We start from the raw sequence: 133,819 nt of genomic DNA, 5'->3' as shown, positions 1-133,819 counted from the left end.
GTGGTTCCAAGCCAACCTAGGCAGGAAAGTCCATGAGACTCATCTCTAGTCAACCACCAGAAAACCGGAAGTGGCGCTATGGCTCAAAGTGGCAGAGCACTCGCCTTCAGCAAAAGAGGACAGTACCTAGGCCCTGAGTTCAATCCCCATGACTGACCAAAATAGAAAAACAGAAAAGCCTCCTTCTGAAACCTTCTTGTGAGGTGTGGAGATGCAATCATGTGGGGCCTTGAAGAGGGGATTCTCCAGGTTCACGAACGGGTTCCTTCATCCGTGGGTGAGCAGATTGTAGATGGAGGGATTGTCCTGGGCATGGTTTCGTCATGACTTGCAGTGTCTCACCCCTGATGTCTTCCAGCATGGCTGTGCCAGCAGGGAGATTCCCGCCAGGGCAAGCGACTCTGCATCATGCTCTTCCATTTCAGAACCGAGCCAGAGGGGCTTTGCTGACTGTCTTCTTTACAAAGGGGTTGCAGATCTTCAGAGTCGTCCCTTGGGCAAGGGTCTCCTTTCTAGCTTATCCCCTCTCAAAGCCTGAGTTTCATCTCTTGGTTCCTGAGGTTCAAAAACCATGCCTTTCTCCCCAGGGAAGGTGGTAAACCAGGGTTAGACTGCCCCCTTGTGGACGTCCTGAGCAAAGTCAAGATGGCCTTTTTGCAGCCTGCTAGTGGAAGAAATGATCTCAATCCCTCTATATTCCAGGCCCGCCTATTGGAAACCTCAGATATCCCCACATACCCTGGGATACTGTAAGAGGCCAAGATGGCTACACATATCAGAAATGAATCCCCCAAACTATATGTTAATGGTATTTGGAAAGTGAAACGGGGTGGGGGGAATAATTGAGTCATTTATTCACAGATAAGTGGATTGATTAGTTATCTTGAGAGGAGCTTTGGTGTAAAAGGGGCTCTCACGGACTAGGGGTGTAACTCAGGTGGTAGGGTGCTTGTCTAGCAAGCACAAGGCCCTGAGTTCATCCCCCAGTGTCGCCAACTGGAAAGAAGGGGCTCTCAGGGGCACTTTGTACATCCCTTCATGAGATGCCCTGTGCAGTAGCTCACGCCCGTAATCCAAGCTTAGCAGGAGGAAGAGGAGGGAGGATAACAGTGGGAAGCCCACCCAGGTCAAAATGTAAGAGTCTATGTTTAAAAAATGGCCAAAGCTGGGCACCAGTGGTTCACCCCTATAATCCTAGCTACTCAGGAGGCTAAGATCTGAAGATTGCAGTTCAAAGCCAGCCTGGGCAGAAAAATTCATGAGACACTTATGTCTGACTGATCACAGAAAAATCCAGAAGTGTTGCTGTAGCTCAAGTGGTAGAGTGCTAGCCTTGAGCAAAAAGAGCTTAGAGATAGCACTCAGGCCCTGATTTCAAGGCCCAGGACTATAAAAAAAAAAATGGCCAAAGCATAAAAGGTAAAAACATGATTCAAGTGGTAGAGCACCTGCTTAGCAAGCTCAAAGTCCTAATTTCAAACCTCATTACTGATTTTAAAAATTCCACCAGACACTGGTGGCTCGAAAACCTAGCTATTCAGAAAGCTGAGATCTGAGGATCATGGTTCAAAGCCTGGCCAGGCACTAAAGGCCATGAGAGTCTTTTCACCAATTAACCATCAGAAAACTATATTGAAGTTGACTCACACAACAGGCCTGACCCGCTGGAGCAGAAGCAGCTCCTTTGCCGGCCTCCTGACTGCACAGTGAGTGCAGGAGAATGGACCCGGGTCTTTCCACGGAGGCCCGGGAGGGGAGGGGAGGGCAGGGCTCTCGCTCATGCCAAGGCGCGGGGAGGAGCTCCAGGGGCAGGCGCCCTGCTCCGCGCTCGACCCCAGCACCCAGGCCGCCCTCTGCGGGAAGCCCTGCCAGCCTCTGGATGAGGCTCCTGTACTGAGGGGGAGAGGGGGCCCCTCCTCCCTCCCTCCCCCCTTCTCTCCCTCTGCCTCCTTCTCCCCCATTTTTCCTACCCTTTTCCCTCCCTCCCTCCTTCCTTCCTTCCCTCTTTCCTTCCTTCCTTTCCCTCCCTCCATCTTCCTTCCCTCTCTCCCTCCTTCCCTCCTTTCCTCCTTTCCTCCCTCCCTCTTCCTTCCCTCCATCCTCCACCCCTGCATTGGAATCTCTGTGAGCCAGTCCAGAAAATAGCACACATATCATCCAGTCAAATTCCACAAGGTAACCAGAAGTGGCGCTGTGGCTCCAGTGGTAGAGCGCTCGCCTTGAGCTGAAGAGCTGAGGAAGAGTTCAAGCCCCATAATCGAACAGCAACAACAACAACAAAAATCCACCAGGTAGATCTAGACATACGTCACTCACCCCAAAGGAGTGAGGACAGCAAGGCATGAGCAGGTGCCACATGCCCACCTGCAAGTCCATTCCAATGAGACAAGAAGAGCAAGGAGCCCGGCACCGGGAGCTCACGCCTGTCATCCTAGCTACTCAAGAGGCTGAGATCTGAGGATCGCAGTTCAAAGCCAGCCCAGGCAGGAAAAGCTGTGAGACTCTTATCTCCAATTAAAAAAGCCAGAAGTGGTGCTGTGGCTCAAGTGGTAGAGCTGAAGCCTTGAGCAAAAAGAAGCTCAGGGAGAGTGCTCAGGCCCAGAGTTCAAGCCCCAGGACTAGCAAATAAAAGTAGGGGAGCCGGGCGCTGGTGGCTCACGCCTGTAATCCTAGCTACTCAGGAGGCTGAGATCTGAGGATCGCGGTTCAAAGCCAGCCCGGGCAGGAGAGACCGTGAGACTCCTATCTCCAATAAACCACCAGAAAACCGGAAGTGGCGCTGTAGCTTAAGTGGTAGAGTGCTCGCCTTGAGCTGAAGAGCTGAGGGACAGCGCCCAGGCCCAGAGTTCAAGCCCCACGGCCGACAAAAAAAAAAAAAAAAAAAAAAAAAAAAGTAGGGGAAAGATTGTGCAGGTGGAGGCCACAACACTTGTGTTGAGAATGTATAACGGTGGTGTGGTGGTGGGGCTTGGGCCTGGTGAGCCATGGGGAGGAGCTGGCTGCGAGGCGGGGGGGGGGGGGGGGTGGTGGTGGAGGGAATAGGGGGCAGGGGGGAGGGGGGGAGGGGGAGGGGGTTCCCACCCAGGCCAGATACTGCAGACTGTAAACAGATTTGGCACAGTGGGCAGCCATCCAAAAGGGTAAGCCGGAAATGGATATAATCTGATTTTCATGTTTGTGGGTCACCTCAGCTCCTGGTACCTAAGTTGTGGTTTCTGCACTCCATTTTCCAGTGAGAGGAAGGGGACACAAGATTTGAGGTTTGAGCAGGAAACACAAGGAGAGCCTGAGCACTTACTAACACAGGAAGCAAAGAAAGACTAAAAGGAACCACAGAAGCAGAGCCCTGGTGGCTCACTCCTGTAATCCTAGCACCTCGGGAGGTTGAAATCTAAGGATCACAGTTCAAAGCCAGCCTGCCTGCAAGATTTTTTGTGTGTGTGTGCCAGTTCTGGGGCTTGAACTCAGGTCCTGGGCACTGTCTCTGAGCTTCTTCTTGCTCAAAACTAGCCCTGTAGCATTTGAGCCACAGCATCACTTCTGGCTTTTTCTGTGTATGGGGTACTGAGGAATCGACCCCAGGGCTGCATGCATGCTAGGCCAGCACTCGACCACTGAGCCACATTCCCAGCCCTGTATGTGAGAATCTTGCCTCCAATTAGCCATCGACAAACCAGAAATGGAGCAGTGGCTCAAATTCAAGAGTACCAACCTTGAATGAAAAAGTGAAGGGATAGTGGTCAGGCTTTGAGTTCAAGCCCCAACACCAGTACAAAAGAGAGACAGAGAGACAGAGAGAGACAGAGACAGAGAGCGAGAGAGCGAGAGAGAGAGAGAGAGAGAGAGAGAGAGAGAGAGAGAGAGAGAGAGAGAGAGAGAGAGAGAGAGAGAGAGAGAGAGAGAGGTCCAAAGGCTAAGGACTAGTGTGTAAGTGTAGGTCCTTACCTAGCAGGTGCCAGGTTCTGGGTTCCAAGCTATAGTACTGCCAAAGGCGGGGGGGGGGGGGGGGAGACAAGAGAGAAGTGTGTGCTAGTACTAGGGCTTGAATTCGGAGCCTGGGTGTTGTGTCTTAGCTTTTCCACTCAAAGCTTCTAGCTGTGAGCCACAGCTCCACTTCTAGCTTTTGGCTGGTTATTTGGAGATAAGAATCTCTCAGAGCCAGTGGCTCACATCTGTCATCCTAGCTACTCAGGGAGCTGAGATCTGAGGATCTTGGGTCAAAGCCAGCCTGGGCAGGAAAGTCTGTGAGACTCTTATCTCCAATGAACCACCAGAAAACTGGAAGTGGTGCTGCAGCTCAAGTGGTATAGCACTCGCCTTGAGCTGAAGAGCGCAGGGAAAGCACCCAGGCCCAGAGTTCAAGCCCCACGACTGGCTGAAAAACAAAAAATACAAAAAAGAATCTCTCTGAATTGTTTGCCTTTGCTGGCTTCAAACCCTTTATCCTCAGATCTCAGCCTCCTGAGTAGCTAGGATTACAGGTGTGAGCCACGGGCACTGGGCAGAGGAAATAATGTTGTATGCAGATTCCCCATTTCAGCGGCTAGAGCTTCACCCTCCCCTTCCTCCACCGTGGGTTGCTTCTCTCCCCTGGCTTCCAAAGAAACATGGGATTTCCCTGAATAAACCTGGCCAACGTAGTCACCTCCATCAGCCAAAGTTAACAACAACAAAATCTACATTAAAAAAATGCCATCAGCCAAGTCAACTCATAACTGAGAAAAAATTCATAACTCATCTGCTACACAGAAGCACATGAAGACCCCTTGCCATTCATTAGTAAAAGGAAATGGAAAAAACAAAATAGAGGCCAATAAGCCAGTGGGAAAGATAGACAAAGAAAATAATACATTCTGCAGAAGAAAAAAAAAAACATGCTTTTTTTCTTTTATAATACTGGGACTTGAAACAGCGCTTCATGTTTGTTAGGCATTTGTTTTACCATTGAACCATGCTTCCAGCCTCTTTTTTTGTCAATCATGGGGCTTGAACTCTGGGCCTGGGCACTGTCCCTCAGCTCTTCAGCTCAAGGACAGCACTCTACCACTTGAGCCACAGCACCACTTCCAGCTTTTTCTGTTTATGTGGTGCTAAGGAATCAAACCCAGGGCTTCATGCATGCAAGGCATGCACTCTACCACTGAGCCACCTTCCCAGCCCCCTCTTGTTATTTGGAGATAAGGTCTTGCTTTTGGTCTGGGCCTATGCCTGGACTGTGATCTCCTGTGACAGCTGTGAAATGCCACACCAAGCTTCTTCTATTGAAACAGTCTCAAAAACCTTTTTGCACCAGGTGTTTATAATCCTACTCAGGAGGCTGAGATCTGAGGATCACACTTCAAAGCCAGCCGGGGCAGGAAAGTCCATGAGACTCTTCTCCAATTAACTACCAGAAATACCGGAAGTGGTATTGTGGCTCAAGTGTAAAGCACTCGCCTTGAGCTGAAGAGCTGAGGGCCAGCACTCAGGCCCAGAGTTCAAGCCCCGTGACCGACAAAAAGGAAAAACAAAATTAAGCTTATTAATTCCCTGCCCACTCTCCAAAAATAAAAACCAAGCCAACCTAGAAAAGGAGATAAGTCCCACTAAGATGAAAGGAATTAGTGAGATTTTAGACCTTGTTTACAGTTCCAGTTTCCACATTTGTAAGAATTGCGTAAAAGCAGGTTTTCAGGGTTTGTTTCAATTGGTGCCGGTGCTGGTGACTCATGCCTATAATTCTAAATACTCAGGAGGCTGAGAGCTAAGGATCAAGCCAGCCCAAGAGACTCTTATTTCCAATTTAACCAAGAAAAGGTATATCAGGAGTCATGGCTCAAGTGGTAGAGTACCAGCCAGGAGTGAAAAGGCCAAATAAGAACATGAGGCTCTGAAAAGTTCAAGCCCCAGTACTAGCACACACACATGCACACACATGCACACACACACACACACACACACACACACACACACACACACACACACGTCTCCATTTTGAGGAAGGCAGAGAGTGGAGGGTTACCTTTTGAGGCATAAAAATCCAGTTTGAGCATAAAAATCCTCAAGACTACCTCAACCATGGCAAGCACATGTTATCCCCGTGACAAGAGGGAAGCCAGATGGGCGGATCATGGTCCAGGCAGGCCCAAGCATAAGTTGAAAATCCTAATCTTGAAAATAACTACCAGATCGGGCGCTCACGCCTGTAATCCTAGCTACTCAAGAGGCTGAGATATGAGGGTTACAGTTCAAAGCCAGCCCAGGCAGGAAAGGCCATGAGACTCTTATCTCTAAAAAACCACCAGAAAAACTGGAAGTGCGCTGCAGATCAAGTGGTAGAGGGCTAGCCTTGAGGTGAAGAGCTGAGGGACAGCGCCCAGACCCAGAGTTCAAGCCCCATGACAGAAGAAGAAGGAGAAGGAGGAGGAAGAGGAGGAGGAGGAAGAGGAGGAGGAAGAGGAGGAGGAGGAGGAGGAGGAGAATTTTGGACACTATATTTATTGTTTGTTTGTTTATCTCTCTGTGTGTGTGCATGCTTGCGTTCACGTTCGCACCAGTCCTGGGGCTTGAATTCAGGTTCTGGGCACTGTCCCTGAGCCTTTTGGCACCAGGCTAGTACTCTACTACTTGAGCCATACCTCCACTTCCAACTTTTTGGTGATTAACTGAAAATAAGAGTCTTGCAAAACAAGGCACCGATGGCTCACGCCTGTAATCCTAGCTACTCAGGAGGCTGAGATCTAAGGATCTCGGTTCAAAGCCAGTCCGGGCAGAAAAGGCCGTGAGACTGTTACCTCTAATTAACCACCAGAAAACTGGAAGTGGTGCTGTGGCCCAAGTGGTAGAGCACTCAGCTTTTAGCTGAAGAGCTGAGAGACAGTACCCAGGTCCAGAGTTCAAGCCCCACAACTGACAAAAAAAAAAAAAAAAGTGTCTTGCAGACTTTTCTGCCTGCGCTGGCTGCGAACCAGGATCCTCAGATTTCAACCTCCTGGGTAGCTACAAGTGTGAACTACCAGTGCCCTGTGGAAAAACATCTTGGACATAATAAGACCCTTGTTCTTTTTTTTGGGGGGGGGTCTGGTCGTAGGGCCTGAACTCTGGGCCTGGGCGCTCTCCCTCAGCTCTTCAGCTCAAGGCTAGTGCTCTACCACTTGAGCCACAGCGCCACTTCCAGCTTTTTTTTTTTTTTTTTTTTTTTGCTTATGTGGTGCTGAGGAATCGAACCCAGGGCCTCATGCATGCAAGGCAAGCACTCTACCACTAAGCCACCTTCCCAACCCAGACCCTTGTTCTTTATTCATTCATTCATTTATTTCTTTCACCTGTGGGCTGGTACTGGGGCCTCCCAGTCTCCCTGGAGTTTTTCACCCAAGTGAAGTGCTCGACCACAGGAGCCACACTCCAGTCTTTTTGGTGATGATTTGCAGAGAGGACTCTCTTGGATCTGTCCGGCAAACTTTGAACCCTAATCTCCTCAGGGCTCCGCCTTCCCTAGCTGGGATTACTGGCTTGAGGCAGCAGCACTGGCTTTTTTTCTTTCTGTGCTTTGTTTGTGGAGGCTCGTCCTCTGGACTCCTACCCCCAAGCTTTTCATTATTTTTCTGGTAGGGACTCACTTTTGCCTGGGGCACACTGTAATTCAACTCTCACTCTCTCTGCCTTGTTAACAATTGGAATTCCAGGCAGGAGCTACAGCATTAGGGAAGACCCTGGAGGGGAAGGGAGAGAGACAGAGAGACCAACTGACAGACAGAGATAGAGACAGAGGGAAGATTAGGGGGCTAAAGAGACCGTTTGAGCCCTAAACACAATTTAACTAATTTACATGAGTGGTTTGAGATCCAACTATGGTTTTCATGACCAATTCTTTTTTTTTTTTCTTGGTCGTGGGGCCTGAACTCTAGGCCTGGGCACTGTCCCTCAGCTCTTCAGCTCAAGGCAAGCACTCTACCACTTGAACTACAGCACCATTTCTGGCTTTTTCTGCTTATGTGGTGCTGAGGAATTGAACCCAGGGCCTCATGCATGCAAAGCAAGCACTCTACCACTGAACCACCTTCCCAGCCCCATGACCACTTCTTTAAAAAAAACTAAAGAATGTGTCAGAGCAGCTGAGTGCCGGTGGCTCACACCTGTCATCCTAGCTACTCAGGAGGCTGAGATCAGAGGATCACGGTTCAAAGCCAGACCAGGCACAAAACTCCGTGAGACTCTTATCTCCAATAAACCACCAGAAAACCGGAAGTGGCACTGTGGCTCAAGTGGTAGAGTGCTGTCCTTGAGCTGAAGGGTGCAGGGACAGCGCCCAGGCCCAGAGTTCAAGCCCCACGACTGAAAAAAAAAGCATGTGTCAGAGCTTTTCCCACATATTGCAACTTGTCACTCCAGCAGTGTGGATTCTGCAAAAGTCACAAAACCAGTTGTGAATACTGATCAGGAGAAACTGAGGGAAATTCTACTACCTGAAATGGTGATCGCAGTCATTCCTACAACTGTAACCGGAGCTGGATATTGTCTTCCAGGAAGGAGGCCTCCAACAGGGGATGCGCCTCGCTGGCCCCTAGGTAGTCAGTTCATGAGGTCCTCACAGAAAAACTTCAGGACACATAGAATTAGAACCCAAGAAAGTTTATTCTTGCTGGGCGCTGGTGGCTCACGCCTGTAATCCTAGCTACTCAGGAGGCTGAGATTTGAGGATCGCGGTTCGCCTTGAGCTGAAGAGCTGAGGGACAGCGCCCAGGCACAGAGTTCAAGCCCCACGGCTGACCAAAAAAAAAAAGAAAGTTTATTCTTAAAGAAAAACAAAGGAAAGACAGTACACAGCCAGGCATCAGGGTGGCACACCTGGGAATGGGTGCCACGAGTCCTAACATGAGCCCACCATTTATGGTGGAAAGCAGATAGGCAGTTACGATGGAATTCATCTGAAGCCAGGCACCAGTAGCATATCGTGTTAGGAGACTAGTCAAGTGGATAAAAGAAGGGAAAGGAGACAGAGACCTCAGCAGACCAGAGCAGGCTTCAGTCATGCTGCAGAGGGGCTCTATGAAGAAACAAAGCGTGCGTGTGTGTGTGTGTGTGTGTGTGTGTGTGTGTGTGTGTGTGTATGTGTGTAGGTTTTTATGCACTCTAGGGTGAGACTCTTCTTTGGCATATGTCTCTGTCCTGTCCTGCTAGGGGTTGATTGCCCAAACTGTCCTGTTTGACAGGTTTTATGGTGGGTTATCTTCCTGTACTTTCAGATAAGGCTCACCCTGCATTTCAGATAGGCCAGGGGTGAGATTTTCCTGAGAATGAGGAGGGCAGCAGTGCACCATGGGAGCAGCATGGAGTTATGAGAACTAAGCAGCTTCCCATCACTGAGATCCAGGGAGCCCAGTTCAAAGCCAGCCTGAGAAGGAAAGTCTATGAGACTCTCATCTCCCAGTAACCAGCAAAAAGCTGGAAGTGAGGGTGTGGCTCATATATACAGCACCAGCCTTGAGCACAAAAGCCAAATAAGATTGTGAGGCCCTGAGTTCAAGTTCCAGTCCCAGCACAGAGAAAAGAAAATGCTTAGCTCCAGAGCACACTAATCATCGAGGCAAGCGAACAAGGTCAGAGACCGGGAGCTGTTCTTTTCTCTTTATACTAAACATTTCAGCTTATAAGCGACTATAAGGTTTCAAGCAAATAGTGCCAATGTGTGTGTGTGCGTGTGTGTGTGTGTGTGTGTGTGTGTGTGTGTATGTGCCAGTACTGAGGACCTGGGCACTGTCCCTTCTACCACTCAAGCTCCATTTTGAGCCTTTTTAGTGGTTAACTAGAGATAAAAGTCTCACAGATTTCCCTGCTTGGGCTGGCTCTGAACCCTGATCCTCAGATCTCAGCCTCCTGAGTAGCTGGGATTTCAGGAGTAAGCCACCAGTGCCCCAGAAAACAACAGAGTGTTTTATCCCTGGATTCCAGGATGCTGTGTCCTATGTCTGTCTTACTTTGATTCCTTTTAACAGAGTCTCGATAAAACATAATTTGTGTCAGGCGCTGGTGGCTCACGCCTGTAATCCTAGCTACTCAGGAGGTTAAGATCTGAGGATCGTGGTTCAAAGCCAGCCCGGGCAGGAAAGACCATGAGACTCCTATCTCCAATAAACCACTAGAAAACTGGAAATGGTGCTGTAGCTCAAGTGGTAGAGTGCTCACATTGAGCTGAAGAGCTGAAGGACAGTGTCCAGGCCCAGAGTTCAAGCCCCATGACTGACAAAAATAAAACCCAACATAATTTGTCACAATAAATCAAAAGCAAAGATCTTGTTATTAAGTCGATATAAGTAACTTTGAAAAGCATTTCATATTATTATTATTATTGGTGGTGGTGGTGGTGGTGGTGGTCGTGGGTCTTGAACTGTGGGCCTGGGCCCTGTCCCTCAGCTCTTCAGCTCAAGGCTAGCGCTCTACCACTTGAATCACAGTGCCACTTCCTGCTTTTTCTGCTTATGCAGTGCTGAGGAATTGAACCCAGGGTCTTGTGCATGCAAGGCAAGCACTCTACCACTGAGCCACCTTCCCAGCCCAACATTTCATATTATTAAAAACCATATTTTAATGTCTATAACCCAGCTGGGCACCAGTGGCTCATGCCTGTAATCCTAGATACTAAAAAAGCTGAGATCTGAGGATCACAGTTCAAAGCCAGCCAGGGCAGGAAAGTCCATGAGACTCTTATCTCCAATTAACCACCAGAAAACTGGAAGTGATGTTGTGGCTCAAGTGGTAGAGTGCTAGCCTTGAGCTGAAGAGCTACATGACAGTGCCCAGGCCCAGAGCTCAAGCCCCACAACAAACAACAACAAAATGTGAACAGGTAGGCACTTGTGGCTTGTGCCACAAGTAATCCTGTCTAATCAGAAAGCTGAAATCTGAGGATCATGGTTTAAAGCCCTGAGACTTTTATCTCCAATTAACCACCAAAAAAGCTAGAAGTGGAAGTGTGGCAAGAAGTAGAGTGCAAGGAATAAGTGACAAAGCTAAGCAAGAACAAGAAGCTGGGGCTGGGAAGGTGGCTCAGTGGTAGAGCACTTGCCTTGCATGCATGAGGCCCTGGGTTCAATTCCTCAGCACCACATAAGCAGAAAAAGTCGGAAGTGGCACTGTGGCTCAAGTGATAGGGTGCTGTCCTTGAGCTGAAGAGCTGAGGGACAGTGCCCAGGTCGAGTCCAGGCCCCACGACCAACTAAAAAACAAACAAACTGGGAGTACGAGTAGGAAAAAAAAAGTGGACATTATCATTTATTCTATTTCCTCAGTATTCATCCCAGAGCTTATTAGGAAGGACTGTAACACTCAGTTCCTCCTTTTATTCTGCAGCCTATAATTTATGTTGCATAGTGGAGTTCATTTAAGGCTATTTCCTCTTTCCCTTAGGAGAGACAAATCCAGTGCTTTGTTGTTACTTATTCTAGCTGTGGCTTTTATTCTGTGCGCATCTGCAGCACGGCACTTCCTGTTTCTTGTGTATGGGTTTCTGATCCTCTTTCTTCCTATACGTTCACAACAAGCAGTGGCAAATGGAAAACTCTTCGTCTTCAAGATCTGAAAACTGAAATATTATTTTACTATCAATGCTATCTTATTTTAAATTTCTTCCATCCATATTTCTGGTCTATCATCTTACAGCTTTATCATTACGTGTGTGTGTGTGTGTGTGTGTGTGTGTGTGTGTGTGTGTGTGTGTGTGTGTGTGTGTGTGTGTGTGTGTGCCAATACAGGGGCTTGAACCAAGGGCCTGGGTGCTGCAGTCTCTTGGCCTTTTCGGTTCAAAGCTAGTATTTAACACTTGAGCCACACCTCCACTTCCAGCATTATTTTGGCTCATTGGAAATAAGAGTCTTACAGATTTTCCTGTGCCAGCTGGCTTTGACCTCAGATCCCCAGATTGGGGATTTCTGAGTAGCTAGGATTACAGGCATGAGCCACCTGCTCACATTGTTTTGTTTTTTTCTCAGTGCTTATCCAGATACGCTGTACACATGTATGGAGATGTATAATGAATACTAAGAAAAAAATTGTTGGCTAGGAATGTGGCTCTGGTAGAATGCTTGACTAGCATGCATGAAGCCCTGGGTTCAATTCATCAGTACCACATACACAGAAAAAGCCAGAAGTGGTGCTGTGGCTCAAGTGGTAGAGTCCTAGCCTTGAGCAAAAGAAGCTCAGGAACAGGCCCTGAGTTCAAGCCCCATGACTAGCAAAAAAATGTCTATAACCCAGCCGGGCACCGGTGGCTCACGCCTGTCATCCTAACTACTCAGGAGGCTGAGATCTGAGGATCATGATTCAAAGCCAGCCCAGGGAGGAAAGTCTGTGAGACTCTTATCTCCAGTAAACCACCAGAAAACAGGAAGTGGCACTGTGGTTCAAGCGGTAGAGCGTTAGCCTTGAGCTGAAGAGCTAAGGGATAGTGCCCAGGCCCAGAGTTCAAGCCCCACGACCGACAAAAAAAAAAAAAAAACCAACAAAACCTCCTAGAGGTTGAGAACTGAAGATCACAATTTGAAGCCAACCAGAGAGACTCTTTTTTTTTTTTTTTTTTTTTTTTTTTTTTTGTCGGTTGTGGGGCTTGAACTCTGGGCCTGGGTTCTGTCCCTCAGCTCTTCAGCTCAAGGCGAGCGCTCTACCACTTGAGCTACAGCGCCACTTCCGGTTTTCTGGTGGTTTTATTGGAGATAGGAGTCTCACGATCTTTCCTGCCCGGGCTGGCTTTGAACCGCGATCCTCAGATCTCAGCCTCCTGAGTAGCTAGGATTACAGGCGTGAGCCACCAGCGCCCGGCCAAGAGAGAGAGACTCTTTTTTTAAAAAAATATATTTAAAAAAAAAATACAGTTAAAAAAAAACCCCAAACAAAAGGGCTGGGATGTAGCTCAGTGGCAAAGCGCTTGCCTAGCAAGTGCAACGTCCTGGGTTCGATCCCCAGTACCAAAAAAGAAAAGACAAAAAAAATACAGTTAAAAAAAATATATATTTTTATTGTAGAGAGAGAGACTCTTATCTCTAATTAAACAGCAAAAAGCCAGAAGTAAAGGTATAGCTTACATGGTACAGTGCCACAAAAAGCAAAAGAACCTGAGAGAGCTAGAGGCCCTGAATTCAAGTCCCAGAATCATCCCTCAAAAAAAAAAAAAAAAAAAAAAAAAGTAAGTAAATATACTCAGGAGGATGAGATCTTCGGATTGCAGTTCAAAGCCAGCAGGGGCAGGAAGGGCTGTGAGATTCTCATCTCCAATTAATCACCAGAAAAACAGAAGTAGAACTGTGGCTCAAAATGGGAGAGTGCTAGCCTTGAGCAAAAAGTTCAGACAGTACCAGGCCCTGAGTGCAAGCCCTACAACTACCAAAAAAAAAAAAAAAGTGAAATGAGCCGGCCGCTGGTAGCTCACGCCTGTAATCTTAACTACTCAGGAGGCTACCATCTGAGGATCATGGTTCAAAGCCAGCCCAGGCAGGAAAGTCCACATGAGACTCTTATCTCCAATAAACCACTAGAAAAATGGAAGTGGCTCTGTGGCTCAAGCAGACGCAGGGACAGCGCCCAGGCCCAGAGTTAAAGCCCCGAAATGAAAGCTGTAGTTAACAATGTGTCCATATTGGTTGGTTTGTTGCAACATATGTGTCAGGTTAATGAAACCTATAAACAAAGGAGTTGGGTGGATAGCTGGAACTCTTCCTGCTTGCTGAGAAGTTCTCTAGTTCTAAAACTACTAAAAATAAAATCTATTAGGTCCGTGTGTGTGTGTGTGTGTGTGTGTGTGTGTGTGTGTGTGTGTCCATCATGGGGCTTGAACTCTGGGCCCGGGTGCTGTCCCTCAGCTCTTCAGCTCAAGGCTAGCACTCTACCACTTGAGCCACAGCGCCACTTCTGGCTTTTTCTGCTTATGTGGTGCTGAGGAATCTAACTTAGGGCCTCATGCATGCGAGGCAAGCACTCTGAGCCACCTCCTCAGCCCCTCTATTAGGGTCTTTTGCTTTATTTTGTTTGTTTGTTTGTTTGTTGCTCAAGCCTAAAACTCTACCACTTGAGCCATGGCCCCACTTCCTGCTTTCTGGTAATTTATTGGAGATAAGAATCTTCTGGGCTTTCCTGCATGGGCTGGCTCTGATCTTCAGATCTCAGCCTCCTGAGTAGCTAGGATAACAGGTGTGAGCCACCAGTGTCCTCCTTGCTAGTTTGTTTGGTTTGGTTTTTGTTTTAAACCCCGTTGAAGCCGGGTGCTGGTGGCTCACGCCTGTAATCCTAGCTACTCAGGAGGCTGAGATCTGAGGATCGCGGTTCAAAGCCAGCCCGGGCAGGAGAGACCGTGAGACTCCTATCTCCAGTAAACCACCAGAAAACCTGAAGTGGCGCTGTAGCTCAAGTGGTAGAGCGCTCGCCTTGAGCTGAAGAGCTGAGGGACAGCGCCCAGGCCCAGAGTTCAAGCCCCACGACTGACAAAACAAACAAACAAACAAACAAAAAAACCCGTTGATAACTTGCTGAGCTGGACTGAGAATCCATTTGAGGATTTTTCAGACACAACATATTGTTTTAAGGTATACAGAATACACATGGCATTTTCAGTACCTTAGCTACTTCCTGTCTATGGAGAGGAACAGCTGGGCTTTGGTGCCATGCCAAGCCTGGCTCACCATTTCAGAATGTCACATCCCCACCCCTAAGCCCATGGCTTGTGGCCACTCCTAGCACATGCCAGGATTGTGTGTGCACCTGCCAGCTGTGGTTTGCAGAGATCAAGCATCTGGGGCTTCCACATATCTGTCCACACACAAACTTGTTTCTGTGTATGACTTATTCCTAAATGCTTTCCCTCTATTTACTTTCTAGAATACATTTAGGGTATTGCATTGACATGAAATTATTTTCATGTACAGGCTTTGCAATAGCAGGAGTAGAAATTAAGTATTTATTACAAGGATGATTGAATGACAAAGATGGTTGAGCTGAGAAATGCTCCTTTGACATGAAATCCAATCCCTTGTGCAGCCTCAGGACATGACCAGGCCTGCTAGGGGAGAGGCTCTGCCCTGTTAGCACGTCCCAGGATTTGTCAGCACTCTTCTGTTCCCCAAGCCTGGTACAGGCTGTTCTCTCTGAAATGCTTCATCCTCTTTCTTTTTTGGAGCTACTGGAGTTTCAAGGGCTTGCAGAGCAGGTGCTCCATTGCTGAGCCACGCCCCAGCCTACCCCATTCAAAAGCGCTTCTCCCTCAACCTCCACTTCCTGCCTTCAGATCAGCTTCCACTTCTGGCCTTCATGATCTTTGTCAGAGCTACAGATCCACTTGCTTTCTGTTTATTGTTCTTTCTCTTTATCTCTTTCTTTCTCTCTTTTTTCTTTCTTTCTTTCTCTCTGCCTCTTTCTTTTTTTGGGGGGGGGTCCGGTTGTGGGGCCTGAACTCTGGGCCTGGGCGCTCCCTCAGCTCTTCAGCTCAAGGCTAATGCTCTACCACTTGAGCCACAGTGCCACTTCCGGCGTTTTTCTTTTTGCTTATGTGGTGCTGAGAAATCAAACCCAAGGCCTCATGTATGCAAGGCAAGTGCTCTACCACTGAGCCACCTTCCCAGCCCCGTCTCTCCCTCTTTCTTTCTTTCTTTCTCTCTCTCTCTCTTTTATTTTTAAACCATGCCAACAGGAGCCAGGTACCAGTGGCTCACATCTGTAATCCTAGCTCCTCAGGAGGCTGAGATCTGATGATCAAATTTCAAAGCCAACCCTGGCAGGAAAGTCATGAGACTCTTATCTCCACTTAACCACCAAAAAGTCAAAAGTAGAGATGTGGTTCAAGTGGCAGAGTGCTAGCCTCAAACACAAAAGCTCAGGGACAGTGCTCAGGCCCTGAGTTTAAAGCCCCAAAACTGGCACAAACAAAAACAAAAAAACTGGAGACCATACTTTTTTTTTGGGTCGGTTGTGGGGCCTAAACCCTGGGTCTGGGTGCTGTCCCTCAGCTCTTCCGCTCAAGGCTAGTGCTCTATACCACTTGAGCCATAGCACCACTTCCAGCTTTTTCTGCTTATGTGGTGCTGAGGAATCGAGCCTAGGGCCTCAGGCATGCCATGCCAGCATTCTATCACTGAGCCACCTTCACAGCCCCTGGAGACCATAATTGAAAAATAAGCAAATCAAAAAGGACTCAGGTGGTAGCGAGTATGCGAGCAAGATGTTCTGAATTCAAGGCCTACTACTGCCTAAATAAATGGAAAATGAAAGTTACTTATACTTACATAAAACTGTTTGCTGTATAAAAACCATGTTAATCTCCAATTAATACTTTTTCCTTTGATATATTCCAAAGCATGGACAATTGAGAACAAGAATGACTGGGGCTGGGAAGTTGGCTCAGTGGTAGAAGCACTTGCCTTGCATGCCTGAGGCCCTGGGTTCGATTCCTCAGCACCACATAAGCAAAAGGAAAAAAGCAGGAAGTGGTGCTGTGGCTCAAGTGGTAGAGCGCTAGCCTTGAGCTGAAGAGCTGAGGGACAGCGTCCAGGCCCAGAGTTCAAGCCCCACGACTGGACCCCCCCCCAAAAAAAAAAAAGAATGACTGTCTTTCAGGCAGTCACTCATGGTTCATGCCTGTAATCATGCCTACTCAGGTGGCTGAGATCTGAGGATTACAGTTTGAAGGGTCAGGAAAGCCCTTGACATTCTTATCTCCAATTAACCTGCAAAAACCTGGAAGTAGAGCTGTGGGTCAAGTGGTAGAACGCCAGCCTTGAATGGACCAGTTAAGGGATGGCCTTAGGCCCAGAGTTCAAGCATCATTACTTTTGCAAAAACACAAAACACAAAACACAAAACAAAACAAAACAAAACAAAAAAACCTTCTTCTTTGGGTGAAACAATGCTGAAGCATGCTCCCATGCTCACTAAGGTCACCCACAATTAGCACACTCCATTTGTCACCAAGCACGTATAAACCATCTGCCATGGACCAGGAAGGATGCTAGATATTGGCAATGATCACAGACTTGCAGGAGCAGTTTGCCCCACATAGCCACAATCAGCTGGAGGGGGAAAAAGCAATGAATGAATCTGGAAATAGCTGTAAAATGCCATCACTTACGAAAATCATTTGTGGTTTTGAGCCTCTCCCTTCCTCCGCATCCAGGAGAACCGGTCCCATTGGTAAATTATGAAATTGAGCAAAATAAGTTAAAAACTGCAATAGGTGTGTGTGTGTGTGTGTGTGTGTGTGTGTGTGTGTGTGTGTGTGTGTGTGTTGGTTCTGTCCCTGAGCTGTGTGTGTGTGTATGTGTGTGTGTGCCAAAACCGAGGCTTGAACTGAAGGCCTCAGGGCCTTGCTTGGCTTTTTCACTCAAGCCACAGCTTCATTTATGGCTTTTGGTGATTAGTTGGAAAATAACATGTCTCTCAGATTTATCTGCATAGGCTGGCTTCGAACCACGATCCACAGATCTCAATCTCCTGACTAGCCAGGGTTTTACAGACTTGCGCCATCCGCCAAGTTGTTTTTCCCAGAGAGTGGGAGGTGGGTCAGTAGATTAAATGGAGGGAAGATAACCGTTTCCAAGCCCACAAGCTGTGGCCGGGGAGGGGGCCTGGCCTCCATCCTCTCGGTCCCCCATACCCAGGGCTGGGCGCTGGCCCGGGGTTCCTGGGGAGGGGGGGGGGGCTCGCGGCCTGCACCAGCACCTGGCCTTGGCCTGGGCCTCCCGGGGACCCAGCACGGAGAAGCCCGACCAGATCTCAGGCGACAGAGGGCGACACCGGCTCCTGGCGCGCAGCTCCGGCCTCCCACGGGGCGAGGCCCCCCCCCCCCCCCGCCCCGGCCTCCGACCTCACCGGGCGCGCCCGGGGAGGGGGGAGCAGCCGGTGCGGGGCCGCCAGCGGGAGTGGAGGCCGGAGGGGGGGGCCTAATCCCTCCTCCCTCCCCCGTGTCCCCTTCCTCTCCCTCCCTCGGTTCTTCCTCCTCCACTGCCCCCCCCCGCCACCCCCCACTTCCTCCGCTGCGCCCCGGGACGGAGAGGGCAGCGGGCACGGAGATGGCGGCGGTGGCTCCCCGGCCAGCGCCCCCAGCCCGCGTGTGGCGGCGGCCGGCCGATCGCGGGGTGCGGAGGCCGTGAGGCCGCACGGGCGCGAGGGGGAGCCCGCCGGTGGGGGGGAGTGAGGGGCGCGGCGGGCGCTGTCCCCGCCCCGGGGCGGAGCCCGGGCCGGAGGCTGAGGTGGGCGCCGTCCACCGGGACCGCGAAGCTCGCGGAGCCCGCCACGCCGCGTCCTCCCTGCGCCCCCGCCCCGCCGCGGACCCCGAGGACCCCGGGACGCGGAGGCCCCCACCCCAGCTCGGAGCGCCCGACACGGAGCCCCCGACCCGGAGCGCGCGGCGGCCATGGCGCGCGGAGGCGCCCCGCAGGACCGGTGAGTGGGGGCCCCGCGCGCCCCGCGCCCGGGCGCCCCGCGGACTACAGCTCCCGTCGGCCCATGCCCTCGCCGGTTGTGGTTCTCGGGGCGGGGGGGGGGGAGGGGAGGGAGGACCAGGAAGGCGGGAGGCCCCGGCATGCGTCCTCGGGGTGACCTTCAACCGGTCCCCACAGCTACCACCTGGTCGGGACCAGCTTCTTCATCCTGGGGCTGGGCACCCTGCTGCCCTGGAACTTCTTCATCACTGCCATCCCGGTGAGACCCCGCGCCCAGCCCGCTCCCCACCCGCCGGGCGCAGCCCTGGCACCGAGGCTCCACACGTGCCGCCCCGGACTCAGTTTATCCATCTGCAGGCTGAAACCTGGGGCTCCAAGGGTGGGGGGAAGGTAGCTCCCACGACCAAGAAATACCCAGGCCCCAGGGGTCCAGGGGTCTGTCCCACAGGGGTTTGTGACTCGCCCAGATCCTCAGTTTGTTAGGGTTTCTGGGCCAGCCACTCCAAAAGTGCATTTCCCAAGGCTTTGGTTGCCTTTGCGAGTGCGTGGATGACACTCATCCCCCAAACGTACGTGTGTGTGTGTGTTGCTGGTCCTGGTGCCTCGGGGCCTGAGCGCTGTTCCTGGGCTTTTGTGCTCATCAAGACTGGAGGTCTATCACTTGAGCCACAGCTCTTTCTGGTGCTTCATTGGAGATGAGTCTCAAGGACTTTCCTGCCTGGCTGGCTTCAGACCTTGATCCTCGGATCTCAGCCTCCTAAGTAGCTAGGATTACAATTGTGAGCCACCACCTGCGCCTGGCAACATATCTAATATGCAGATACTCTGGCCCAGGCACAGGGAGTATAGAGGAATCTAAGCATAGGGAGGTTCTTTCCGCCCAGAGCATTCATTCTCTAAGGCAAAGCAGAAATGTAGAGCTTGGGTTCTCTCTGGGACTGGTTGTGAAGTGGAAATCAGCCTCCGGACTTGAGAAAAAAGATCGGGCCAGAGCTATTAATAGTGTAACTTGACTCGAGTGTTTCAGGCTTAGAGTCCAGTGGGGTGGATTCCCAGCAGAAGGAAAACATTTCTTCTGCTTGAGAAGAGTAGGATAGGTAAAGTAAGGAAGAGAGGCTGTGAGGAACAGGAAATTCTCTACTGGAGGAAGGAAGGGCCTGCCTGCTCTGGATTGGGGGTCCCTGGGGCTTAACAGGCTGGAACAGGAAACCAGGCACAAAAGGGAGGCTGGAATCTGATTTTTGGCTCTCAGCCTCTTCTGCCTGCAAGGCAGACACACTAGCATTGGAGTCATACCTCTTGCTCTATGATGCTGGGCCAGAAATGCCCGAGGCTCTGTCTGCAGGGAAGAGAAATCTGGGTAGAAGGTGAAAGGAGACTAAGCAGAAGTTGGCAGGATGTGTGCTCCTGAGGTGTGTGGCAACGGCAGCCAGACCCTGGCTTACAGTAGGTGCTCAATAAATACCCATGGTAAGCTGGGAGCCAGTGGCTCATGCTTGTAGTCCTAGTTAGTCACCAGGCTGAGATCTGAGAGTCAGGGTTCAAAGCCAGTTCTGGAAGGAAAGTCCAAGAGACTCTTTTTGTTTGGGTGTTTTTTTTTTTTTTAACTGTATTTTTTTTGTCTTTTCTTTTTTGGTACTGGGGATCGAACCCAGGACGTTGCACTTGCTAGGCAAGCGCTTTGCCACTGAGCTACATCCCAGCCCTCCAAGAGACTCTTATCTCCAATTCACCAGCCCCTCCCAAAAAAAAAAATGGAATGGCTGAACCTAGAGACTGCTGTCTGTTGGTGTAGGGGTGGGGCTGGAACAGGGTGCTAAAGAGATGAGGTGTCCCTGAGGTTTCGTTCTATCTCGGACTCTTGCTGTTCAATTCCACGCACATTCGTGGAGCTGGGTGCCAGGTGCTGGGACAGGACAAGGACCAGGCTGATAATTCCCATGGACATTAGCCAGGCAGTCACAATGTAAGGACAGGCAGAGAGGAGGAAGGCTTGGGGACTAGCGGTTCTGACCCTATTCCACCTCCCCCACTGGGCAGTACTTCCAGGAACGCCTGGCAGGGGTCAACAACACAGCTGGCAACCTGAGCACCAACCACACAGGCCCCACCGACACCTACAACTTCAACAACTGGCTGACACTGCTGTCCCAGCTGCCCCTACTGCTCTTCACCCTCCTCAACTCCTTCCTGTATCAGTGGTAAGACTCTACCCCCACCCCTGGGCCTCTCAGCCTTCTTGCCAGGCAGCAGCATGTAGGCCCAGGAAAAGCCCCTAACTTCCCCCTACGTAGCCCCTAGCCCCACTGCCCTGCTCCTGGCTTGCCTGGGGGGGCGGTCTATCTAATGTCCTCTTCCAACCCTTCTGAGCAGCATCCCTGAGTCTGTGCGCATCCTGGGCAGCCTGCTGGCCATCCTCTTCCTCTTTGCTCTGACAGCAGTATTGGTCAAGGTGGATATGAGCCCCGGGCCCTTCTTTTCCATCACTATGGCCTCCGTCTGGTTCATCAACTGTGAGCACTTCCCTGCCCTTCTCTCCTAAGTTTCTTGTTTGTGATAGAAAAAGGCCCTACAGATCCAAGAAGGGAAGCCAACACTCTCAGGAGGAGAGGGAGAGCAGAAGCCCCTCATCCCAGCCCCACAGCGGCCTCGGAGCAGGCCTCCAGGTCACTGGCCCCACAGATTGATGGCTATACTTGAGAAGAAGTGGGGATGAATGGGCACTAGAGTCCTCAGGAACGCCCACACCAGTCCAGAGTCCCTTCTACACCCCAGTGATGCCGCTGGGGGGAGCCCCAGAGGAGGCGGGTGGCTGGCTGGGTGGCTGGGTGGCTCCATCCCTGTCTCTCCACAGCCTTCTGTGCAGTACTACAAGGCAGCCTCTTCGGGCAGCTGGGCACCATGCCGTCTACCTACAGCACCCTGTTCCTCAGTGGCCAAGGCCTTGCTGGGATCTTCGCAGCACTCGCCATGCTCATGTCCATGGCTAGTGAGTGCACCAGCCTGGGGAGGTGGGGGGACGGACTCCGGGCTTGGGGGTGACAGGATGTATAGGAGAAAGATGGTGGGGTTCTAGATGGAGACAGGGGGATGGGGAGCAGACTCTGGTTCATACCAATGAGCTGATGAGGCTGGCTGAACTTGGGGCCTGGGGCAAGATTCCTGGGTTTGTGCATGTGGGCAGGAGCTGAGGATCAGTTAGGGATTCACTTGAACTTGAAGCTGTTTCACTAATCACAAGCCCAGAGGCATTGGCCAGAGCATTTGGACTTCTTGTGCAATTGTTAACTTGTATGTGATGTAGCTGTCTGTGCTCAGCCCACGGTAAGAGGACACACAACAAAAATGGTGTGTAGGGAAAAATGAGAGGAATGAAGGTCTGATCTGTATAAGATTCCTGAGCCCAACTCTGGTAGCCCTGCTATAATCCTAACTACTCAGGAGGCTTGAGCTCTGAGGATCAAAGTCTAGAACCAGCCTGGGCAGGAAAAGTTCAGAAGACATATCTCCAGTTAACCAGCAAAAAGCTGGAAGTGTGGCTCACACAGGTAGAGCATCGGCCTTGAGCACAAAAGCTAAGCAAGAACTCAAGGCCCTGAGTTCAAACCCTAGAAATGGCACCCCCCAACAAAAAGAGGGTGCTGGGCCTGGCCCTGAGAAGTGCACATGCTATAAGAGGTGTAACCTGAGTTGGTGGTCCTGAGGGAGCTATGAAACCAGCTACCTCACCTCTAAAGCGGAATTTTCTGCCACAGGTGGTGTAGATGCCCAGACTTCCGCCCTTGGCTACTTCATTACACCCTGTGTGGGCATCTTCATATCCATCGTTTGCTACCTGAGCCTGCCCCACCTGGTAAGCCTGCGATTGGACCCTGTGTCCCACTTCCTTAAATCTGAGGTTCTTAAGAGGGGGGAGGGGAGACATGTGCGCTTGGCCCTGATTTCCCAAAGAGGCCAAGAGGCTACCTACCTCCCTTCTCTATCCTTCTGCAGGAGTTTGCCCGCTACTATCTGGCTAAGAAGCCATCACAGACCCCCGTTCAGGAGTTAGAGACCAAAGCTGAGCTCCTCCAGGCTGGTAAGATCCCAGGTCTGAACAGGGGAGGTGAGAAATGAAGAAAAGGCTTCAGCCAGCTCCCCTGGGAACCATTTCCTTCTGTCCCCATCTTGGGCCCCATTCCTTGGAGCCTTGCATTTGCAGAGGCAGAAGATCATCGTGGGATTCAAGTCATTTCTGTTGGTTTGCTTGAGGGGCAAGTATTGAGATAGGGTGTTTGCTTTATGTAGCCTACAGGGACTGAGAACTTACTATCCTCCCACCTTAGCCTCCTGCCCCGAAGTGCTGGGATTACAGGCATATACCACCATACTTGGCTTTAAGTCAACACTGCTGCTCTTTGGGCCTCAGTTACCTCTTCTTTCAAAGGGAGAAGCCAATAGACCTTCATACATGCCAGGCCTGGATCTAAACACATCTGAATTTGAATCCTGGCTTCGCAAGCTTTGTGGCCTTGGGCAAGTCATTTAACCCTCTAGCCCCAGTTCCTCCATTTGTAAAGCCATGGCAATGAGAGAACCCAGCCAAATTACTGGCAGATACATGTTCTTAATAAACAGATGCTGGTGCCAGTGGCTCATACCTGTAATCCTAGCTACTTAGGAGGCTGAGTTCAAAGCCAGCCTGGACAGCAAAGTCGGTGGGACTCTTATCTCCAATAAGCTACTCAGAAAAAGCTGGAAGTGGCTCTGTGGTTCAAGTGGAGGAGCTCTCCCCTTGAGCACAGAGAGGCTCAGGGATAGCGCCCAGACCCTGAGTTCAAGTCCCAGGACTGGTAACAAATAATAAATAAATAAATAATAGATTGGGCGTGGTGTCACATGCCTGTAATCTCAGCCCTCAGGAGACTGAGGCAAAAGATCATGAGTTTGAGGTCAGGCTGAGTGATATAGGGCCACCCTGTTTCAAGAAACTAATAGCTGAGGATGTACCTAGCTCAGTGATAGAACATTTACTTAGCAAACACAAGACACTAGGTTCAGTCCCTAGCATGCCAAAGCCAAATGAATGATAAATACATGTCATGGGGTCATCATTAATTCCACTCGCCTGCACCTGAGCTGGAAGGGGACCCACCAGGACCCCTACGCATGACCTCAGGGCTTTCTTCTTGCTCCAGATGAGAAGAATGGAATCCCCAACAGCCTGCAGAAGGCAGCCCTGACTCTAGATCTTGACCCTGAGAGGGAGCCAGAGCCAGAATCAGAGGAGCCGCAGAAGCCAGAGAAACCTTCAGTGCTGGTTGTGCTCCGGAAGGTTCAGCTGGGAGATGACCCCCCACCCCCCAACCACTGCCCCTGGGGAAGAAGAGGGTGGCCCTCTGCTGTCCTCAATCTCAAACTGGAATGGGCCTAAGTACTCACCTCGTTACCCTAAGATTATTTGGTGGGTCAGAGATATAACAGGACCAGGCCCCCCCCCCGGTGTTCTTGGGCAGGGCTGGGGTGAGAAGGTTGGGGTTCCATGTTGGGCCAGGGGCTGCCCTGCCTGCTCAAACCCCTGCCTCTGTCTCCCAGATCTGGCTGACAGCGCTGTGCCTTGTGTTGGTCTTCACCGTCACCCTGTCTGTCTTCCCAGCCATCACAGCCATGGTGACCAGCATCACCAGTCCTGGGAAGTGGAGTGAGTGTTTGGGGTACAGAAGAAGATAGGGGGAGCAGAGGGGAAGGAGCACAGAGGGGAATGGAGGGTAAGGTTCCCCACACACACACACCTTCTCTCTTCCTCCAGGCAAGTTCTTCAACCCAATCTGCTGCTTCCTGCTTTTCAATATCATGGACTGGCTGGGCCGGAGCCTGACCTCCTACTTCCTGTGGGTGGGTGAGCGTGCTGGGGCTGGAAGGGCTCTCAGGTTAGGAAAGGTCATTTTCCAGTGGCCATTGGCAGCTCAAGGCCTGTAATCCTAGCTACTCAGAAGGCTGAGCTCTGAGGATCGGGGATGGAAGAAGCCAGCTTGGGCCAATTAACCATCAAAAAAAAAAAAAAAAAAAAGCTGGAAGTGGAGGCTTAAATGGTAGAGCACCAGCCTGGAGCAAAAACGGCAAGTAAGAACATAAGGTCCTGAGTTCAAGCCCCAGTACCCACACGAAGAAAGAGAGGAGGGAGGGATGGAGGGAGAAGAATGTATGTTGCCAAAGGCCTCCCTCTTCTGTGTCTGCCATGTAGCACAAAAGAAAGATCGGGGGAAATGAATCTAGTGTCAGATTTGTTCTCCAGAGGCCTGGTGCAGGGTCCCCACTCGCTCATGGTGGGTGAAGAGAGAGGAGGTCAGGGGTGATTGCTGGGTCTATGCTTCTGGGGTCCTGAGGCATTCCCAGAGCAGAAACCTGGCCCTCAGGGACCAGGCTCACCCAGGTCTCTGTCACAGCCAGAAGAGGACAGCCGCCTGCTGCCCCTGCTCGTGTGCCTGCGCTTCCTCTTTGTGCCACTCTTCATGCTGTGCAATGTGCCAGAGCGTACCCGGCTGCCCATCCTCTTCAAGCAGGACGCCTACTTCATCACCTTCATGCTCCTCTTCGCCATTTCCAACGGCTACCTGGTGTCCCTCACCATGTGCCTGGCACCCAGGTCTGGGGAAGGGGTGGGGTGCGCTGGTATAGTAAGAGGCACTAGCTCCAAGGGGAAGGATTAGGGGCAGGGGAGGAACCTGTGCCCTGGCCAGCCCAGCTGCCAGTCTGCAGGACTCACTGGCGCCACCCTGTGGCTCAAGCTCTTACTACTGAATTGGCATCTCAGAGCCCATCTAGCTTCGGCATTCTCAGTTGAAGAGAAGCTACTTTTGCTCCAAAGCAGAGTTCATATGCCAAGGGAGCTGAGAATCTTGAGTGTAAAGGTGACAAGGAAAACAAGTGGGGAAGCCAGGGGCTGGTGGTTCACACCTGTAATCCTAGCTCAGGAGGCTGAGATCTGAGGATCATCATTCAAAGCCAGCCTGGGCAGGAAAGTCCAAGAGACTCTTATCTCCAATAAACCACCAGAGAACTGGAAGTAGAGCTGTGGCTCAAAGTGGTAGAGTGTTAGCCTTGAGCAAAAATGGCTCAGGAACAGTGTCCAGGCCTCAAGCTCAAGCCACATGACCAACACACACACACACACACACACACACACACACACACACACACACACACACACACACACACACACACACACACACACACACACACACACACACACACACACACACACACACACACACACACACACACACACACACACACACACACCCTATAATGGGAACCCTACAGGGAAGGGGCAGCTTCTAGGGACATGGGCAGGGTCAGACCTTGACTAGGCCTCTGGTGTCTTTGTGTAGGAATAGCAAAGGCCCCAGTTGGCTCTGGGGAGGGATCCAGCATTTTCTTTTTTTTTTTTTTTTTTTGTCGGTCGTGGGGCTTGAACTCTGGGCCTGGGTGCTGTCCCTCAGCTCTTCAGCTCAAGGCGAGCACTCTACCACTTGAGCTACAGCGCCACTTCCGGTTTTCTAGTGGTTTATTGGAGATAGGAGTCTCACGGTCTTTCCTGCCCGGGCTGGCTTTGAACCGCGATTCTCAGATCTCAGCCTCCTGAGTAGCTAGGATTACAGGCGTGAGCCACCGGCGCCTGGCGGGATCCAGCATTTTCTAAGCTCCTATCTCTGTGTTCTGCAGGCAGGTCCTACCACATGAGAGGGAAGTGGCAGGCGCCCTCATGACATTCTTCCTGGCCCTGGGACTGTCCTGTGGAGCCTCTCTGTCCTTCCTCTTCAAGGCATTGCTCTAAGGGGCCGTCGGGGCTCCCAGTAGCCCCCTTCACACCCCTGCTGAGCCTTGGTCTGCCGGAGGTAGAAGGGGCAAAAGCTGCTCTCAGCATTAGCTGGTGGCTTCTTGGGGTGCTACGAGGAGGAATCTGCCGGGGGTCATTCTGCCCTCCCCTAGGAATGAGACAAGACAAAAAGAAATGAATTTCATCTAGTTGTATGAAAAGTGCATTAGCCAGATGTCAGTGGCTCACACCTGTAATCCTAGCTACTCAGGAGGCTAAGATCTGAGGATCAAGGTTGGAAGCCAGCCCTGGCAGAAAGTTTATGAGACTCTTTATCTCCAATTAATCAGCAAAAAGCCAGAAGTGGAGCTGTAGCTCAAGTGGTAGGATGCTGTTCTTGAGCAGAAAAGCTAAGAGACAGTGCCCAAGGCCTGAATTCAAGTCCTAGTACTGGCACACACACACCAAAAGAAGTGCATCAGAAGAGCGTTGCTCAAGGAAAGAAGAATACAGAGCCAGGGCCTGCTGTACTATCACTACTGCATCTCCATCAAGAAGTCACCTGCTGACCCCACGGAGAGCTGGGGTCAGTACTGGGACCAGCAGCTCTGCATCCTTCCAGTATCAAGTCTCTCTCGGAACAAAGGGAGACAGAACATGTCAAGATCAGAGAGAAAACTCAACGGACCCAGCCTCTGAGCTTCTGACAGTATTTTCATGGCCAATACTAACCAGGCCCCGTGGGGGCCCGGCTCTCCTGACGGCAGTCAGACTGCATGAGTGAACTGTACTTGACAGTTTGCAGAACTCTCCGTGCCCATTTTCTCACTGACGACTCAATGAGGCCCTTGGGAAGAGTGGGACAGGGTCTGGGCCTCCCTGTTGAACAGGGAAGGAAACTGAGTCCCAGGGGGAAATAACTGGTCCATGGTCAGGCCGGGATGCAATGCCCTTCTCCCATCCCTGAAGGTGCTGTTCCTCCTGTCTGACACCTCTTCTGAAGGGGTGCATGGCAAATATCTGAAGCACTTACCCCACCTTTGTCCCTGTTTCTTTCTATGATCCTGCCTCTGGGGTCTAATAACAACCTCATTTATTTGTATGATGTGACTGTGGACTCTTTATTTTCCGGCGTATTGTGGGCTGTCTCCACCTCCCCAAACTGTGGGGGGTAGGGATGGAGATGGTTGTACCCATTTGGTAGATGGGTTAACTGAAGGCCTGAGAGGAGCAGGGACTTGATGACATCTCTGCTGGGCCCTCAGGAATACATGACATCACAAATCTGCAAGGAGCTCTGTGTTCCTGGAAGGAACTGGATGGTCTAGCAGGGCTCTCCCTGGGGTCTTTTACTTCTCTAGAAGCTTAGCTCAACAGAGGCATTCAGAACTGGGCACTGGTGGCTCACGCCTATAATCCTAGCTACTCAGGAGGCTGAGATCTGAGGGTCAAAGCCAGCCTGGGGAGGAAAGTCTGCGAGATTCTTATCTCCAATTAACCACCAGAAAACTGGAAGTGGCGCTGTGGCTCAAGTGGTAGAGCGCTCACCTTGAGCTGAAGAGCTGAGGGACAGCGCCCAGGCCCAGAGTTCAAGCCTCAGGACCACCACCACCAACAACAAAAAAAGCAGTCAACCTGGGCAGGGCTTTGGCAGCCCAGCCAGTATACTGGATGGATAAGAGTACCACCTACCATATTCCCAGCTTCTATGACTCTTCATAGAGCACAACCTGCTCAGAAGCCACAAACCTTCTTGGGGGTCAGTTGTAGGGCTTGAACTCAGGGCCTGGACATTGATCCTGAGCTCTTTAGCTCAAGGCTAGCACTCCACCACTTTGAGCCATAGCTCTACTTCCAGGTTTTGAGTGGTTAATTGGAGATAAGTCTCACAGGCTGGTGCCCGACATCAGACTTTTTTTGGTCAGTCATGGGGTCCGAACTCTGGGCCTGGGCACTGTCCCTCAGCTCTTCAGCTCAAGGCTAGAGCTCTACCACTTGAGTCACAGCTTCTGGCTTTTTCTGCTTATGTGGTGCTGAGGAATCGAATCCAGGGCCTCATGCATGTGAGGCGAGCACTCTACCACTGAGCCACCTTCCAAGCCCCAGACTTTTTTTTTTTTTTTAAATGCCAGCACTGTGGTTTGAATTCAGGGTCTCTTGTTCCTGCTTGGTTGTGTGTATGTGCATGTATGCGTGTGTGCATATGTGCGTGTGCATGCATGTGTATTGCACATGTACACATGCTGGTCCTGGGACTTTCTTGCCTGAGCTGGCTTCGAACCACAATCCTCAGACCTCAGCCTCCTGCGTAGGATTACAGGTGTGAGCCACTGGTTGCCTGGCGCACAGACTCCATATAGAGGAGGTGAGGCAGGATGGAACCTTAACCAAATAACTACAGGGCAGACTACCAAGAGAGGGAAGTGGGGATTCGTTCTTTGACCACTGTTCACAGACACCAGGGGTGGGCCTAACCCTGGTTTGGTCTGGAGACCCTGAAGCGCAGGGACGCACAGTCCCTGCTCCCAAGCCAGGGGAAAGTGCTATGGCCATGGCCCAGCAGAAGCCTGTGACACAAGACTCCAGAATGAGCCACCTGGAAAGCCTGCCTAGGTGTTGTGGAGGTGGTATACCCATAGCTGGGCTTAGAGGGATGAATATGAGTTTGCTGGGCTGAAGGGGTACCCCCATCAGAGAAGCCAGAGAGAGAATATAGAAGGTATAAGCGTAATAATTTACAGTAGGGACTTCTGAGGGACTCTAGGATGTGAGGGAAAGAGAGAGGGTAAGATGGAGGGTAAGGTGGAGGGTGGAGGAAACATGTCCTGCGATCACAGGGACAAGTGTGTGACTGATGCCCTGAGGGGCAGGAATTGGTGGGCATTTCTGTGCTGGGCTCTCTGGACCACATGAGAGCTGTAAGGAGCCCCCTGCTTCTGAGCAGAGCATCTACAGGGTGCACTCTTGGCTGGAGTAACATAGTCAGATTTATGTCCTAGAAAGATCCCTGTGGGTGGTGACTAGGAAGACAGGGCAGGAGTAGAGCAGCCATGCGGCCAGTGGGGTGGGGAGCAGTGGCCTGGAGAGACAAAGAAGGACACAGGAGGCAGAATGACTTCCTCTCCAGCGATCATTTCACCTGGGCCCCCATGGCTCACACCTGTAATGCTGCCCACTCAGGAAGTTGAGACCTGTAGACTGCAGTTCAAAACCAGCCTGTGCAGGAAGGTCCAAAAGACTCTTACCTCCAATTAACCACCAAAAAAAAAAAAAAAAAGCCAGAAGTGGGGCTGTGGCTCAAGTGGTAGAATGTTAACCTTGAACAAAAAGCTAAAGGACGGCGCTCAAGCCCTGAGTTCAAGCCCCACTACTGGAAAAACAAAAAAAGCCTCAGGAGCCGGGCGCTGGTGGCTCTTGCCTGTAATCCTAGCTACTCAGGAGGCTGAGATCTAAGGATCGCGGTTCAAAGCCAGCCCGGGCAGGAGAGACCGTGAGACTCCTATCTCCAATAAACCACCAGAAAACTGGAAGTGGCGCTGTAGCTCAAGTGGTAGAGCGCTTGCCTTGAGCTGAAGAGCTGAAGGACAGTGCCCAGGCCCAGAGTTCAAGCCCCACGGCCAACCAAAAAAAAAAAAAAGCCTCAGGTAGGTATAGATAGGCTGGCCCAATGTGGCGGGTTAACACCTAGCCTCGAGGATGAGCAGTGAGTACTGGGACTTGCCAAATGTGGAGTCTGGTTCCAATTCTGATGAGAAGCAGCTGATATTTGGGATCTCCTGCGTCTTCCGCCGATCACCACAGCCTGAGCGATTCCCAGCAAGCCTCTCTGCCATTCTCTCTCATCCCTGTTTTGCATGGGAATGGCATCTCTTATCTGGCTACAGCCAAGACTGGCTTCTGAGCCAGCAAAGTCAACCATTGGCTGGCAAGCGGCCAATAAGATGGTCCGATCCAGCTTCCCTGGTGAGAGGAACCAATCAGCTCATCTCTCTCAGGAAAATGAAGGCAACCTGAAGCAGAAGGCATGATTTGAGGTCACTGCCATTTTATAAGTAACTGTCACTGGAATGGTGGGACTGAGCGCTGCTTTGTAGTCACTGAAGTTGCCATGAGATCCTTGATGGAGTAAAGTGCAAAAGGCCCTTAGTTCAAGCCCCAGTACTGGCACAAAAAAAAACAAGGCTGGCCGCCAGTGGCTCACACCTGTAATCTTCACTACTTAGGAGGCTGAGATCTGAGGATCATGGTTCAAAGCCAGCCTAGGTGGAAATGTCTGATAAGAGTTTGTGAGAGTCTTCAACTAAACACCAAAAAGCCAGTAGTGGAGGTGTGGTTCAAGTGCTTGAATGCCAGCCTTGAGCAAAAGATCTAAGGGACAGCGCCCAGGCCCTGAGTTCAAACTCCAATACCTGCATAAGAAAGAAAGAGCTGAGTACCAGTGGCTCACACCTATAATCCTGGTGACTCAGGAGTCAGATTTGAGGCTCAAAGCTGGAAGCCAGCCCGGACTAGAAACAGTAAGACTCTTTATCTCCAATTAAACACCACAAAAGCCACAAGTGGAACTGTGGCTGAAGTGGTAGAGCACTAGTCTTGAGGAAATAAAGCCGCAGGGACAGTGCCCAGACTCTGAGTTCAAGTCCCCAGATGGATGGAAGGAAGGAAGGGAGGGAGGGAGGGAGGAAAGGAAGGAGGGAGGGAGGGAGGGAAGGGAAGGAAGAAAAGAAGGGAAAGGAGGGAAGATGAGAGGGAGGGAAGGGGAAAAAAGGGAAGGAAGGAAGGGAGTAAGTCTGGCAACTCATTGCTCAACAAATGACATTGTCTCCTCACAGAGCTCCTAACATGACTCATTTTACAGAAAAAAAAAATTTTTGAATGATTTCTTTTTCTCTCTTTTCTCTTATCTCCAATTAACCACTCAAAAACCAGAAGTGGTGATATGGCTCAAGTGGTAGTGTGCTAGCCTTGGATACAAAAAGGCTCAATGCCCAGGCCCTGAGTTCAACCACCACCACCACCAACAAAAACAGTATTTCTAAAAACTGAAGAAGAAATGAAGACACTAGACAGCCAGATCTACAGTGTCTGAGGAAGTTTGTTACTAGTGGTCCTGCTCTACAAGAAATGCTACAAGCGGGCTGGGAAGGTGGCTCAGTGCCTTGCATGCATGAGGCCCTGGGTTCGATTCCTTAGCACTACATAAGCAGAAAAAAAGCTGGAAGTGGTGCTGTGGCTCAAGTGGTAGAGTGCTAGCCTTGAGCTGAAGAGCTGAGGGACAGCGCCCAGGCTGAGTTCAGGCCCACAACCAGACCCAAAAAAAAAAAAAAAAAAAAAAAAAGAAAAAAAGAAAGAAAGAAAGAAATGCTACAAGGGCTGGTGGCGTATGCCTGTCATACTAGCTACTCAGGAGGCTGAGATCTAAGGATCATAGTGCAAAGCCAGTCTGGGCAGGAAATTCCATAAAACTCTTTTTATTTATTTTATCTTATTTTTAGTTTTTGCCAATCATGGGATTGAACTAAGGCTCTGGGCACTGTCCCTGAGCTTCTTTTGCTCAAGGATAGCACTTTACCTCTTGAGCCACAGTGCCATTTCTGGCTTTTTCTGTTTATGTGGCTTTATGCACACTAGGCAAGCTGTCTACCACTAAGCCATATTTCTATCCCCCTGTGAGACTCTTATCTCCAATAAGCTACTCCAAAAAAGCCAGAAATAGTAGTTGTACTTGAGCAAAAAGAAGCTCAGAGATAGTACCCCAGCACTGACTTCAAGCCCCAGGACTGGCACCAAAAAAAAAGGGGGGGGAGGAAGAAAAGAAAGAAATGCTTAAAGGAATAACCAGGCAAAAAATTAAAAGAGGACTGGGGGTGTGGCTTAGTGGTAGAATGCTTGCCTAGCAAACGTGAAGCCCTGGGTTCGATTCCTCAGTACCACATACACAGAAAAAGCTAGAAGAGGCATTATGGCTCAAGTGGTAGAGTGCTAGCCTTGAGCAAAAGAAGCTCAGGGACAGTGCCCAGGCCTGAATTCAAGCCCCACAACTGGCCAAAAAATAAAAATAAAAAATAAAAATAAAAGATACCAGAAAGTAACACAAACCCATTTGAAAAAATAAAGAGGCAGGAATGTGGCTCAGTGGTAGAGCGACAAGTTGCCTAGCATGAACAAGGGTTTGAGTTCAATCCCCAGCACTATCCAAACAAAACAAAGACAGTGATCAAGGGGAAAGCAATGCCTTGTAGTGGCTCTCACCTGTAATCACAGCACGGAGGAGGGTGAGACAGGTGAGTCACAGGTTCAAGGACAGCCTGGGCTACATAGCATGACTGTCTAAAAAAAACTGGGATGCCAGTGGCACATGCCTATAGTCCTGGTACTCAGGAGGCTAGAGCTAAGGATTGAGGTTTGAAGCCAGCCTAGGCAGAAGAGTCTGTGAGACTCTTATCTCTAATTAACCAACAAAAACCTGGTGTTGTAGAGTGGTAGAACGTGAGACCTGAGTGGAGAAGCAAAGTGAAGTCCTGAGTCCAAGCAAGTGACTACAGAGGCTAACAAAAATATAGGAATGCAGCCAGGCGCCGGTAGCTCACGCCTGTCATCCTAGCTACACAGGAGGCTGAAATCTGAGGATCCCATTTCAAAGCCAGCCCGGGCAGGAAAGTCCCTGAGACTCTTATCTCCAATAAACCACCAAAAAACCAGAAGTAGTGCTATGACTCAAGAGGTAGAGGATTTGCCTTGAACTGAAGAGCTGAGGGACAGTACCCAGGCCCAGAGTTCAATCCCCGCCACTGACAAAATAAAACATTATATATATATATATATATATATATATATATATATATATATATATATATACATATATATATATATTAGTTATGTTTTTAGTCTGTAATTTGCCCTTCCTATATTATTTAATTTTTTCTTTTCTTTTTCCCCTATATTATTTAAAAGACCTACATAAAAATTATAAATATATTGATGATCACACTCCATAAAAAGTTGTAATCCTGCAGGGTACCAGTGGCTCACATCTGTAATCCTAGCTACTCAGGAGGCTAGATGTGAGGATAGCAGTTTAAAGCCAGCCTGGGCAGGACAGTCTGTGACACTCTTTTTTTTTTTGTTGGTCGTGGGGCTTGAACTCTGGGCCTGAGCTCTGTCCCTCAGCTCTTCAGCTCAAGGCGAGCGCTCTACCACTTGAACTACATTACACTTCCGGTTTTCTGGTGGTTTATTGGAGATAAGAGTCTCACAGACTTTCCTGCCTGGGCTAGCTTTGAACCGCGATCCTCAGATCTCAGCTTCCTGAGTCGCTAGGATTACACGCGTGAGCCACTGGTGCCCAACAAGCCTGAGACACTCTTATCTCCAATTATCTACCAGAAAACTGGAAGTGACACTGTGACTCAAAGTGGTAGAGCACCCTTGAGTGAAAAAGCTCAGAGACTGCCCAGGCCCTGAGTTCAAGCCCCAAGACAAAAAAGAAAAGAAAAAAAGAAGAAGAAGAAAGTACACTCTGTAAAAAAAGGACAAGGGACAAAAGAGACAAGGTCAGAACTGTGTAGAAGCATGGTTTTTGTTTGTGTGTGTGTGTATGCGTGTGTGTGTATGTGTGTGTGTGTGTGTGTGTGTGATATTAAAGATAAAGCCAGGTGCCAGTAGATCATACCTGCAAATCCTAGCTACTCAGGAGGCTGAGATCTGAGGATAGCAGTTCAAAGACAGCCCAGGCAAAAAAGTCCCAGTTAGACCCTATTCTCCAATTAACCACTCAATAGCCTAAAAGTGACACTGTAGCTAAAAGCGATAGAATGCTAACCTTGAGCAAAAGAGCTTAGGGACAGTGTCTAAGCCTTGAGTGCAAGACTCAGACTAAAACAAAACAAGATAAATAATTAAAGGGATTGTTGTCAGTTTAAGAAGTTATTTGTCAGTCGGGCACCCAAGGGTCATGCCTGAAATTCTAGCTACTCAAGAGGCTTAAGATCTGAGGATCAAGGTTCAAAGCCAGCCCAGGCAGGAAAGTCTGTGAGACTCTTATCTCCAATAAACCACTCAGAAAACTGGAAGTGGTGCAGTGGCTCAAGTGGTAGAGTGCTCACCTTGAGCTGAAGAGCTGAGGGACAGCGCCCAAGCCCAGAGTTCAAGCCCCACGACCAACAGAAAAACAAAAACAAAAAAAAAGCTCCTAGTTAAACACACACATAAAAGCTGGAAGCTGAGTGCTGAGGGCTCATGCCTATAATACTAGCTACTCAGGAGGCTGAGAATCATGGTTCCTAGCCAGCAGAGGCAGGAAAGTTTCCTCTCTCCCATTAATTACCAAAACAGCCCGAAGTGGGGCTGTGGCTCAAGTGGTAAAACGCTAGCCTTGATCAAAGAAACTCAGGGACAGTGCCCAGGCTCTGAGTTCAAGCCCCATAACTGGTTCAAAAACAAAGAAAAAGAAAAAAAAAAGCTCTGGAAGAAATACTGAACAAAAGATATAAGACTTAGAAAACAAATAGTAAGCTGGTGCTGTGGTTTACAACACCTCTAATTTTAGCTACTCCGTTGAGATCTAAGAATCCTATAAAGCCAGCTGGAGAAAGACTTATGTCCAATTAACCATCAAAAAAAGGGGAAGCTGAGACTCAAGTGGTAGAGCACCAGCCTTGAGTGGAAAATAAAAGAACAACATCTAGGGCCTGAGTTCAAGTCCCAACTAATCAATCTAGTTAAAATCATGTCAAAAAGAAACAAATGCACACACGCTAAATAAATAAATGCACACCCACACAATGACTACACATACGCTGAGCTTCAGCTCACTCACCTTGGCACCCTACTCCTCGAGAAGCGGGAGTGCAAACTTGGGGGTCCTCCCAGATCTACCTCCTTCCCCAGAATAACAGCACTCTGCTCTAGAGGTACCCCCCTGACTTGGCACCCCCAAAAAGGTATTTATTGCATAAAATTAATAAAGAATGTGTGCCAAAGCAATCCACAAACAAGTGCTTTCCGTGTGTAGTGGCTGGTGGGGAACTGACGCCTTCTGCGTGTGTGTGTGTGAGTGTTGGGGTGGTGGTGTGTACTCTCCACTTTGGGAGAAGGGTTAGGGAGGGAAAGACCAAGGAAGAAATAGTGTAAATGATCAAACACCGGGTCTACCCTGCAGGATGAGGGGTACTGGGTTACCACATCTCCAGTGGAGGCTTCTCTGAATGGCTGCAAGTAACATTTTTAGATGCCACTCACCCCTGTGCGGAGAGTAAGAAAAATACACCTATGTACCTCACCACGGGGCTCGACGTCCTGCGACTCGGAGTTTGAACCCGGCAGGGAAGGTACAGTGAGTACAGGAAAGATACCATCAACTTGGACAGCACTCCAGCGGCACCCAAATTTCCGTTTCCCTACACCTTGCTGCTCCGGCCAGGACAGATATAGAAAATTAAGAGGCCGCCCCTCTGTAAAACAGACCCAACCGACGAGGATGGGATTCGAACCCACGCGTGCAAAGCACAATGGATTAGCAGTCCATCGCCTTAACCACTCGGCCACCTCGTCCCACACGCGGCGCTCCTTTCTACATTCCTTATCACTCATCTCCTGCGCACCCCCGGGCCTCCATCACCCGTTTTCCGACACCGACCTCATGGAACTCCGTGAAGGAAGACTCAGTGGAAAAGGGAGAGGGGGGAAAAAAGACTTTTCCATTTCCGTTCGGCGCGCTCCGGCCGGGAACCGCGACATCCCACACTGAGCTGCAGCCGAACTCTGCCGCGGCTTCTCCTCGCGTCGGGACGAGCGTGCCCGGGTTTCAGGGCGCGCTTGATGCCGGGGGCTGCACCCCGACCTGGAGGGCGCTGCGGGGAGAGGGGGCTGCGCCCCGGGGTCCTCCGGCGGCCGCGGCGGGACCGCGGGCAGGCGGTGCGCCCGCCGACCCCGCGCGGCGGCCGCGGGCGCCGGAGCTCCTCCCGGCCTGCGGGGGGCGCCGTGCCGCGCGGCGAGGCCCGCGCTCGCGGGGCGGTGGGCGGCGCCGCGCGCCAGGCTCGGCTCGGCTCGACTCGGCTCGGCTGCGCTCGGCTGGCTGCGGTAAATCCGGGCTTGCGGCCGCTGGCAGTCTCCGGCCCGGTGGTCCTCGCGGCGCGTCCCGAGCCCGGAGAGCCATGCAGATGTCCTACGCCATCCGATGCGCCTTCTACCAGCTGCTGCTGGCGGCGCTCATGCTGGTGGCGATGCTGCAGCTGCTCTACCTGTCGCTGCTGTCCGGTCTGCACGGGCAGGAGGAGCAGGACCAATACTTCGAGTTCTTCCCCCCGTCCCCGCGATCCGTGGACCAGGTGAAGGCGCAGCTTCGTACCGCGCTGGCTTCCGGAGGCGTCCTGGATACCAGCGGCGATTATCGGGTCTACAGGGGCCTACTGAAGACCACCATGGACCCCAACGACGTGATCCTGGCCACGCACGCCAGTGTGGACAACTTGCTGCACCTGTCCGGCCTGCTGGAGCGCTGGGAAGGCCCTCTGTCCGTGTCAGTGTTCGCGGCCACCAAGGAGGAGGCGCAGCTGGCCACGGTGCTGGCCTACGCGCTGAGCAGCCACTGCCCCGACATGCGCGCCAGGGTCGCCATGCACCTCGTGTGCCCCTCGCGTTACGAGGCCGCTGTGCCCGACCCCCGGGAGCCTGGGGAGTTCGCCCTCCTGCGGTCCTGCCAGGAGGTCTTTGATAAGCTTGCCAGGGTGGCTCAGCCGGGGATCAATTACGCACTGGGAACCAACGTCTCCTATCCCAATAACCTGCTGAGGAATCTGGCTCGTGAGGGGGCCAACTATGCTCTGGTAATTGACGTGGACATGGTGCCCAGCGAGGGGCTGTGGAGAGGCCTTCGGGAAATGTTGGATCAGAGCAACCAGTGGGGGGGCACGGCCCTGGTGGTGCCTGCTTTCGAGATCCGCCGAGCCCGCCGCATGCCCATGAGTAAGACAGAGCTGCTGCAGCTCTACCAAGTGGGCGAGGTTCGGCCCTTCTATTATGGGTTATGCACACCCTGCCAGGCGCCCACCAACTACTCCCGCTGGGTCAACCTGCCAGAAGAGAGTTTGCTGAGGCCTGCCTATGTAGTGCCGTGGCAGGACCCCTGGGAGCCATTCTATGTAGCTGGAGGCAAGGTGCCCACCTTTGATGAACGCTTTCGGCAGTATGGATTCAACCGAATCAGCCAGGTACCTAAAAGGGAGAGCAGGTGGGAGGGGATGGTAAGGGGGGTGGTGGGTTCTACAATGGAGTGGTCTTGGATAGAAAACTGCCTAGAAACAGGAAAGATCTGAGTTTTGAAAAGTGGTCGGGTGGGAGGTTCCCAGAGGAATCTGCAGGGTGGCTTCAGAGATGCCCAGCTGGGCCTGGAGGTGGCATCCAACTTTTCTGACTTATCTCTCCCTCTACAGGCCTGTGAGCTGCATGTGGCAGGGTTTGATTTTGAGGTGCTGAACGAAGGTTTCCTGGTTCATAAGGGCTTCAAGGAAGCTTTGAAGTTCCATCCCCAAAAGGAGGCTGAAAACCAGCACAATAAGATCCTGTACCGCCAGTTCAAACAGGATTTGAAGGCCAAGTACCCCAACTCTCCCCGCCGCTGCTGAGTCTTTCCCTCCCCTAGTCTGAGAAATCTCAGCCTCTGGCTCTTCAGGTCACCCTTCAGGCCTGACTGGGGCAAGAAATGTCACTCCACGTTACAGAGGTAGCTGTGGTGTTGGAACACTGGACTTGAACATGGGGTGCTGGGACCAAGTCCTGGCTGTACCACTAACTAGCTGTGTGGCCTTGAGCAAATTCTGTTACCTCTCTGAGCCTCAGTTACCCTGTCTGTACAAAGGGAGGTGAGCATACCTACCTCACAGAACTGTTGGGAGGTTCAGAGGAGATGCTGTGTGTGAAAACATTCTGTAAGCTTCGTACAAATGTGAAGTATTATTAATATTACAGTATTATTATTATTAACAACCTTGGGTGGATAGATATAAATGGCACAGGAATGACAAGTCTGAGTACTTAACAAAGCACTGAATTTAGTTCTTAGCTAAGCTTGCTGGAGCGCAGAGGGCGAGTGTCTGCGGGCTCAGAGGATGACAGTCTGAGATCGGTGCCCTCCCACAGGCTGGGTTGGGTATTCTGGGCTTCGGATGACAATGTGTAAATAAACGAGTGTTCACACCCACAGCTGGCTCCGTTACTCTCCTGAGTTGGGGGGCGGGCAGCAAGGTTCTCCGGTGACACCCCGAGAGGAGATGGCGGGCCACGCAGGCGGTAACCCGAAACCACGGGAGCTCGGCCCCCGCCTGACGAGGCCCCGGAGGCCTCGGTGATTGTCCGGTGTTGCTATGGTGACCGTCCCGCGGTATCCCGGCAGGCCTCGGCCCTAACTGTCCAATTGCGAGTCCCTCACGACGGGCGCCTCCTGATGACGCACACGGAAGCGCCGACAGGTCCGGCCTCCCGGAGAAGAGGGACCTGCGCGGCGCTTCCGGGAGCCGGGCGTCGCCGCCGGTACCCTCAGGCTCGGGCACTTTCCTAGGAGTCTCGGACCTTGAGACCGGAAGCCCCAGGTCCTGCGGTGCGTATCTCCGCTCCCGGTTTGGCCTCTGTCATCCGTCGGTCGCTTGGGGTACGATGCCCCCACCCCCACCCCCGGAGCCAAAGAGGCGACTTAACCGACGTGACGCGCGCGGGGCCGGGCCGGGGGCAGCCCGCGGCCGTCTGTCATGCGCCGGCGCCTGGGAGGATGGAGCGGGGCGCGAGCCCCCCCCCCAGCGCTGTGGAGAAGCTTGAGTTGGGCCGTGGGCTTCTGGGGAGCTGTCAGCCTTCCCCTGGCGGGCTGTCCTTGAGGACGTGAGCTGCAGGTGCACAGCGCTTTGGGGTGCGCTTTACTCTCAGCAGTGGTGCTCCCCTGTTCGTAGCTGGGTTAAGGAGGAGAGGGAACTTGAACGCAATCCCCCCCCGTAGGAGAGTGGTGCTTTTGGAAGCGGTGAGACTTAATCTTACAAGATACAGACCCGAACCAGTGCTGGGAAGTGCGGCTTGAGAAAGGGGGGGAAATGAGGATCTGAACACCGGTGAAATGTTTGAGGAATAGGAGGGAACTCTCCTGCAGGCCAGGTACTGTACTGTCGGTACCATTACAGGTATCTGTAATAGTACCTGCCTTCACGAAGTAAAGGGCAGTCCCTGCATTGAAACAGTTACTTAAAAGAATTTGTGGGTGCAAACTTATCAAGTAAGCCAGTGCTGTGCTGTGCAAATAAAACGTTTGTGCCGCCCCTGCAACCATGAGGCTCCTAAACTCACTGGTGAAGACTCCATACAAGAATGGGCAATAGGCTGGGTGCCAGTGGCTCACGCCTGTAATCCTAGCTACTCAGGGGGCTGAGAGCTGAGGATCACCGTTCAAAGTCATCCCCATCAGGAAAGTCTGTGAGACTTTATCTCCAATCAACCACCAGAAAACCAGAAGTGGCGCTGTGGCTCAACTGGTAAAGTGATAGCCTTGAGCTGAAGTGCTGAGGGACAGCGCTCAGGCCCAGAGTTCAAGTCCCAGGAACGAAAAAAACAAAACAGAAAAGAATGGACAATAGGTGGTATCAATCAAGAATGCTTCCTGGTAAAGGCAGTGTCCACAGTATTTGAAAGCCTTACAGGGCAGTAGCCAGAGAAGTTGGAAGAACAGCACAGTGAAACAGAAGTCTCCAATTGGCAGAGATTGCAGACAGTTCAGTCTTTATCTCAGGTGCTCTCCTGGTATCACTTGGCACTGTCTCCAGTGCTTCCTCCCAGTAAAAGGGTTTTCCTCCTTACAAAGAGTTCCTTGTGTAGAGATTGAACTCAAGGCCTGGGCTCTGTCCCTTAGTTCTGTCTGCTCAAGGTCAGTATTCTGCCACCTAAGCCACAGCTCCACTTCTGGCTTCTTGGTGGTTAATTGGAGATAAAAAGTCTCACCAACTTTCCTGCCTGACCTAGCTTCCAAACTATGATCCTCAAACCTTAACTCTAGCTGAGGTATTGGGGATGGAACCCAAGTCCCTGTGTATACTAGGCAAGTGCTCTACCACTGATAAGGACTCCCAGCTCCTCTGCTTTTATTTATTTATGGTCTCATTCATCATCTAGCCTAGGCTACCCTAAAACTGTCCTGCATCAGCCTCTGGAGAGCTGAGATTACAAGCATATGCTACCCCCTGCTCCTTTTGTTGTTGTTGTTGTTGTTATTGGTGGTCGTGGGGCCTGAATTCTGGGCCTGGGCGCTGTCCCTCAGCTCTTCAGCTCAAGGCTAGGGCACTACCACTTGAGCTACAGCACCACTTCTGGCTTTTTCTGCTTATGTGGTGCTGAGGAATCAAACCCTGTGCCTCATGCATTCAAGGCAAGCACTCTACCACTGAGCCACCTTCCCAGCCCTCTCTCTCCTTTTTCTTAGAAAATACCCAAACACATCTAAAGTTCATGGGACGTAGCATGCTATCTTGGTCCTATCTGTGCTACTATAATAGGACCTAAGTACTGGGGATGTAGCTTAGTGGTAGAGCTAGTACTTAACATGTTCATGTCCTAAGTTCAATCCCCAGCACTTCTACAAAAAAGAAGAAGGAAGGGAGAGAAGGAAGAAGAGGAGGAGGAGAAAAATACAATACACAAGACTGAATTATTAAGAACAGAGATTTAGCTGGGCACTGGTGGCTCACATCTGTAATCCTAGCTACTCAGGAGCTGAGATCTGAGGATCTCAAATCAAAGCCAGCCGGGGCAGAAAAGTCCTCATGAGACTCTTATCTCCAATTAATCACCAGAAAACTGGAAGTGGTGCTGTGGTCAAAGTGGTAGAGTGCATGCCTTAAACAAAAGGAGCTTAGGCAGTATCTAGATCCAGAGTTCAAGCCTCACAACCAAGAAAAAAGAGCAGAGATTTAAGCCAGGTGCCAGTGGCCCACATTTGTAATCTTAGCTACTCAGGAGGCTAGTAACTGGGAATCACAGTTCAAAGCCAGCCCTGGCAAAGTCCATGAGACTCATCTTCAGTTAACCATCAAAAAAGCCAGAAATTGAGCTGTGGCTCCAGTGGTAGAGTGCTAGCCCTGAACAACAACAACAAAAAAAAATGCACAGTGCCCAGGCCCTGAGTTCAAGCCCCAGGACTGGCACAGAACAATTTAACCTGTAAACCCAGATACTCTGGATACACTCAGGAAGGCACCCCAATCACATTTCAAAGGTCCCCTTCCAGTACTGTTGCACTGGGAATTAAGTCTCCAACACATGAACTTTGAAGAATGGGCAGAACATGGACAGGGGAGGGAGGCGGGAGTGTGAGACCTGGCTGTTGCATGTAGGGAGGAAGTTCAAGTCTGTCTGTGCAGGGCATTGAAAGACCCAATCAGAAGTTTGGGCCCAGTGTGTGGGCATCAGGGAGCCTTCCCTTTTCCATTTGTAGATTGTATCCTTGGCCAGTGTTTCCAGAATTGGAATCACCAGCAGCATCCACTCGTGTGAGCATTTTCATGGCTCCAAGCTCCTATGAGAGGGGCAGATGCTGCTGCTCCCCGTCCCCCCATCTGTGCTCATCGTGGCACAGCCAGCAATAGACCCCTTGCCCCCTGGGGCCCTATCCGTGTCTTGCTCGACTTCCCTCCTGCCCTCTACTGGGCAGTGCTGACCAGTGGCTGCACTCCCTTTCCTAGAGCCCCATGCCCGTCCAGCCTCAAGGCAAAGACCCTGAAGAGATGGAAGCAGAGGGTGATTCAGCTGCTGAGATGAACGGCGAGGAGGATGAGAGTGAGGAGGAGCGGAGTGGCAGCCAGACTGAGTCCGAGGAAGAGAGCTCAGGTGAGCCCTTTCACACACATGCGCGCGCGCACACACACACACACACAAGCAGCCACTCCCCACCCCCACCCCCGAGCCAGCCCTAACTGGCCTCTCGTCCCAGAGATGGATGACGAGGACTACGAACGGCGCCGCAGTGAGTGTGTCAGCGAGATGCTAGACCTGGAGAAGCAGTTCTCAGAGCTGAAGGAGAAGTGAGCGCGGGGCCCCACTGGGGCTGGTCTTTGTGCACCTGGGGTGAGGAGGCAGCAGGCTGGGTGCTAACAACTGGAGTGATGACTGCCAAGTGGGGCTTGTGGGGAGCAGGCAGTTAGTTGGCTCATATTTGCCTCTGAGCACAGGTGAGCATGTGGAGAGCCAGTGGCCCACGGCTGCCCTCTTGCCTCCCAGGTTGTTCAGGGAACGGCTGAGCCAGCTGCGCTTGCGGCTGGAGGAAGTGGGGGCTGAAAGAGCCCCGGAATACACAGAGCCTCTTGGGGGGCTGCAGCGGAGCCTCAAGATCCGTATTCAGGTGGCAGGTTTGTGGCTGTCCTGTTCCCCCAGCAGAACTGACAGCTTCTGTCCAGGTCCCCTTTGATTCTTGTCCCTGCCCTGCCTCAGCCTGCCCCACTTTTTGGGCATCAGGGCCCCTGGCCGACCGGGGGTCTGTCTCTCACTCTGCAGGCATCTACAAGGGTTTCTGTCTAGATGTGATCAGGAATAAGTATGAGTGTGAGTTACAGGGAGCCAAACAGCACCTGGAGGTGAGTTCCCTCTGGGCCTGGGAGGGTAGGTGAGGTGGAGGCCAAGGGCCTGGGGCCGCCTGGCTGAGCACTGCACCTCTTCCAGAGCGAGAAGCTGCTGCTGTATGACACCCTGCAGGGGGAGCTGCAGGAGCGGATCCAGAGGCTGGAGGAGGACCGCCAGAGCCTGGACATCAGCTCTGGTGAGGACCAGCCCCCAGCCCTCCCTGGACCTCAGACCCCCCTGCTGACCACAGGGAAGCAGGGCCTACTTTTTTGTATGTACCTGTACTGGGGCCTGAACTCAGGACCAAGGCATTGTCTTTAGTTTATTTGCTGAAGGCTAGTGCTCTTACCACTTGAGCCACAGCATCACTTCTAGCCTTTTGGTGCTTATTGGGAATGAGTTTCACAGGCTTTCCTGCCTGGGCTGGCTACAAACCTTCATCCTCAGATCTCAGCCTCCTGAATAGCTAGGATTACAGGCATAAGCTACCAACCTGGCTTAGACTTACTTCTGTGAGGACAGAACGAAACCTCAGGAAAGGGCCTAGCCTGGTATCGCACACAGAGTGGGCCCCCATTCTCCTCCTTTCTGGAATAGAGGGCATCTATCTGACACATATGAGCCACAGCCCTCTGCCCCTCATAGCACCTCTGTTCATTTGGGGTTGTGTAGAGACAGAGATTGTCTTCCACCTATTGTATTCTAAATAATGGGGAAACTGAGGTTCATCTAGGAAAGAAGGGTATTAGCTTTTCCCAGGCATAAAGAGCCCTGAGGGGCTTCCAGTTGTAGTTGTAGTTGTAGCCCCAGGGTTGGGTCACGGCTCTGAGTGGTGGTGGTGGTGTGGGAGGGGAGGCCATGCTGGCCATTGAGGCAGAGGCTGCAGGGCTGGGGGCCGCATGTGGGGACAGCGCCCTGATCTGACTCTGGGTCTGGGGCACAGAGTGGTGGGATGACAAACTGCACGCCAGAGGCAGCTCAAAGACCTGGGACTCACTACCGCCCAACAAGAGGAAGAAGGCACCCCTGGTTTCTGGTATCCTTCCAAAGTGTCTAAGGCTGAGCAGAGGGGAGGTGGGAGAGATGCAGGGGACAGAGGTAAACTAGACTCATTCATAGTGTCACGTCACCATGTCCAGATCAGTCTGGCTGTCAGGTGTTACTTGGGTTCTGCGTCCTCCCTGGATTCTAGGCGTCTCTCTAAGAGAATAGGAAGCTTAGCTCACAGACTCCCTGCAACTTTCTGAGTGAGAGTCAGCCCGCAAGGCTCTTCTGGCTTGCCCTGGACATCCTGAGCCTCACTCACTTCTGCTGGAGCTCCTGTCCGGTGGCCTCCCCGAATCCTGAGGCTCCCTGTGCACTCCATGTCCTGCCTGGGGTACCCCATCCCAGGGGGACTCTTTTCCACTCACTTTACGCAGAAGCCCTCCGCCTGAGGCCTTCAGCCCTCCGGTGCAGTGCACAGCTGTGTAGATGGGCAGCCAGGGCTGGCCATGAGGCAGGAGGGAGGGATCTACAAGGCAGTGTGGAAGTCAGGTGTGGTTTGGGGATGGAAGAGGACAGGGTCTGCCTTTAGGTGGGGGGAGGGGTGCAGGGGCCCTGCGGGTAGGAGGGCTTGGTACTCTGAGGACTTGGGGAGAAAGCCCGTAGAGCCCCTGAGCACCAGGGCCTCCACAGTAGGTGGTGGAGCTGGCATTGGAATTCAGGCTCTTCACCTTCTCCACACTGACCGCGTACCACCGCTCCTAAGCATGGGGTGGGTGGCACCCTTCTGTGGTCTGCCAGCCCAAGCCCATTCCCATCTCCTGCCTCTCTAGTGGCCATCCTGCTTCCTTGACCCCCATCACAGGCCCTTACATTGTATACATGCTGCAGGAGATCGACATTCTGGAGGACTGGACTGCTATCAAGAAGGTGAGTCCCTGCCACCCGGTTGTCATCCTCAGGGTGGCAGCACTACAGCTCCCTGACCTGGGCACCAGCTCTGGTGTCTGAAGACCTGGGGCATTATCTTCCTTCCCTCAGTACCTTCTCCCTCAGCCCTGGAGCCCTGGCCACCGGGCAGCTGATGGGCCTCCTGCTGGACTAGGAGGCAAGAAATTGTTCCAGGGCAGATGAAATGGAGGGAAGAGTATTGGGCTTCTGACAAGAGACACTTTTGAGAGCTTTGCCCAGAAAGGCTCTTCTGCTTCCCCTCATGGGCTGGGGAGAAGCTCAGCAAGCCAAAGGTGAGCTCTCAGGGGCCTTTTCTTCTCCCCCTCCAGGCCAGGGCAGCAGTGTCCCCTCAGAAGAGAAAAGCGGATGGTAAGGACCATGGGCGCGTCCTCTTGCCATCCTGTTCCCCAGCCTGGCCTCCAGGAGAGGAGCTCAGAGGGACAATGGCCCCATCTGAGTCTTGAGGGCTTCGTGGATATCTGGAGCTTGGGGAGGGGCAGCGGTGGAAAAGTGGGAGGGGGCACCCAGGGTGCACCGCAGGGAGCGGGAGCAGAGGACGCATCCATGCCCGAGCGCTCTAGGAGAGCACTCCCCTCAGACCCCCAAGGGAAGTGGCTCCCTCCCCTGTGGGTCAGCTTCCTCTCAGTCATTTCTCCCTTTCCCACATGTCCTCAGGACCATGACCCTGCTCTTGGAGTGGCTGGCACCACACCAGGATTCGCGTTTTCCTGCAGAGAGGCGGGGCTTCCCAGCAGGCTCTCCAGTGTGGCTACTGGATCCCCCCCGCCAGCCATTCCTGGCCTGGGCCCCTCCTCTGCACTCATCAGTTCTGGCCGACCTAGCCAAGCAAGACTTTCTCCATCCCTGACCAGCCCACCTCCCCCTCCTGAAGAGGAGCCTCTTTGCCCCCCATCTTCCCCCAGCTTCAACCCTCCTTCCACCTTGGATCCTGTTACCCCAGCCTCTGGGCCTCGAAGTTGTGTCCCACTGGTGGGGAACGCCCAGCCAGAAATGATATATTGAGGGCTTGTCTGTCCTGCCCCAAGGTGGCAGCCCTGTCCCTAGGTTTTCTCTGGACACTTCCCTGGTGTCTGCCTCCTGAATTTTGAGGACTGGAATTAAAACCTTTCCTGGGACTCCAGTGTGGTCCATTTGCATCTGATTTACCTTGTAAGGGAATTGGGGCTTCCAATCTGCTTTGAGACAGGCAGATTTGTCGGGAGTCCCTAAAGTTTGGGGCACTAAGTTGGGAAACAGGCTGTACAAGTAGGGGGCCAGGACCAGAGCCAGAAGCCATATGAGAATCGGGTGGAGCATTAAAAGCACGTGGCCCCAGGCAGGGAAGGGGCCTGAGCACATGCTCGGAGACTGACTGGGACTTGCCTGCACCTGCCCCAGTCGCTTGGCAGATTGGCAAGGCAGGCTGGCAGGGCCTGTGTGTGGGAGGCAGCCGACAGCAGCACCATGTGCTGAAGGCCTCACAGCCACACTACCCCTGGTTGGCGCGGAGTGTCAGAACCACCCCCAGAACCTCAGTTAAGCATAGAGGCTGGTTTCCATGGAGACACAGTATCCTTTCTCCATGGCAACCTAAAGTCCCAAAAGCCAAGGTAGGCTCCAGAGTGAGTCATCTGTGGCCAGCAGGGGGTGCTCTCTCACAAGGTTAGCCCCCAAGTCGGGAACCGATGAGCAACTGACCACAGGCTTCTTTAGGCAACCCAAGGGCTGGGCTTGGGCGAGTTGGGATTTAAGTTGGGCCAGTTTAACCCCTCCCTTACCCAGCTGCATGGGGTGAAGAGGCTGGCAGGGCTGCAGGGAGTGGTGATAGGAAGGTGACACCTTGCAGTTGGGGCCCCCAAAGTAGCACTCACATGGAGAGGATCCCTACCCTCCCCCCAACTCCCACCCCCTGAGGCCGAGTCTGGACCTGAGAGGAAGCCCACACTGGTCAGAGTGGACACACAAGAGTTAACTGGCGGGGTGTGACAGGGCGCACCGCCCTCAGGAAGTGTTACTCACCGCCGGGAATGTGCGCCTGTGCCTGGGGGCTGGATTCTCTTCCTGAGTCCCGAGAGAAAGCCAGAGAAGCTCACAGCCATGGCAGACCATGGAGAGCCAGCAGCGCACCCTCCGGAGCTCCCCAGCCCAAACTTTGCTCTTGAGCACCTGCAGAGAGAAAAGTTAGTGAAGTTGGAGGGGGCAGCCAGGTGGGGTGGGAGGGCTAGCCCAGGGTGGGAGGCAAGGGGGGGGCTATTACATGGGGAAGGGGTGAGTTATAGTCCTCCCCAGACCCTTGCTCAGGTCTGCATGCGTGCCCACAGGCCAGCCCAGGACCCCCTGTATGACACCCCTCACGCCTGTGTCAGGCAGCCTGGTGGGCCCCAGCAGCCCGGGCGAACTGTGAGTCTGCGGGAACGGCTGCTGCTTACCCGGCCTGTGTGGCTGCAGCTGCGGGCCAATGCCGCAGCCGCTCTGCACGTGCTGAGGACTGAGCCCCCCGGGGTGAGTGACGCGCCCCCCCCCAACTTTAGAAAACTGCCAGCCCAGCCGAGGAGGGGAGGGAGAAGGGGCCGGACACTGGGATCTTGTTCACTTGCAGACTTTCCTGGTGCGGAAATCTAACACCCACCAGTGCCAGGCTCTGTGTGTGCGGCTGCCAGAGGCCAGCGGCCCCTCCTTCGTCTCCAGCCACTACATCCAGGAGAGCCCCAATGGTGAAAGGGGCCAGCCCGGTGGGGAAGGGGCTCCGAATGAATGGGGGATGGGGTGGGGAGGTCCCCAGAGACCAGCCTGGCTGCTCCTGCCTCTCAGGTGTCTGCTTGGAAGGCTCAGAGCTCACATTCCCAGACCTCATCCAGCTCATCTGTGCCTACTGCCACACCCGGTGAGTCCACCCCAGGAATCTGCTGACCACAGGCCCTGCTCCCCAAAATGGCCCATCCTCCCCTGCCCCCAGCACCTATCATTCCTGACTGTTTGCTCCCTTCTTGGGCCTCAGGGACATACTTCTCCTTCCACTCCGTCTCCCCAGCGCTATCCACCATGCGTCTACCCACAAGGAACTGGAAGCCATCTCCCATCTAGGCATTGGTAAGGGTTCCCCTGTCACCCATTGCACAGATGGACAGACTGAGGTCAAGAGGGACAGGAAGGAAGTGCACCTAGGCCCCTCAGCCTTCTGAGCCTGCTCCTCTGATGCTCGATTGGTTTTCTGGTTCCTAGAGTTCTGGAACTCCTCCCTCAACACCAAGACCCAGCAGGGCTCATCGGCAGCCCCCGCGCTGCCCCGGCTGCAGGCCCGCTCCCCTCAGGAGCTGGACCAGGGCACAGGCGCTGCGCTGTGTTTTTTCAACCCCCTCTTCCCTGGGGACCTGGGCCCCACCAAGCGGGAGAAATTCAAGAGGAGCTTGAAAGTGCGCGTGTCTACAGAGACCTCCAGCCCTCTGTCTCCACCAGCTGTGCCACCTCCTCCGGTCCCCGTGCCACCAGGGGCAGTGCCCAGCCACACCGAGTGGCTGCCTCCTCGCCAGCTACTGCGGAGGGAGAGCTCCCTGGGGTACCGTGTGCCCGTGGGCACAGGCCCTAGGCTCCCCCCGCTGCCCTCCCTCCAGGAGGTGGACTGCGGCTCCCCCAGCAGCTCTGAGGAGGAAGGGCCTTCGGAATCCCAGCGCAGCCCCGTCACCTCCCCGCACCTGGGCCAGCAGAGGCGGAGGCGGCCTCTGCTGCGCTCCATGAGCTCTGCCTTCTGCTCCCTGCTGGCACCCGAGAGGCAGGTGGGCCGGGCGGCAGCAACGATGACACAAGACAGACACACAGCTGTGGGCCAGCTGGTGCAGGACCTGCTGACCCAGGTGCGGGCAGGCCCCGAGCCCCAGGAGCTGCAGAGCGTCCGCCAGGCACTGAGCCGGGCCAGGGCCATGCTGAGCGCAGAACTGGGTCCCGAGAAGCTGCTACCTCCAGAGAGGCTGGGTAAGGCCCCAGCCCAGGCCTCAGGGATTCAGCCCCCGCCTGCCTGCCGGTGTGCCTAGCTCCTTCTCACTATGGTGCCCCTGCCTTTCTGATGCTAATTCTGCTTTCTGGTGAATTCCATTGGCCTGCCTCTCTCCTCCCACTCCTGCCTTTGCCCAGGGCATCCGGCTTTTCTGCCCCTTTCTCCTGACCCCGCCTGCTCCTCCTCTGACAGAACATGTCCTGGAGAAGTCGCTACACCGCTCGGTACTCAAGCCTCTCCGGCCCATCTTGGCTGCCCGCCTGCGGCGCCGGCTTTCCACAGATGGCTCCTTTGGCCGCCTGGCCGAGGGGCTCCGCCTGGCCCGGGCTCAAGGCCCTGGAGCCTTGGGGACCCAGCTGAGCCTGCCCTCCTCATTGGAGACGGAGCAGGTGCGCCAGAAACTACTGCAGCTGCTTCACGCCTACTCCCCCAGCGCCCAGGTCAAGCGGCTCTTGCAGGCCTGTAAATTACTCTACACGGCCCTGAAGACCCATGCAGGTATGGCTGGCCTGGCCTGAGTGTGGGGAGGGGGCCTGCCCCTACCCTTCCCCAGCTGCTGTGAGGGCTGCAGAGTACCCCACCCCCAGGATGCAATAACCCAACCCCTAAAAAGCTCTTTGAATTAGAGGCAGGCTCTTCTAGAGAGAAGCTCTCAGGCCCCAATGGGATCACAACCCCTCCTATCTCAGATGGTGTAACTGAGGCTCAGCCTCAGAACTCAGAGCATCGAGGGTCTGCCTGAAGAACTTCTTGTGACTGGGTGGGAGGCAGGGAGCGATCACTGCCTAGAACAAGCATTGAACTCTGACCATGGACAACCTTCTATCCCCACCCCCACCCACCTCCCCCCCCCCGCCCCGGCGGCCAACCTAAAGTGTCCTCTGCTGTTCTCCACAGGTGAGGACGCAGGGGCTGATGAGTTCCTGCCACTGCTGAGCCTTGTCTTGGTCCAGTGTGACCTTCCTGACCTCCTGCTAGAAGCTGAGTACATGTCTGAGTTGCTGGAGCCTACCCTACTCACGGGAGAGGGTGAGGGAACTCATGCACCTCCTTGTCTGGGGGTGCTTGGGGGGACCTTAGCTGTTAAAGGCTCTGAGTAAGTAGGAAAGCGAGGAGCAGGCCTCCTCACCTCCCCGCCTAAACTGCATTCTGTTTCCTTGCGTCCTAGGTGGCTACTACCTGACCAGTCTGTCTGCTAGCCTGGCCCTGCTGAGTAGCCTGGCCCAGGCTCCAGGCCTTCCTCCAAGTCCAGCGCAAGAACTACAGCGTTCCCTGAGCCTCTGGGAGCAGCGCCGCCTGCCGGCCACCCACAACCTCCAGGTAACAGGCATTCTCCACCATCTTCTGTATCACTGGTTGTTTTGGGTTTTTAGTTTAGTTTAGTTTAGTTTTTTTTTGTGAGTACTGGGGCTTGAACTTAGGGCCTAGAACTGTCCTTGAGCTTTTGTGCTCGAGGTTGACACTCTTCTACTTGAGCCACAGCTCTGCTTCTGGCTTTTTTGCTGGTTAATTGGAGATAAGAGTATCACAGACTTTTCTTCTTTTTTGGGGGGGGTCCGGTCGTGGGCCTGAACTCTGGGCCTGGGTGTTGTCCCTCAGCTCTTCAGCTCAAGGCTAGCGCTCTACCACTTGAGCCACAGCGCCACTTCCGGCTTTTTTCTTTTTGCTTATGTGGTGCTGATGACTCAAACCCAGGGCCTCAGGCATGCAAGGCAAGCACTCTACCACTGAGCCACCTTCCCAGCCCTATTACAGACTTTTCTACTGGGCCTGGCTTCCAGCTTTGATACTCAGATCTCAGCCTCCTGAGTAGCTTGGATTACAAGTATGAGCCACCATTGCCTGGCAAGATTTTTAAGTGTGTGTGTGTGTGTGTGTGTGTGTGTGTGTGTGTGTGTGTGTGTGTGTGTGTGTGTGTGTGTGTGTGTGTGTGTGTGTGTGTGTGTGTGTGTGTGTGTGTGTGTGTGTGTGTGTGGTGAACTTTTACTGCAAGGCCTGTGTGTGTGTGTGTGTGTGTGTAGTGAACTTTTACTGCAAGGCCTAAGCACTACCCTGGGCTATTTTGGGTGGTTAATTGATATGTGTCTCTTAGATTTTTTTGGGGGGGGTCCAGTCGTGGGGCCTGAACTCTGGGCTTGGGCGCTATCCCTTAGCTCTTCAGCTCAAGGCTAGCACTCTACCACTTGACCCACAGTGCCACTTCCGGCTTTTTTCTTTTTGCTTATGTGGTGCTGAGGAATCAAACCCAGGGCCTCAAGCATGCAAGGCAAGCGCTCTACCACTGAGCCACCTTCCCAGCCCCTCTCTTAGATTTATTTGTCTGTCCAGGCTGGCTTTGAACCACAATCCTCAGATCTTAGCCTCCTGAATAGCTAGGATCATAGGCATGAGCCACCAGTGTCTGGCCAGCACTCTAGTCCTGGTCACCCTGCAATGGAAACATTGAGCTACTCTTGCTGGGCAGGGGTAGTTTACAGGTGCTGAGCCTCAGGCACACTTCACTGGAACGTCACAGAAACTTGGAAGTAGCACCATTTTATCCCCATTTTACAGATGAAACCTCAAAACTAACAGGGAAGGAAAGGGCCACAAGTAGCAGGCTCAGGCCCCAAACCCTTGCCTCAGGCCCCAGCCAGAGCTCTGCCTCCCCTGGCTTCGGGCTTCCCAGCTACTCTTCTATCTGGACTGTGGGCCGCATGTCCTCAGCACCTGCCACCACCTCTGTCCTTCACCCTTTCCAGGCTTGATTATGACTCCAGACTATGGAGCCCAGGTCCTTCGCTCTTTCTAGGCTTGATTATGAATCTAGACCCCAGAGCTCTACCACTTCTTGATCCTGGGAGCCTGGGGGAAGTGGCACTTTTGCACCTCAGTTTTCTCATCTGTAAAATGGACCCATGGGGCTACTATGAGGATTAGGTGACTTGATGCTGAATGAGTGCCTACAGCACACAGTAAACATTACCTGGGCATCCTTCCTGCCCCTGGGGCCCTCACTCACTAGCCTTGAAGCTTCAGTAGAAGCTTCAGCTACTAGACCAACTGTGCATGTCCTGCCCACTCCCTACTTGAGCTCATAGAAGTCCTGCTTGTTGGTTCCATGGATCTGTAACAGCCTGCCTGTCCCAGCACAGCTCTGCCTGTCCTCTGCCGTGAGCCCGCTGCACCCACGCAGGGCTTAGTGCTCCGTTTTGTTTCTCCTGCACAGCACCTCCTCCGAGTAGCTTACCAGGACCCCAGCACTGGTTGCACCTCCAAGACCATGGCTGTACCCCCAGGGGCCTCGGTTGCCACCCTGAACCAGCTTTGTGCCACTAAGTTCCGAGTGACCCAGCCTGATGCTTTCAGCCTCTTCCTGTACAAGGAGGAGGGCTACCACCGCCTGCCCCCCGGAGACCCGGCGCACAGACTTCCCTCAACTGGCTACCTCGTCTACCGCCGGGCGGAGCGGCCTGACAGCCAGAGAGCTGCCACAGAGGAGGCGGGCAGCAGGCAATTAGAAGCAGCGAGCCTGGAGGAAGGGAAAGGGGGCCAGGGAGATGGGGACATGGGGATCAAAGCCACCCCTGGGGACAGTGGCACAGTGCCTCAGACACCTGCGGTGGGGGATGAGAATCAGAGCAGGGGAGGCCATGTTCAGCCAGAGGAGCCCGAGGCTGAGGGCAGTCAAGCTTCAGAGGAGTAGCCAGAAGGGCCATGTGCGGCAGGAGCCTCTGAGCCTGTAGGGGGAGGGGCTTCAGGCCACCCACACCCCAGCCCCCTCTGCTGCATCTGCCACCACTCCCCCCTCTGACTGGTTCTGACCTCCATGAACCCACCTGAGCTGGAGGGCAATGAGGGATGGGGTTCACCGAGGTGGGCTGAGAGGCGCCCCACACCTCTTGGTCTTCTCTAGCCTGAAGGAGTGCGTGTGCGTGACGACACCAGTGGAACTGACAGGCAACCTCTGGTGTTAGGGGTGGTGTGTCCCAGTTTGCTCTGCTCTTCCCATGGGCGCAGGCGGGACTGCTGGGACCCCGGAAGGCTGCCTCCTCTCATTCAGGAAGGTGGCAAAATGGCAGCACAGGTCCCAGAGGATCAGCTTCTCCCCACCCCAGCATCCTCATCTACAAAGTGGGGTGCCATGGCTGCCTGCCCATCTCCCTGAAGTCTTCTAGGACCCAAAAGGTTGATTTGGAGGTACAGCAGAGCTCAGACAAGAGAAAAGGGAGGGAAAGTTGGTTGTTAACAGCTCCACCTGCCAGCCCTCACCTTCCACTTCTCTTGAAGTCCAGAGCTTAATCAGCCCAGCTGCCAGAGGTCAGGCCTTGGAGGAGAAAGAACCAACATTCCAGTCTTTTCCTATCTGGCCTTCCAACCTCCCTAGGGAACTGGACAGGGAAAGAAAGTACCCACCAAGTGGATACGATTGCAGAGTAGAGAGGCACAGAGACCACTCTGTCTGCACTCAAGAGCTTTAAAAGGAGGAGTGGATGGTTTGCGGGCCCCTCGCCAAGGTGCAGAAAGGAGATCCCACCCCCACCCCCAAGACCTCGCAAGGCTAGATCACACTGCAAATCTCGGCAAAGGAGAAATGTTGCTATCATCCTCGAGGGGGCGCACACGGCCCAAGGAGCTGCCGAAGGTGGACTTTCCCTTCTCTCCCTGCAGTGGGTGAGGCGAGTTCTAGAGTCTGGAAGCGTAGGTGATTGTTGACCTTGCACTCCTAGGGCCATCAGCTAACACTGGAGCCGAGGCTACTGGGCCTCAGGTGCCTTGGGAAAGGTTCTCCGGAAAGAATTCTTTCTCTGGATGGACGAGGACCCCAACCAGTTTCAGAGACGTGCCCTTTGGGAGCTGAGCACAAAGAGACACAAACCCACATGGCAGACGTGACAAGCGGGAGTTGGGATCATAGACACTCGCTTTCAGACGCTGCAGATAAAGCTTGGTCAGACTTCTCACTAGGCCACTAAGGCTACTCTCTCCACTTCCATGACAACCCCACCCACTTCTTGCTGGTAGGAAGTCCCCCTTTATTCTGTTGTATGCCCTCCCTACCCCTTTACCTTGTACTGTGCTGAGCACCCCACAGGTGCTCAATAAATGGTGTCCACTGACTGGAGCTTGGTAAGTGGGAGTGAGCAGGATAAAGGATGGCGTTTCTGGGAATCAAACACAGGATGTGGGGGCTCGGTCCTAGAGGAAGGAGCTGGAAGGTCTGCTGAGGGTGCTCTGAGAACCCCAGGAACTGGATGGGAAGCTGGTCTCTGGGGAACAGGCTTCTGGGACTGTGACAAGCCCTTCCCTCCCTCCCCCTGTTTAGTGCTAGCTCCTGATTCCTCCAGTTCCACAGCCCTTCCCCACCCCCCATCCCCAACAATGGCTCACAGGAATACTGTCAGGCCTTGCCCAATGCCTGGAACTTTTGGTTTACCTGGCTGCTCTGGAGTTCAGACCTTTTCAGTAAGAGGCCCTGCTAGGCGCTGGTGGCTCATGCCTTAATCCTTGCTACTCAGGAGACTTGAGATCTGAGGATCACTGTTCGAAGCTAACCTGGGCAGGAAAGTTCATGATACTCTTTTTTTTTTTTTTAATTGTAAAAATACCATACAGAGGGTTACAGTTACATGAGTAAGGTAATGAGTACACTTCCTATTGAGCATTGTTACCACCTCCATTGTTTTCCCCCTACCATCCCTTCCCTCCCTACCTTCCCCGAGGTTCTTTTTTTTTTATTGTGATTAAGTGATTACATAATTTCCCGAATTTCACAGTATTGTGGAATAATGATGCTCATTTAAAGCATGAGACTCTTATCTCCAATTAACAGGCAAAAAAGCCAGATGTGGAACAGTGACTCAAGGTGCCAGCCTTGAACAAAAAAAGCTAAGGGACAGTGCCCAGACACTATAAGGGGCCAAAAAAAGAAAATATGATACAGCGGTTGGGGCTCCAGACAGAGCAAACAATACTAGGTCAGCCGAAGACTAGGTTAGCCCCATTTTTACTGATGAGGAGCCCGAGGCTTGCTGTGTCAAAGTGGCTTGTTATGGGGCAAAAACTTAGAACACCACACACACAAGTTACACAGCACAAAGACTCGTTTAATTTCTTAGTTATAAGCATGTGGTACATGCCTGTAATTCCAGCACCAGAGAGGCAGAGGCAGGAGAATCCCAAGTTCAAACCCACCTGCGTTGCGTAGTGTCGCCATTTCTAAAAAAAATAATAATTGAAGCCAGGTGCCAGTGGCTCACAGCTATAATCCTAGTTACTTAGGAGGCTGAGATCTGAAGACTGCAGTTCAAGCCAGCCCAGGCAGGAAAGTCCACGAAGCTCTTATCTCCAATTAACCACCAAAACAATAAAAATTTAAAAATCCAGAAGTGGAGTTCAAGTGGGAGAGTGCTAACCTTAAGGGAAAAAAATAGTGTCCAGGCTGTGAGTTCAAGCCCAACACACACACACACACTCCAGTGTGGGCAAGCACCCTCAGCCCCAGCTGCACTAGTGATTTTGCATCTTCGTCCTTAGGAAGAAGAAATCAAGGCTCTAAGCCAGGTGCCAATGGCTCCTTCCCATAATCCTAGCTACGCAGGAGGTTGAGATCTAAGGATCCTGGTTCAAAGCTATCCCAGGCAGGAAAGTCTGTGATTTTTTTTTTTTCTTTGTCAGTCATGGGGCCTGAACTCTGGGCCTGGGCGCTGTCCCTCAGCTCTTCAGCTCAAGGCTAGCACTCTAGCTCTTGAACTACACTGCCACTTCCGGTTTTCTGGTGGTTTATTGGAGATAATAGTCCCACGGACTTTCCTGCCCTGGCTGGCTTTGAACCACGATCCTTAGATCTCAGCCTCCTGAGTAGCTAGGATTACAGGCGTAAGCCACTAGTGCCCAGCCTTCTGTGGGACTCTTATCTCCAGTTATCACCAAAAAAGCCCTTTGTGCAAGTGAGGCTCAAGTGATAGAGCAGAGCGTTAGCCTTGGGCAGAAGAAGCTGAGAGACAGCCCTCAGGCCCTGAGTTCAGGCCACAAAACAAGCACCAAAAAAAAAAAAAAAGGCTCTGAGGGGTGACAGGTCTTGTCCCTTGTCCTGCATCCACTACTATAGGGCAGGACAGGACTCTGTTGAGGACAGCCAGTCATTTCCTTGCTTGGAAATGTCATGCTGAGCACTTCTCAAGTTGCCCTAGTTATCTGTGAGTTTGTTTACTGTCTGTCTTCCCCCACTAGCGTGCCGGAGCCACGCTGGCCTGCTTCCCGGAGCTCTCGGGGCCCGGAACAATGCCTGGGCCAGAATTGGCACTTCGTGCAAATGTATGTGGAATGCTAGGAACTGAAAGATTCTCGGGAAGACTCGGGTCGGCCAACACGTTTCCTCTGTACTCTCGGGGTGGCCTGTTCCCCATCGCTGCCACCAGGGGGTGTGCACGCCTCATTTCCAATCCATGCCAGGTGCCCTCCTCAGCTGTGGCTGCTCAAGACTCTGGCAGGGCCAGCAGGACCAGGAGGAAAGCAGCCAGCCTGGGAAAGGAGGTTGAGAGGCCGGAGGAGGGGAAGCCTCCCGTCCCAGGTTCTAGAGCCAGGACAGTGAGTCCAGAAGCCCAGGGGCCTATGGGATGGCCCGAGGGGTGGAGTGGATGACAGTCACTGAGACCCACCCAGACCCACCCTCATTACGTGTCACCCTCCACCTTGGCCTTGTGACCTGGGTTCACACCCACGAGTCAGTACTCAGACACACCCTGACCCACATTCCCACACACAGTATGTGAGCAGCACCCATACGCCCAAGTAACAAAACCTGGAAGGACACATTCAGGGCCCAGTGATCCAATGATGGGCTACGTGGGGCCTTTTTTTTTTTTTTTTTGTCGGCCTTGGGGCTTGAACTCTGGGCCTGGGCGCTGTCCCTCAGCTCTTCAGCTCAAGGCGAGCGCTCTACCACTTGAGCTACAGCGCCACTTCCAGTTTTCTGGTGGTTTATTGGAGATCGGAGTCTCACGGTCTCTCCTGCCCGGGCTGGCTTTGAACCTCGATCCTCAGATCTCAGCCTCCTGAGTAGCTAGGATTACAGGTGTGAGCCACCAGCGCCCGGCTTTTTTTTTTTTTTTTTTTTTGTCAGTCGTGGGGCTTGAACTCTGGGCCTGGGCGCTGTCCCTCAGCTCTTCAGCTCAAGGCTAGAGCTCTACCACTTGAGCTACAGCGCCACTTCTAGTTTTCTGGTGGCTTATTGGAGATAAGAGTTTCAGGGACTTTCTTGCCCGGGCTGGCTTTGAACCGTAATCCTCAGATCTCAGCCTCCTGAGTAGCTAGGATTATAGGCGTGAGCCACCAGCACCCGGCTTACGTGGGGCCTTCTTGACACATTTAAACTTCCTTGCACAAAACTTCCCTGACACAACCCAGCTAAGTTATGGTAACATACATGCTCTGTGTGTGTGTGTGTGTGTGTGCACACGTGTGTGGGTGTGGGTGTGTGCGGCATGCGCATGCACACTGGGGCTAGACCCCAGCATCTGGGCACTGTCCCTGAGGTTTCTGCTCAAGGCTGGTGCTCTACCACTTTCAGCTACAGTTCCACTTCTGGCAGGTTTTCTTTGTTTTGTTTTGCTGGTTTATTGGAGATGAGTCTTACAGACTTTCCTGCCCAGGCTGGCTTCAAACCATGATCCTCAGATCTCAGCCTCCTGAGTAGCTAGGATTCTAGGTATGAGTTCCAGGGCCTAGCAACAGCCACGCATGCTCTTGAGACAGAATATAGCCTCTCTCTCCAGCAAACCATCCGGGCAGTCCCCCACACCGCACCCCCATGCTTTGGAGTCAACGCAGAAGGGCCAAGCCCCTCTCCTGATTAACTGCCCTTCCAGCTCTTGCCTACTCCGGCCTTACTCCCCCATCCCAGCCCCTGGTGGCTCCTGGAGGGGGCTGTGAGTCTCTGAGAAGACCCCTGTGAGGGGCGTGGCGACCCCTTGGGCCAGGCAGGAGGCTGAAGCAGGCAGGCTGGGCGGGGCAGCCTGAGCTCATCAGATTCCAGCCAGTCTGATTCACTGGAAGAGCCGTGAGGATCTGGGGGAGGCCCTGGTCCAGGGGCTGGGACTGGGGGGGCCTGGGTGAGCTTTGGCCTTGAGGGTCTGGGGCCCAGAGTTTTGAGACTGGAAGAGTCCTTGCCTCCTGCAAGGGTGATCCAGCCTGAAAGGGTGCCCTCCAGAGGGTGCTGCTCATGGGAGGGGCTTAGGACCTAGAGCTGGGCTGCAGAATGAGACACTCAGCCCTGCCCCGCCCCGCCCGCCTGAAACCATAGTGGACCCCAAGCCTTTCCAGCCCCAGCAGCTGGGTGTCTTTAGCTGGGGTTAGGGCAAGGGCAGAGGGCAGGGGTGGGGTGATCTTGAGGGCCCATTGTGGGCCCTCAGTCCACAAGTGGACCTCAGAGGCCTGCAGGGGGTAAGCCCTCCTGTCCCCACTGCTGGGGCTGACAGGGTTACAGACCCGCCAGGCCCTGCCAGGCTAGGCCTCTGCCAGAGAGTGAGAACTCACGGGCTGTCCCCATGCCAGGGATATTTTCCTGCTGAGATCGAGCCCTCTGCTCTTGCCACTCCAGGACCCCTGATCTCCCTAACCAGGCTAATGCTCAAAGGAGGTGGGGCCTCCAGACCCAGCAGCAGTGCAACAGGAAGAAAGGACCGGGTTGGGGCTGGATGAGGGCACCGGAAGAGCCTTTCTTGGAACTCAGTACCAAAATAGTGAATTCTGCCCTTCCTCTTGAGGCTTGGTATCCCACGGGGGGGGGGGGGGGGGGTCACCAAGGAGATCCTCACCAGGGAGGGGCCTGAGCTGACTTCAGTCTGATTTTCACTCTCCAGCCCCCCCTCCTCCCCCCCACCGCAGCCTGTGCTGCACTTTGAAGTCCCAACATAAATATCATGTCTGCTCGGGTTCTCTTTCCGGGCCTGGTCACAGCCCCAGACCTGGCTCCCACGCCAGACCGGGGGGGGGGGGGGGGGGGGGGGGGCGGGGTAGCAGTGCAGTGCAGGGAGGAAGAGACAGGAGGGAGGCTGGACCACCCAGGACCACAGCCAGCCAGAGACTCGGCGACAGAGACAGGGAGACAACTGGAGTGTGGAGACACAGAGAGCAGAGAGGCAAATCCTAGAGCAACAAGGGGACAGTCCTAGGGGCAGGAGAGTAAACAGAGATTCCAAGAAAACCCCTGGCTAGAGAAGGAAGAGAGAGAGGGAGAGACCTGAGAAAGCCCAGGGGACACTGAGGGGGCCAGAGGACGAGGGGCTGGACAGGAAGAGAAGGGAAAGTAAGAGCCTTCGGAGAAAGTTCCAGAGGTAGGGTGGGGCAGGAAGGAGGAAACTGGGACTCCGGAAGATTTTGGTGAAAGAGACTTTTCCCTGTGACGGCAGACTGGACAATCCACTCTCTAGTCTCCCGGGCCTGGGGGGAGGGAGACTGCCACCTGAAAGACCTCCGGCACTGGGCGAGACTCCTCCCCTAGGTGACCAACTCAGGCAGAGTCCACCCTCAAAAAAAGAAAAGGCCCCTTGCCTTTGGGAAGGGCTGAGTGCACTGTAAGAGCCAAGTTTGGCCCCTCTAGCTCAGACAGGGGCTCCATGATTTGTCTTTTTTGTTGTTGGTCATGGGGTTTGATCTCTGGGCCTGGGTCCTGTCCCTGAGCTCTTCTGCTCAAGGAGAGCACTCCACCACTTGAGCCACAGTTCCACTTCCATTTTCAAAGTGGTTTATTGCAGATAAGAGTCTCACGGACTTTCCTGCCTGGGACAGCTTTGGACCGTGATCCTCCTCTCAGCCTTCCTGAGTAGCTAGGATGACAGGCGTGAGCCACTGGTGCCCGGCGATTCATCTTTCTTCAGTGTAAATGTGCCCAGATGTTCAGGTCAGCATTTGAGCTCCTAGCCAAGTCCAGGTTGTGCAGTGGCGGGGACCAGGGCTGCATTCTCACAGTTGTAGGTGCAAGTGTGGACTTGCTGGTGTACACACACAGCAGTCACCCAGCTGTGCACACAGGCCAAGTCTGTGTAAGCCCGCACGCACACATGCGTGCATGCATACACATACACATATGCACAAGCATGCACGCACCAAGAGACACATTGTCACCAGGCACAGAGTCTCCATGGCAAAGCCCCTCCCCCTGCCTCCAGCTACCACAACCCTTTCCTTCTGGGGTGCTAAGGAGGGGGACAGCACCCCCTTCTTTCCTCAACGCCCTCTCTATCAGTCTGTTTCTCTCTCTTTGCGGCTCTCTGTCTCCAGCAACACGACCCCCCTCCCTGTAGGGCGGTCTCTCCTTCCAGAAGCACATAGGGTGTGGCACCAACTTGTGGGGAGGGGAGGAGGCTTTCCTTCTGCCCTTCCTTCTCCCACTCCTGCCCGAGTGGAATCTCTCCCACCTCTCCCCTCCTCTGGCTCCAACCCACCTCCCGCCTGCCTGCCATCAGCCTTTCCTCCTGACAGCTCCAAGGCTGGGGAGTTTGGGAAGAGTTTAGACATGGAGGGTGGTGGGGGAGGGGACCGAAGCAAACAGAGGAAAGGAGGTGATTTGTACACAGAGCAATGTGCTGGCTCAGCGGTCCAGCGTGCCAAGGCTGTCCAGGACGCCTGCTTGGGGGGCGCCCCCCAATCTCACCCCACCTCCCCCACACCCGCCTGTTCCACGGGGGCCTCTCCAGGCCAGCCCCTCTGCAGGCTGCCTTCCCCGTTCTGCCCTGTGGGCACATGCAATGCCTTTCAGCCTCTCCCTGTCCCCGAGGCTGCAGGGAGTCTTCCTGGGCTGTGAGCTTCAGCTCCCTTGCCCCTCTGGAGGCAGGTTCTTCTCATCTGGGCCATGACCACACAAGGGAGCCCCGGCCACCCCACCCCCACTTGGAGAGATACCTTGCATCTTGATCTGCTGCCCCCACCCAACTCTACCCCTACCCCCACCCCAGCCAGGAGACATGTGCCTCTGTGGTACCAGGGAAAACATGGCCCCAGGCTCCTGCAGGGGTACTCTAAGCTGTCTTGCCATCCTGGGCTGTGTTTCTGCAGAGACATAGATCCATTCTGAGTGTGCCACTCATCATGGTGGCCATAAGTGATGAGCCAGGCCTACCACTTTGCCTGAATCTAAACATCTCACCCACATGCCCATCCACCTGCTCCTTCCTTCCTGCCTCCATCATCTATGTGTCTGTCCCATCCATCCATCCCTCTATCCATCCTCCCTCTTAATCCTCCGTCTGTGCATATACCCATCCTCCCATGCACTCACCCACCCATGGTGCATCAATCTATATATGCATCATCTAGCCTGAATCTACCCACACACCCGGATGTTCACACAGACATCCATGCATCTGTTCAATCATCAATAAACCTTCTTAAGTCCTTGTCCAAGTTTTGTGTGTGTGTGTGTGTGTGTATGTGTGTGTGCGTGCGTGCGCTAGGACTTGAATGCAGGGCCTTGCTGCTTTCATTTGGCTTTTTTGTTCAAGGCTAGCACTCTACCACTTGAGCTGTACCTCCACTTACAGCTTTTTGGTGACTAATTGGAGATAAGAATCTCTCAGGCTTTCTGTCTAGGTTAGCTTTCAGCCAGTCCTTGGATCTCAGCCTCCTGAGTAGCTAGGATTACAGGCGTGAGCCACCCACTAGACCACCTAGCTCTCCAAGCATATACTGCATCAATTAGCATCTGTTATGTGCTATGGGTGAATCAAGATGAGTCAGGCCAACCAGAGCAGCAGAAAAGAACGAAACCTCAACTAGCTCCTTCTCCAGCTTCTGAAACCCAGATATGGGTTCATCCCCAATCCCACCTAGGGTACCTCCAATCTAGAGGGGACAGGTAAGTGCTAAGGCCCCTCCTCAACTGGACTCCTAGGAATATTTCTGAGTTTCTCTGTCTGTCTCTGTCTCTGTCTTTCATATTGGTACTGGGGCTTGAATTCAGGGCCTGAATGCTGTCCCTTGGCTTTTTTCCACTCAGAGCTCTACCATTTGAGCCACAGCTTCTCTTCTGCCTTTCTGGTGGTTACTTGGAGGTAAGAGTCTCACAGTCTCAGTCTTTTCTGCCCAGGCTGGCTTTGAACTGCAATCCTCAGATCTTAGCCTTCTCAGTCGCTAGGATTATAGGATTATGAGCCACCAGTGCCCAGCATGAGTCTCATTCATGGTCTCCCAAACCCTTTCCCTTGTTGGGACTAGAGATGGCACCTCCTCAGCTCCCGGATCCTCATCCTGCTTAGACTTCCCTCTCCTTACAAGTAGGCCCAGCTGGTACATCTGGAATCTGGCTTCTGACCCTCCTCTTCTTGCTTTCCTTGCACGCCCCCCAACCTCTCATCCCCAAGCAAGCTGGGGTCCTGACTTCTGATCTGACCTGCCCATTTGCCAGGCGGCCTGCAGCCTCTTGTTAGACGCCCAGCACTGGCCATTGCCCGAAGCATGACTGGGCTCACCACACCCTTGGACCGGGCTCAGGACGGCCCCCAAGGAGCCTCCAGAGGCTGCCTCCCCCAGCCTGGCCCGCCCTGTTGCTGGGTTCCCAGCCAGCTCTCTTCCCTTTCTCAGCCGATTGCAACAGAGTCCTAACTGGTCCCTGGCCTCAGGTTCTTCTCCACCCACCAACCATCAGCCATGGAGAGCGCTCATTGTGCCTCTTTTCCCATGGCCCACAATGGAGTACCAGCCTCTCAGACCAATCTCTTCTCCCTTTCTCTCTATTCACCATTGCATGCCTTCTCATGTCTTTTGTTCCTGGTCCAGTGCATCCTCTGTATTCCCAGACAGATCTGTCTGAGCTCCATGTCTCAGCACTTTAAGCTTTGGTCTAGGCCTTCTTCCCAGAATGCCTTCTTCCCACTGACACTACTCAAATGATGCTGCAGGTTGCAGCTACCAAAAGATGTCTAGGCCAGGTGCCAGTGGTTCACATCTGTAATCCTAGCTACTTAGGAGGCTGAGATCTGAGCATCAAAGTTGAAAGTCACCCTGGATAGGGAGTCCATGAGACTCTTATCTCTAACTACTCCCCAAAAACCTAAAAATGGGCCAGGTGCTGGTGGCTCACACCTGTAATCTTAAGCTACACAGGAGCCTGAGATCTGAGGATCTCGGTTCACAGCCAGCCAGGGCAGAAAAGTCTGTGAGACTCTTTTCTCCAGAAAACAAGCTATGGGAAGTGGCGCTGTAGCTCAAGTGGTAGAGCACTTGCCTTGAGCTGAAGAGCTGAGGGACAGCGCCCAGGCCCAGAGTTCAAGCCCCACGACCGACAAAAAAAAAAAAAAAAGAAAGAAAGAAAACAAGCTATGGCACAAAGTGATAAGAGCACTAGCTTTGGGTGAAAAAAAGCTCAGAGACAGCACCCAGGCCCTGAGTTCAAACCCCATGACTGACAATAAAAAGACTAGAAATGGAGTTGTGGTTCAAATGGTAAAGTACTACCCTTAAGTACAACAGCTCAAAGGCAGCACCCAGGGCCTGAGTTCAAGCCCCAGGACCTGCACATGTACACACACACAAAAGAGGACTAGAACATGAATCAGAGAATCAGGAACTCCTGGCTCCAGCCTGAGACTCTATGAGCCTCAGTTTCCCCATCTGCAAACAGACTTGCTGATTGCCAGGGATCTGTCTAGCCCAGGGATGTAGGGATGTGGTGATATCATGAGGGCACTGAAGTGAGTGTAGGAAACAAGTGGGCTTTGGTTCTAGGTGGAATCTCAGCCTTCCCATTGCATCTCCTGGAGCCAAGTTCTTCATTTGTCTGAGCTTCATGCAGTCATTCAACAACTTTTTTTTTTTTTTTCTGGTACTGGAGCTTGAGTACCAGTACTGCCCCTTCACATTTTTTTTGCTCAAGACTAACACTTTTGTTGTGTTGGTGGTGGTCATGGGGCTTGAACTCTATGCCTGGGCACTGTTTCTCAGCTCTTCAGCTCAAGGCTAGTGCTCTACCACCTGAGCCACAGCACCACTTCCTGCTTTTTCTGCTTATGTGGTGCTGAGGAATCAAACCCAGGGCCTCATGCATGCAAGGCAAGCACTCTACCACTGAGCCACCTTCCCAGCCTCTAGAGACATATTTGATGATTTCTTCTGAACTGATGCTAGCCACATCTTAATAGACAGGATTAACCCTAAATACCTTACAATCACAGCCTGGCCCTGAGTATCAGTAATGAAAGACTAAGGGACTCTAACTAAAAGGACTCTGGCTAAAAAGAAATCAACAATTAAGTACATACCATAGGTAGGTGCAGAGGGGGAAAATGGAAGAAGACAGAGGCAGAGAATACCAGCGGGGAGGAGGGGGAGGCAACAATGTTGGGTGAGTTCTGGCACTTTGACTCTTGAACTGAGACCTGTGAAAATGAAGACTAGAGCATTGGATATCGCAGGATGATTGAATGGTTCAGACAGGGTGAGTAAGGCATGAGACCTGGGCAGAGGGCCTGATGAGTTTAAGGACCTGAATGGAGGTGAGAGTGGCTGAGTGGGAGGAAGTGAAGGGGACAGGGCGGGCGGGATGAGGATGAGCAGTTTGGGGACAGATCATATAGCAAGGATTCTGGCTTCCTCTGAGGGAGATGTGGGCCTAGGCTTGGACCTTCCAGAGTTCAGAACAGAGGAGGAGGGGGACAGGATCTGACATAGGTGTGTGTGTGCGCGCGCGTGTGTGCGCATGTGTGTGTGTGGGGGTGTGCGTGCATGCATGCGTGCCAGTTCTGGGGCTTACATTCAGTTCCTAGGTGCTGTTTCTGAGCCCTTTTTGCTCAATGCTAGTGCTCTACCACTTGAGCCACAGCTCCACATCCAATTCTTTGGTGGTTAATTTGAGACAAAAATCTCACAGATTAGCCGGGCGCTGGTGGCTCACGCCTGTAATCCTAGCTACTCAGGAGGCTGAGATCTGAGGATCGCGGTTCAAAGCCAGCCCGGGCAGGAGAGACCGTGAGACTCCTATCTCCAATAAATCACCAGAAAACCGGAAGTGGCGCTGTAGCTCAAGTGGTAGAGCGCTCGCCTTGAGCTGAAGAGCTGAGGGACAGCGCCCAGGCCCAGAGTTCAAGCCCCACGACCGACAAAAAAAAAAAAAAAAAAAAAAAAAATCTCACAGATTTCCTTGCCTGAGTGAACTCTGAACCTTGATCCTCAGATTTTAGCCTCCTAAGTAGCTAGGATTACAGGCATAAGACACCAACACCCTAAGATAGCTACATTAGTTTTACAAGGGGAGATTCATTGGGACATTTCTAGTCGTATATATAAAGTAAACCAATCTACCTCATCTGCTCTGTGCCTCTTACTCCCTTTTCCCTTTCTTATAAGGCTTTTGAGGCAGCTATAACCCCATAGTTCATACTTGTAATCCTAGCTACTCAGTAGGCTGAGATGTGAGGATGACAATTTAAAGCCAGCCCAGGCAGGAAAGTCTATAAGATTCTTTTCTTTTTCTTTCTTTCTTTCTTTTTTTTTTTTTTGGTTGGTTGTGGGGCTTGAAGTCTTTGTCTGGGTGCTGTCCCTCCGCTCTTCAGCTCAAGGCTGGCACTCTACCACTTGAGCCTTTTCTGGTTATGTGGTGCTGAGGAATCAAACCCAGAGCCTCATGCATGCAAGGCAAGCACTCTACCACTGAGCCACCTCCCCAGCCCTCCAAGAGATTCTTATCTTCAATTAACCAGCAGAAAAAGTCAGAAGCCAGGCACCACCGGTGGCTCACACCTGTCATCCTAGCTACTGGGAGGCTGAAACCTGAGGATCAGGGTTCAAAGCCAACCTGAGCAGGAAAGTCCGTGAGACTCTTATCTCCAATAAACCACCAGAAAACTGGAAGTGGTGCTGTGGCTCAAGTGATAGAATGCTAGCCTTGAGCTGAAGAGCTGAGGGAGAGTGCCCAGGCCCAGAATTCAAGCACCACAATCAACCCCCCCCCAAAAAAAGTCAGAAGTGGAGCTGTGGCTCAAATGGTAGAACTCTAGCCTTGAGCACAAAGGCTCAGGGACAGTGCCCAGACCCTGAGTTCAAGCCCCAGGACTGGTACCAAAAAGAAAGGAAGAAAGAAAAGAAAGGCTGGGAAAGTGGCTCAGTGGTAGAGTGCTTGCCTTGCATGCATGAGGCCCTGGGTTCGATTCTTCAGCACAACATAAGCAGAAAAACCCAGAAGTATCATTGTGGCTCAAGTGGTAGAGCACTCGCCTTGAGCTGAAGAGCTGAGGGACAGTGTCCAGGCCCAGAATTCAAACCCCATGACTGACACAAACCCCATTTACCCCCCTCCCCCCAAAAAAAGAAAGAAAAAGAAAAGGAAGCAAACTGCCAGGGTCTAGTGGCTCAAGTTTGTAATCCTAGCTACTCAAGAGGCTAAGGTCTGAGGATCACAGTTCAAAGCCTGCCAACCAGGGCAGGAAAGTCCAGGAGACTCTGATCTCCAATTAACCACCAGAAAATCAGAAGTGGTGCTGTGGCTCAAAGTGGGAGCTCTAGCCTTGAGCTGAAAAAGCTCAGGAACAGTGCCCAGGCCCAGAGTTCAAACCCCCCAAGGCCAAATTAATTCAATAGTTTAAAAAATAGCAAGAGAAAGCAAATTAGCTTTCTTGTGGGGAGAGGGAGAAGAGGCTCTGACCCCTGGGTTGTAAATGGCTCCTAGAGGCTGCCCTGGGTACAGATTCTAATTCTGCTACTGATGCACGGATCATTCTCTTAGCTTGATTTTTTAAATAAATTCTGAATCTGACCATTTCTCATCACTTCCTTTGTCACCCACCCCTGGCCCATGCCACTCTACCATCCATCACAACAGCCCCTGCCCTGTGTGTGTGTGTGTGTGTGTGTGTCTCTCTCTCTCTCTCTCTCTCTCTCTCTCTCTCTCTCTCTCTCTCTCTCTCTTGCCGACTGCACCCTGCTGTTAGGATATGGGAAGAAAATGTAGCCAGGCTAACTCAGCAGGACCTGGGGGGCGAGCAGGGCTCCACGTGGGACTCGGGGTCGGGGGTCGCATGGTGCATGTGTTCATGCCAGCCCATGGCCATTAAACCACCAGTCTCAGAGCCTGCGCTGCTGCCCCCGAGTGCCGCCCAGCCCCCACCCAGCCCCTAACCCCTGCACCCTGCCCTCCTGCAGCAGGAGCCCGGAGAGGCATTTCCTGTTTGGGGGCTGCCTCCTCCCCCTCCGAGCCCAGGTTCCCAGGGCCCAGACTGAGCTAGGGTGAAGGAAGGCTCGCCCTTCCCCCGCTCGCTGCTTCCCCCAGTGCCGGCCGGGCCGAGGCAGAGATCTCGGGAGTGGAATGGAAGGGGAAGGGGTTGGGCGAGCGGCTGAGCGGTGGAGGCTGCGGGTTCCCACTCAGGGCCACGCCGCGGGCCTCCACCGGCCGCCCTGGGGCTCTTGGGGTGCAGAGTCTACAGGTCTGCGGCGGGGGGGGGGGGGACACAGAGAGGCAGGGGCTCCCTGCGAGTCTTGGGAGAGCAACACACACACACACACATATACACACACACACAGACGTGTGCCTGGCACACGTGTGGCTGGGGAGGAATGGCGGGGCACGCAGCCGGCCGCCCAGTGCAGGGGCGTTGGGAGCCTGGCGCCCCGATTCCCGGGTCCGGGCTCTGGAAGGAGCGCCCTGCCCCCCCCAGCCCTCCCCCCGCCCCGGCCGGCCGCAGACAGCGCCGGGGTTGAGGGTAGGGCTGCCGGGCCGGCCGGCGGCTCCCCCTCTCCCCGACTCCCAGCCCGGTGTCGGTGTTGCAGGGGGGGCGGCCCGGGGGCGGCCGTGAGCGGCGTCCGCCTCCCCTCCGTGCCCCCCACCCCGCTGCTTCCTGCCCCCGCGGCCCCCGGGGAGCGGGAGCGGTGGGGGGAGCTGGCAGCCGCCCCAGGCCGAGCCTTACAAGGGCCGAGCGGCGCGGGGCCCGCCCCCCGTCCCGCCCGCCCGCGCGGCCCCGGGCCCTCCTCCCCGTCAAGAGCCGCGGCGGGCCCGGGCCGGCCAGTCGGGGGGCGTCGCGATGCTGCTCCGCCTGCTGCTGGCCTGGGCCGCGGCGGTGCCCGCGCTGGGCCAGGCGCCCTGGGCCGCCGAGCCCCGCGCCACCTGCGGCCCCGGCAGCTGCTACGCGCTCTTCCCCCGGCGCCGCACCTTCCTGGACGCCTGGCGGGCCTGCCGCGAGCTGGGGGGCGACCTGGCCACGCCGCGGACCCCGGACGAGGCGCGGCGCGTGGACGGCCTGGTGGGCGCCGGCCCGGCGGGCGGGCTGCTGTGGATCGGGCTGCAGAGGCAGGCGCGGCAGTGCCAGCCGCAGCGCCCGCTGCGGGGCTTCACGTGGACCACGGGGGACCAGGACACGGCCTTCACCAACTGGGCGCAGCCGGCGTCCGGGGGGCCCTGCCCGGCGCAGCGCTGCGTGGCCCTGGAGGCCGGCGGGGAGCACCGCTGGCTCGAGGGCTCCTGCACGCTGGCGGTGGACGGCTACCTGTGCCAGTTCGGCTTCGAGGGCGCCTGCCCGGCCCTGCCGCACGAAGCCGGGCAGGACGGCCCCGCCGTCTACACCACGCCCTTCCACCTGGTCTCCAGCGACTTCCAGTGGCTGCCCTTCGGCTCGGTGGCCGCCGTGCAGTGCCGGGCCGGCCGAGGAGCCTCGCTGCTGTGCGTGAAGCAGCCCGCGGGCGGGGTGGGCTGGTCCCAGGCCGGGCCTCTGTGCCCCGGCCCCGGCTGCGGGCCGGATAACGGGGGCTGCGAGCACGAGTGCGTGGAGGAGGCGGCCGGCCGCGTGTCCTGCCGCTGCCCCGAGGGCTTCCGCCTGGCCGCCGACGGGCGCGGCTGCGACGACCCCTGCGCCCAGGCCCCCTGCGAGCAGCAGTGCGAGCCCGGCGGCCCGCGGGGCTACAGCTGCCACTGTCGCCTGGGCTTCCGGCCAGCCGAGGATGAGCCACACCGCTGCGTGGACACGGACGAGTGCCAGATCGCCGGCGTGTGCCAGCAGATGTGTGTCAACTACGTCGGTGGCTTCGAGTGCTATTGCAGCGAGGGCCACGAGCTGGAGGAGGACGGCATCAGTTGCAGCCCCGCGGGGGCCATGGGCACCCGGACGTCCCAGGACCTGAGAGATGAGTTGCTGGACGATGGGGAGGAAGGGGAGGAAGTAGAAGAGGCCTGGGAGGTCTTCGATGGCGGCTGGACAGAGGAGCCTGGGATCCTGTGGATGGAGTCTACACCACCACCCGACTTTGGCCTGCCCTATCAACCCAGCTTCCCCGAGGACCCAGAGCCCAGGAGACCCTACCCAGAGCCCACATGGCCGCCTCCACTCAGCGCCCCCAGGGTGCCCTACCACTCAGTGCTGTCAGCCACTGGGCCTGTGGTGGTCTCTGCCACCCGTCCCACACGACCTTCTGCCCGACAGACCCCTCTCTTCTCCGCCACCCGCCAGCCCCTGAGCCCTGCCCTCCGACCCGCCATGGTTCCGGCCACACGCCCAGCTGTGCCCCCTGACCAGCAGATCCCCAGGGCTGAGGCCGGCTCTCCAGATCGGCACTCTGCCCACCAGCCCCGAATTATCTCTTCCACTCTGCCAGCTCGTCCCCCTCCCCACCAGCCCCCGCTTATCTCAGCCAGATATCCAGAGCTGGCCCCTGCGCCCCAGCCCCCTAGGTCTCCAGACGCCCAAGGGGCTGACACCCAGACCATCATTCACCGGCCTCCAATCTGGGTTGATCCTGTCCCTCAGGACCCCACCCGCAGCAGCCATCAACCCCCACTGGCCCCAGGTTTCCCTGGGCTCAGAACCCAGCCCCCCCAGCTTCCTACGATCTCCACGTTCCAGCCCTCACTGTCCACCATGTCCAGGTCCCTCGGGACCTCAGTCCCTCACCACCCTGCTGCCTCCCAGCCTCCCAGCCTCCCCCCTCCTCGAGAAGGCCCCACGAACCAGACCTCAGCCAACAACTCTCCCCAGCCCCATGTCCCCCAACTCTCCAGAGAAGGAGGGCCCGGTCCCAGGTTGGCCCCCTGGCTGCCCTCTGTGGTGCCCACAGCAGCCCCAACAGCTCTGGCAGAGGCCGGTCTGGCAGGTCGAAGCCAGAGGGATGATCGCTGGCTGCTCATGGCACTGCTGGTACCAACATGTGTGTTCTTGGTGGTCCTGCTTGCACTGGGCATCGTGTACTGCACCCGCTGCGGCCCCCACGCCCCCAACAAAAGCATCACTGACTGCTACCGCTGGGTCATTCATGCTGGCAGCAAGGGCCCCACGGACCCCATGCCCCCCAGGGGCAGCATCACAGGGGTACAGACCTGCAGAACCAGTGTGTGACGGGGCACAGATTACAGATTCCCCCTGCGGGGTCGGGGGAAGGGACACGGATGCTGGACACAGCCGAGGCTGGACCGGGGACCTCTGGGGGGGGCTGCCCAGCTGGACAGAGGGCATTCTGCCTGCCGGGCCCAGCACCTGTGGCAGAGGACACACTAAAACCCCCCACTAGGTGCTGGGGTCTCCTCCAATAAATGGGGTGTCAACCTCACCCAAAGCTCCTGATCCCCATTGATGCTTGAGGGGAGGGTCTGGGAGGTCTCAGAAAAGCAGTAGATCTTCCTTTGTCTAGGTAAGGTAAGACCCTCCCCACCTAATGAAAGGGTATGCTTCAGGGATTCTCAGGGAAGCAAGAGCTCAGAGAGGGCAGAGCCTTGCCTACCATCACACTGCAAGCCCAAAAGTCTGCTATTTGCCAGAGGGAGAATTCCATATTTGTTCCTCTTTTGACTGAAACTTCAAGAAAGGAGTGCTGAATTTGGGGGAGCACTCTGGGGTGAGGGCTTCTGCTCCACTGAACAGGAGCTAACCTGGGGACTGGAGCCAAAAGTGGGTTCTGGAGCTGGTGCTTCAAGGGAGAGAAGGGTGTATGCTGAGTTCCTGTGAACTTTCTCCTGAACATTCCTTTCCATCCTTGCTCACAAGTCAGGGGCTGGGGCTCAGGGTCACCAAGGATGCTGCCACCCTTGCCTCCTGGGTGCTTTTGGAGGCGTTCCTCCCTCCTTCCTCTCCCTTCTCTGGAGAGAAGGCAGGAATCAGAGCCTCCGGAGACTGGGATGAGGAGTGGACGAGGAGAGCCGATTGAGGCCACAACAAACAACCTAGGTCAAGCTCCCTGGGCAGCGCCCTTTGCTCTTCTCCGTGTGGGGTGGGGATGGGGAGAACGCAGCGGACTCCAGCTGGAGTGAGGATCCCGAGCAGAGGCTGGTGAAAGATCACACGGTCTGTGGGGTAACCTCCCTTACCCTGGCCTCACTGCCTAGGGGGGGAGGGGAAGGGCCTGGGCGGGGGAGGCGCCGGTTCCCACCACCTCTATAATTTTTCAGTTTCAGCCTCTCGGAGTCTCTAATTAAAACGGGGCAAAGCAGTCACTACCATCTCGACAGGCAAAGTTTGGGGTGGCCCAGAGCCCCTTCCTTACCCAGATCCCTCTGGCGAGGGGAGTGAGCCCCAAAGGCAGAGGGGAGGCGGGGCTGGAGCCGGGGGCGAGCCCAGGGGGTCGCAGAGGGGGCGGAGGGAACGCGACGCGCCGCCCCCAGCCGCCACTCTCACGTTCCCCTAACTCAAACCAGACGCCCCCGCCAGATCCTGCCCAGGTTTAACCTCCGAGACGCCGCCAGGGAGGTTTGCCGGGTGGAAGTGGAGTCCCGGAGCTCTCCCGACGCCTGAGTCTGGGAGGGAGGTGAGGTCGCAGCTCGGGGAATGACACAGTCTGCGGGGACTGGAGGACTAGAGGACCCCTCCCCCCGCCCGTAGCCCTGCTCAGGATGTCCAGAGCGCCCTGAGGACAGGGAAGAGTTAAATGCACTGTAGTCGGACGGGGGATGGGAGTGGGGAAGGGGGCCCAGAGCCGGCTCTTTGTCATCCGGTAATGAGCACCAGATGCGGAGCTGCGTGCGGGCCTAAACAGACGGCCTCCCAGGGCAGAGCCCCTGCCTGCGCCGCGCCCGGGCTCCGCCCACGGACTGAGGCCCCGCCTTGCCCTGGCCGGGGAGGGGGGAGGGGACTCCGGCGCTATTAGCCCCGCCCCTCCGAACAGGAACCACGCCCCCTCGGGAAGCACTCCATAGGCCCCGCCCATCAAAGCTGACAAGCCTCACCCCCTGCCAGCTCAGAAATGCCTACAGAACCACTACCCCGCCCCTTCATCATGTCGGCCCCGCCCACTCGCCCCAAGCCCCGCCCCCGGAGTAGGCCGGCGCGGGCTATCGTTAGTCTTTCCCGAGGTATGAACTCCGCCCAGACTTTACACATTCTCTCTCTTTGATGAGCCACAACTGCAGGCCCCGCCCGGGCCCGGAGTCTGGGACTCTGCAGGGAATCCCGCGGGGATATGAACTCTGTCCAGTAGAAAACCCCGCCTTCCAGGAAACTCGCGAAGTTCCCTAGAGCTCTTCCGCGGGCCTCGGCCCCGATGAGAGCCCCGCCCCCTCGCCGAGCTCCCACGCGGGGAAGAATTCAACCTACTTAGGGCTAACACACTTCACTTAGAGGTAATGGCTCACCTCCGGCGACCCTCCCCGGCCCGGCCCGGGAAGATGCTGAGAAGCCCCGCCCTTAGGTCCGGCCACCAGAAAAGATGTCCTGCCCACAAGCACTGCCCATGCAGGTTGTAGGACCCAACCTGGACTTCAGGCTCCGCCCCTTGTGCACAGACCACGCCCACAGCAAGGCTCCACCTTTGAGATGCAAGACCCTCCAGGATCTCACACACACACACACACACCCTCTAATACACACACACACACACACACACACGCACCCTCTGACCAGGAGGCCCCGGCGCCCTCACCCACGGAGTCTCAGGATCCTGGGTTCTCCGGAAGGAGGAGAGCGGGACAGATGGCGTCGGAGAATCGGCCTTTAGCGCCACCTGGCTTTAGCATCTCCGATACGCAGCCACCGCAAGGATTCACTGGGTCCCTTGGCTGTAAAAACAGTGCTCCCTAAATAGTTGCTTAATTTGTTAGATCTGATGGATGTCCCTTAACCTCACCTGAGGACAGGTGCTCTTAATTGTATTTGGAAGTCCATCCGCAGGGGATTATCATATCAGCCTTTAAGCCTCTTCGCAAACTGAGATGCTCTGGAGTTTTGTCTTATCTGCCTATCTATCTATTGTGCTGGTACTAGGACTTGAACTCAAGGTCTGGCCTGTCTCTTAGCTTTTTTTTTTTTTTTGGGTCCGTTCACGGGGCCTGAATTCTGGGCCTGGGCGCTGTCCCTCAGCTCTTCAGCTCAAGGCTAGCACTCTACCACTTGAGCCACAGTGCCACTTCCGACTTTTTTCTTTTTGCTTATGTGGTGCTGAAGAATCGAACCCAGGGCCTCAGGCATGCAAGGCAAGCGCTCTACCACTGAGCCACCTTCCCAGCCCTGTCTCTTAGCTTTTTGCTGAAGGTTGGCACTCTACCATTTGAGCCACAGCTCTACTTCTGGCTTTTTGGTGGTTAACTGGAGATAAGAATCTCACAGATGCCAGGCATGGTGGCTCATGCCTGTAATCCTAGCTACTCAGGAGGCTGAGATCTGAGGATCGCGGTTCAAAGCCAGCCCGGGCAGGAAAGACTGTGAGACTCCTATCTCCAATAAACCACCAGAAAACTGGAAGTGGTGCTGTAGCTCAAGTGGTAGAGCGCTAGCCTTGAGCTGAAGAGCTGAGGGGCAGCACCCAAGCCCAGAGTTCAAGCCCCACAACTGACCAAAAAAAAAAAAAAAAAAGAATCTCACAGATTTTCCTGCTTGGGTTGAGTCTAAGCTACAATCCTTAGACCTTGGTCTCCGGAATAGTTAGGACTACTGACCTGAGCCATCACACTGGGCTTGGCAGCCCTTAGAGTGGTGGGTGGGATTCTGATGGTCCCAGATTTTCCTTTCTTTTTTCTTTTCTTTTTTTTTTTTTTTTTTTTTTTTTTGCCAGTCCTGGGGCTTGAACTCAGGGACTGGGCACTGACCCTGAGCTTCTTTTGCTCAAGGTTAGCATTCTACCACTTGAGCCACAGCACCATTTCTGGCCTTTTCTGTGTATATGATTCTGAGGAATTGAACCCAAGGTTTCATGCATGCTAGGCAAGCACTCTACCACTAAGCCACCTTCCCAGCCCTGATCTCAGATTTTCTAGATTCAGGTCCCCTTTCAAGTTTCAAGTTCAGGTCCACCTTTCAAGTTGTGGGCACTTTCCCTAGGGTGCATGTTTACCTGGTGGAATTGGTGGATTTGGCTCGGGGGCTCTGTGTAGGGAGTGAAGGTGATAGATTGTAGGGAAGGGCTGATGGTCAGACAACATCTGAGGCTGGACCGGTCTCTCAGCGCATCTGAACACATTTTCCACTCAACTGCCTCACCACAGGCAGCTCCTAAGGTCAGTTAGGACTGGGAGCTCAATAAAATACTTTCAAACATTTCTAAGACAGATTGGGAGCCACCATGGATGGGACCCATCATCTGCTAAATTCTTACTAGGCGCCTTCTGCAGCCCACGTCGGGCCCCTTGTGGAGCTCAAGCACCAGCTTTCCCAATAGCAACTTCAGGCCTGAGAAGCTGAATTCTTTCCAAGTGCATTTCCAACCTCAGTGCCCTGGCTGCTATAGATGGGAGAGTCTGGTTCTAAATAACAGTGATGCTAGGTGGGGGTGGCTCACACCTATCATCTTAGTTACTTGGGAGGCTGAGATCTGAGGATCAAGGTTCAGAAAAGTCCGAGTTTTTTTTTTTTTTCCAGTCATGGGGCTTGAACTCTGGGCCTGGGATGTCCCTCAGCTCTTCAGCTTAAGGTTAGTGCTTTACTACTTTAGCCCCAGCGCCACTTCTGGTTTTCTGGTGGTTTATTGGAAGTAAGAGTCTCACGGACTTTCCTGACTGAGCTGGCTTTGACCTGAGATCCTCAGATCTCAGCCTCCTGAGTAGCTAGGATTACAGGTGTGAGCCACTGATGTCCGGCTTCTGTGAGATTCTTATTTCCAAGTAACCAACAAAAAGCTGGAAGTTGAGTTGTGGCTCAAATGGTAGAACACCAACCTTGAGTGAAAAAGCCAAGCTGGCTTTGACCTTCAATCTTCAGACCTCAGCCATGCCTGGCAAGAGATCCATGTCTTAATCAGAAGATATTCACCTCTCAGAAACTGTCTGCAAGACACAGATTCTCAGAGAGGACAAAGGTGCTAGTATTTGCCTCTTCCTTTAGGAAATTAGTTGTCTATGGTTTTAGTGGATATTGCTCATGAATAAGACAGTGCCTATGAATGTGAGCTCCAGCTGATTCCTAAAGGAGGTGCTGCTTTCAGATCCCCAAAAGTGTAGGTTTGGTATGGCTTCAGTGAATCTGGTGTGTGTGTGTATGTGTGTGTGGGGGTGGGTGGTGGTGGTGGTGGTGGTGGTGGTACCAGAGATTGAACCCAGGGCTTCACAGTACTAGACTCTACCACTTAGCCACACACCTAAGTCTTTTGGTTTTTCTTGCTAGGGTGTGGCTAATTTTGTCCTAGGCTGGCTTTGAACTTCAGACCCTCTTGCCTCTGCCTCCCAAGGAGCTGGGATTACAGATGTGTACTAGTGGGCTGAGTTCAGAGACTTTTTTTTTTTTTAAATCAGGAGGCTAAGTGGCATTCTGCATCCTGCAGCTCTGATTGATTCCAGCTTGACTATTTAATGATCGTGGGACTTTAGACAGGTTCCCGAATGGTTCTGTCCTTGCCTTCTTATCTGGGCAAAATGGATGCCATAGTAGTCACTATTTTGTTCACAATAAAACTGCCTTCTCATCTACTCAGTCCATTTATTGAAATATTGCTATACTAGAGGGCAGGCTACAAGAGTGGCTAGATAGAGGAGCAGCAAAATTCCCTAGGGTGGAGAGGCCAAGTCGGAGAGCACAATTAAGAGGTGGTGAGCAAGTAGGTCCCAGACATTGGCTGGTGGAAAGAAAGGTTGGCTGACCATGGCTGCTGGGCTACTTGTGTCCTGTGTGGTGCCACTCATGGGCGTAGACATGTAGAAGGCACTGTGGGGAGATACCATATGATTATCACTGTGCCTTAATCCCTTCACTCATGTTGAAATTTGGCTCCCAATTTAAAGACACTGAGAGGTGGTGAGACCTAGGGGGAGGCATTGGCTTATCAGTGGGGGGTGTGGGTCAGATATCCAAGTGCACAAAACTGTCCCCAAAGACACGTGAGTGCCATGTCTGGAGCTCAAATCAGAGGTTCAGTCAGACATGGTGGTGCATGACTATAATCCCAGCTACTTGGGAGCCCGAGACAGGAGAGGAATGAGTTTTAAGACCAGCCTGGGGGGCTGGGAAGGTGGCTCAGTGGTAGAGTGCTTGCCTTGCATGCCTAAGGCCCTGGGTTTGATTCCTCAGCACCACATAAGCAAAAAGAAAAAAGCTGGAAGTGGTGCTGCAGCTCAAGTGATAGAGTGCTAGCCTTGAGCTGAAGAGCTGAGGGACAGCGCCCAGGCCCAGAGTTCAGGTCCCATGACCAGACCCAAAAAAACAAAAAAAAAAACAAAAAACAACAACAACAAAAAAAGACCAGCCTGGGAAAAGTTCCAGATATTCTACTTCAAAAACAAAATATAAAACAAGCTGGGCACTGGTTGCTCATATCTGTAATTCTAGCTATTCAGGAGGCTGAGATCTAAGGATTATAGTTCAAAACTAGCCTGGGCAGAAAAGTCTATGACTTTTTTTGTGTGTGGGTGGGTCATGGGGCTTGAACTCTGGGCCTGGGCACTGTACCTAAGCTCTTCAGCTCAAGGCGAGTGCTCTACCACTTGAGCCACAGCACCACTTTCGGTTTTCTGGTGGTTTATTGGAGATAAGAGTCTCTCGGACTTTCCTGCCCGGCTTTGCTTTAAACCTTGATCCTCAGATCTCAGCCTCCTCAGTAGCTAGGATTACAGGCCTGAGCCACCAGCACCAGGCTATTATGAGATTCTTTTTTTTTTTTTTTTTTTTGCCAGTTGTGGGGCCTGAACTCTGGGCCTGGGCGCTGTCCCTCAGCTCTTCAGCTCAAGGCTAGCGCTCTACCACTTGAGCCACAGTGCCACTTCCGGCTTTTTTCTTTTTGCTTGTGTGGTGCTGAGGAATCGAACCCAGGGCCTCATGCATGCAAGGCAAGCACTCTACCACTGAGCCACCTTCTCAGCCCTTCTTATCTCTACTTAACCACCCAAAAGCCAGAAATAGAGCTGGGGCTTAAGTGGTAGAATGCCAGCCTTGAACAAAAAAGCTCAGGCAGAGTGCCCAAGCTCTGAATTCAAGCTTCCTCCCAAAGAAGGGACTGAGGTCATGGCTCAAGTAGTACAACACTTGCCTAGCACTTGTGAGGCTGTAGGTTCATTTCCCAGTACCTTAAACAATGTTAATAACAGTAATAATTCAGAGATACTGGATGAAAATAAAACACCTGTAATCCTAGCTACTCAGGAGGCTGAGATGTGAGGATTGTGTTTTTTTTTTTTTTTTTTGTCGGTCGTGGGGCTTGAACTCTGGGCCTGGGCGCTGTCCCTCAGCTCTTCAGCTCAAGGCTAACGCTCTACCACTTGAGCTACAGCGCCACTTCCAGTTTTCTAGTGGTTTATTGGAGATAGGAGTCTCACGGTCTCTCCTGCCCGGGCTGGCTTTGAACCGCGATCCTCAGATCTCAGCCTCCTGAGTAGCTAGGATTACAGGCGTGAGACACTGGCGCCCGGGTGTGAGGATTGTGGTTTGAAGCCAGTCCTCAGTTAAGAAAGTCCATGAGGGCTGGGAAGGTGGCTCAGTGGTAGAGCACTTGCCTTGCATGCCTGAGGCCCTGGGTTCCATTCCTCAGCACCACGTAAGCAAAAAAAAAAAAAAGCTGGAAGTGGCGCTGTGGCTCAAGTGGAAGAGCGCCAGCCTTGAGCTGAAGAGCTGAGGGACAGCGCCCAGGCCCAGAGTTCAGGCCCCATGACTGGACCCAAAAAAAAAAAAAAAAAAAAAAGAAAGTCCATGAGACTCTGTTTGTTTGTTTTGTTGGTCGTGGGGCCTGAACTCTGGGCCTGGGCGCTGTCCCTCAGCTCTTCAGCTCAAGGCTAGCTGAGCCTCAGCGCCACTTACGGCTTTTTCTGTTTATGTAGTTCTGAGGAATGGAACCCAGGGCCTCATGCATGCAAGGCAAGCACGCTCTACCACTGAGCCACCTCCCAGCCTCTCCATGAGACTCTTATCTCCAATTAACCACCAGAAAACGGGCAGTGGTGTTGTAGCTCAAAGTGGTAGAGCATTAGCCTTGAGCGCAAAAGCTCAGAAACAGCACCCAGGCTCTGAGTTCAAGCCCCATAACTGACAAAAACAAAAAACAAAACAAAAACCTCAAGTTATTTGAATTTCCAGTAGCACAATATGAAAGAACTCAATTTTTTTTTTTTTTTTGTCTTATTGGTTGTGGGGCTTGAACTCAGGGCCTGTGCACTGTCCCTGAGCTTTTGTGCTTAAGGCTAGCATTATACCAGCTCCTGGTTTGATTTGAATTTCTTTCTTTCTTTCTTTCTTTTTTTTGGGGGGGTCCGGTCGTGGGGCCTGAATTCTGGGCCTGGGCGCTGTCCCTCAGCTCTTCAGCTCAAGGCTAGCACTCTACCACTTGAGCCCCAGTGCCACTTCCAGCTTTTTTCTTTCTGTTTATGTGGTGCTGAGGAATTGAAGCCAGGGCCTCTGGCATGCAAGGCAAGCACTCTACCACTGAGCCACCTTCCCAGCCCTACCACTGAGCCACCTTCCCAGCCCCTGATTTGAATTTCTTAAATCATCATAATTTTTTTTGTGGGTCATGGGCACTTTTGGTTTTCTGGTGGTTTATTGGAGATAAGAGTCTCTCGGGGGCTGGGAAGGTGGCTCAGTGGTAGAGTGCTTGCCTTGCATGCCTGAGGCCCTGGGCTTGATTCCTCAGCACCACATAAGAAAAAAGCTGGGAGTGGCGCTGTGGCTCAAGTGGTAGAGCGCCAGCCTTGAGCTGAAGAGCTGAGGGACAGCGCCCAGGCCCAGAGTTCAGGCCCCACAACCGGACCAAAAAAAAAAAAAGGAGTCTCTTGGACTTTCCTGCCCGGCTTTGCTTTGAACCTAGATCCTCAGATCTCAGCCTCCTTAGTAGCTAGGATTACAGGCGTGAACCACCAGTGCCTGGCCATAAATTAATTTTATAATATCTTTTTTTTTCTTGTCAGTCGTGGGGCCTGCACTCTGGGCCTAGGTGCTGTCCCTCAGCTCTTCAGCTCAAGGCTAGTGCTCTACCACTTGTGTCACAGCGCCACTTCCGGCTTTTTTCTTTTTGCTTATATGGTGCTAAGGAATGGAACCCAGGGCCTCATGCATGCTAGGCAAGCGCTCTACCACTGAGCCACCTTCCCAGCCCTTAATTTTATAATTTCTTAAAGGTTTGAATGTTGTTACTTTGGTGCTGGTACTGAGGCTTGAACTCGGTACCTTACCTGGGCACTGTTCCTTGGCTCTTTGCACTCAAGACTAGTGCTCTGCAATTTGAGCCACAGCTCTACTTCTGGCTTTTTGGTAATTTAATTGGAGATAAGAGTCAAGCTCTCCTGCCTGGGCTGGTTTCCAACCTCAATCCTCAGATCTCAGCTTCCTGAGTAGCTAAGATTACAGGCGCGAGCCACCGGCACCCAGCTCGATCACCGCTGTCTTATGACACCATGTTTAGGATCATGTGTCATGAGGCAGCAGATAATCAATAAAGATGGATGACAATTGAGAAAAATTAGTAGCTTAAATAAACATTCGGCTTCTTTTTCATTGGAGCTGGTGGTGAGCAAGCCGGTGACACAGCAGCTACCACCGCATCACCAGAAGTGGATGCTGTTCTTAGTCTCAGCACATGTACAATTTTCAAGGTTACCTACTGATCCGACAGAGCTGCTGGAGTTCCAGCTATCCCGGGTGCAGTTCTGGGAGAATGCAGACAGGGCAAGATTGTTTCTATTTCAAGGAACAGGGTTGGAAATCTCTCTAAATGCCTTCAGCTTGACTCTCCTATCCCAGAATCAAGTCCCACAGTGCCACCCTGTGTGCCAGGGAAGCTGGAAATGTTACCTTTTAGCTGGGTTCCTATCACACAATGTAGACTTGCAGCTCTGTGATTAAGGGGGAGCAGCCTGTGGGCATGTTTGGCTGTGATGTTGGTATCTTGCCAATGGGGAGGGGCTGGCGCACAGGCGCCCCTGCCCGCTGCGCCTTCTCTAACGCATGGACACCACAGGATGTTCTGCTTCTGTTACTTTTCAACAAAGAACCTGTTTCACTGGCAAGGAAGGGTGGCCGTGGGCTGGTGCTCAGGCAGAACTCCAGTCCCCAGGCTACCCTCCCACGTGGCCAGCGAGCAAGTTCGCTCAGCGACCTGACGTGCAGCCCTGGCCTCCTCCCGTGGTTTCAGCTCATCCCGATTTAAAGAAGAACCTGAGGTTTGGACTGGAACCAGTTTGTTTCTGTCTAATCATCCCTTCTTCAGGCCCTGTGCCTTCGTCAGGCCGCATCCACTGCTCAGAAACTCCTCTGCCCTGTGCGCGCTGGGGGTACCCTACCCACTCTCCGCACCCTTCTAAGACCACTCATGGTCCCTGCGAGTGAACTAGAAAAGGTGCCATGCCAGGTGCCAGGGACTCAGGTCTGTAATCCTGACATCAAAGGATTAAGGCAAGTCAGGGACTGGGAAAGTGGCTCAATGGTACAGTGCTTGCCTTGCATGCTTGAGGCCCTAGGTTCGATTCCTCAGCACCACATAAAGATGGCTCAAGTGTTGAGTGCTAGCCTTGAGCTGAAGAGTAGGGGGGACAGCGCCCAGGCCCAGAATTCAGGCCCCACGACCACCACCACCAACAACAAAAAGTTTGCATCTCCAATTAACTAGCAAAATGCGACTGGAGGCATGCCTGGCTCAAGTGGTAGAACACCAGCTGTGAGCAAGCAAAGTTCTGAGTTCATGCCACGCTACCTGTATACAAACACACAAGGGTGCCTTTTTCCAAATGAATGCAACTTTATATCAGGACTGGAGGGAGTGGATTCCACCACGTTTGACCCTTGGTCCTGTGCACAATAAACATCCTGAATAAATGTCCATGTCTAAGTGAAGATGCCACCCATGTACGTTTTTTTTTTAGTGCCAGTCCTGGGGCTTGAACTCAGAGCCTGGGCACTGTCCCTGACCTTTTGTGTTCAAGGCTAATGACCTACTACTTGAGCCAGAGCTCCATTTTCAGCCTCTTAGAAAATTGGCGATATAGGAAGTAACGCTGTGGCTCAAGTGGTAGAGCGCTCACCTTGAGCTGAAGAGCACAGGGACAGCACCCAAGCCCAGAGTTCAAGCCCCACGACTGACAAAAAAAAAAAAGAAAATTGGCGATGTAAGAGTCTCAAGGACATTCCTGCCCGGGCTAGCTTTGAACCACAATCCTCAGATTTCAACCTCTTGAGTAGCTTGGATTACAGGCATGAGCCACCTGGCTGGCCCATGTACCTTTCTGAGCTCCCTTAGTGAAGCCTTTCCTTTGCCCCTGTTCTTTCTTTGGATCCCTGCTGCCTTGCCCTGATTTGGGGCTATTTCCAGCTTTATGTCCCCCAACCTGCTCAGCACCCATCCCCCAGGCTGCATTGGCATCCGTGAGGACACTGAATTTGAGTCACAGGCCACAATGCTCTCCCCGCAGACCAAACACCTGGCTGGAAGAAGGGTACCATGGGAGGGACCCAGGCCCAGATCTTCGGGTTCAGTAGATCTGTAGCTACAGGCATCTAAAAGCTGAGTAGATTAGTGGTAGGAACCCAGGAGGCCCAGGGCCCCATGCCCACCAACCAACAAACTGAAACACCGAAGTGAGTCTCTGCAGGTCATGCAGAGCAGCGAGAGTCCTTCTCTACTTCTCTGGTCCCAACCTCAGTCCCCTCCCGGCACCCAGCCCTGCTCCCCCATCCTACCTGCAGGGGTGGCCTCAGAACCAGCAATCAGCACCGCAGGAAGCCTTCCATTTCATATATTTATTGAATCTGCATCTTCTCTGCCTCCTCCCTCCCCCGCCAGCCCCTGAGAGGGGGTGGAGCCCCAGTTGGAAGGGAAAGGAGGGACTCTTCTCTCCTCCCTGGGGAGGGGCTGTGTCCCCTAGCCAGGCTCCATGGATGGGAGTAGCAGGAGTTTCCAGGGAAGGCAAGGGCATCGTCCAAGAAGCCGTGGCCGGGGTCAGGCCCCTCGGATGCCCCTTGGCCCTAAGTCCCATGGATGGTCAGGAAGGTGAAAAGCAGAGAAACCTGGGGCGAGGGTGTGGGTCACGCCCGGGATGTGTGCATGGCGGACAGTGGCAGACAAGGACACGGAGAGGCAGGAACACCTAGGAAAGTGCTGGGGTGTTGGAGACTTTGGGTCTCAGGGGAGCTGGGGGGAAGGGAACAGTGTGGGTGGGGTGGGCAAAGCTATGTCCCAAGAACCAGGCTCCCAAGGAGGAGGCTGGACCAGAGGCTCGTGACCCCCTGGCACCTGGCAGGGCAGGGGTTAGGGCCGAGCTTCTGATCACCTGAGCCAGCTCCAGCTCGCCGGATCGGGACAGGCCAAACTAACCCATCTGTGTGTGCTTCTGAGTTGTTCAGGGCCCCAAAGTGGCCTCCAGGCAGCCTTCAGCTGCAGGTGACAGCCGTTCCCAGGACTCCCCGCGACCCCCACTCCATTTTTTCTGGACGCTTCTTCTCCTTTGCCAAGGGCAAGAGGGCCCCAAACCAGATCTCATGCCATCACAGCTCCGTCCCAGAGGAGCCCAGCTGGGGGGACAGTTCACAGGCTCCAACCTCACCCCAAGTAGCGTGTGTTAGCCTGGGGACCCCACCCCCACCCTCTGTGCGGCGCGGCGGGCTGCTCCCCCCCCACTCCCCCTCCACCCTCCCGTGTGTCTGGAAGGATCGCCCCGGGGCGGCGGGGGTTGGGGAGGCGGAGGGACGTCAGCGCGCGCCCTGCCCGTCCCCCCGGCAGCCGCTGTCCCCGTGCACGATGAGCACGGGGAAGTAGAGGGCGTCCTCGTAGCACGGGGGGCTTTCCAGGGGCTCCGTGTCCTCCCCGCGGCGGCCCAGCGGGCCCCCACTCAGGCTGCGGAAGACGCCCGGCGTGGCCCGGCCGCCGGCGCCTAGCGACAGGCGGCTGCGGCTGAAGGGCAGGCGGGGCCCGCTGGGCCGGGCCGGGGGCAGCGAGTTGCTGCTGACCGACCGGCGGCAGCGCTGGCAGCCGCGCAGGTAGGCGCCCGCGCCCGCGCCCATCACCACCGCCTCCGAGTAGCTGGGCACCAGCTGGCGGTTGGAGCAGATGTGCCACTCGAGCTCGGTGAAGTCCACCGTGGCCACGCGGGACAGGGGCGGCGCACTGGGCGCGGCGCCCGGCGGAGGCGAGCCGGCCCCGAACAGCTTCTCCACCTGGTAGTGGACGTGGGCCGTGCCGCAGGCGGCCACGACGCGCAGCGGCCACGACAGCGTGGCGGCCGACACGAGCCAGAAGACCCAGGCGCGCGCGTACCACGGCGGCCGGCGCGGGTCGGCGAAGACCAGCAGCGACTCGCGGAAGTCCACGTCCTTCAGGTGCATGCCCTCGCGCGCCTCCAGGTAGTCGTCCAGGCCCTCGTGGGCGCCGAAGAAGCGCGCGCGCTGCGTGAGGTACGACGCCTCGGCCTCGGCGCTGCCGAAGCTGAAGCACTTGGTGAAGCGCAGCCGCGTGGCCGCGTGCTCCGCCAGCCCCACCAGCTCCTTGGACACGTCGCGGACGCCGTGCGCCGAGTAGTCGAACTCGCCGCGCGCCGTGCGGCTGTCGGCGCGCTCGTGGTACACCTGCGTGGTGGTGTAGGCGTCGCCGTTGCGGTAGCGCGTGATCTGGCGCGTGCGCCGCACGTAGTGGTAGCTCGTGGCCTTCCACCACACGCACGGCGGCGCCTGCTGCAGCCGGCGGATCAGCGCCAGCACCGTGCCCGCGTCGGTGCGCGGCGCCTGGCACGACCGCACGTGGCAGTGCCAGCACTCGGCCAGGTAGAGGAGGTAGAGGAGGGAGACGAAGGCCAGCGGGATGTACAGGTAGCCATCGGAGCAGGGGCTGGCCGGGTAGGTGGGGGGTGGGCCCCCGGCCCCGCGCGCCAAGGCCGCCTCCGGGCCCAGCACCAGCCGCGGCACGGTGGTCAGGCGGCACCAGGCCACCACGGCCCCGCAGGCGTGGATGAGCAGCGTGAGCAGCAGGCACTTCCAGTGCGACTCGCGGCACAGGGAGCTCCCCAGGGTCGGCTTCAGGGGCCGCTGCTGCAGGGGGTGGCAGAGAGAGGGGACCGCGGTGAGGACGGGGCCGCTGAAGGACCTGGTGCCCCGCGGAAACTGGGGTCAACAGGGCCCGAGGCACCGAGCCTCTCGTTGCTAGCCATAGCTCCGAGTGATGCCACCCACCCCAAGCCCACCCTCCACCCACATGCCCTGCCGTCTCTCAGGACACAGAGACCCATCCCCACCAGAGGACAGCACCTGCACCTAGCTCCTGAGAAACTGAGCTCTGGTGCTTCCTGATTTGCTGCGCCAAATGGGCCATGTCCCCACCGTCTCTGGATGGAATCTCCTGATCCTTGCTGTGGTCTGGGAGGCCAGGGAGGGGAGAGGCCCAAGAGTTGGACCACAGGGGCTTTAAGGAGCTGGAGCCAGGCTGCCCAGGGCCCAGTGCCGGCTCCTGCATGACAGTGACTTGGGCAGTTTGAGGAAACTCCCAGTTTCCTCACCTGTACCCTGCATGGTTGTGTGGGAGGCTCTGGCCCTGGGAATAAACATCTTATGCTTGCCCTCTGGCCCCTTGTTCCACTATGGACAACAGGAGACTTGGGAGACACTGCGAAGTCAGTGGAAAAGGGGGAGCGCTGGGCGCGGAGGTGTGAGTCTTGGGATGGGGAGCAGATGGAGGGCCACCCTCCCCTCCCCATCTGTGCTGTGCAGGGGGGGGCACACAGCTGCTGGGCAGCCGGGCCACTCTCTGGCCCAGAGGACTTGGCACACCCTCCGTGGCAGGGCCGCTAGCCCTGCCTCTTCACCCTCTTATGTCTATGGGGAGAGAAGAGAGTGGGAAGAAAGAGGGAAGGGAAGGGTGCGTGGGGGAGGGGAGGTGGTAAAAACAGTAGAGATAGCTAAGAGGCCATTTTCTCTTATCCAGTCCCACCAGGCCTTGAAGGGCTCAAGAAGAGAAGACCTTGTCCAAGGTGCTACCCAGACCCCAGAGGAACACAGGGGTCCTCCAAACCGCAGGTGTACCCAACCACCGATCCCCGCCCCCAACACACCAGCACACTGCCTGCTCATCAGAGAGGCACTTGACCCTGCCCCGTCCCAGGAGCACAAGCCTTTACACCATAAGGTGTGTGCATGCACGCGTGTGCGCACACACGCACCTCCATATTACATCTTCCTGAAGCCCGGAGACACACCTGACTCTCACCTGACCCGTGCACACTCCCCAGGCTGACAGCAACCAGACACCCACGTCCACAGCATCCATGACAGAACACACAGGCATGTGCGCACACACACGCACGCGCGCGCGCGCACACACACACACACACACACACCACTTGGGTGAAGACCCAAGCCAAGGAATCTGCTAGAGCCTCACCTGAGGTGAGGTTCCCAAGGTGGGGAACACACAGGCCCGCATTCTCACACACACCTCACACAGGCCCCCTCACTACCCTGCGACACAGAGCCCCACAGCCCTGCAGATCTCCCCAGCGACGGCTGAGGAGGGGTCGGGGGGGGGGTGCCAACCCGCGGTGAGCCAGCAGTCCTCACCTGGAGGCCGCCCCGCCCTCCGCCCTCCGCCCTCCCCCACCCCGGGCCCTCCGCCGCCGCCGCCGCCGCCGCCGCCGCCGCTGCTGCATTGCAGGCACCGCCCGCACCTCGTGAGGGCCGGGCCGGGGGCTTCACCCCGCCGCCCCGGGCGTGGGGGGGGGCGGCATCCCGGAACGGGGCCGCGTGGGGGCCGGGCTCTGACGTCACCGGACGGCCGGGGATGGCTGGGGGAGGGGAGCGGAGGGGGCAGGATCGCCCCCACATCTCTAGCCAGCCGCCCCATCCCCTGCCCCACGCGGGTCCCCGGGTTCGGGCCCCCGGCCAGAAGGCGGGCTCCCAATGACGTCATTGCCATAGGGGCGACGGCCGGGACCCCTCGCGGGGGTCGCCCCCTCCCCTCGTCCGCTGCGCCCCACTCCGGCCCCGTCCCGCGGCGCCCGCCGGTACCTCCTCCCGCAGCGGCTCGCCGTCCGGGATGAGCGCGGGCGCCTCCCCGCCGTCCACGCCGCCGCCCTCGGGCATGGTGTCCTGGCTGCTCGGACGGCCCCGGCCCGGGCCCGGGGCATGATAGGGGGGACGCGGAGGGCTGCGGCGCGGCCCCGAAGGGCGTCCGCTCGGCTCGGCGGCCGCGGAGGAGTGCGCCCAGCCCCAGCCCCGGCGCGGCGGCGGCGTTGGCGGCCGCGGTGCCCGGCGCCCCGCCCTCCGCTGACCCCGCCCCCGCGGCACCGGCGGCGCCGCCGGCCGCGCCTGGCACCGCGGGGGCCCCGCCCCGGAGCGCTCGGCCCCGGCCGCCCGCGGGACACCGAGGCGACCCCCCCGCCGCCCTCGCCCCGGCGCCCTTGGGTGAGTCCTGGCTCTTCCCGCGGTGCCACAGGGTGAACGCCCAGGTGGGCGGCGCCGGCCCGGCCCCATCTCTAAGGGCTGGGCCCAGAGCCAGCCCCCCCCCAGCCCCGCACCCTACCCCAAACACCGGGGCTGGGCTCGCCGAGGGAAGGCAGGCTGGGGCCAGGACACAGGGGGAATCCAACTCTGCATAACCTTTGACCCTTACCCCCAACTCGGTGTTTCCATCTGAGAGCTGGTGATGGACAAAGATGTTGGGTTCAGTTCTCAAACCCAGGAAGGCCGCGCAGGAGAACGGGATCTGACCAGCGTGGATGAGTCCTCTCCAAGGAACCCAAGGCTCCAGGACCGACCCCTCCTTGGACCTGGGTCTGGGTTTTATCCCAAAAGGCAACTCAAAGACCATTTGGTTTAATATGGTATAACAGTTACAGAGAGGACAGCACCAGCCCTGGGTTTCGTCTGTTATTTGTTTTTATTTATTGAGTGTCTTCACTATGTAACTACTGTGGTTGGCACTGGGAAAACATATGGGCCCTGTGTTTTATCTGGTTAGAGTCCAGGCTGTACTTGCCACCCCGTCAAGTTAGGCCCAAGACTCCACTCCTTGTTCGTTTGTTTGCTGCTTCTGGGCCTGGGCACTGTCACTGAGCTCCTTTTGCTCAAGGCTGGCATTTTACCATTTGAGCCACAGCGCCACTTCCAGCTTTTTCTGTGATTTAATTGGCAATAAGAGTCTCAGACTTTCCTGCCTGGGCTGGCTTCCAATCAGGATCTTCAGATCTCAGTGTTTCTTGACTAGCTAGGATTACAGAAGTGAGCCACCAGCACCAGGAATGCTCCTTTTATTAATCTTAAAACTGACTCTTAAAAAAAAAAAAAAGCTGTGGCTCAAGTGATAGAGTGCTATCCTTGAGCAGAAGAAGCTCAGGGATAAGCCGGGCGCCGGTGGCTCAAGCCTGTAATCTTAGCTACTTAGGAGGCTGAGATCTGAGGACCACAGTTCAAAGCCACAGTTCAAAGCCAGCCTGCCAGGAAATGAGACTCTTTTTTTTTTTTTTTTTTGGGTCCGGTCGTGGGGCCTGAACTCTGGGCCTGGGCGCTGTCCCTCAGCCCTTCACCTCAAGGCTAGCGTTCTACCACTTGAGCCACAGTGCCACTTGCGGCTTTTTTCTTTTTGCTTACGTGGTGCTGAGGAATCGAACCCAGGGCCTCAGGCATGCAAGGCAAGTGCTCTACCACTGAGCCACCTTCCCAGCCCCGAGACTCTTATCTCCAATAAACCACTAGAAAGCCAGAAGTGGTGCTGTGGCTCAAGTGGTAGAGCGCTTGCCTTGAGCTGAAGAGCGCAAGGACAGCGCCGAAGCCCAGAGTTCAAGCCTCACGACCGACCAAAAAATAAAAAAAGATGCTCAGGAACAGCACCCAGGCCCTGAGTTCAAGCCTGAGGACATGAAAACAAAATTGAAATGAACTCCAGGAAATGGAAATAAGAGGGATTTTCTTCATTGTTTTTGTTTGTTTTGTTTTTCTTTTTGTTTATCTGTCTTTGGGAGGGCAAGGGGGGTCACAGAAATAGAGGGATGGTGGGTGGACAAATGCAGCAGTGGTACTCACTAGACATTATGTTGAAAATGAACTATATATAGTAGGGCTGGGAATGTGGCTTAGTGGAAGATTGCTTCCCTTGCATGCATGAAACCCTGGGTTCAATTCCTCAGTACCACATACACAGAAAAAGCCAGAAGAGGTGCTATGGCTCAAATGGTAGAGTGCTAGCCTTGAGCAAAAGAAGCTCAGGGACGGTGCCCAGGCCCTGAGTTCAAGCCCCAGGACTGGCAAAAAGAAAAAAGAAAATGAACTATACAACTTATGGGTAGGGATGGGAGCAAAAAACTGGGAGAAGAGTGAGGGAAGGGGTGATATTGTCCAAAAGAAATGCACTCTTATGCAACTATAAGCTCTCTGTACATCTTTTGTTGTTTGTGGGGCTTGAACTTTGGGCCTGGACGCTGTCCCTGAGCTCTTTAGCTCAAGGTGAGCACTCTACCACTTGAGCCACAGTGCCACTTCCCATTTTCTGAGTGGTTTATATAGGTAAGAATCTCAGTCTTTCCTGCCCAGGCTGGCTTCGAAACACTATCCTCAGATCTCAGCCTCCTGAGTAGCTAGGATTACAGGCGTGAGCCACCAGTGTCTGGCTGTACATCACCTTTATTTTTTTTTGACTTAAAATACTTTTTTTTTAAATTGTGAAAATACCATACAGAGGGGTTACAATTACATGGGGAAGATAGTGAGTACATTTCTTTTTTTGGGGGGGGGGGTCTGGTCCTGGGGCCTGAACTCTGGGCCTGGGTGCTGTCCCTCAGCTCTTCAGCTCAAGGCTAGCGCTCTACCACTTGAGCCACAGCGCCACTTCCAGCTTTTTTCTTTTTTCTTGTGTGGTGCTGAGGAATCGAACCCAGGGCCTTATGCATGCAAGGCAAGCGCTCTACCACTGAGCCACCTTCCCAGCCCGTGAGTACATTTCTTATCAAGCATTGTTGCCTCCTTTGTTTCCCCTACCATCCCTTCCCCTCTCCATCCCCCTAACCCCCCCAAGTTCGTTTTTTGACATAACTTCTTTTTTTTGGGGGGGGGTCCGGTCGTGGGGCCTGAACTCTGGGCCTGGGCGCTGTCCCTCAGCTCTTCAGCTCAAGGCTAGCGCCATTTCCGGCTTTTTTCTTTTTGCTTATGTGGTGCTAAGGAATTGAACCCAGAGCCTCATGCATGCAAGGCAAGTGCTTTACCACTGAGCCACCTTTCCAGCCCTTGACATAACTTCTTTTTTTTTTTTTGTCGGTCATGGGGCTTGAACTCTGGGCCTGGGCACTGTCCTTTAGCTCTTCAGCTCAAGGCGAGTGCTCTACCACTTGAGCTACAGCGCCACTTCCGGTTTTCTGGTGGTTTATTGGAGATAGGAGTCTCACAGTCTTTCTTGCCCGGGCTGGCTTTGAACCGTGATCCTCAGATCTCAGCCTCCTGAGTAGCTAGGATTACAGGCGTGAGCCATCAGCGCCCAGCCCTTGACATAACTTCTTGTACATCTCATTGTTGTAATGGGTCCACCTGTAACCCAATTTAAACAATTTGTTTTTTCCCTTCCCCTCCACAAATTATATCAACATCAAACACAGTGAAAGCAGGGCTTATACGATGGGGGAGTGTACATCACCTTTATAGTAACAATTTTAAAAACAAAAGTATTCCTTATAAACAAAAATTTATTTTGTGCTAGAACTGGGGCTCAGGGCATGGGTCCTGTCCCTTCAGTGCTACCACTGAAGCCACAGCTCCATTTCTGGCTTTTTGTTCTTTAATTGGAGCTAAGTCTTTCTTATCTCTAGTTAATTGGAGATAAGAGACTTTCCTATTTGGGCTGGCTTTGAACCAATCCTCAAATCTCAGCCTTAGGAGTGGCTAGGATTACAGACTTGACCAGTTGGTCTAGCTTTAGAATAGTGACTATGAGGGGGAGGTCATTCCAAGCAGAGAGAACTGTCAAAGGCACAGTGGTCGGGTCATGTGCTCAAAGTGTGAGGAATAGGAAGCAGGAAGGACCTGCGGAACAGGACGATCAGTTGAAGTACGTGGTCTCTGCGAGGCCTGTGAAGACCTAAAGTCCGCTCTAGAAAGTAGCGCCTGAAGGACTTTGCGAGGGAGCCTTGAAGACAGATTCTGGGGGGTAGGGTGGAAGGTGAGAGATGGTTCTGACTAGAACCTGGATGGAGGAAAAGGAAGCCTGGGATTAGGAGTGAGGCTGGGGGCTTCATTTCGGGAAGATCACTGGAGCAGCGGTGACGCAGCAGTCAGTTACGGCTGCCGTTTCAGGAGATGCATCAGGCTCTAAACCGGCTGGGCCGCCAGAGAGTCGACAGGAAAGCCACGGTGCAAGATCCTGCCCCATGTATACCACTCAGCACTTGGGATCTTCTGGGTCTGCACGCGCTGGCCAGTATCGCGACCCCAGTCCCTCCCGCACGGGCCGCGCGCGCGGGTCTGCAGGACGTAGGCGGATACTGGACATTTTCAGCACCCGAAAAAGCGGACAGCACCCGCTTCGCCAGGAGCGAGAGGCGGGGGGCGGAGTCAGCGTTCGGAGAACTCGGGGCCGCGCGGTCACGGCCCGGACCGGCTCCCACTAGGGGTCCCTGGCGGGCCGCGACTCCGCTCCAGGATTGGGTGAAATGGGAGACGAGAGAGGAAATGGGAGGAGGGAGAGGAAGGGCCAGGAGCCCCGAAAGCGCGGATTGGACAGCCCGAACGCCCCACTCCTCTTGAAGGACATTCCACGACCGAAGCGCCGAGCCTGGTTCCCTCTGCAGCTCTCAGTTCTCTCGCCGAGTCTTTTGCTGTAGTCGTGGCAGGGCGAGAGTCAAGTGGCCCACTGCGCAGACACGGAAATAACTCCCAACACCGTCCCACCTATCAGCTTCCCCTGCCTCGAATTAGCACATTCCTTGTCCAATCAGAGATCAGTTTGAATAGCTCCGCCTGTTCGCCTTCCGGAAGTTACGACTGTCAAATCCGCGTTGGCGAGAGCTCGCCATTAGCCAATTAGAAGAGGGAAAGGCTGAACCGTTGCCTCGGGAAAGCCAATGGCAGGCGGCAGAGGATGACGTCGCGGACATGGCGGCCACAACCGGCCAGCCGGGGGACGTGTCGGGCTGCCCGGTAACTTCGATCCGTGCGCGGGGAGAGGAGCGGCCGTCTGATTAGTATTTGCACTCACGAGGCAGCGCAGCGGCTCTTGGGGAGAGTGAGCGTCGCGACCATGGCTTATCACTCGGGTTACGGAGCCCACGGTGCGTGAGGTGCGGGGTGGACGGGGTGCGGCCCGGCCTGTGGGACCAGAGTCGGCGGCGCGGTTCTCTCACCCGGCTGGAGAGGGGCGACCGTGACCGCTGTCCAGGGCGGGGTTGTCACTCGGGCTCTGGCCCCGCGAAGCTGCCACGCGTCTCGGACTTCGCCCTTCCTGGCCAGAACCGAGATTGACAGCTGGGATCTCCGTGTCCAACCTGGGCACGGACGGGTCTCATCTCCAGAGCTGCCTTTCCCCCTGTCGCGACCCTGGCAGCGACCCAGACCCTGCTCAAGGCCTCCAGTAGCCAGCCGTCGTCTTTCTTACCCTTGTTTAAGCAGGGACACATTTCTAATTATTTCCACTTAGCCACCTACTCACTCTCCACAGTTCGGCTTAGAGATCAGTCCCCCTTGAGAGGCCACCCAGGAACCCCAGATAGGCAGCCCTTCTTTTGTCTGCATATCATAAAGGATTTCTGGAAAGAAGATTGTCCCTCTTCCAGCCTGGCTTTCCTTCACTGATCGTTTGGTAGGCCCAGAACCTATGCATAGCTGCTTTTCCAGGAAAAGAAGTGGTTTGTGCGGTTGTTGGGTATTTCTGTCATTACCTTGATACCTCTACATTCACAGGTTCCAAGCACAGAGCCCGAACAGCTCCAGATCCTCCTCCTCTCTTTGATGACACAAGTGGTGGTTATTCCAACCAGCTAGGGGGATATCCAGCCCCAAGAGCCGATGTGGCGTTCAATGTCAACCACTTGCTCGGGGATCCAATGGCTAACATGGCTGTGGCTTACGGCAGTTCCATTGCATCCCATGGGAAGGACATGGTGCACAAGGAGGTGTGGTCTGCCCCCAGGGAAAGGGTGGCAGGATTTCTGGCTAGGGCTGGAGTCTCAGGGAATTCCACCTGATTCTCCAGTTAGCCCTCCGGGAGGGAGCACCTAGAGGAGTATCTTGACACTGTGCATGCAGCTTGCCCCCAGCCTCCTCTTTTCCCTTCCAGCTGCACCGTTTTGTGTCTGTGAACAAACTCAAGTATTTTTTCGCCGTGGACACAGCCTATGTGGCCAAGAAGCTAGGGCTACTGGTCTTCCCTTACACACACCAGGTGAGCTTCCTGTCAGATGAGGTGAGCTGACAGGTCTCCCTTGTCCCTTTTCCCACTCATATCCTAGCACCCAGACCTCAGCCTCTTTTCTCTCCTTTTTTTCCCTCCTCTGTTCCTGCTAACCTGGCCGCCTCTGCTACTGCCAGAACTGGGAAGTGCAGTACAGTCGAGACATGCCTCTGCCTCCGCGGCAAGACCTCAATGCCCCTGATCTCTATATTCCCAGTGAGTCCCTGGTCTGGGATGGGGACATTGCGGGGGGTGGTTGTCGGGAGGGGACCTTTGCCTTGAGCCACGATCAGGAAGAGACTCCATGGTGGATCCAAATAGACCTGGTGCTTTTCATGTGCACTGGTTGTTAGACACCAGGCAGACCAAATCACCAATAAAGGAAAGAACTTCCTGGATGTACCTTCAGTGTCCCTACATCATTCTTTTGTGACCTTATTTGGACCAAGTCCTTCTTTACCTTGCTACCTCTTCAGCTGGGGCATTTTAGGTTGGTTCTTGCATACTTCATTAAGGTAGGACTCACAGGGAGGTGATGGGTGTCCTAGCACAGGAAGCTGCTGGCCTTGTTAGGGTCTGTCTTGTGAGGCCTGCTTCGGCACCCCCACACCCTACTGCTGTGGCACCTCTCTCCAGCCTCAGGGAGGGTGGTCTGCCCAGGTTCTTCCATCATTCATTCATGAGCCCTTTGTAGCCACTGTGTGAGGATGGTCCTGGCTTTCCCATGCTGTATGTTGTAGCCAAGTCTGAGACTTCACTAACATAGCTAACAGGTGGCAGAGTCAGCTTCCTGATTTTTTTTTTTTTTTTTGGCCAGTCCCTGAGCTTCTTTTGTTCAAGGCTAGCACTGTACCACTTGAGCCACAGAACCACTTCTGGCTTTTTCTGTGTATGTGATACTGAGGAATCGAACCCAGGGTTTCATATAGGCTAGGCAAGCACTCTGCCACTAAGCCACATTTTAGACACTGTGCCCTCTGGTAGATGCATCAGTCTGTTTCACAGGTGTGTGACGTGTGTGTGGGGGGGTGGGGGGTGGAGGGATTAAATCCCTGCTGCAGTCCAGCTCCCACTGGTACTGAGCTTATGAAAACTACTTAAACTTGGAGTTCACCACAGCCAGTGTGGCCAGATTTAGAGTTGCTGGCTTCGGGGACATCAGCTCCAGAGTTCTGGACTCTGGCTTGTCCACTGAACTTTCTTTTTTGTTTTTGTCCTAGTCTTGTTAGCAATCAGGTTGGTTCCTGTGTAGGATGAGCAATGGCCTTGGCTCACGGTGCAGTTTCTGAGACCCAGCAGGAAGCTCTGATAAGGTTCCTAGCACAGGGGCAGAGGGCGGGGTGGGTTGAGGCAGCTAGTAGTCTTGGACAATGGATCAGGTGGCATGTAGCCAGAGAGGACAGATAGGATTCGTATATCCCAGGCAAGGTCCTTGGGAGCAGAGTGTAGAAGTTAGGCCTATGTTGGAACTATGCGGGGAGGGAAGGGAAGTCCGGGGGTAGCTGGGGTGTCAGTGGCCCTGATTGCCTGGCAAGGGGAAGCCAGGCTGATTATCTCCCTGTGACTCTTGGCAGCAATGGCCTTCATCACCTATGTACTGCTGGCTGGAATGGCACTGGGCATTCAGAAAAGGTCAGTACCTCCCTGTCCACTCCCTCCTGCTTTTAGCTCCTCACCTCCCTAGGGAATCCAGGGCAAGCTCCGTTCACCCTGCTGCCTGGCCGCTCACCTCTCCCCGGCCACGGGATGGCTGGTTCTGACCTGTCCTTTCACCACCACAGGTTCTCACCCGAGGTGCTGGGCCTGTTTGCCAGCACAGCACTGGTGTGGATGGTGATGGAGGTGCTGGCCTTGCTCCTGGGCCTCTACCTGGCCACTGTGCGCAGCGACCTGAGCGCCTTCCACCTGCTGGCCTACAGTGGGTACAAATATGTGGGGTGAGTGCTGTGGTACGGGGGCAGGGCCCTGCTACCCTGCAGCCTCTCCTCCCCCGCCACCTCCCACCTCAGCCTCTAGCGCTACTGTTAGAGGGCTGGTTGTTTCCAGCAGTCTCTGTGACCTTCGGGAGATTGTGGATGTGTGACAGTCACCCGAGGAGAAATCCCTGTCCTGGGGTTGAGTCCTGGCTTTGTGCCTCTGGGGACAGCTAGGGAGAGAAGGGCCATGGCCATGGGTGGCATGGAGGCTGCCCCAGACCTGGAAGGTGGGGGTGTCCTCAGGCCTGGGCCCTGGGCTCACAGCCTGACCCTCCTCTCACAGAATGATCCTCAGTGTGCTCACGGGGCTGCTGTTCGGCAGTGATGGCTACTATGTGGCCCTGGCCTGGACCTCCTCTGCGCTCATGTACTTCATCGTGAGTCTGGGCTGCCCCTCCCACCTCACCGGGGGCGGAACTGGACAAGGCCTGCCCCCCTCCCCCCCCAGCCTCAGAGCTCCTTTCTTCTAGGTGCGCTCCTTGCGGACAGCAGCCCTGGGCTCTGATGACATGGGGGGCCCAGCCCCTCGGCAACGTCTCCAACTCTACCTGACACTGGGAGCCGCAGCCTTTCAGCCCCTCATCATATACTGGCTGACTTTCCAATTGGTCCGGTGACCCTTGGCCCCAGATAGCACTGATTTTTCTATACATTGAAGATTTGGATTTGGTTTCCTTGACTTGTTTGGACTCCTTTTCCTGGGACCTGTGGCGGGGGTTGGAGACACCTCTGAGGCTGTGCATTGCTCAGAGCATCTGGTTTGGAGACATCTAGGAGGAAAGTGGGCCTGGGGAGGACTTCCTGGAGATGGTGACCTTGATATTGCCTTGAAAGGCAAATGGAGCAGGGAGCTGGTGGCTCAGGCCTATAATCCTAGTTACTCAGGATCTTAGGATCTCGGTTCAAAGCCAGCCCAGGCAGGAAAGGCCATGAGACTCATCGCCAAAAAACCAAAAGTGGTTCTGTGGCTCAAGTAGTAGAACACTAGCCTTGAGCTGAAGAGCTGAGGGACAGCGCCCAGGCCCAGAGTTCAAGCCCCACAACCAACAGAAAAAAAAAAAAAAAAAAAAAGCCAAATAGAAGCATTTCACAGCCTGTTCTGAGCCCTGTTGCGGCCAGCTTCCTCCTCAGAGACTTGCCAACTTATAAGGCAACCTGGGCAGACAGGGCGGCTATGCTAGGGGTTTAGCTTGGGCTCTTCCCTCCACAGTCTCCTGTCTCACCCACATTTTTGTCCAGCTGCCCCCCACAGAGCTGGGCCCATGTGTTTGCAGTAGTTTATTCATATTTTGTCACAAATGGCCGGGGAAGGGGTGCCGGACTCCTCCAGGCAACATAGAAAATGGGTCCAAGAGACAGGGTGGGTTGGGGTTGGGGCAAGTAGAGACAAGGAGCTAGAGAGAGCCTGGGGGGGAGGGGGGAGGGCAGACTAGGGGTGGGGCTGCCCCCTGTTGAGCCTGCTCATTCCCAGTGCAGATGCTCCCCCACCGGTAGGGAGAGCCTCAGGGGAGGGGTTGATAGGTAGGGGCAGCCCAGAATTTCCAGGGTCAAGCTCCGCTTCGGTGGCAGAGCCCAAGTTTCCCCTGAAATGAACAAGGCCGGAAGTCCCACTCCTTCCAGGACTGACTGCCATGCCTGAATGAGGGCTGGCAGAGAAGCCCCTGCCCCTGTTTAGAGCTCCGCCTGGCCCTAGTCTGAGGGGAAAGGATCTGAAGGCGGGGGGGTCCCCGCAGCAGCAGTTTGGGGAATGGGGAAGCTGGAGGCACCAGTGCCCCTCAGTCCCCGGGGCTGAGGCCTCTGTGGCCAGGGGCAGGGCTGGGGGTGCACAGGCGTCCGGTCCGTTCTGGGCTCGCTCCCTGGCCGGCTTCCCCCTTAGAAACTCACCAATGTATAAACCATACTGTGGAAAGACAAGGCAGTGAGCCTGAGCCCGCAAGCGCGGCCAGCCTCCCACCCACACCCTGGCCGTCCTCAGTCCTCCAGGGATTGAGACACCCCTGGCCTGGCTGGAGGCTGGAGCCTCACCTGTACAGGTAATAGAAGAAGGAGAGCAGGTAGAAGGCGAGTTTGCACCAGGACTCCTTCTGGCAGTAGTTGAGGATGTCAGCATTCATGATGGAGACCGCATCATACATGACCTCAGAGCCATCCGCGGGACGGTGGAAGTACCTGGAGGGCGGGGAGAAGGCCTGAGTGCCCGCAGGCCTCTGCGGCCTGGCCTTCATCCTGCCCCCCACCTCCATCTGTCTCCCCAAGCATCTGCTGCCCTCACCTCCAGAGGTGGTAGAAGAGGAGGGGGATGTTGAGGCCTAGGGTCACCCACTCTGCTGCACACAGAAACATCAGACAGAAGAGGCCATGGATGGAGTATTCTGGGACCACCAGCTGGGGGGAATGAGGGGGAAAAGTCAGCGGTCAGGGGCCAGGGCAGACCAAGGCTTCAATGGCAGAGGGGAACTGGGATTTGGGGGTCGGGGTGGGGATGGGGGCGGTGACCAGCCCAGCAGGAACTCGGGACTGAAAGGCCTCTGGCCTCCCATGACGTCCCAGGTGGCAGGGTGGATCAAACAGTCCCCAAAGAAGAGGCTGTGGTCCACGGTGTGGGGGCAGCGCCGGCTGAGAGCCTCTTGCCCCCCTCCCTCACACTGACCTTCCTCAGGAGGCAGCAGATGCGTTCGATGTTTTTTAAACGCTCGCGCTGTGGGGGAAGGAAAGGGCCATGATGGGAGTGGCGGAGGACCAGGCGCTGGGCACCTCCACCGCCCCCGTGTAGCCGCCAGGGGGCGCCAGAGCATTCTCTGCAGGGAAGCAGCCGCGCTGTCCCCATGACGACCGTCGCCATGGAGGGGCCTTCACCCGCGTCTCTATGGCAACGGCCCAGAGCCTGGCAACGGCCGCCCCATCAGGAGGAACCCAAGCCCAGAGCCCGAGCCAGGTGTTTACTGGGGGCGGGGACAGAGGGTAAGGGGCTGGGCCATCAGTCCCCCACATGGCAAACCACCCCCCTGCCTTCCTCAACCCCATTCCCACCCTTCCCGCCACAGATGAAAAGACAGACGGACGGACACACCTCTGCACAGCACATGTATCACTTACTGCCCGCGCTGGGTTCCCCTGGTCGATGGGGTTCTTGAAGTCGGTCCGCAGTTCATCAAAGGCTATGATCTGGGGAAGGGGTGTATACCCATCAGGGTGGGAGTAGGAGCCGATGGCTTCCAGTACCAGTCCTTTATATGTGGGGTCAAATGGAGCTTGTTGCAAAGTGGAAAAAATGAAGCCCAGGGAGGGGCAGAGCCTGGGCCAAGGTCACTCAACAGTCTAGAATGGAATCTTACGTCCTACTGCCTAGTTTTGGACCATGTCTGCTCTATTAATTTCCTACACAGCCCAAGACACGGTCTCCTCTCCACTGGGCCCTGTGCTGAGTACTGGAGACTTACCTCCCTAGAGGCTGGGGACATATTTCCTGTCAGGATTGGGGGAGGAGAACTCAGAACTACATTCCAGGTGATCGGGGCTGTGGGGTACAGGCAGACCCCTTTCCGGGGTGGAAGGGTTCAAACTGACTTTGAGTAGGTGTTTGGTGAACAATGGAAGAAAATTAGTCTAAGCAGTAGGAACAGCAGATACAAAGGCACAAGGATTGAAAGAACATTCAGGAAGCTGTGCGTTCATGGAGTTTGGTTGTGAGGAGACTGGGAAAGACAACTCAAGGTGGGGTGGCAATACCAGCAGACTTCACATGGATTCCCTCTGAAGCCAGACCCAATGCTTAGACTTTAACACAAAAGTAATGGGAAGCTGAGCACCGGTGGCTCACGCCTGTAATCCTAGCTACTCAGGAGGCTGAGATTTGAGGATCATGGATCAAAGCCAGCCTGGGCAGGAAAAGTTCATGAGACTCTTACCTCTAATTAACTCCCAGAGAACTGGATGTGAGCTGTGACTCATAGTGGTAGAGCTCTAGCTAGCCTTGAGCAAAAAAGAGCTCAGGGAACAGCACAGCACCCAGGCCCTGAGTTCAAGCCCCATGCTGACAAAAATAATAATGGGGAGCCATTGGGAGCTGTGAGACGGCAAGGCAGCGTTTGTTAGGTCAAGTCTTAGCCTCTTTTAAGGTGGCAGACGAAGGAAGACACCCACCCAGTGGGCTTAATGAAGTTCATGGATGCTTGCAACAACCTAAGGACTTAATTGCTAGTATTAGTTTCATTTCTTTTGTATGTGTGTGCCTGTGCCAGTACTGGGGCTTGAGCTCGGGACCTAGATGCTGTCCCTTAACTTTTTCACCTTAAGGCCGGTGCTCTACCACTTTCGTTTCAGCTCCATTTCTGGCCTTTTGCTGGTTAATTAGAGACGAGTTTCATGGAATTTCCTGTCTGGACTGGCTTTGAACCATGATTTTCAGATCCCAGCCTCTAGAAGTAGCTAGAATTACAGGTGTGAGCCACGGGCGCCTGGGTTATTTTCATTTCTGTTTTGCAGATGAGCAAGCTGAGATAGAGGCCGAAAACTTAGTGGTAAGCAGGACTGTAGCCCTCAGTTAGGGGTACTAACTGCTTTGTCATACGCAGGCTAGCATAGTGGAGGACTGCAGGAGAGTCCGGGGAGGAGTTCATGGTGGTTGAGTGAGGAGGGCGGTAGCAGATGTAGTCTAGAACTCTCAAGCCAGGCTCCAAAGGGGCATACTTGGTAGAGAGGTGAAGGCAGAGGTGCCCAAGGTGCCCCCATTGTGCGTGTCTGGAGGACAGTGTCCTCACAGGTGGGGGGGGGTCCCTGAAGAAGCAGGTGTTTGAGGGGCCAATGAAAGGGTTGACCAAGGGCAGGGGAGGAGCTAGCAAATGACCTGGAGGAGGTGGAATAGAAGAGGAGCCTGCTGGGGTCCTCCCCTTCAGCTCCAGCCCTAGGATGAGGCAGCAGGCCCCCCACCCCCAAGCATCCCGGACCCCAGACGGCTCGGAGGGAAAGAACATGGGCTTCCTGGAGGGAGCTGGGGCCATCTGGAGCCCCTCCCCCAACTCCTCATTGATCTGGGCAGCTGCCTGCCTGCTAGGCACAGCAACAGGGTCCAGCAGGGAGCGGAAGGGTGCCGTCTGTCTGCCCCCGAGCTGGCACCACCAGCGTGCGCTGGCACCACCAGCGTGCAAGCGGGTGTCGGGCCTCCCACCCCCCAGGCTGCCTGGCGCTGACTCAGCGCCCCCCTCCCCCCGGAACAAACAATCCCCCACAGTGACAGCTGACACGCATCATTCACTACCAGGGTTGCCTAGCGACCAGTGGGGTCTAGACTCAGGTTTGGGATGGCACATGTGCACTGCCCCCCACCCCCCGCCCCGTCCTTGAAGGGAAGGATCACATCTCCTATCCCTACCCCCCTGCCCCCCCCCCAAGCCGACTCACTCTGGAAATCACAGTCTGTAAGCCCCCTGGGTGAAGAAGCAAGCTTGGTAACAATGCCTTGCTAAGATCACCCGGCCAAAGAAGGCTGAGCAAGCCCAATGCCTCATGTAGTAGGCCCTCCACAGGCCCTCACACACATAGTAGGTGCCCCGTAGTTGCTGAATGAACACAGGTGTTACTCCAAAGCATAGGCCTTCTGCTTAGCCTGGCAATCCGCGGGGCTGAGTCCCTTCCTTACGACTCCTTGATTCCTGCTGCCACCCAGAGCCTGTGTCCATGCAGCTGTTTAATGGAGGGCTTCTTTGAGAATCCCGATGCCAGGGACTCCCCCTCAGAAAACTGTATGTGGAGGCTGCTTCTGGAATTCCAGGAGCTGCTTGGCCTGTGTTGTCTGACCTGTGCTGCTCCCCCACCCCCCTCCAAGTTCCTTTCATTCCTATGATAGAAGCCTTCCTGCTCCTGCCCTGCAGGTCTGTCCCAGGCCCAGGACTCGGAGAGCTCAGCATGAAACTGTGGGGAAGGGAGAAGGGAAAGACAAGCAAGGGGGAGAAATAAGACCCAGAGAGAAGCATGGCAGGGAATGATGGGGCTGAAGATGGGGTGTACCATTTGGAGGTGCCTGCAGGGGCTTGCTCCGCACACAGTAGGGGTGCAGCAGAGCGGAAAGGAATCCCATTCTGGTTAAAGAGAACGGGGGACTGGCAGAGACATGGGGAGAGTTCTGGAGACGCAAAGAGCAGAGGGAGCAAGTTCCGGGAAAAGAGAGAAGTACCGAGAGAAGGAAAGAGGAAGGAAGGAAGGAAAGAAGGAAGGAAGGAAGGGGGACAGGGAGAGAGCTTGGAGCTAGGTAGGAGGCCCCTCCAAAGGGCATGGAGGATCAGAGGTGAGTGCAGGTGTGCGCAGAGGCTGACAGCAGCGGCAGAGGCCTGGTGGGCATCTGGTGGGGCAGCAGCCTCAGAGGGGAGGGGAGAGCTGTCCCCAAAGAAGGCCGGTACTTCTCCATAGTGCAGTGAAGGGGGGCAGGAAGAGGAGGCTTTTGAGGAGAGGGCTCAGGAGGGAAAGGAACCCTCTCTAGCGGGGGGGGGGGGGGGGAGGGGGGGGTACCCAGGAGGAGGCGAGCCAGGGGCATTCCAAAGCAGGTGTGAGGCTAGGCTAGGGTGAGGGCAGACCTGGGGGGGGAGGGGGATGCTCAAGACAAAGAGGATGTGGGGGCAGGAGCGGAGGGAAGCGGCAAAGTGGAGAGGAAACCTGGGGGTTGTATCCAAAGTGAGCAAGCACATGGGGTCCAGGTTTCTGATGGTGCTTTAGAGCCCTTCCTTGCTTGGTCAGGAAGGGGGCTGGACAGGGAAAGGGTTAATGGCTCTGAGATGTGCGGGTCCTGTAAACAGATGCAGTTGCTATAGCAACCGGCACCATCACTCTGGCTGGAAAAACCCACAAAGGGGGGGGGGGTTGGCAGCAGACAGACAGACAGACTGCCCGACCGACAGACGGGGGCGGCTGGATTGGGGAGAGCAAGAGAAGGAGCAATAATTCCAGAATTCCACCCTGCACCCCACGACTGAATGGGCAGAAGTGGGGGTTCAGGGACCTATTGACATACCCACAGACAGGCGGGGGCGGGGAAGGAAGGGGGGCCCGGCAAAGGAAGCCGACTACAGGGGGTGTGAATGGGGGCGAACAAAAGGCCACGGGTAGGGGATGGCGGGGTGGAGGCTCCAAGTATCCCCGGGGCTCTGAGACCCCTCGGCCCGGCCCCCTCCTGCCCCGTGGGCCCCCTGGTCCCCCACCCCGCCCCCAGCCCGAGCCCAGCCTTACGTGCCAGATGACAAAGAAGATGAGGGAGGCGCACAGCACCAGGGTGAGCATGTAGCAGAACGCGGCGAAGGTGAACGCCATGGCCCCCGCGCCTGGCGGCGGCCCGGGGGGCGCCAGCGCGGGGTCCGGGCGCAAGGGGACGCCCCCCGGCCCGCGTTCAGGGCCGGTCGGACATGACCCGCAAGACTCGGGAGACGCGGGCGGCCCGGCCGGGACCGGGGCCGCGGGGCCGTGGGGGGCGCGGGGCGCGGGCCGGGGAGCTCGGGGGGCGCGTCCGCTGCCGGCTGCCCGGGCCCCGATCGCACATCCTGCGATCCCTCGCCCGCGGCTCCCTCGCTCTCCAGCCCGCGAAGCCGGCGGGGCGGAGCCGGGGGCGGGGCTGCGCGCAGCGGCCTCGGGCGGGGCTGGGGCTCTGTGCGCCCCGCGCCCCGCCGCCTGTCGGGTCGGCCCGGCCCTGCGCTGCCCGCCCCCCGCCCCCGTCAAGCCCAGTTTCGGGACACGTGGACCTGGACCCGTCACGCAAGCTGGCCGCCGCTTGGTCCGGCCGGGCCCGCACACCGCGCCCACTTGGCGGCGGCTGTAGGTGTGAGGCCCGGCGGGCGCCGCCGCGGTCAGGGCACCTGGCTGGAGGCCACGGGAGCTGAGACGGCCAGGTCCGAGGGCCTCGCGGGCTCCTGCCAAGCGCGTGCCCTGCGCCGGGCCCGGGGGTGCTGGCAGCGGCTCCCCGGGTTCTCGCTGATGGCCGCGTGCCCGCCTCCCTCTGACAGATCCGTGCTGGGCCCTGGGGGACGCGCCATCGCGCAGGCCTCCCGCTCCCCGGCCCGGTATGTGGGTCAAGGGCTTTCACCTGCAACTTCGGGACACAGCCCAAGCCAGGACCCCCGTGCGTGGTGTCCGGTCCCCTCCCCCCCCAAAGACAGACCCGGACCACAGACCACACTCGGCCAGCACACTTCCTTGCAAAAACCCTTGGCTCGTCCAAGGGCCAGTGGAAATTTATTATTTTTAATCCTTTTCCGTCTTTCCCCAAGTGGCTTTTCCTTGCAAAATGCCTGACATGACACCAGAGGGGAGAAGGGGCCCCTCAGGGGCAGCCCCGGGGGATTTAAATACAAGCTGGAGGGGAGGACAGGGCAGGCGTGGGGGGACAGGCAAGAGACAGCACTGAGGGACATGGCTTCTTAGAGACCAACGGTTGGTTTTCTGCAAGAAGCAGCTGTGCTGAAGGGCAGAGGCCGGGATCCTGGGCAGGAAGAGATGGCAGAGACACCCCCAATGCTGGGAGGCAGCCCCACTCCCCCAGAGAAGTAGCGGTGGAGAGGCGGCTCTGGCCCTAGGCTCTCAGGATGAAGGAATAAGCCAGAGGCGCTGCCTCAGGGAAAGGGCGATGCTGGCAAAGTGAGGGTTAAGGCTGGTGCCAGGCCTCTGGCACGGTGGGCCTTCCGCCTCCGCCTGCCTTGGGGACAAAGGGGCACGGTGGGCAGGCCTCGCACGGGCCTGGCTCTGGCAGGGCAGGGGGAGGCAGGAGCAGGCTCCCTGTGTGACGGAGACACAGGCCCAGCCAGGCTGCCCGCCCACCTACCTGGCTGTGCTCAGACCCCACCGCAGCTGGACGGCTCAGGCTGTGAGTGTGGGAGGGGGCGGGAGGCTGGGGAAAGGCTGGGCTGCTGGGGCCCCTCAGCCACCATGCCCATCCTGAGGTCTGGCCCAGGACCCTGGGTTTGGGCTCCTGGACACCGTGGCCACTGAATGCAGCCAGGGGCGGCAAAGGCCAGGCAGGCCCTCAGCTCCTGGGAAAGGGAGAGGGGAGGAAGGAGAGAAACCCAGTGCAGCATACATAGAGGTGGGGAGACAGACAGTGGAGCCCTCATTCCAAAGGAAGGTGCGTGGAGGAGCATCTTTTCAAGGTACCTAGAGGCAGCAGCAGAGCAGCCCCCCGTGCCTACCCCAGCCACAGGTCCTGTATGTTCTCCCTTGGGGGCCCTGACAGAACCGGGGCTCAGGGCAGCAGGCAGATGGGCCAAAGGGAGATGGGGAGCCCAGGACGCCCCAAAGCCACAGACTCAAATGCCCCAGGAGAGGGAGAGGCATCTCCTGCGCCCTCTAGGGGCATCATCTGGAGAAGGCATTCCCTCCTGTCCCATCCCAAGGGCCCCTCCTAGCAACAGCCACCGCTAGCTGGTTTCACAGGGGTGCTGTCGATCTTGAGGTTGGGCCGTTCACCCCCGGAGGCCGCCCCTGGCCCCATCCGCTTTTTGATCTCAGCAGCCATGGTCATGAACGCCTGCTCCACGTTGGTGGCATTCTTGGCACTTGTCTCCAGGAAGGGGATGCCCAGAGAGTCTGCAAACTCCTGCCCAAGGGAGAGGAGAAAGAGGGAGAGAGAGGAAGATGAGGGATACAGCCCCTGCCCCCACCCAGCCCCTCAGCCTGGACAAGCCTGCTCACCTTGGCTGTGGTGTTATCCACAACCTTCTTGGTGGTGAGGTCGCTCTTGTTGCCCACCAGGAGCTTATTGACATTCTCGCTGGCATAGCGGTCTATCTCCTGCAGCCACTGCTTCACATTGGCGTAGGATTCCTGGAGGGCCCAGAGTCCGGAGTTACTGAGCTTCCAACTTTAGTCCCCCCATCCCCTCCCCAGGGCCTCAAAGAACAGGCCTCTCCTTTGAGGGAGAGGCACTGAGCTCGGAGACCTGAGGAAACCTCCTCGCCTTTAGCCTTTTCTCCTTACGGGATCAAAGAAACCTAGCCCCCAAAGTTGGGTACCATGGCTCATGCCTGTAATCCTAGCTACTCAGGAGGCTGAGATCTAAGAATCATGGTTCAAAGCCAGCCCAGGCAAAGAAAGTCTATCAGACTCTTGTCTTTTACCATCAAAATGCCAAAAGTTAGAGCTGTGGTTCAAGTGGTAAAGTATCAGCCTTGAACAAAAAAGCTAAGGGAGCTAGGTGCTTGTGGCCCATGCCTGTAATTCTAGCTACTCAAGAGGCTGAGATCTGAGGATCACAATTGGAAGCCATCCTGGGCAGGAGGGTCTATGAGACACTTATCTCTAATTAACCACCAAAAAACGTGGAAGTGATGCTATAGCTTAAGTGGTAAAGCATTAGTCTTGTGCAAAAAAGCTCAGGGACAGGGCCCATGCCTTGAGTTCAAGCCCCACAACTGACAAACACACACACACACACAAGCTAAACAACAGAGCCCAGTCCCTGAGTTCAAGATCAGTACCGGCACAAAACTAAACCAAAATCAAGACAAAAGATCAAGCCAGGCACTGATGGTGCATGTCTATAATCCCAGTTACTCAGGAGGCTCAGATCTAAGGGTCATAATTCTAAACCAGCCCAGGCAGGAAAGCCCACAAGACTATCTCCAATTAACCACCAAAAAAGCCAGAAGTAGAGCTGTGGCTCAAGTGGTAGAACACTAGCCTTGATACAAAAGCTCAGGGACAGAGCCCAGGCTCCAAGTTCAAGCCATAGGACTGGCACCAAAAAAATAAAAAAAATGCTCAGCATAGCCCAGCTGCCGGCCAGCAGCCCCAACATTACACAGCTGCCTAAGCCTACAGGGTATCCAGTGCTGCTGCTGTCCTTCCTGGAACCTAAGTCTAGGGCCTAACCACATATAAGACATCAGGCGAAGGGCAGACAAAAGGGGAAAAAGGCAGAGGACATGCAGGTCAGTGAGAATTACCAAGCCCCACAGTGGTCTTACATCCATTTAAGGGTTTTGAGGGTCTTTTTTTTCCTTGTTGGTTGTGGGACTTGAACTCTGGGCCTGGGTGCTGTCCCTGAGTTATTCAGTTCAAGGCTAGCACTCTACCACTTGGGCCACAGTGCCACTTCCGGCTTTTTCCGCTTATGTGGTGCTGAGGAATCGAACTCAGGGCTTCATGCATGCAAGGCAAGCACTCTACCACTGAGCCACCTTCCCAGCCCTGAGGTTTTTGTTTTGTTCAATGCTAGGACTGAATTGAAGGCTTCACCCAGGCTAGGCTGAACTCCCTGCCACGCCATCCCTTTAAGTCCCATGGGAGGAAGAGGGTCTTCACAGCGACCGTTAGGAAATGGGCGTCCCAGGCACAGAGCTGAACATTCATTCTACTTCTGGCACCAACCGTCTCCTCAATGGGGCACAGATGCTGCCAGCAGCTCGACATCCCAGACAAAGGCCGGCACTCAAGCTCCAGCTGCTTTTCCTTCTCTGAGGCACACTGGGCTCTAATGTATACTTCCTGTCGTGCCCCAAGCCGGGCTCTGTGCTGGGTGCAAAACGGGGAACTCAAACCAGGGCCTGCCCCAAGGCATTCAGGGAGCAGTTGAGGAACAGAGCAAAACACACTCTACAGTAAGATGGTTAGAAGCCAGGGAGGGCCAGGACTGGTAGCAGGGGAGGAGATAGCTGGCAAGCAAGAGGAGTGGGGAGTGGGAAAAGGGGGCTGCTGCAGACCCTGAGGTGGGAAGGCCAGAACTCAAAGGATCTCAGCTTGGCTAAGACCGGAAGAGCAGCGGTTCTCTGACGATGAACAGCAGACTAACACTTGTGGTCTGGAAAGATTTTTCTGGGCACAGTATGAAAGCAGACCAGCAAGAAAATGGCGACCAACTGGGAGATGGTTAGAATAATCTAGATCTGTGCTAGAGAATGTGGCGGGGGGGGGGAGGCTGGGAAGGTGGCTCAGTGGTAGAGCATTTGCCTTGCATGCATGAGGCCCTGGGTTCGATTCCTCAGCACCACATAAGCAAAAAGAAAAAAGCTGGAAGTGGCGCTGTGGCTCAAGTGGTAGAGCACTAGCCTTGAGCTGAAGAGCTGAGGGACAGCGCCCAGGCCCAGAGTTCAGGCCCCACGACCCCCCCCCCCCCAAAAAAAAAGAGAATGTGGCCGGGAAGCAAACAGGCTTGGAGTCAGGCTCTGCTGGGTAGAACCCAGGCTCAGTCAATTACTGTGTAACTTTAGGCATGTCACCTGACCCCTCTGAGTTTTAGTTTTCTCTATTATATAAAGCAGCACCTCTGGCAGGGTTTTTGTTTGTGCAAGAGAATGAATGCAGGCCCGTCTCAAAACAAGTGCTTAATTAGCAAGAGCTACTATTATCCTCATCACTGCTATTATGAGGGGACAGATTTGAGATGATGGGACAGAATAAAGGGGCCTTGAGGCTGATGGGAAGGAAAGTTTCTGGTCAGGCCCATAGGGATGACATTACAAAGATAAGGATGTAGGAAACAATGTGGGGAGAGATGGTGAGCCCAGGCTGGGAACAGCTGAGTTCTGCAGATGGTCTGAAGCTCAGGGGAGGTGTCCAAGGGCAGAGAAGGAGTTGATTAAAGCCAGGAACACTGGGCTCTAACTCTGGCCATTCCTGATGGAGAGACATTACATAACACCTCTTCAAGTTTTTGATCTAGGAAGCACAGGTACGGGTTAAGATTATGAAGACATACGTAGATGCTGATGGCTCATACCTGTAATTCTAATTATTCAGGAGGCTGAGAACTAAGTTTGGCTGTTTAAAGCCAGCCCAGGCAGGAAAGTCCATGAGACACTTATCTCCAATTGTCTACCAGAAAAGTGGAAGCAGAGCTGTGTCTCGGGTAGAGTGCTAGCCTTGAGCAAAAAAGAGCTCCAGGACAGTACCCTAGGACCTGAGTTCAAGTTCTATGACCACCAGCAGGGCACCAGACCACAACAGGGTAGATGTGGGGGGAGGAAGGGCTGGGGCCAGGCAAGCTGGGCACCTGTAGCTCATGCCTATAATCCTAGCTACTTAGGAAGCTGAGATCTGAGGATTGCAGCTCAAAGCCAGCTCAGATAGGAAAGTCTGTGAGACTCCAAAAGTGGAGCTGTGGCTCAAGTGTAGAGGACTAGCATTGAGCAAAAAAAAGCTCAGTGACAGAACCCAGGTCCTGAGTTCAGGCCATAGGGCTGGCACAAAAAAAAGGGTGGTGCTGGGGCTGGCAGAGGGCAGCTCAGCAGTAGGTTGCCTGCCTAGCAAGTGTGAGGCCATAAATTCAAACCCCAGTACCACCGCGACCACCACGACCACAAAAAAAAAAAAAAGAAGAAAGAAAGGCAAACATTATGAAGTCTGCAAGCTTAAAATACGGAAGAATGGTTTCATGGTTTTTGTTTTTTGGTCAGTCTGGGTCTTGAACTCTGGGCCTGGGCACTGTTCCTGAGCTCTTCAGCTTAAGGCTAGCACTCTACCACTTGAGCCACTGCACCACTTCTGGTTTTCTGGTGGTTTACTGGAGATAGGAGTCCCACGGGCTTTCCTGCTAGGCTGGCTTTGAACCATGACCCTAGATCTCAGCCTCCTGAGTAGCTAGGATGACAGGCGTGAGTCACCGGCGCCTGACTGGAAGGATGGTTTCTTTTCTGATGTTGTTTTTTTTTGGGTCCGGTCGGGGGCCTGAACTCGGCCTGGGCGCTGTCCCTCAGCTCTTCAGCTCAAGGCTAGTGCTCTACCACTTGAGCCACAGCACCACTTCACCTTTTTTCTTTTTGCTTATGTGGTGCTGAGGAATCGAACTCAGGGCCTCATGCATGCAAGGCAAGCGTTCTACCACTGAGCCACCTTCCCAGCCCCTGGAAGGATGGTTTCTGATGCCACTACTGCCAGGAACATGTGATTGAAGACACTGCAGTGAACATGGGGTGCTGGACCTCTGCTCACACAGGGCTCAGTGCTCCCTTACTTTCTTGTCTAACGCCTTCTAGTTGCTTGCTCCCTTCAATGTCTTCACACAGGAAGCCACAGCCCTCACACACAGGTTAACCTCTAACTAAAGCCCAACAAAACACAGCGCTTAGGGGCTGGGAAAGTGGCTCAGTGGTAGAGTGCTTGCCTTGCATGCATGAGGCCCTGGGTTCGATTCCTCAGCACCACATAAGCAAAAAGAAAAAAGCCGGAAGTGGTGCTGTGGCTCAAGTGGTAGAGTGTTAGCCTTGAGCTGAGGAGCTAAGGGACAGCACCCAGGCCCAGAGTTCAGGCCCCATGACTGGACCCCCCCCAAAAACAAAAAAATAAACAAACAACAACAACAACAACACAGTGCCTAGAAGGTACAGAACCGGAATGAGATGCAGGGAGGGGAGGCGTAAGGCTTGGTTCTGCCAAGACCCTTCATCAGGGCCTCAGAAAGCTCCATTTCTGTGACTGTTTTCCTTGTAGAATGAGTCAGAGTACAGTCTCCTTTCCAGGAAGCAGGGAAAAGATGGAAAGCACAAAAAGAAGCAAGCAGCAAAACCTAAGCTTAACAAGGTGTTGGTGGCTCATATCTGTAATTCTTTCTACTCCAGAGTCTGAAAGCTGAGGATCACAGGGCAGCCAGGGCAGGAAGTCTGTGAGACTTATTTATTTATTTTGAGCTGGTCCTGGGGCTTGAACTCAGGGCCTGGGAACTTTTCTCCAATTAACCATCAAAAAAACTAGAAGCTGTGATTCAAGCAGTTGAGCACTAGTCTTGAGCAAAAAAGCTACAAGACAGAGCCCAGGTCCTGAGTCCAAACTCTAGTATCTGCACAAACAAACAAAATCCCCTAATGTTATCCGTATACTGTGGGCTCATACCTATAATGGTAGCTAGTCAGGAGATTGAGATCCGAGAATGGAAGTTTGAAGCCAGCCTAGACAAATCATTCAGACTCTTATCTCCAATTAACCACCAAAAAGCTGGAAGTGGAGAGGTGGTTCAAGTGGTAGAACACAAGCCCTGAGCGAAAAATGCTGAGTGAGACCACTAGGCCTGGAGTTTAAGCCCCAGTACTGGTACAACAACAACTACAACAACAACAATTACAACAACAACCACCCTTCAAGGTTGAAGAGGCAAAGATGGAGAGGAGAAGTTCAGTAATACCTGGTCAGTGACGTCATACACCACGATGATGCCATGAGCTCCCCGGTAGTAGCTAGAAGTGATGGTCCGGAACCGTTCCTGACCAGCTGTGTCCCACTACAAGACAGTATGGAGAGGGGCAGGTCAGCCCAATATAAGCCCCATCTTCTCAATGCACATATTTCTGTCTCAACATCTAGAGGAAAGCCACACTCACAATCTGAAGTTTGATGGTTTTGCCATCCAGCTCAATGGTTCGGATCTTGAAGTCCACCCCGATGGTGCTGATGTAGCTCTCTGTGTATGTATCATCCTGAAAGTTTGGCGCCAGTGAAGTGGCCTGAATGAACGGGCCTAAGGCCCATTTGGAAAGCCTCTCCCCCCACCCCCAGCCTCCTGCCCTAGATGGGCTCCTAACCCTCAAGGCCCAGCTCTGAGCACCCCAACTTGCCAGCCCTGTACCCTTGTTCTGGCAGGACCTGAAACCTCCTGCTTCGTCCCCAGGTCTTGTACCTACTATGCCCCCAGGGACACCTTTCTCCCTCCCAGCAGCAAGCCAAGACCTCAGAAGGATGGTACAGGGAAGGGGCTTCTTACTCACAGCAAACCGAAGGAGCAGGCATGACTTGCCTACACCCGAGTCACCAATCAAAAGCAGCTTAAACAGGTAGTCACTGGAAAGAGAGGATGGGAAAATATAAAGGAAGGGAGGGAGCCCACCTCATCATCTTGGGGTTACCACTACAGCATCCCCCCACACTGAGTCATGCTTTGGTTTGGTGCTCACCACATCCACCAGACCTGAAAAGAGAGGGTGGAGCCCCTCACTTGCAACAAGCTAGCCCACAGGGTCCTCAGTCTGCCGAGTGTGCATTCCCACTCTATGGAGAAGGAAACTGAGGCACAGAGAGGGAACTGACTTGCCCAGAGTCACAATCAATGAGGTAGCAAAACCGGATATCCTTCCCTGCTTCCTGGTAAGATTCCACGATTCTATTCAGGAGGTGTTATTTTGGAAAGCCACACTCTGCCTTGTGGTGTGTGTAGGGGAAGGCCCAGAAATGGATTCTAGGGCCCAGCCCAAAACTACCTAGAGAAAAATCTACCTGAAGAGCTTGTTATAAAATCACCAACCAGGGGCAATCCATGTGTGGCAATAATAGCACTTAATACTGAGCTGTACTTCAAATGCATCCTCACATTAAACCCTCACAACAGTTCGATGAAGGCAATGTTATGATTTCCAACTAATGAGGAAACCAGGAGTTAAGAGAAGGGAAGTGACCTGCCGTGTTACCCGGCTGAAAACTCTAAGAGCCTACTGCTTCCTTTATTTCCCCTTCCAATCCTGCTGAGGTTCACTCTTCTCCAAGGGAATCTGAGGTGTGGAGCTGGAGAAGAAAAAGGAAGTGGCAGAAGAGGAAGAAGGCAACTGATACTTGGGGAAAAGTAGAAATGCAAGGCATGAGATGAGGGCCATAACCCGCAGCGAGCTACCAAGAAGTGAAGCATTTGAGGAGCACAGAATCGTCCTGCGTGGGGAAAGCAAATTCTACATTCACCTAAAGTTCTCTGGCAATGTGACAGCGGAGGGAAAAGGGTGAGAAGGTGGCGCTGGAGGCCTGAGTGAAGGTAAGAGGGCAGGAAAGGACAGACCGCCGGAGAGAAGAGCGACCCAGGCAAGGGCAAGGCGGCAGCCCTGGAGAAGAGGACCTGCAGGGGATGCGAACCAAGGGATTCCTGGGGTCTTTGAGGGTCTGTGCCAGACCCTGCCAGTTCAGAGAACTGTGTCCAGAAGAAAAGCAAGGGCAGAGAAGTTCACGACCCAACCGAAAGTGCCTGAGTCTTAACTCGAAACCAGAAACTGTTGAGAGGCTCTAAATCACCGGGTTCGTGGGACAAGCAGCGGGGGAAACTGAGGCCTGGGGAGAGTGGAGCTGCTGGTGGCCCGACCGAGGCCTACTAGACCAGTATCTCGGGCTTCAAGTGCTGCCCTTCGGGGTTGCCGCCTGTAGGCCCCGGGCGCCAGGAGTAGGGGTGTCGAGCTGGGGTCCTGAGGACCCCCCAGGAGGAGGGGCAGAACCCGGATGTGAGGGGGGAGTCAGCGGAAGAGAGACCCGGATGTGGGGGGGGCGCCGCGCAGTTCTGACCCAGGCCAGACAATCCCAGTAAGCGTGCAGCCCCGCACTCGGGATCGAGGCTGCGCCGGACGGCGCGGGCGGGGCTCACTCACTATTCGGGGTTCATGGCGGCGGCGGCGGCCCGCTCGGTGGCTCCCAGTCAGCTCTGCTCCGCCTCCCGTTCCAAGATGGTGGCCGCTCCGCCTTAGACGCCCCTCCCGCATCGCGCAGGCGTAAACACTCTCGACTTCGGTCGTGCCGCGCTGCCTCCCGGAACTTGTAGTCTCTCTCGAGTGTCCAACTTACTCCCGCCTGCGCAGGCGCAGCCCGAGGAGCGCGAGCGGTCACGCGCCCGAACGCTGGCGGCGCGCTGCCTTCTGGGGCCTGTAGTCCAATCTCAGAACGGATGAAGGGACTGCGCTCCGAGCGCTCCCACCCCGGCCCCGGAGACCCGGGCTCGGCACTTTCCACTTCCCTCGAACAGAGGGCTGCCATCCTGCCCCGTCGACTCGAGGTTGTGAGCACTGACGTGTGTATTAGCAGGACCAGTAAAAGTTCACTTCTCCAGGGTTATTCCTGTGCTGGGCACCTTTAAGTCACCCGCAGCTCCAGGCTATCACCACTAAACTGGTCTTGTACTATGGGGCCGAGCTCATCAAAGGCCGCACTCTTGAACCCCAAAAGCGAAAGCTTTAGGAGAAATTCCGCACTGCTGGTGCCTCTAAACACTTCCCAGGCAGGGGTACAGAACTGGTTCCAGCATCGCGGGGCAGGACTTGGTGCAACCCCACCCCAACCTGGAGACGCTGGGGGCCTTGGGCCTCCGCTTCAAAACCAGCCTGGCTCAGATTCAAACCGTCTTTATTTCTACAGCAACATCTGAAAATAGAGAGCGACCGCCTCACCCCACCTCTGGGGCAGCCCCTCTTGCCACTGGAGGCCGTCGCTGGCCCTGGCGAGAAGCTGCGGGCATGGGAGGCGTGGGGATGGCTGGACATGGCGCCCTGGGCGGGGCCAGGCCGTGCCTGGGCAGGAGGGGCAGTGCATATGGCCGGGGTGCAGCGCAGGGCCCGGCGGGGACGGGCCAAGGCCCTCCGTCCTAGGGCACAGAACCAGGCTGGGTGGGGCACATCTCTCAGAGGCCAGGTGCACCCTTTGGGGAGGTGCCGCTCTGAGAATATCGAGCCTGGAAGATACCACCGCGTGGAATGGGAGTGATTAAGGCCTGGGTGGTACCACTGGGGAAGGACGGGGCTAATGGAGGCCCGGACAGTACCGTGGACTGAGGGAAGGGACACGGCCAATAACTTATTTCTCTATATACAGAAGCAACGGCCGGAAGGGAGGCAGGAGTGTCGACGGAGGGCAGATGCTTAGTGTTCTTGACTCTGGGGTCTGGGGTAAGCAGGCCATGAAGGGGGAGTCTCTATCTTGGGAGACTCCAGTCAGCCACTACCACTGACCCCCAATCAGGAAAGAGGGGGCCCTGCTGAAAGAATAAATAAGGGGTAGAGCTGGAGCGGGCAGGCTCGGCCTCCAGGGCCCAGGCTGAGATGACAAGGGAGGGGTTACCCTGAGATTGAACAGAAAAAACGGGTCCTTGGGAGAGACGGTGGGACAAGCAGCAGGCCCATGCGCAGGGCTGGGGTCGGGGGGTGCTGGGTAGATTCTGGCTGCCCCTTCAGGATTAGCCCACAAGGGAGCTTCGTCGGGAGAGGTCCATGGAGCTGGAGCTGAGGGTGCGGCTGTCAGAAAGACCTGTGCCTCCAGGCTGTGGGCAGAGGGGCAGGAGTCTCAGCTCCATGCTGCTGCAACTGTGTTCCCTTCCTCAGTCCCAGCAAGGCCCTCATGGAAGCCAAATGGGAATCCCAGGGACTGGGCAGAGGCAGAAATGGCCGGAGGCCACTGCTGGGCTTCACTCCTGCCACCTCCACAGTTACTGTGTTGGCATTGACAGATTATAATTCCACCCCAGGGCAGGGGTTGTGGGCCCTTCTTCTTTCTCCCTGCTGTCTGGCCCAAAGCAGACTGGGATGGGGACAGACTCATTGCTGGATGATGAGACATGTCAGAAGCTGAGCAGCAACATATGTAGATGTGTGTCCCAGGGCTCTGGGGCGGGGCCTGGGCCTGGGCTACCTAGTCCCATGTACCCCAAACCCCTACCTGGACTGGCTCTTCCACACTCTTGTTGAGGAAATTGAGGGAACTGGCCCGCTTCATCCTAAGGGAAAAGAATGTCTGAGCACTGCCCGTGGTGGGATAGGGCGGGAGTGGGGGAAGGCTGGGGAGGGAGAGCAGAGAAGGGGGACAGACTTGGTGGGAGTAGACCAGAGAGGTGGGGAGGTCACGTGGGGCCAAAAGGATACACTTGGGTTAAGAGATGGCCTGGGGTCATTGGGTCTGGAGAGGCTTACCCTAGGTATGGGGCTCACCTGGGGTTAGGGGGCTCCTGGGGACCACCCCCTTGTAGCTTCTTCACCAGCATCTCACTGCTGCGTCTTAGGGCATCCCGGAGCTTTCCAAAGGAGCCGCTGCGCCGTAATGAGCCGCTGCCATCCTATGGGTGGCAAGGTTGTCTCTAGGCCACACTGGCTACACTAGCCCCTGGCCCATCCTGGCCCTCACACTCACCCCGCTCCACTCAGCTGCAGGCCCCGCCTCCTCCGGGTCCGACTCAGACCGAGGCCCTGAACCTCCAGCCACATCTCGGCTGCTCCGGCGGTCTCCTCGCCCACTACTGCCATCCTTCAGCAGTTCTACCACCTTGGTCTGGCTGGCAGGGTCCAGGCCCTGGGGAGGGGTCAGAGAACATCAGATCCTGACTGGAACACATACTGGGCCTCACAGGTCCCTGCCCACCTCTCCGGCACGAAGCCTCACCTGCTTGCGGCTGCGGCTAGCACAGTCCTCCAACGTATGTGCGGCCTCCAGCTTGCCCTGGCGCCGGTACAGGGCCCCCAAGCTGCGCAGGGTGGTGTTGACTGTGGGGCTGTGGATGGATGTCAGGATGGTCTCAAACTCTGTTTCCTCAAGAACCAGGGACTACATAACAGCCAGCCTACCCTGGGCTCCGAGGAACCACCAAGCCAGCTAGAATCCAGCCCCTTCCTTGTATATATCCCAGCGTATGCTAGACCCACTGGTCTCCCTAAAGGACTGGAAATCTGGGCCCTCATGGGATGTTGCCAACAGGATCAAAAGCTGGGAGACCCAGGAGAGCATCATGCTGTTCCCAGTGCAGAAAGCCCTCCTGGGACAGGTGGCCTGTGACCTGGGCCTTGAATAATGAGTTGGCAGAGGAGAGGTTCCAAGGGTGAGATGATGGAGTATGGAGCTTGAGCCTCCCCAGGGAAGATGCATTTCCCCATTAACAATCTACCCTAGCAGTCTGCTGACTTTACCTGTCAACCTTACAGGCCTTGTACCAGCTACCGTATTCCCCATAGGGGCCGCTGTCCCGGCGCTTATCCTGGGGGAAATAATGGTTGCGGGAGGTGGGAGAAGCTCTCCCTCCCGTCCACATATCCCAGCCTCATACCCTCCCCCAACACCTGCCCACTGAATTACCTTGCTCTCCTCCCGTTCCTCTGCATGCATCCAGATGGGTTTATTGTCCCCTGGAGGAGGAGATAGGACAATGTCACCAGCCTGTTTCTTCAGAATAGGCTGGCCACAGCAGCACCCAGGAAGGACCAGGGTTGGGCTTTGTTGAATGAACAAGAAACAGACTTAAAACATCATTGGCCCTCCTCTGGACACACAGAGAACAGGCCTAGATTGAGTAGTTTGTAGATAGGGTAGGACCACAGACAAAATACAGAGCCTTACACACCTTAGGCCTGTAAGCCCAGGACTCTGAGGAGGCTTGCATGACAGGCCAGGTTCTGAGAGATCAAGAGGAAATGACCAGCCGGGCGCTGGTGGCTCACGCCTGTAATCCTAGCTACTCAGGAGGCTGAGATCTGAGGATCGCGGTTCAAAGCCAGCCCGGGCAGGAAAGACCGTGAGACTCCTATCTCCAATAAACCACCAGAAAACCGGAAGTGGCGCTGTAGCTCAAGTGGTAGAACACTCGCCTTGAGCTGAAGAGCTGAGGGGCAGCGCCCAGGCCCAGAGTTCAAGCCCCACGGCCGACCAAAAAAAAAAAAAAAAAAAAAAAAGAGGAAATGACCAAGGACCACAAGGCTGTTTCCTAGGAGACCCCTAGAGTGTGCTGTCAAGATACATGCCAGTCAGGGCATGTTACATGTGAAGCTGAGCCACCAGCCAGATTCTAGGCACGAGGGCCTGCTTGGTTGTGGTAGTGCTGTGTGTTCATGGGGGAGGGGCCCCATGCTGGATATGCCGGAGGCATGTGATGATCATGGACTCACCATTGACAGAGCCAAACTCCTTCTCATGAGCCCGGGTGAGGATTTCCTTGTACAGGATCTCTGCATCCTGGTATTTGCCCTGTTTCAGGTAGCAAGAAGCCTAGAGGGGTAGAGCCAGGAGGGTGAGCAGGATGCAGGGAGCTGAGCTTACTCCTTCCTCCCCGCTGCCCAGCCTCCCTCCTGCCCCACCGCAGTGCACCAGGTTGTTCTTGGTCTTGGCCACATTGGGGTCATCGGGCCCAAGGCGTGTGGCATAGATCTCCAGGGCCCGCCGGTAGTAGTATTCCACCTCTTCGGCTTTGCCCTGGTTCTGGCACAGCAAAGCCAAGTTGCTGAGCTGCTTGGCCACATCTGGGTGAAACTTGCCTAGGACCTGGGATGGAGGAGTCAATGGCTGGGTTCAGAGTCGCCTGGATGCCCTGCTTGCCCCACCCACAGCCCTATCTGTTCCCACCTTCTCCCGGATCTCCAGTGCCCGCTTGCACAGCGGCTCTGCCTCCTTATATTTGCCCCGCTTGCCATATAGAACGGCCAGGTTGTTCAATGTTGCAGCCACCTGCGGGGTGGGAGAAGGAAGGCACCTGACTTAGGCCACAACTAGGGGGTAAAGGTATCTTTCCCATCCTCTAGTCCTTTACTCACAGCTGGGTGGTCCTTGCCCAGTGTCTTCTCCCGGATGGCTAAAGCATCATTGAGCAGGTGGGCTGCCTCCTTGTATTTATTTTGGTCCCTAGGAGTAGATATTCAGAGATGCCCTTCAGCCTGAGGCCCAGTTCCAGGGGACAGTAGTCCCCTCAGCCACTGATGAGTGGGCATATGCGATGATTCATGTGGGTAACCTAGCTGCTCACCCTCCAAGAGCCCAAGGGAAATTGAGTAGGTTACTCTACCTGCTGAGGTCCTACCTCATGCCCATAGTTCTAAGCCATGCACAATGAGTACCCAGTGCCCAGGCTCACATCACTGCCAACAGAAAGCCTTTCCAACCTTGTGTTCTAACTCAACTTTTCAAAGCCCCTGCTCAAGCCTGGGTGCCTAGAAAAGTCACGCTGACTTCTCAGGACCCTGGCATCCTCACATGTCACCTTTGATACTCATGTGTGAAGCTATTTCTATCTAGATCCCAGTCCCTTCTCTCTCCACTCTCAACTGATCTTGGAGCCCAGGGCCCAGGAAGGATCTTCAAACGTGGGCAGAGGATCCTCACCGATAGACCAGGGCCAAGATGTTCAGCATGGTGGCCACATCAGGATGGTCGTGGCCTGAAGTCTTCTCCAGGTCTTCTAGCGCCTGCTTGCAGAGGGGAACAGCCACTTCGTAGCGGCCCTGGGAGGCGTACTGGATCACCAGGTTGTGCAGAGTGCGAAGCCGTGCTGGGATCTCATAGCCCCCGTGCTGGGCTGCCACATCCCCTCCTCCAGGGCTGGGGGCTACAGGGCCAAGGGCAGATTAGATCATCTTTCCACTGGACAGTGTTGGCACATGCCAGCTTGCCCTGAGCAAGTCACTAACCATAATGCTTATTTCCCTGTTTATAGGTCTGGATTTCCCCATAGAGAGTGGGTCAAGTCACAGTTCCAAAAGCTGTCTGTACCAAAAGCAAGTTCCTTACCTCCAAGACTCAGCTTCCCACCTGTGGGATGGACTCCCATATGTGTTTAACAACACAAGTTAAGCAAGTATTGCTGGCTCAGCCCTATATTGCAATGGTCAAGCCTGCCCCTCAGAGTCAGCCCAGAGAGGAGCTAGCAGCAGGTCCAGCACTCTGAACCGTGATGTCAGCTCCTGGCAGAGATCAGGGGTGTGAGATGTAACAGGGAAGATCTGCCTTTTACATTCTAATGTGCTGCGACATTGTGAATGGAAACAAGCAACTTCTGGGTCCCAAAGTCCAGGACTCATATAACCCTTTTCCCCCACCCAGAGCCAACTGTCCATCTGCACCTGGGCTCTGCTCATCCTCGTTGGGGAATAGGTCGTCCAGAGAGTCTTTGGGGACGTCACTCTTCTCCTCCTGGGAAGGAAGACAGGGTGTCAAGAAAAGTGACAGATGACCCATGGACCAGGTGGGATTAAGTGTTCCCTACCACCCCGGGCCTCTGGCTAGGGTGGGCTCACATTTGGTGAAGCATCCTCATCCAGCTTGCGAATCTGGCTCATGAACAGCAGGTGCTGCTTCTCCTCCTCCAGCTGGGCCACTGCCTGCTCACTGCGCTGCAGCTTCTGCTGCGTCCCCGCCAGCTCCTCACGTAGCCACTGGTTCTCTTGCACCAGGCGCCGCACCTGAGCCCGCAGCTTCTGCTTCTCTGACTCCACAGCCCCCAGGTGGCTTGATAGTGCCAGGATTACCTGTGCAACCAGCCAGATGAACATCAGAGCCCTGGCCACCCCTCAGCCTGAAACCCCGGCCTGGGCCTCCAGGGACGAGTGAGAAATCAGGCCTGGCCCTGCTTGGGAAGGGGTGCTGGGCCTACGAGTTCTCCCACCCTCAAGGAAGACTCCCCACCAGGTCCCAAACAGACCACAGTCCAGAGCTCAAACTCAGGTTAGATTAACCTGAGAGCCATGAGTGAAGAGATCCCTGAGCTCCCAGAATCTCTCTCCCCTGGGGAAGCCACAGCCATTATGCCACCCAGATAGGGCTAGCAGTTACTTAAGAACCATACATGGGCAAAAGGCTACTGAAAGACACCCTAGCATCCAGCATCCTCTGCCTTCTGTACTGCTGATTCCCCTCCTGAGCTTTCAACCTCTTCTTGTCTTAGAGCCTTGGCATGGATGGGCTCCACACATGGAATCCAGGTTGCAGGGTCATTTCTTCCTCTTTCTAGTCATGCCCTTTGTTCTTCTCCAATTATACACTGGGCTTCACTGTCAGCATGCTCCATGTCGTCCTGTTCCCCACACCTGCAATGTAGTGGCCTTCCAAAAGGCCCAGCAGTCTAGGACTCTACAATCTCTAGTTGATTAGCCAATATCTTTTTTAAAAAATTTTTTTTTGGGGGGTCCAGTTGTAAGGCCTGAACTCTGGGCCTGGGCGCTGTCCCTCAGCTCTTCAGCTCAAGGCTAGCACTCTACCACTTGAGCCACAGCGCCACTTCCTGCTTTTTTCTTTTTGCTTATGTGGTGCTGAGGAATCAAACCCAGGGCCTCAGGCATGCAAGGCAAGCGCTCTACCACTGAGCCACCTTCCCAGCCCTTGATTAGCCAATATCTTAAGTGACAGGTATTTTCAAAACTACTAGTGTTAAATGATAGAATGTGCCCAGGCAGTGGCTCTATCAAGATCTGAGAACAAAGCTTTTTCCATGGGGACTCTTTCCAGCCCAGTGTCCTCCTAGTATCTCATTCTGCATATAGTCCCTGCAGCCCCAAAACTAGACCACTCAGTTCTCTCATCCTTGACTTTGCATAAAGCACAAGTCAGGGAAGTTATGCTGTCCTCCTTTTCTCTCCTTACTTCATTCCCAGGTTCTGCTGGGCCTACCTCCAAAACATCCTAGAAACTGATTCCCTTCTTGCCACTCATGGCTATCAAGTTAGTCCAAGTTGCCATCTCTCAGCTGAATTCATGCAGTGGCTGCTTCCCCACTCACTACCTGCTTCCATCTGTAACTCACTAACCTTTATTCTCCAAATCTCACAAAGGAAGCTTTTAAAACCCAAGTTAGACCAACTATGTCACCTTCCTGTTTCAGAGTCTTCCAGAAAAGGATACCTAATTTCCTGAGAATAAACCCCATGAACTGGTTCCTGCCTTCTGTTCCTCTTCCCTGTGCCATGAAGCTCTAGTGGCTCACTTCCACCTCAGGACCTTTCCATATGCATCTTTTCTCTCCCCACCTCCCCGACTTTAAGGTAACATTTCACAGTGTAGCCTAGGCTGCATCAAACTCTTGTTCTGCCTCATTGTCCCAAGTGCTAAGATTACACAAGTGTATTACCACATCTGTTGAGGGCAGGAATCTTGTTTATCACTCACTTTATCTCGTTGGATCCTGCTTCCCTAGCATGAACACACTGCTTAGCACATAGCAGACATTTGATAAGTTAGTTTAACGAATGAATGGATGAGTGAGTTGTAGGGGAGTATTTCTTTAAGAATGCCCTTCCTGTTCGAGGCTATTTGGTCTCCTGTTGAGCAGGGGGAGTGGGGGGGGGGCAGTGGGGCCGGGAGCTCTGTGTGGGAGTGCCAGTGCTCCAGGTCTCCTGGGGCAGAACTGGGAAACCTCCAAAACGCCTTCTTTTCTTTAATGTATTTATTTTGGCTCTAACATGGGCTTCCAAGGGCTAGGTGGTTCCCAGCTCAGATCCTGTTTCTATACAGTTACCGGGACTCCTCTGATGACCTCCCAGCTCAGTGCTCCAGACTGACCTACCTGAGCCTCCCCCAGCCCCAGCTCGATGGCTTCCAGAGAGCGGCGCAGGAGGATGCAGCGCTCCTGTGAGCCTGGCTCAGCCTCGCCGCCGCCGCCGCCGCCGCCGCCGCCTCCCTCATGAGAGGCCAGGGGAGCCAGTAGGGCACGATGCTCTCCGCGTAGAGTCTCCAGTCCCTGGATGACAGCCTTGGTGCCCAACACGATTTCATCTTGGCTCAGCTTCTCCTCCCGCGGAAGCACCATCGTGGCCATGGTAGTGGCTGCCGCCTGTGAAGGCAGGGGAGGGCAGGCGGGCGCCGGGCCTAGGGCCACACCGCCGTCCACCCAGATTAGGTAAACACCGGCTGTCCCCGGACTCCTGTCCCCAGGGTGCCCGGGTCCCCGGGTCCCCCAGACGGCAGCTCGCACCGTGCCAGCCCTCGGCCTACAGGGGGCGCGCCAGCTTCGTCTCGGCCAGGGAGACGCAATGCGGTGCGGCGGGCGAGGCTGGATCCAGATTCCGCCCGGGACCCCCGGCTCTGGCCAGCTGAGGTGGTTCAGTCCGGGGGTTCCCAGGGACTCCCGGAGGCGAGACCCGGAACACCAAAGGGCGGCCCGGGGCCGCCGGGGTCCCTCCCGGCGGCGCCTCCGGCCCCGAGAGCCCCTCCCCCCCGGCCGGCCTCCGCGGCCCCCTCCCCCCCGGGCCGGCCTCCGCGGCCCCCTCCCCCCGCAGCTCCCCCCGACCCGCCCGCGGGGCAGCCGGGCGAGGCTCTCGGGTTTCTGGACCCAAGCCGCGCCCACGACGACCCCTCCCATAGGCCGGGGCAGGGTCCGGCAGCCCCTCCTCAGAAAACGCCAAGCTCGTCCCCGCGCGCCCCCCCGCCCCCCGCCCGCGTCCCCTCCCCACAGGCCCGCTCCCCTCACAGGCCGCGCCCACGACGACCCCTCCTCTCGGCCCAGCCGCGGCCCCTCCCCACTCTAGGGCCTGACCCCCTGTCCCGACCCAATCAGCCCGCGCCGACCTGCGCCTGCTGCTCAGGCCCGGCTCCCGCTCCGGCTCGGGCTCCCGCCCCGCTTCACCCCGACCAGCCGCGGTGTGCGGGTCCCGCTGCCTCCATCCCGCCGGCTTTCCCAGAAGCACCCGCGCAGCCTTAAAGGTGAAGCCACTACCTCGGCGGTGTCGGAGGGGGCGAAACACGCTCCAGTGGGCCGCTGGTTGCCTTAAAGGAGCGCGCAGGCCAGGCCTGCTCCGGGGGAGGGGCGGGGCACCGGGAGAGGGCGGGGCCGCCGAGGACCTGGGGCGTCGGCTTGCCCCAGGCGCGGGGTAACCCACCCGAGCTCGGGCTCGGGATTCCGCGGCTCTGCGAAACGCCTGGAGGCTCTGGCCTGCGAATGCTCTGGAAGCAGCTCACCCTGTGCGGCCGACAGCGAGGACAGCGGGGACAGCGGGGGAAACTGAGGCGCAGCGCGTAGTCTCGGACCCTCAGAGTCCAGAGCGAGTCGGGCTCAATGAGCCCTTGCCGTTGGCTGGGGGCTTTCAGGCCTCACGAAGACCGGTTTGAAGTGGGTGCTGCCACGGTCCATCCCTGATCGCTCATGTGTCGTTACCCCCTCCCCTTTCCTCCCTTCAGAGATACCCATTTTTATTTTCTTTTTCCTCTATCGTCCTTTTTTTTTTTTTGTTTGAACTCAGGCTTTGCAGTTGCTTGGCAGGCGCTTTACGCCCTGGCCCACACCTCCGGCCTTCCACCTTGCTGTGGCGTTTAGGCCGCTTCTGTGGACAAGGGATCAGTGCTCCTGCGTATGAAAAGGCTGGCATATTCTGCTGACCGTATTATCAGGACAAAACGATTGTCCTTCGTCTCTGATGGTGTCATTTAAGGCTCAGATTAGATGATACCTCCTCAGAGAGGCCCACCTTGATCCCTCCCCCCCTTCCAAAGGGGTTCATTAGTCCCTGCGCACTTCACCTTCTCTAGAGCATTAATATTTCCAACATTTTCATTGTTTCTTCCCACACATCCGTCTTGTTCACTCACAAATTAGCACATGGTATGAGACATGGCGGCACTTGGTAAACACTGGTTTACAAAAAGGCAGAAGGATACATCTATTGGCCTGGCTAAGTCTCTCCAAACCCGTTTCTGGTCTGGTTCTTTGCATCCCTGGATCAGTACTGCCCCTAACCACTTTGAGGTGGACAGTTCTAGAAGGTGATGGCAGGATGACTACCCTGAGGAACAAAAGCTGCATAATGAGGCCTGGTGTTGGCACCCTAGCTACCCAAACACCTGGAGTGTTTCTTTTCTTCTTTTCTTTCATTTTTTTCTTTTTCTTTCTCTCTCTCTCTTCTTTCTCTCTTTTTTTTCTTTCTTTCTCCCCCCCCCCCCCTCTTTCTTTTTTGGTCAGGCATGAGGATTGAACTCTGGGCCTGGGTGCTGTCCCTAAGCTCTTTAGAACAAGGCTAGCTCTCTACTTCTTGAGCCACAGTGCCACTTTCGGTTTTCTGGTGAATTATTGGAGGTAAAGAGTCTCACAGACTTTCCTGACCTGGCTGGCTTTGAATTGAGATCCTCAGATCTCAGCCTCCTGAGTAGCTAGGATTACAGGTATGAGCCACTGACACCTGGATTTTTCTTTTCTTTTTTGCCAGTTCTGAGGTTTGAACTCAGCGCCTGAGCACTGTCCCTGAACTTTTTCTTGCTCAAGGCTAGCACTCTTACCACTTGAGCCACAACACCACTCTGGCTTTTTCTGTTTATGTGGTACTGAGGAATCCAATCCAGTGCTTCATGCATGCTGGGCAAGCACTCTACCTAGACTAAGCCACCTTCCCAGCCTGTGTTTGTTCCTTCTTAGTAGAGTAGGGCTGGGTTCATACACAGGAGTTCACCAGGCTCAGCATCCTCATGGATCCTTAGATCCTCAATGTGTGTGTGACAGAGATGATCCTGTACCCTTAGCTTGAGTACCTGCTGTGACAGGGAGTTCACCCCTTCTTCCAGAACAACAGGGCAACTGTACAAGTTTTTCCTAGCTGGGTGCTGGTGGCTTAGGCCTATACTCTTAACTACCGAGGAGGCTGAGATCTGAGGATCGCAGTTCAAAGCTGGCCTGGGCAGGAAAAGTCCATGAGACTCTTTATCTCCAATCAACCACCAGAAAACTGGAAGTGGCACTGTAGCGAAAGTGATAGAACACTAGTTTTGATCTGAAGAGTTGAGGGACAGCGCCCAGGCCCAGAGTTCAAGCCCCATGACCGACTAAAAAAAAAAAAAAAGGGGGCTGGGAAGGTGGCTCAGTGGTAGAGTGCTTGCCTTGCATGCATGAGGCCCTGGGTTAGATTCCCCAGCACCATATCAGCAAAAAGAAAAAAAAAGCCGGAAGTGGTGCTGTGGCTCAAGTGGTAGAGCACTAACCTTGAGCTGAAGAGCTGAGGGACAGCACCCAGGCCCAGAGTTCAGGCCCCACGACCGGACCCCAAAAAAAAAAAAGGAAAAGAAAAGATTTTTCCTTAGAGAACTTTCCTGTGGTAGTCACCCACAGCTTCTGTCTTCTGCAAGAAATCTGCTCCCTTTGGAGATAGGGGCAGTGAAGGTGCCTCCAGTTTTCACAGTCTTTGTACCTTTCCTCATGCCATTTTCCCTTATATCAATCCATTTGCTGCTCATCCCAGGGACAATGATCCAGATGCTCACAGAGGAATGTTCTTTTTAAAGAGCATACTACCGGGGTTGGGAACGTGGCTCAATGGTAGAGTGCTTGCCTCACATGCCTGAGGCCCAGGGTTCGATTCCTCAGTATCACATAATCAGAAAGAGCCAGAAGTGGCACTGTGGCTCTAGTGGTACAGCACTAGCTTTGAGCTGAAGAGCTCAGGGACAGTACCCAGGCCCAGAGTTCAGGCCCCACGAGGGTAAAAAAAAAAAAAAAAAAAAAAAGCATACTACCACTAGGATTAGGAGTATAGCTCAAAGGAAGAGTACTTGCTTGGCACGCAGGAAGTCCTGCATTTGATCCCCAGCACTGTAAACAACAAATAAGGCTGCCTTGTCCCCTGTAAAGCCAAGCCAGACTAACTTTGACAGTTCTTATAGGTCAAGCTATGGTTATCTAAATCTCAAAGTCATGTACATCTCAGTTACAAACGGATAGATTTTTTTCCTCCTGATCTTGTACTTCTGTCAATTATCTTCTTCAGATAGTTAATAGTTTCATATGATGCAGTGTTCACGTACCCTAAATTATCTTTAGCCATTTGCTTTTTCTGCCCAGAAACCCCTGCAGTTAACCAGTTTCTTTTCTTCTAAGACAGTGTCTCACTACATAGTCCAAGCTGGCGTGGAACTCATGATCTTCCTGCCTCAGTTTCTTATATCTTTTTTTTTTGGGGTCCGGTCGTGGGGCCTGAACTCTGGGCCTGGGCGCTGTCCCTCAGCTCTTCAGCTCAAGGCTAGCGCTCTACCACTTGAGCCACAGCGCCACTTCAGGCTTTTTTCTTTTTTTGCTTATGTGGTGCTGAGGAACCGAACTCAGGGCCTCATACATGCAAGGCAAGCGCTCTACCACTGAGCCACCTTCCCAGCGCCCCCCCCCCCCCCCGCCTCATTTTCTTGAGTGCTGGAATTACAGACAGGTACCACCACATACAATTGTTGTTACCAGTTTCCTGTGCCCATTGTAGATGATGTGCTCACTGATGATTTGCAGCTGTGCTTAGCTTGTTTATCCCTGTCGGATCTTTCCAGTTTGTTGTCTTTGGTCTTCCGAGGATGTCCAGGCTACGATTTTAATAAGCCTGCCTGTGTACTCCATCTTGACTACACCCACCAATCCTTTGGTATGTTCAGTACTCATGGAAAGAAAATCTGGGGCTAGGGCATTTTTGTTGCATTTAATGATGTCAATCTCCAAGATCCTTTGGGGGAAGAGTTTCGATGGAAGGCTTTCTCTCCCTCTGTAGCTGGGATTTGGTGGTGACGGGGTGGGTCCTGGACACCTCTTATTTCAAAACTTCAACAGGGCCTGTGATGTGTATCTCAGATTGGAAGCTATTTCAATTTGTTTTGTTTTAGAATTGAGGAAACTGAGGCCCAGAGAGGGGGGAAAAAGCTGCCAATGGAAGACCAGGGTCCACTTTATTATGGCTTTTATGGAAGTAGGATTGAACTCAGGGTCTAGTGCATGCCAGACAGGCATTCCACCACTTAAGTCACAGACTGTTTTTTACAATAGGGACTTTTTGCCTGGGCCAGCTTGGACTTTCATCTTCCTATTTAAACTTCCTCCTGAAGCTGATGCCGCTGTTCCCAGCTTGTTTTTTTTTTCAAATTATGTTTCATTTAATTTATTGGTGGTACTGTGGTACTGGGGTTTGAATTTAGGGCCTTGAGCTTACTGTGTAGGTGATCTTACTAATGAGCCACACCTCCAGCCATTTTGGTTTTTTGTGGGTCATGGGGCTTGAACTCAGGGCCTGAACTCTTTTGCTCAAGGCTGCCACTCTACCACTTTGAGCCACAGCGCCACTTCTGTTTTGTTGGAGATAAGATTCTCATGGGACTTTCCTCCCTGGCATTGTCCCTGAGCTTTTTTTTTTTTTTTTGTCTATCGGTCGTGAGGCCTGAACTCTGGGTCTGGGCTCTGTCCCTCAGCTCTTCAGCTTAAGGCTAGTACCCTACCACTTGAGCCACAGCACCACTTCCGACTTTTTCTGCTTATGTGGTGCTGTGGAATTGAACCCAGGGCCTCATGCATGCAAGGCAAGCGCTCTACCACTGAGCCACCTTCTCAGCCCCTGAGCTCTTTTTGCTTAAGGCTAATGCTCTACCACTTTGAACCACAGTGACACTTCTGGTTTTTTTTGGTGATTAATTGGAGATAAGAATCTTAGACACTTTCCAGCCTGGGCTGACTTTAAACCATGATCCTCAGATCTTAGCCTCCTGAGTAGCTAGGAGGTAGCTAGGTACAGGACAGACATGAACCACTGTGCCCAACTAGGGGTCAACTTTATATTCTGCTGTTCTTGGGCAGCTCAGGTTCTTAATGACCACTACCTCTCTCTTGAATCTTTAGGTCATTTTGTCTCTGAGAGCATGGAAGGGAGATTGATCAAACAGAGTAGGTTAAGAGGAATAAGGACAAATAATAGCATGTTCTGCCCCATGCAACAGCACAGGTGTGCATGCTCTCAACATAGAACCGGAGTCAGGTTCCCCAGAGGCCAGACACACCTGCTACCCACCCCCCATTCTCGTGCATCTGTGTCTGCAGGCTGCCTGCAGCTTACGCTGGCTTAAACACACATTTGCCACCTCTGCTCCTTCCCTGTGTTCTCATTTTAAAGTAAAGGTGCATGTCCCTTTTATCACCTTGTCCCAGGCAAACAGAGAACCATTGTCAGACTCACTGGATGGCTTCTGCTAAAGGTTCCTTGCTCAGGCTTTCTGCTTGGTGAAGGCTTTGGCAGTTTCTTTTGTGCTTCTCCTTGGGCAGCTGGCCCTGCCTCCCTTGTGCTGGCCTTTCCCTGCCCAGTTTGTTCTCACACCCTTATCTTGCTTTCAGTGCTTAACCTTGCTGCTGTTCAGCCTTTCAGCCATTTGCTTTGTTTATCTAGTCCACAGGATAACTCTGTGCTTCCCCCCAGGGAGGGGCTGTTACTTCACCGGCTCTGTCCTGCACTCCCCTGGCAGCTGCTGGTCTCCTGCCAGGCTGATGATGGGTGCTCAGTCTATGGAGAATAGAGGAAAGAATCAGTGCCCAATGGTGATTCAGCTCCTTCCACCATTTTCTGCAGTGCCGAGGAGCCCCTCTCCCTCCCAGTCCTTGCCTGGGGAGGCTGAGGCAGCTCTTGTTACTTTTAAGATTATTGTATTTTCCAGGAAACTCACCCTCCACCCCCCTTCCAGCTCTTTGGCTGCCTGAGAGTGCCCAAGCCACTGTATTCGGCTTTCTCACCACCTTTGTCCCCCCCTCCGGTTCCCTCCTTCTTTTAAGGTGGGTGGGGCACTTTCTCTGTGGATCTCATCTTAACACTTCACCACCTTTACCCAGAAGCACTCAAGATTGGCTGCTCCCAAGACCCTATCCTTGCTTCCTGTTTCACTTGTCAGCTCTTTCTACCACTGAACCAAGGTCAAGTCTTGTCAGAGCTTTCCTGAGAGGCTCCGGGTTTCTGTCCTGACAAATCTGTGCTCTCTTCCTGTCCTGCTCATTAGGAGGGGACATAGTTGTTAGACCACTTAAGCCAAAGCTCTTTCTGTACCTGGCTGGCATTTAGAAATGTTCTGTTATTTCTGCCTTTTTCCTCATCTGTAAGTGGGGTTCCTAATATCTAACCTTCTTAGGTCATGGAAAGAACAGAATAAAATGGCACCAAGGTTTTATACTAAGCTTTGTGCATGACAGACACTCTTCTTTATAGTTTATTATTATTGATAAGCTTATTATTTGACAAACACTGTGCTAGAGAGCAGGAGATGGGGAGGAAAATAATGTAAAATAGAGGGGCTGGGAAGGTGGCTCAGTGGTAGAGTACTTGCCTTACATACATGAGGCCCTGGGTTCGATTCCTCAGCACCACATAAGCAAAAAGAAAAAAGCCGGAAGTGGCGCTGTGGCTCAAGAGGTAGAGCGCTAGCCTTGAGCTGAAGAACTGAGGGACAGCGCTCAGGCCCAGAGTTCAGGCCCCACAACTGGATGCAAAAAAAAAAAAAATGTAAAATAGAAGGGGGTAACAATGCTTGATAGGAAATGTACTTATTACCTTACTTATATAACTGTAACCCTTCTGTATAGCATCTTTTTTTTTTTGGTCAGTCCTGGGGCTTGAACTCAGCCTGAACACTGTCCCTGAGCTCTTCAGCTCAAGGCAAGTACTCTACCACTTGTGCCACAGTGCCACTTTGGGTTTTCAGAGTAGTTTATTGGAGATAAGAGTCTCATGGACGTTCCTGCCTGGGCTGGTTTCGAACAATGATCCTCAGATCTCAGCCTCAGGAGTAGCTAGGATTACAGGCGTGAGCCACCAGTGCCTGGCTTTTTTTTTTTTTGTCCTGGGGCTTGAATTCTGGGCCTGGGCCCTGTCCCTCAGCTCTTCAGCTCAAAATGAGTGCTTTGCCATTTGAGCCACTATGCCACTTCCAACTTTTCCTGCTTATGTGGTGCTGAGGAATCAAACCCAGGGCCTCAGCATGCAAGGCAAGCACTCTACCACTGAGCCACCTTCCCAGCCCTATGTGCAGTATCTTTACAATAATTTTTTTTTTTTAATGTAAAATATAGGCCAGTCTCTGCTCACGGTGTTGCCAGAAAAAAAGCTGAGAATGAAAGTGACTAACAGACAAGGCAGCAAATAGATAGGTGAATCTGAAAAAAGCAAAGGCTGAAGTATTTAGTGCCAAGAAAGGGAGATGTGTGTGTGTGTGCACGTGTGCACACATACGCACACAACTATGTATGTGCATGCACGCATATGCCACATGCATGTGTCATCCTCTCCTGACGTCAGCTCTCCCATATGCCAAGGACGCCCATATTTCCATCTCTAGCCAGACACCTATATTCAACCCCCACTAGGAGTGCTGCACAGGCCCCAGCCCTTGTCATCTTCTGTCCAAGTCTCCTGCAGGCATGTCTCACCATCTGTGCATCATGCAAGGCAGATGGCCAGTCCTGTCCTTGACTCTCTTTCAGACCCATTTTCTACCAGCACCCCAAACCTGTTGATTCTGCCTCTTAAATTACCCTCAGGTCTGTCTATTTCTCTCCCGAGCCTATGTCTTTATTACATGGTTTTTAAACAGGTTGGTCTAAAGAACACACCCCCGCATTCTCCAGTGTGGTGAAGCTGAGTCTCATTTCTTTGCCTGAAACTCTTCATTGGCTCCCACCGACTCAGTGTTGAGGGTACAATTCTTTTTTTTTTTTTTTTTTTTTTTTTGTCAGTCGTGGGGCTTGAACTCTGGGCCTGGGCGCTGTCCCTCAGCTCTTCAGCTCAAGGCTAGCGCTCTACCACTTGAGCTACAGCGCCACTTCCGGTTTTCTGGTGGTTTATTGGAGATAGGAGTCTCACGGTCTCTCCTGCCCGGGCTGGCTTTGAACCGCGATCCTCAGATCTCAGCCTCCTGAGTAGCTAGGATTACAGGCGTGAGCCACCAGCGCCCAGCTCGAGGGTACAATTCTTAATAGCAACAAGGTCTTTTTCTTTCCTCTTCTGCTCTACACTCATAACACCTACTGCCTTTTTTGGGCTGGTACTGGGGGTTTAATTCAGGGATTCAAGGCTCTTGCTCCACCACTTGAGCTTCCTAAGTGGCTAGGATTATAGGCCTGAATAACTGGTGCCTAGCTCCCACTGTTTGTTTTTGGTCAATCATGGGGCTAGAACTCAGGTCTGGGCACTCTTTCTTTTGTTCAAGACTAGCACTCTGCCACTTTGAGCCACAATGCAACTTCTGATTTTCTGATGTTCAATTGGAGATAAGAAGCTCACTGACTTTCCTGCCTGGGCTGGCTTTGAACTGTGATCCTCAGATCTCAGCCTCCTGTAGCTAGGATTACAGGTGTGAGCCACCAGTGCCCAGTTTCCCACTGCCTTTTAATAATTAAACCATGTCTAGTTCTCAGGATGGGCCACATTCCCTCTATCTTTGGTTTTTATACATGCTTACAACATACTTGTCTTGAGAGGACATTCAGTTGTCATCTCTTGGCAATATCCAATGAAGAAATAATGAGACAGTGAGAAGGATGAGATGCTGCTGGGCCTTGGAAAGCCTGGGACCTGCTGATGGATTGAATGCAAGGTAGAAGAACCAACTGAAGAATGGAGTTTAATGTGCGGAGAGGTAACACTGAAATCCCTCCCACTCTATAACTGATACCAGCCAATTAAAAAAAAAAAAAAAAGGGACTGGGAAGGTGGCTCAGTGGTAGAGCGCTTGCCTTGCATGCATGAGGCCCTGAGTTTGATTCCTAATACCACATAAGCAAAAAGAAAACAGCCAGAAGTGGCGCCGTGGCTCAAGTGGTAGAGCTCTAGCCTTGAGCTGAAGAGCTGAGGAACAGCGCCCAGGCCCAGAGTTCAGGCCCCATGACTGGACCGGAAAAAAAAAAAAAGAAAAAAAAAGAATGGGCTGGGAATGTGGCTTAGTGGTAGAGTGCTTACCTAACATGTATGAAGCCCTGGGTTTGATTCTTCTATACAAAATATACAGAAAAGACTGGAAGTGGCACTGTGGATCAAGTGGTAGAGAATTCACCTTGAGCTGAAGAGATCAGGGACAGCGCCCAGGCCCAGAGTTCAAGACCCACAACAACCCCGTGGCCCCCCCCCCAAAAAAAAGAATGGCATTTGTAGGACATAGCACAAGCAGTATGCTCTGCACTATGGGACCAGTTAGCTCACTCCAAGGCTCAGGGTAGAACCCAGTGTTCTCCAATACTTTAGGCTGGGAGCTGAGGATGCTGTAGGGAAGATGTGGAGGGAGGGAGTGGCCAGTGAAGCAGGACGAGAGGAGTGTGGTCCAGTGGCTGAGTAGAGGAAGGGTCAGAGAGGGATTTCTGGCCAAAGCTGCATGAGTGTGGAGAAAACCCAGCACTCAGGAAACAGTGGCTATGACAATTTTCTTTCTTTTTTTTTTTTTTTTTTCTTTTTTTGAGGTCCGGTCGTGGGGCTTGAACTCTGGGCCTGGGCGTTGTCCCTCAGCTCTTCAGCTCAAGGCTAGCGCTCTACCACTTGAGCCACAACGCCACCTCCGGCTTTTTTCTTTTTGCTTATGTGGTACTGAGGAATCGAACCCAGGGCCTCAGGCATCCAAGGCAAGTACTCTACCACTGAGCCATCTTCCCAGCCCCGGCTATGACAATTTTCTATCTTGGGTCAAGGGCCGGCAGAAAAGTGAACTCAGAAATGGACCTGAGTCACAAGCTCTCTATAGACTGAGGCCAAAATGCCTTTTGACTTCAAACTTTCAAAAGAGATGTGGTTTAGGGGTGGTGAGTCCTGGAGAAACACAGGATTCCATGAGGGGATAACATCACTTCTATGTCGGACCTGTGCCCGCCTCACATCAAATAAGCCATTTCAGGCCTATTCCCATACTGGAGAAAGTGGGAGCCTGTTCTTTTTCAAACTGAACTCTTGGCTCACTCTAAATGGAGTATTATCACATCCTTGTCAAATCCTGTGGAAGGGGTAGACAGCTGTGGTCACACAGGGGCACAGAAGCCCAAGGCAGTTGGTAAGAAATCACCAGTTTATTGAATGAAAAATCCAACATGGCCCCAGTCCTCCCAACCCACTTTTCTCTCAGGCCAAGGAGACACTTTAGGCAGTTGGGCTGGGCTGTGGGGGAAGAAGGCTGGAGGGATTTGGGGGAGGCATGGAGAATGAGAAAAACACTTTGAAAGTGAAGCTCTGTGCCACACTTCTAGGGAATAATGACAGAACAATGGAGAAGCCCTGGGGATGGCAGAGGGAATAGTGGGGGGCAGGGGCACTGTCTCCATATCCTCAGCCTCCCCCAAGGATTTTGACGAGGGGGTTCAGGCAGGGTCAGCCTCATCACTAGGCAAGGAGGGAGGCTGCTGAAGGGAGATCTGGTAGAGGCTGGGTCTCTGCCTGCTATCCTGACAGGGAGCAGATGAGAGGACAGAGCAAAGAAGGAGACAAGGTGATAGTGAAAGGGAGACAGACTGTGTGCAGGGGGGCCTGCTTTCCACCTTTCGAGGCCAGGCACAGCCATGCTAGGTGGTCAGCTGGGAGGCAGAGGAGGAGTATCACCAACAGGGAGGAAGCCACAAGAACAAGACCTGTGCATGGGACAAGTTATACGAATGACCAAAGGATTGGCCGTGTAAAAAGAACCAAAGAAACAGCAGGATATGGGACATCTACAGGGACTCAGGTGGTATGAAGTCGTGCATGGGGAGACTGAGAAAGCCCGTCCAACCCAGCAATACACTGTGGTGGCCCAAGTGTCCCCTCAACCTCCTCTGGGAAACTGTGGCAGGTGAGGTCCTCACAAGAGCCTCTTTAGAGGTGGGCAGGGTGGGTGGCATCTGGCAGCAAGGCCTTACAAAATGAGAGCCCAGTGGCCTGGCTGTTGGGAGAGGGATGGGCCCCTATTGCCATAGACCAGGATTCCAGGTTTCCTATTTCCAGGAAGGGAACTGGGGCCATAGGGGTTAAGAGGTGGGGAGCCAGGTGAAGGAAGGCCTGAAGGACTCAATTCTAGGGACTATGGGCACCAGAAGGCAGAACCAACCTTCTCTGGGCCTGGATCCCTCCCTCCTGCAAAGGAGAGGGCTCAGGGGAGGGATGGAGGAGTGGCCCAGGAGCTGTCTGGGTAGTGGGAGGGGAGGGCAGCGTCCCCAGTGGCAGTGTCCTTCAGGACTGGGCATGTGAGAGGCAGGCTCCAGTGCTGGGAAGGGGGTGCTGAGCCCAGGCCTGCTGGCCTCCCCCTGCCCGCAGGCGGTGAGGCTGAGTGGCAGTGCCAGGAGGGAGATTGCCTGGGAGGCAAGGCCTCAGGTGGCCTTGCTGCCACTGAAGAGTCCCACTGGAAAGTGCTTGACATGGGTGGGCCACTGAGCTGCCAGCTGGAAGAACTTGATATCACTCCACTCAACACCATCGATAGACACTGGGGATGACACGGAAGAGAGGGGGATGGGCAGCTGGACCCACCTTTCCACCCTGGGGGAGAATCGCAGCCCCCTCTCCCACCCTGCCATCTCTGTCACCACCACACCTCTCAGCATAGTTTGCTGTTGCTTGGCAGAGCAGATGAGGCGGCTGATTCCTTCAATGACTTGGCTCTTGGAATCCACCTCCTTTTCCCGGGGTTTCTTACTCAGGAATATAGTGGGCACTGCAAAAAACAGCAAGAAACGCCTGTTGCAGTCCTGGGAAAGAAGCCATCCCCTCCTCTGCAGCCTCCTCTGTTCCCTTTTCCTGGTGTCTACCTTCTTCCCTGTACTCTGTCGTGGGTCAGGATCTCTGAGATCCTGAGTCACTGGCAAAGATCCCATACCTCTGCCTGGACCTCACTATCTTTACCAGTACACTGAGGGCCCATAGTTCTGAAGCCCCTTCTAGTTACCTTGAGTAGGCCTGCTTCCCAGCCTGGGGTGTACAGGCCTCTGGCTGAGGAGTGTTGCAGCAGCAGGTATTTACACCAACCAGGCTGATGTGTGGGCCTGCTCTGCTACAGGAAAGAAGTGAGGGCAGGGTGGGTGCTGAGGGGCTGACAGACCTTAACTAGATCCTAGGGTTGTTGTCTAATAGGTTTTGGCATAGTGTCTACTAGGGCTCTAAGGGCACACACAGGAAAAGGTACAGTTGTTCTGGGAGTACTTGTGGGAGGTTAGGTCTGGGTTCACACAGCTCAGCTACTGCAGCCATAGCTATAGCTGCAGGGTTCCAGCCAGCTGGACAGTGGAAAACTACTGAATAGTAGCCTAACTGTGGGAATTCCTGTTTCACTCATCCCAAAGTCATCTTCTAACTTTGCTTGTGGTGCCTTAATCAGCTCCTCTTAGCCAGTACTGCCGCGCGTGTGCACGCGTGTGCGCGTGCGTGTGTGTGTC

At 54.3% G+C, this 133,819-nt stretch overlaps 11 protein-coding genes and 1 non-coding gene across 21 annotated transcripts in view; 6 read left to right on the top strand and 6 right to left on the bottom strand.

Annotated features, from left to right (window-relative positions):
- The first annotated feature begins 18,018 nt into the window (after positions 1-18,018).
- LOC138818821 (equilibrative nucleoside transporter 2) lies at positions 18,019-27,295 on the top strand. 5 transcript variants are annotated; one of them, XM_070009972.1, is made up of 12 exons: positions 18,020-18,396; positions 18,573-18,654; positions 20,436-20,596; positions 20,769-20,908; positions 21,250-21,384; positions 22,151-22,248; positions 22,389-22,473; positions 23,573-23,709; positions 23,970-24,075; positions 24,184-24,273; positions 24,821-25,020; positions 26,100-26,214. In XM_070009972.1, the coding sequence occupies exons 1-12, from the start codon at positions 18,368-18,370 to the stop codon at positions 26,115-26,117; spliced, it is 1,281 nt and encodes a 426-aa protein (XP_069866073.1). In that variant the 5' UTR covers positions 18,020-18,367; the 3' UTR covers positions 26,118-26,214. The 5 variants fall into 5 exon arrangements, with proteins under 5 accessions (XP_069866074.1, XP_069866073.1, XP_069866075.1 ...); XM_070009971.1 differs by having other exon boundaries at positions 18,021-18,396; positions 23,573-23,694; positions 24,184-24,269; positions 26,100-27,295; XM_070009970.1 differs by having other exon boundaries at positions 18,022-18,396; positions 24,184-24,269; positions 26,100-27,295.
- Positions 27,296-35,663: 8,368 nt separating this feature from the next.
- Positions 35,664-35,745, bottom strand: Trnas-gcu (transfer RNA serine (anticodon GCU)). The gene has a single exon. It is a non-coding gene; the product is annotated as a tRNA-Ser (tRNA).
- A 461-nt stretch (positions 35,746-36,206) lies between these two features.
- On the top strand, positions 36,207-38,394 carry LOC138818777 (beta-1,4-glucuronyltransferase 1). The gene is made up of 2 exons (XM_070009879.1): positions 36,207-37,403; positions 37,626-38,394. The coding sequence occupies exons 1-2, from the start codon at positions 36,348-36,350 to the stop codon at positions 37,815-37,817; spliced, it is 1,248 nt and encodes a 415-aa protein (XP_069865980.1). The 5' UTR covers positions 36,207-36,347; the 3' UTR covers positions 37,818-38,394.
- A 249-nt stretch (positions 38,395-38,643) lies between these two features.
- LOC138818778 (breast cancer metastasis-suppressor 1-like) lies at positions 38,644-45,848 on the top strand. 2 transcript variants are annotated; one of them, XM_070009881.1, is made up of 10 exons: positions 38,644-38,839; positions 41,904-42,048; positions 42,152-42,242; positions 42,439-42,566; positions 42,712-42,791; positions 42,877-42,973; positions 43,721-43,813; positions 44,627-44,691; positions 45,042-45,081; positions 45,388-45,848. In XM_070009881.1, exons 2-10 carry the CDS (start codon positions 41,910-41,912, stop codon positions 45,393-45,395), a joined length of 741 nt encoding a protein of 246 aa, XP_069865982.1. In that variant the 5' UTR covers positions 38,644-38,839; positions 41,904-41,909; the 3' UTR covers positions 45,396-45,848. The 2 variants fall into 2 exon arrangements, with proteins under 2 accessions (XP_069865982.1, XP_069865981.1); XM_070009880.1 differs by having other exon boundaries at positions 38,645-38,788.
- Positions 45,849-46,761: 913 nt separating this feature from the next.
- LOC138818617 (ras and Rab interactor 1-like) lies at positions 46,762-53,802 on the top strand. 2 transcript variants are annotated; one of them, XM_070009594.1, is made up of 10 exons: positions 46,762-46,892; positions 47,034-47,214; positions 47,312-47,426; positions 47,524-47,596; positions 47,711-47,802; positions 47,935-48,681; positions 48,896-49,201; positions 49,601-49,732; positions 49,872-50,023; positions 53,413-53,802. In XM_070009594.1, exons 1-10 carry the CDS (start codon positions 46,810-46,812, stop codon positions 53,656-53,658), a joined length of 2,127 nt encoding a protein of 708 aa, XP_069865695.1. In that variant the 5' UTR covers positions 46,762-46,809; the 3' UTR covers positions 53,659-53,802. The 2 variants fall into 2 exon arrangements, with proteins under 2 accessions (XP_069865695.1, XP_069865694.1); XM_070009593.1 differs by having other exon boundaries at positions 51,912-53,503.
- A 13,877-nt stretch (positions 53,803-67,679) lies between these two features.
- LOC138818758 (endosialin-like) lies at positions 67,680-70,180 on the top strand. Its single transcript, XM_070009849.1, has one exon. The coding sequence runs from the start codon at positions 67,690-67,692 to the stop codon at positions 69,988-69,990; it is 2,301 nt and encodes a 766-aa protein (XP_069865950.1). The 5' UTR covers positions 67,680-67,689; the 3' UTR covers positions 69,991-70,180.
- Positions 70,181-81,710: 11,530 nt separating this feature from the next.
- On the bottom strand, positions 81,711-86,139 carry LOC138818618 (transmembrane protein 151A). 2 transcript variants are annotated; one of them, XM_070009595.1, is made up of 2 exons: positions 85,969-86,139; positions 81,711-84,000 (listed from the first exon to the last, which is right to left on the bottom strand). In XM_070009595.1, the coding sequence occupies exons 1-2, from the start codon at positions 86,041-86,043 to the stop codon at positions 82,669-82,671; spliced, it is 1,407 nt and encodes a 468-aa protein (XP_069865696.1). In that variant the 5' UTR covers positions 86,044-86,139; the 3' UTR covers positions 81,711-82,668. The 2 variants fall into 2 exon arrangements, with proteins under 2 accessions (XP_069865696.1, XP_069865697.1); XM_070009596.1 differs by lacking the exon at positions 85,969-86,139 and adding an exon at positions 85,346-85,470.
- Positions 86,140-91,006: 4,867 nt separating this feature from the next.
- Positions 91,007-94,984, top strand: LOC138818556 (protein YIF1A). Of its 2 annotated transcripts, none has more exons than XM_070009449.1 (8): positions 91,007-91,211; positions 91,840-92,051; positions 92,216-92,320; positions 92,467-92,545; positions 93,904-93,961; positions 94,111-94,266; positions 94,589-94,682; positions 94,776-94,984. In XM_070009449.1, exons 1-8 carry the CDS (start codon positions 91,181-91,183, stop codon positions 94,920-94,922), a joined length of 882 nt encoding a protein of 293 aa, XP_069865550.1. In that variant the 5' UTR covers positions 91,007-91,180; the 3' UTR covers positions 94,923-94,984. The 2 variants fall into 2 exon arrangements, with proteins under 2 accessions (XP_069865550.1, XP_069865551.1); XM_070009450.1 differs by lacking the exon at positions 91,007-91,211 and adding an exon at positions 91,494-91,738.
- A 586-nt stretch (positions 94,985-95,570) lies between these two features.
- On the bottom strand, positions 95,571-101,879 carry LOC138818557 (protein cornichon homolog 2). Its single transcript, XM_070009451.1, has 6 exons — positions 101,524-101,879; positions 97,402-97,470; positions 96,956-97,003; positions 96,578-96,690; positions 96,331-96,474; positions 95,571-96,205 (listed from the first exon to the last, which is right to left on the bottom strand). The coding sequence occupies exons 1-6, from the start codon at positions 101,602-101,604 to the stop codon at positions 96,178-96,180; spliced, it is 483 nt and encodes a 160-aa protein (XP_069865552.1). The 5' UTR covers positions 101,605-101,879; the 3' UTR covers positions 95,571-96,177.
- A 597-nt stretch (positions 101,880-102,476) lies between these two features.
- On the bottom strand, positions 102,477-111,720 carry LOC138818791 (ras-related protein Rab-1B). Its single transcript, XM_070009909.1, has 6 exons — positions 111,606-111,720; positions 109,974-110,046; positions 109,590-109,685; positions 109,394-109,489; positions 103,972-104,103; positions 102,477-103,876 (listed from the first exon to the last, which is right to left on the bottom strand). Exons 1-6 carry the CDS (start codon positions 111,617-111,619, stop codon positions 103,682-103,684), a joined length of 606 nt encoding a protein of 201 aa, XP_069866010.1. The 5' UTR covers positions 111,620-111,720; the 3' UTR covers positions 102,477-103,681.
- Positions 111,721-112,336: 616 nt separating this feature from the next.
- On the bottom strand, positions 112,337-121,366 carry LOC138818732 (kinesin light chain 2). Of its 2 annotated transcripts, none has more exons than XM_070009805.1 (16): positions 121,249-121,366; positions 120,248-120,549; positions 117,987-118,217; positions 117,813-117,882; positions 117,076-117,298; positions 116,511-116,598; positions 116,323-116,424; positions 116,068-116,241; positions 115,869-115,968; positions 115,063-115,112; positions 114,897-114,964; positions 114,376-114,484; positions 114,127-114,285; positions 113,928-114,052; positions 113,659-113,716; positions 112,337-113,263 (listed from the first exon to the last, which is right to left on the bottom strand). In XM_070009805.1, the coding sequence occupies exons 2-16, from the start codon at positions 120,497-120,499 to the stop codon at positions 113,180-113,182; spliced, it is 1,893 nt and encodes a 630-aa protein (XP_069865906.1). In that variant the 5' UTR covers positions 120,500-120,549; positions 121,249-121,366; the 3' UTR covers positions 112,337-113,179. The 2 variants fall into 2 exon arrangements, with proteins under 2 accessions (XP_069865906.1, XP_069865907.1); XM_070009806.1 differs by having other exon boundaries at positions 120,248-120,514.
- A 10,103-nt stretch (positions 121,367-131,469) lies between these two features.
- LOC138818720 (phosphofurin acidic cluster sorting protein 1) overlaps positions 131,470-133,819 on the bottom strand; it is a 112,343-nt gene continuing 109,993 nt past the window's right edge. The window contains exons 23-24 of the mRNA XM_070009779.1: positions 132,982-133,101; positions 131,470-132,873 (exon numbers count right to left, since the gene is read on the bottom strand). Coding sequence (XP_069865880.1) covers positions 132,758-132,873; positions 132,982-133,101 — 236 coding nt within the window. The 3' untranslated portion in view covers positions 131,470-132,757. The remainder of the gene's footprint in view (positions 132,874-132,981; positions 133,102-133,819) is intronic.

This window comes from Dipodomys merriami, unplaced genomic scaffold (assembly GCF_024711535.1).
Source record: "Dipodomys merriami isolate MVZ:Mamm:240054 unplaced genomic scaffold, mDipMer1.0.p SCAF_78, whole genome shotgun sequence".
NCBI classification, from domain to species: domain Eukaryota; kingdom Metazoa; phylum Chordata; class Mammalia; order Rodentia; family Heteromyidae; genus Dipodomys; species Dipodomys merriami.
This window is presented reverse-complemented; position numbering and strand designations above follow the sequence as displayed.

Excerpts from the sequence above, each read along its gene's own strand:
- LOC138818778 (XM_070009881.1), top strand. The coding sequence starts at position 41,910 with ATGCCCGTCCAGCCTCAAGGCAAAGACCCTGAAGAGATGGAAGCAGAG. Across the intron at positions 42,049-42,151 it reads GTCCGAGGAAGAGAGCTCAG|AGATGGATGACGAGGACTAC; the intron begins GTGAGCCCTTTC and ends CTCTCGTCCCAG. Across the intron at positions 42,243-42,438 it reads TTCTCAGAGCTGAAGGAGAA|GTTGTTCAGGGAACGGCTGA; the intron begins GTGAGCGCGGGG and ends CTTGCCTCCCAG.
- LOC138818791 (XM_070009909.1), bottom strand. Across the intron at positions 104,104-109,393 it reads TGTATGACGTCACTGACCAG|GAATCCTACGCCAATGTGAA; the intron begins GTATTACTGAAC and ends TGGGCCCTCCAG. Across the intron at positions 103,877-103,971 it reads TGGATAACACCACAGCCAAG|GAGTTTGCAGACTCTCTGGG; the intron begins GTGAGCAGGCTT and ends TCCCTTGGGCAG.
- LOC138818732 (XM_070009805.1), bottom strand. The coding sequence starts at position 120,499 with ATGGCCACGATGGTGCTTCCGCGGGAGGAGAAGCTGAGCCAAGATGAA. Across the intron at positions 116,599-117,075 it reads ATCTTGGCCCTGGTCTATCG|GGACCAAAATAAATACAAGG; the intron begins GTGAGGATCCTC and ends ATCTACTCCTAG. Across the intron at positions 116,425-116,510 it reads TGGGCAAGGACCACCCAGCT|GTGGCTGCAACATTGAACAA; the intron begins GTGAGTAAAGGA and ends CCCACCCCGCAG.
- LOC138818777 (XM_070009879.1), top strand. The coding sequence starts at position 36,348 with ATGCAGATGTCCTACGCCATCCGATGCGCCTTCTACCAGCTGCTGCTG. Across the intron at positions 37,404-37,625 it reads GATTCAACCGAATCAGCCAG|GCCTGTGAGCTGCATGTGGC; the intron begins GTACCTAAAAGG and ends CTCCCTCTACAG.
- LOC138818617 (XM_070009593.1), top strand. The coding sequence starts at position 46,810 with ATGGCAGACCATGGAGAGCCAGCAGCGCACCCTCCGGAGCTCCCCAGC. Across the intron at positions 46,893-47,033 it reads GAGCACCTGCAGAGAGAAAA|GCCAGCCCAGGACCCCCTGT; the intron begins GTTAGTGAAGTT and ends GCGTGCCCACAG. Across the intron at positions 50,024-51,911 it reads CGGCCACCCACAACCTCCAG|CACCTCCTCCGAGTAGCTTA; the intron begins GTAACAGGCATT and ends TCTCCTGCACAG.
- LOC138818758 (XM_070009849.1), top strand. The coding sequence starts at position 67,690 with ATGCTGCTCCGCCTGCTGCTGGCCTGGGCCGCGGCGGTGCCCGCGCTG.
- LOC138818821 (XM_070009970.1), top strand. The coding sequence starts at position 18,368 with ATGGCGCGCGGAGGCGCCCCGCAGGACCG. Across the intron at positions 22,249-22,388 it reads ACCTGAGCCTGCCCCACCTG|GAGTTTGCCCGCTACTATCT; the intron begins GTAAGCCTGCGA and ends ATCCTTCTGCAG. Across the intron at positions 23,710-23,969 it reads TGCTGGTTGTGCTCCGGAAG|ATCTGGCTGACAGCGCTGTG; the intron begins GTTCAGCTGGGA and ends TCTGTCTCCCAG.
- LOC138818618 (XM_070009595.1), bottom strand. The coding sequence starts at position 86,043 with ATGCCCGAGGGCGGCGGCGTGGACGGCGGGGAGGCGCCCGCGCTCATC. Across the intron at positions 84,001-85,968 it reads GCGAGCCGCTGCGGGAGGAG|CAGCGGCCCCTGAAGCCGAC; the intron begins GTACCGGCGGGC and ends CACCCCCTGCAG.
- LOC138818556 (XM_070009449.1), top strand. The coding sequence starts at position 91,181 with ATGGCTTATCACTCGGGTTACGGAGCCCACG. Across the intron at positions 91,212-91,839 it reads CTCGGGTTACGGAGCCCACG|GTTCCAAGCACAGAGCCCGA; the intron begins GTGCGTGAGGTG and ends CTACATTCACAG. Across the intron at positions 94,267-94,588 it reads AGTGGGTACAAATATGTGGG|AATGATCCTCAGTGTGCTCA; the intron begins GTGAGTGCTGTG and ends CTCCTCTCACAG.
- LOC138818557 (XM_070009451.1), bottom strand. The coding sequence starts at position 101,604 with ATGGCGTTCACCTTCGCCGCGTTCTGCTACATGCTCACCCTGGTGCTG. Across the intron at positions 96,691-96,955 it reads TCTGCTGCCTCCTGAGGAAG|CTGGTGGTCCCAGAATACTC; the intron begins GTCAGTGTGAGG and ends CATTCCCCCCAG. Across the intron at positions 96,206-96,330 it reads TTCTTCTATTACCTGTACAG|TATGGTTTATACATTGGTGA; the intron begins GTGAGGCTCCAG and ends GTCTTTCCACAG.